Below are 109,885 nucleotides of genomic sequence, written 5' to 3'. Positions count from 1 at the left end.
ATCGACACCTTGTATAGTCCATGCTCCGTCGACACCTTGTATTGTTCATGCTCCGTCGAATTGGGTCTGTTCTGAAGGCAGTAGGGGGCTTAATAATAAACATCAGGATTCACTTGTATGTATACTTCCTTGAATGGTCAACAGACTATTTCATGGTTAATAGGTAGTTCACACAACACTGCACATATCTCGCTGTGCCAAGCAGCCTCTCAAAACATAGAAGGCATTTACCCTGAATTATCTTCTTTGCTAGTCAGTCACTGTATCAGAGAAACCTCCATGTGTTGAGTGAGTGACTCACTGGTCATGGAAAGCCGGTTTCTAAAGCGTTTGATCAACACAGAACAAGACAATTGTCTGAGATGTCTGTATTCAGCATAGTGGGAAAGGAACTCAGATAAGACAGCCGAGTGTCTAACTTTTCCACTGGAGGATCTATTATGTTGTGGGTATTCTACGTCTCATCAGGCCTGGTGGAATGGGGAATGGAAGAGGACGCTCTCATTCACTTCCCACATAGTGGCCAGATGGCATGGAGCCCAATTCAACTCCAACCTGAACAACTAACTGGATCCTAGCCGACTGTGGGGTCATTGTCCATTTAAGATACAAGTGCTAGATTCACACGGCTATTTGTCGCCATGAGCCTAAAGGGTAGAGGGTGGGGCTGAGATTTACTCCCTAGGGATTAATCATTTGAGTTGTGTTTTTTGGGGGTGAGAAACTGCAAATGAGTTTAAAACAATGTAATATTATTTCTATGCAGTTTAAAAACAGATGGTATCAATGACTATGTATGAATGGACAAAGACATTGAACATGTGACACCATTAATTCCTATGTGAAGACTCAATAGCGCATTAAAGCCAAATTAAGTCAGTTAAAATGGCTTCTCATAGAGGCATAACGTGCAGTTTGAGCTACTCCAGGAAGTGACGTTGCAGGCTAGCTCAGTGCTGCCCCTCTCATTGAGTAACTCAATGTGAAGGCTGCCCGGGGTACTGCAGGCTGCCATTAGCAACTAAACTATCCGTATAACTTCTTCTGTGTGCGATTTTAAAATAATTGTTTTTATGACATACACCTGGTGCATTAGAAGCAATTATTATTAGGGTACTAGGGTGTAACTAGCCCCCCCCACACCCTAAGAATAATGTGTAATTGCTAACACAAAACGCAACGTTTGGAGAGAAAAATTGGTATGTGGTATGGTTGTCTTCAAAACAAGTTTTTATTTACACAAAGATTGACCACAAAGATCGCCATTTTTCCATTCACTATAATTGGTTATCCTGTTTTCTGCTTACAATGTCTGCAGTACCGCGGTCGGCCTTGAACTTCCATGGCTTCAATGAGAGGGGGCAGTCATTCTCCCCTGGATGGTATATACGATGTATTGAACCAAGATCTTTTCTTAGATCGAAACTACAGGGTTGGTTTGGAACCATTGGCCCCTTGTTTGCTTGTAAGCTTCTCGTCATCCAGTCCAATCCACCTCAAACCATCACTGATTAACTGTGTCATGTTAGCTGTGTCAGAGTACAGTTATTCCAAAATGTGTCTGACCCCTGGTGACCAGCATCACAGTATGCCTGGCCCGCCTGTCACCTCTCTGTCTGTCTCTGTCATCTCATCGTTTCTCTCCCTGATCCTGAAGTCTTTACCCTGGTCCAAGATCTGTTTGTGCTGTCTTGCCAAATCCTACTGTCGTTTCTTTAACCTGGTCTCAGATCTGTTTGTGCTGTCTTGCCATTTGCCAACACCAATGGTCGTTGTTTGCAAGACAGAACCAGGCTAGAAGTCTGAGCCTGTTACTGGGAACTTAGTGTGAATTGATGTGTTGTGACACATGCTGCAAGGGAAAAGGCCCATCTCCGGAGGAATGTGATCGCAGTATTGAGCTGCAGCTCTATGGCCCGTGGGTCTTGGTCTTTCCACTTGACTTTGATTTCACATCCCCCTAGAGTCTCACACTAAAGACAGCAGTGTCTGCCAGATGAACAGTAGCCTATAGCAGGGTTTCCCATCTACAGCCCTTCAGTACCACCAACAGCACACATTTGTGTTGTAGCCCCAGACAAGCACCCCTGATTCAACTAGTCAACTAATCATCAGGCCCTCAATGAGATGAATCAGGTCTGCTTGTCTGGGGGCTACAACAAAAATGTATGTTGTTGGGGGTACTGGAGGACTGGAGTTGGGAAACACTGGCCTATAGGCAATGGAGGAGAGAGGTATTATGAAGTTGAACTCAATACGTATGTATAAAAGTGGGAATAAAAGAGGCCTTAGATGCTTTGTTTTGGTCTCATATTTCATATTTCAGTAGGTGAACGGAAATATAAGAATCGCAGCGACCCTCAGAGAGAATAATAGTTTTATCTCCTATTCACGTGGCCTGCTGTACTTCCTGTTGTTGTCAGCTACAGGTGTGGCCCTGGTATTATAAAGTTACACCATTCAACATACTCTCGTCCTAGATACTGTACATAGTCATTTCTAAAGCGCCACTTGCTCTTTGGCTGTGTGTGTTTACAAAATGCACTCCTAATTGTAGACACGAAACAGTGTTTTAGTCTTAAACTAACACCATTTTCCCAGTGTTTCCTTGAAACAACCTGATTGTAGACTAATTAAAAGAGTGGGAAATTACAGACAGCAGAAAGGAGACCTGAAAGCTTGTAATGATGCAACCAACACACAATATCCTTCTTCCCTGCTTAGGCAGTGAACGTTATTTCAATCTGACTTCTCTGAAATAGAAATGAATAGAAATGCCTTCTCTTCAGAAAAATATATTTGACCTAAAAACAAAAACAAGTGACCCCTCCCCTATACCCCAAATAATAATGAAAACATCAAGTGGATAGCAGAGAACGTGCCTACCGTTTACTGTCACTTCTTGGACATACCAGAGCCTTAGATATGCATTAGATAAGCATTAGTCCTATAAGGCAAAGCAGGATTTTTTTTTATAGGGCACAGGGCCAGAAGGTTATGGGTTCACAGACCACCATGGACAAGAGTTAGAGTAGAGGTGTAAAGATCTTCTTTATTGTAAAAGCATTGCATGAATCTATCATAGTATTTGCAGGTCTGAGAAAAAAAATGCCTTTTATAAACATTTCATGCAATTCTATGTCATTTTACATATTAGCAGAATTTTTTAAAAAAATACCACACACATTACTGAAATTACAGATTCGGAATGGACAGAGAGATAGACTTTTGTGTTCATCTTATCACATTTCTCCAATACCAAATCAACGAAACTGTCCCTGTAATTAAATCTGAGACATCATTAGGAATCTGAGCATGGTACTTTAAAAAGTTAGGCCTACCTTTCCACCTCTGACAGAGAAAAATGTAAGCTTTACCTGCTGGCTACTCTTCTTCCATAGCTGTCTGGGTTTAAACATCTTCTATTGTACAGAAAGTGAACAGCTTAGTCAATTGAAAGTGACAGAATTAGATTACTTCTCAAGCAAAGTACATTTTTTGTCTCCCTGGCTATAGAAGGTTGTGAATGTCAAAGATACGAAACAATGATATCCCCATATGCATTGGAAACAATGATATCCCCATATGCATTGGAAACAATTGATATCCCCATATGCATTGGAAACAATGATATCCCCATATGCATTGGAAACAATGATATCCCCATATGCATTGGAAACAATTGATATCCCCATATGCATTGGAAACAATGATATCCCCATATGCATTGGAAACAATGATATCCCCATATGCATTGGAAACAATGATATCCCCATATGCATTGGAAACAATTGATATCCCCATATGCATTGGAAACAATGATATCCCCATATGCATTGGAAACAATGATATCCCCATATGCATTGGAAACAATGATATCCCCATATGCATTGGAAACAATGATATCCCCATATGCATTGGAAACAATTGATATCCCCATATGCATTGGAAACAATGATATCCCCATATGCATTGGAAACAATGATATCCCCATATGCATTGGAAACAATGATATCCCCATATGCATTGGAAACAATGATATCTCCATATGCATTGGAAACAATGATACCACTATATGCATTGGAAACAATGATATCCCCATATGCATTGGAAACAATGATATCCCCATATGCATTGGAAACAATGATATCCCCATATGCATGGGAAACAATGATATCCCCATATGCATTGGAAACAATGATATCCCCATATGCATTGGAGTCACGTCTTTCCCGGGTATTTTACAACTTGTCTCTAGCATAAAGTATCGCGGACCAAAGCTCTGTTATAGATCACTTTACATAATCAGATCCGTACATGTTTTTCAACATCTTAAGCTGACAAGGGATAGTGCTTGGGCCTGTGCTTTTTGTTGTGTTCTTCTGACCACTGTTCTAACAGTTATTGAAGTCATGATTCCACTACCATGTTTTTGAGCCAGGTCGTTTGTGCCAAAATCTATAGGCACAGTAGTCCCCCATTATCCTGAGCAGAATATCAAAATAATGGGACTACTCAACTTTTTTTCTTGTGTCTCTTCTACTGAGTTGGGGAAAGTCAGTATATTTGTGGTCGATGACAGTAGACAAGCTAAATATGGAATATCTATAGACGGTTGTTTTTTATCATACAATATGTTTACAGATCTCGACAGATTCCTTTCTGCTGTTGCCTGAAACCAAGGTCCCCAAGTACTCCAGTTAAAAGATACTTCACAACAAGCATCGTATTGTATTGCTTTCCTCTCCTCCCATCTCCTGTCTTCTCTAATGAATCCGGCATTGATACTTGAGAAAAAAGACCGTGTTTTTCAGTTTTACACCCTCTCCTCTGAATATACCCTGCTTCGCTCTCTGAAAAAATCCCATTTCGATATCCCACAGTGGGTTCAACCTAGCTCCCCCTCCTTCCAAACACAACCACAGACGGTTGTGTTCGGGGGGAGGGCATTGTGTTCGAGGGGGGCAGTGTCACACAGACGGTTGTGTTCAGAGGGGAGGGCATTGTGTTCGAGGGGGGCAGTGTCACACAGACGGTTTCTGTCACATTACTGCCAATATAATGCCTGAAGAAGGTCCTCTATTTTTCTCTTCATCACTTTAGCATGTCCATCAGGGCACTCTGCAAGTAGACCATGGCCCAGTTCCATTTCAGTCCCTACTGTCTAGACCCCATCCCTTCAGTCTTCACATATCTGAAAGGACTGGACAGATATACCGTTGAACTGTACACCTTAGCCAAACACATTAAACAATTTAACATTTCACATTTCACAATTCCTGACATTTAATCCTAGTACAAATTCCCTGTCTTAGGTCAGTTAGGATCACCACTTTATTTTAAGGATGTGAAACGTCAGAATAATAGTAGAGAGAATTATTTATTTCAGCTTTTATGCCTTTCATCATATTCCCAGTGGGTCAGAAATTTACATGCACTCAATTAGTATTTGGTAGCATTGCCTTTAAATTGTTTAACTTGGGTCAAATTTCTCGGGTTCCACAAGCTTCCCACAATAAGTTACGTAAATTTTGGCCCATTTCTCAGAGCTGGTATAACTGAGTCAGGTTTGTAGGCCTCCTTGCTTGCACACGCTTTTTCAGTTCTGCTCACAAATTTTCTCTAGGATTGAGGTCAGGGCTTTGTGATGGCCACTCCAATACCTTGACTTTGTTGTCCTTAAGCCATTTTGCCACAACTTTGGAAGTATGCATGGGGTCATTGTCCATTTGGAAGACCCATTTGCGACCAAGCTTTAACTTCCTGACTGATGTCTTGAGATGTTGCTTCAATATATCCACATCATTTTCTTCCTCATGATGCCATCTATTTTGTGATGTGCACCAGTCTCTCCTGCAGTAAAGCACCCCCACAACATGATGCTGCCACCCCCGTGCTTCACGGTTGGGAGGGTGTTCTTCGGCTTGCAAGCCTCCCCCTTTTTCCTCCAAACATAATGATGGTCATTATGGCCAAACAGATCTATTTTTGTTTCATCAGACCAGAGGAAATTTCTCCAAAAAGTATGATCTTTGTCCCCATGTGAAGTTGGAAACTATTTTGGAGCAGTGGCTTCTTCCTTGCTGAGTGGCCTTTCAGGTTATGTCGATATAGGACTTGTTTTACTGTGGATATAGATAGTTTTGTACCTGTTGCCTCCAGCATCTTCACAAGGTCCTTTACTGTTATTCTGGGATAGATTTGCACTTTTCGCACCAAAGTACGCTCATCTCTAGGAGACAGAATGCGTCTCCTTCCTGAGCGGTATGACGGCTGAGTGGTCCCATGGTGTTTATACTTGCCTACTATTGTTTGTATAGATGAACGTGGTACCTTCAGGCCTTTGGAAATTGCTCCCAAGGATGAACCAGACTACAATTTTTTTCTTAGGTCTTGGCTGATTTCTTTTGATTTTACCATGATGGCAAAGAGGCACTTAGTTTGAAGGTAGGCCTTGAATACATCCACAGGTACACCTCCAATTGACTCAATTGATGTCAATTAGCCTATCAGAGGCTTCTAAAGCCATGATATAATTTTCTGGAATTTTCCAAGCTGTTTAAAGGCACAGTCAACTTAGTATATGTAAACTTCTGACCCACTGGAATTGTGATACAGTGAATTATAAGTGAAATAATCTGTCTGTGAACAACTGTTGGAAAAATTACTTGTGTCATGCACAAAGTAGATGTCCTAACCGACTTGCCAAAACTATAGTTTGTTAACAAGAAATTTGTGGAGTGGTTAAAAAACAAGTTTTGATGACTCCAACCTAATTGTATGTAAACTTCGACTTCAACTGTAAGTGAGTATTTGTTGAACTCATGAGTGAAATAACACACACACTAGTCACAGCTAATGCAAAATGTGAACCTTCTTAATTAGCCTTTTTGCTCATCTCAGTGTAGTGTGTGTAGTCCATTCGACAGTAGATGGCAGCATTTCATGCATTTTTGTTAATTTACTTGCACTCAGATTCCAATACCCCTCTCCATAATGATGGTGCCTCAATGCAATGGTCCCCTATTCAATGCTCCCCTCTACTGGTGGCTGTGTTTATTGTAAGCTCTTTACAGTAAATCAACTTCTCATAGCTATAACCCACAAGTACATCAGTGGAGGCTGCTGAGGGGAGGACAGCTCATAGTAATGGCTGAAATGGAGTGAATGGAATGTTATCAAACACATTTTGGATAACATTCCATTCACTTCACTCCAGCCATTATTATGAGCCGTCCTCCCCTCAGCAGCCTCCACTGATGTACATGGACAATTCATGGGCTACAAATCAATCAATTAATCTACTATTTATTGTCCCTTTGCCAATCTCATCTTGTGAGGTGCTGTTGTAAATGATACTGTGTTCTCTGTTAGAGTAAGGGTGAAATATAAATACAGAACAATGTAGCATGCTGAGCTGTCTGTGTGAGGCTCTGGATGGCTGGGGCGTGCTGAACTGTCTGTGTGAGGCTCTGGATGGCCTGGGAGTGTTGAGCTGTCTGTGTGAGGCTCTGGATGGCCTGGGAGTGCTGAGCTGTCTGTGTGAGGATCTGGATGGCTGGGGCATGCTGAACTGTCTGTGTGAGGCTCTGGATGGCCTGGGAGTGCTGAGCTGTCTGTGTGAGGCTCTGGATGGCTGGGGCGTGCTGAGCTGTCTGTGTGAGGCTCTGGATGGCCTGGGAGTGCTGAGCTGTCTGTGTGAGGCTCTGGATGGCTGGGGCGTGCTGAGCTGTCTGTGTGAGGCTCTGGATGGCTGGGGCGTGCTGAGCTGTCTGTGTGAGGCTCTGGATGGCCTGGGAGTGCTGAGCTGTTTGTGTGAGGCTCTACATGGCCTGAGAGTGCTGAGCTGTCTGTGTGAGGCTCTACATGGCCTGAGAGTGCTGAGCTGTCTGTGAGAGGCTCTACATGGCCTGGGAGTGCTGAGCTGTCTGTATGAGGCTCTGGATGGCTGGGGCGTGCTGAGCTGTCTGTGTGAGGCTCTGGATGGCCTAGGAGTGCTGAGCTGTCTGTGTGAGGCTCTGGATGGCTGGGGCGTGCTGAGCTGTCTGTGTGAGGCTCTGGATGGCTGGGGCGTGCTGAGCTGTCTGTGTGAGGCTCTGGATGGCCTGGGAGTGCTGAGCTGTTTGTGTGAGGCTCTACATGGCCTGAGAGTGCTGAGCTGTCTGTGTGAGGCTCTACATGGCCTGAGAGTGCTGAGCTGTCTGTGAGAGGCTCTGGATGGCCTGGGAGTGCTGAGCTGTCTGTGTGAGGCTCTGGATGGCTGGGGCGTGCTGAGCTGTCTGTGAGAGGCTCTGGATGGCCTGGGAGTGCTGAGCTGTCTGCGTGAGGCTCTGGATGGCTGGGGCGTGCTGAGCTGTCTGTGAGAGGCTCTGGATGGCCTGGGAGTGCTGAGCTGTCTGTGTGAGGCTCTGGGTGGCCTGGGAGTGCTGAGCTGTCTGTGTGAGGCTCTGGATGGCCTGGGAGTGCTGAGCTGTCTGTGAGAGGCTGTGGATGGCCGGGGTGTTAGAGAGTGTTGTGTTGGGTCCAATGGCGGACTGGCCAGAACTGAAGATGGTGGTCAGTTCAGAGTGAGACTCAGAGCAGGAACCTTCAGGTACAACTTAAAGGCACAAACCTAAACATGTAGGCTATGATTTTAGATGAATATGTGCTTTATTTATGAGATTATCAGTAGGACTGTAATCGGGAGCATACCTTATACATTTGTATGTGCTATGATTGGTGTATTCCTAGTGCGTTTGAGGGTGCACCCATAGCCATAGCATACCTCGAAAACTCAGTGTTCAGATAGACTACTTGTTGGTCAGTCCCAAATGTTTGTATTTTGTAAAGTGGATAACTTTCTTCCCAGATGAACATAGTGGCCAAATGTATAACTAGTTTGGTACCTGTTGCATCAACAAATAGGGTTAGCCTACAAAATTAGCAGTCTGGTGGTTTGCATGAACAGGGTGGCCTGGGATGGAGTCAAATTCCCGGCCAGAATGATTGTTTCAGTCTGCCCCTGGTTGGGTCCATACAGCTGTGGTGGGGCTATTTAACAATGTGGGGTCCTGGCATGCTCTCACTGTAAATCCCCTTCCATAACCCTTAACTAATTATTTGGCAGATCTCTACAGTCCTCTAGTACTGTTTGCCAAGGACTAGAGGATGTGTGTGTGCCTGCGTGCTTGCGCATGTGCGTGAAGGAAAGGAGCTTTTAAACAGCATTTTTTTTATTTCAGCTCCATGACAAAATGTGTAGATTTGCAGGAAATGACTTTGAAAACAGCAAAATGTCCTCTCGCCTGCCAAGATGGGAGGCCTCTAAAATGTTCTTTCCCAGGCCCATTGCCACACCCCTGGCCACGCCCACCACCTAAGTCCCTTTTTTATCCAGAAAAAAAGTACATTGGCAATCCATGGTTTTCCCATGTTAAGGAAGGTCTTAGATTAGGAAATTAATCTTAGATATTTTTGTGGTAAGCTGGATACTCTTCATAATACTTCACTTGGATAGTTTGCCTCAATTACACACAAATAGTTCAGATCTGTCACCAGCAGAAAATGTGTGATAAAAACAGTGATAAGAACTCATTACAGTTCAGTGTCAGTTCTTTAACCATGTAGACCTCCTAGCTAGGCAGTGTCAGTTCTTTAAACATGTAGACCTCCAAGCTAGGCAGTGACACTTCTTTAACCATGTAGACCCCAAGCTAGGCAGTGTCAGTTCTTTCCCCATGTAGACCTCCTAGCTAGGCAGTGTCAGTTCTTTAACCATGTAGACCCCCTAGCTAGGCAGTAACCGTTCTTTAACCATGTAGACCCCCTAGCTAGGCAGTAACCGTTCTTTAACCATGTAGACCCCCTAGCTAGGCAGTGACACTTCTTTAACCATGTAGACACATAGCTAGGCAGTGTCAGTTATTTAACCATGTAGACCTCCTAGCTAGGCAGTGCCAGTTCTTTAACCATGTAGACCTCCTAGCTAGGCATTGTCAGTTCTTTAACCATGTAGACCTCCTAGCTAGGCTGTGACACTTCTTTAACCATGTAGACCCCCTAGCTAGGCAGTGTCACTTCTTTAACCATGTAGACCCCCTAGCTAGGCAGTGTCAGTTCTTTAACCATGTAGACCTCCTAGCTAGGCAGTGCCAGTTCTTTAACCATGTAGACCCCCTAGCTAGGCAGTGCCAGTTCTTTAACCATGTAGACCCCCTAGCTAGGCAGTGTCAGTTATTTAACCATGTAGACCCCCTAGCTAGGCAGTGTCAGTTCTTTAACCATGTAGACCCCCTAGCTAGGCAGTGCCAGTTCTTTCCCCATGTAGACCCCCTAGCTAGGCAGTGTCAGTTCTTTAACCATGTAGACCTGCTAGCTAGGCAGTGTCAGTTCTTTAACCATGTAGACCTCCTAGCTAGGCAGTGTCAGTTCTTTAACCGGCTCAAAGCCCGTAACAAAGGGAGACAACGTGGAGATAAGGAGTAACAAAAGATATATTTATTAACTAAAGCAACTAAGGAAAATATCCAATGGTGTGTGTAATCAGTAGTCCGTAGTGTAAGTGAGTGTTTTGCATGCATGAATGTGATAATGCAGGGTGTTGAAAGGTGCCAAAGCAAACAAACAAAAGGCCACCAAGAACCACACCACAATCTACAACAGGTGTCTGCATGGAGAGAGTCTCCTCCATGAATGTTGAAGAGGTCTATTTATCCTGGGAGACACCTGGCCCAGGTGTTTCCCATGTAGCTGACGACCCTCTCAACTCCGCCCACCGGCATCCTAATAAGAAAACAAGAACAAAGACAGAATACGGCAGACAGAGTGGGAGGGTCGTCACATTCCCCCCATAAAACCGGGGACCAACAAGGACCCCGGAACAACATACCAGCCTCCCGCGTCCCAAATTGACACAGGCCTCTGCGTCCCCAAATTGACACAGGCCTCTGCGTCCCAAATTGACACAGGCCTCTGCGTCCCAAATTGACACAGGCCTCTGCGTCCCAAATTGACACAGGCCTCTGCGCCCAAATTGACACAGGCCTCTGCGCCCCAAATTGACACAGGCCTCTGCGCCCCAAATTGACACAGGCCTCTGCGCCCCAAATTGACACAGGCCTCTGCGCCCCAAATTGACACAGGCCTCTGTGCCCCAAATTGATGAGGGTTTACGTGTTCACACTTACAATTTGCCCCAGCCAACCTCCTCCCCAGACCTCAGCAACCTTCGCACAGGAAGCAACATTTAAGAGGAAAGAAAACAAGACCAGGAGGGAGCAGACAGGACAGAGAGAACATGACAATACGAAACAATGGTTAGTCACGTAAACATTAGGAACAGGGCGCACGAGAGAGCGCATCAGCAATCACGTTTTCAGTCCCCGGATGTGCCTCACATCGAGATGGAATGATTGTAAAAATAAACACCATCGCATTATCCTCTGGTTTGGACACATCATGGACCTCAAAAAAGTGAGGGGTTATGGTCGGTGTAGACCACAATAGGTACTACCCCGACCCGACATACACTTCGAAGTGTTGTAGCGCCCAAATGAGTGCTAGCGCTTCCTTTTCAATAACCGAATAGTTCAACTGATAATCGTTAAACTTTTTAGAAAAGAAACTAACAGGCTTCTCAATCCCAGACACATCTGCTTGCAGCAAAACTGCACCTGCCCCCACATGACTAGCATCCACCTGCAAGGTAAATGACAAATCCATGCGAGGAGCAGCCAGCACTGGAGTTGAGGTAAGCAACCTCTTTGAATCTTCAAAAGCGTGTTGACAACGAGTAGACCAAACGTAAACAGCCTTAGCTTTCAGCATATCTGTCAAGGGAGCGACCACAGTAGAGAAGTTATTACAAAAACTACGGTAATAACCAATCATGCCCAAGAAACGCATCAGTTCCTTTTTAGTAGTTGGTGGTGGAAAAGCATCAATAGCCACCACTTTAGCCCGAACAGGACGCACTTCACCCTGCCCAACCACTTTTCCAAGGTATGTAACGGTCGCCTGAGCAAACTCACATTTTGCCAGATTGATTGTGAGGCGACCTGCAGCCAGACGTTCAAACAAGGCTTGAATACGGGACAGATGTTCTTCCCAAGTATCTGCATAGATCACTACATCGTCCAAATAAACAGCGCACCCGGTCAGACCGGCGACAACCCTGTTCATAAGTCGCTGAAAAGTGGCAGGTGCATTGCGCAGACCGAAACTCATAACTGAATACGAGTACAGACCAAAGGGTGTAATAAAGGCAGAGATTTCACGTGCCCTACTCGTCAGTGGCACCTGCCAATAGCCTTTTAACAGGTCAAATTTGCTCACAAACTTAGCTGCACCGACTTGATCAACACAGTCCTCCATCCGAGGAAGAGGAAATGAATCTGGCTTTGTGACACTGTTTACCTTACGGTAGTCCGTACAAAAACGGTTTGTTCCATCCGGTTTACTGACCAAGATACAGGGAGAAGCCCAACTGGAGAAAGAAGGCTCTGCTATCTTACTCTCCAGCATGTACTTGACCTCAGCATCCAGACAACGTAGTTTCTCTGAAGAAACTCTATAGAACCGCTGACGAATGGGGTCAGCACCTCCAATGTCAATATCATGTTCTATTAAGTTTGTACGTGTAGGTGTATCAGAAAATAAACCTGGAAATCTCTGAATCAGACCAACCATCTCTTTCCGCTCATCAACAGGTAGGTGAGTGAGAAGACTGTCTAAAATATCCAGTGTTTCTGAATTTTTCAATCTACCCTGCAATATACAATCGTCAGGACCAGGAACATCTTCCTCCTCATGCACAGATCTAGCACGACAAGAACCCAAGGAAACAACGGTATCAGCCAAAAGAACAGGTTTACCGTCCTCTGTAGAATCCCACTGTTCAGTCTCAGAGGAACGTGCATAATAGGGTTTTAACAGATTTACATGGCACAGCTGGTGTGCTTTCCTCCGTTCTGGAGTGGCAACTAGATAATTTTGCTCAGTGTACTGGCGCACCACTGTATATGGACCTTGAAACTTGGCTTGAAAAGGAGAACCAACAATTGGCAGCAGAGCAAGAACCTGGTCACCTGGACTAAAGTGACGAGGCTCAGTTCGGCGATCAAATATGCCCTTCATCCTATCCTGTGAAGATGATAACTTCTCTTTAGCCATTTCACCAGCGGCATACAGCCGTCGCCGGAAATCACACACATACGAACACAGGGACTGAGGAGGCTCGGGAGACTTCCAGTCATCCTGGAGAACAGATAAAAGTCCACGCACCCTATGTCCAAACACAAGGTCATTTGGACTGAAACCTGTGCTCTCCTGTGAAACTTCCCTAGCGGCTAACAGTAACCAAGGCAACCCCTCCTCCCAATCCTTATCCATCTCAGTACAATAAGCTCTCAACAAAGACTTAAGTGTTTGATGGAAACGTTCCAGTGCTCCTTGACTTTGCGCGTGATAGGCGCTAGACACATTGTGTTTAATATGAAGCTGTTGAAGAACCTGACCAAACAGATTAGAGGTAAAATTAGATCCTTGATCACTCTGAATGACCTTAGGGATTCCAAACAATGAGAGAAACTGAGTCAAAGCTTTTAACACCGATTTAGTCGTGATAGATCGGAGAGGATAGGCAGCAGGAAACCTAGTGGTCTGACACATCACAGTGAACAGGTAACTGCTACCCTTTTAGAATGAGGCAGAGGACCCACACAGTCAATAATTAGATACTCAAAAGGTTGGCTGAGTACAGGAATAGGAAACAATGGTACTGGTTTAATAGCTTGATTAGGCTTACCAGTTAATTGACAGGTGTGACAAGTTTTGATAAAATCAGAAACATCCCTCTTTAATCTAGGCCAAAAGAAATGTCTTAATATGCGATTGTAGGTTTTCCTCACCCCCATATGTCCAGCAACGTCACTGTGAGAAGTTTCCAACACCAACTCACGAAGCTTAACTGGTACAACAACCTGACTAATTGCCTCCCCAGAAAAACACTATCATGAGACACCCACTTTCTCATCAGGACATCCTCTTGGAGAAAATAGCCATGGGCGACATCTCCCAACTGTTCTATAGGCACAATTTGATCACGCAACTCTTCCAACGTGGGGTCATCCCGTTGAGCATTGATTAGATCTGAGCGGGTTACAGATAACGGGATAACAGGGAAAACAGTGACATACTTTGTATTATTATCATTAGTCGGCGCAGTGACTAGTTCGCCACGGCTCATAGAACGTGTCACTGCACACGCAGAGAACACCTCTGGGAAACTCTGTACACTCTCATCAGGAATCCCAACAAATGACGGCTTAGTGGAAACCACTAGAGATGGAAACACAACTGGCCATACCCGCTCACCTGCTAAGTTATTCCCAAGGATAACGTCGATACCCTCAATAGGCAATGAAGGACGCACCCCCACAACAACTTCACCCTTCACCAGCCCACAATCCAACATCAGTTTATGCAATGGAACTGACAGAGTGTTCAAACCTATTCCCTAATTAGAACACTATTCCCCGAATCAGTCTCAGCAGAAAAGGGTAACACAGACTCCAACACAAATGATTCAGAGGCACCTGTGTCTCTCAGGATCTTCACTGGCACTAGGTCTTTACTTCCTAACATAGACACAAAACCTTCTGTAATGAAAGGTAAATAGTCTGGATCAATATGGACTTTCACATTCTCCTGGGCCTGAGGAAATGAGTCAAGAATGAACTGATGTGGAACAGGTGCAGCTAACGCAGCAGGCTTAGATTTAGCGTAAGCACCCTTTGACCTGAGAAGTGGACATTCGTTTTTCCAATGACCTGAACCTTGACAGTAGTGACACTCCTGCCCAAAGTCAGCCTTACCATGGGAGTCAGGTTCAACCCTAGTTGAATAGAACTCTGCCCGAGAATCAAAGTATCTCGGTGAGCGAAGCCCAAATCTATCCGAACACCCCCACTCTTTCCGAATACGGGGTTTTGCAAAGACACTTTTGTGAGTCAACACATACTCGTCCGCCAAAACCGCAGCTTCAGCAACATTCTTTACTTTCTGTTCATTAATATAAGTGGCAATACGATCAGGAATTGTGTCCTTAAATTGCTCTAACATAATCAGATCACACAGCCCTTGGAAAGTCACAACTGCAGAGGCAGAACACCAGCGATTAAACTGTAAAGATAACTGTCGCGCAAACTCAACATGAGTCTGGTTATCGTCCCTTTTTAAAGTTCTAAATCGTTGGCGGTAAGCCTCAGGGACCAATTCATAAATCTGTAACACAGCTGTTTTAACTTTATCATAACTGGCACTGTCGTGTACACTAAGAGCTGAATATGCTTCCTGCGCTTTACCAGTCAGCACACACTGCAACATTAAAGTGCGGTCAGAATCAGGCCAACTCCTAGCGTCAGCAACCCGCTCAAACAACGAAAAGAATGTCTCGGGGTCCCTTTCATTAAACCGAGGCAATAACCGCAAGTTCCCAACAATATCAAATGTCTCTGGGGCACGACCAAAAGCGGAACTACCCCTAGGTAAATCTGGGTCACCTTCCCAAAACAAACTCTCCCCTGAGATCTTTCCTTCCCTAACCAACTCTATACGTTCTTGTTGCAACTTGATTTTAGCACGCTCCATATCTTGTTTAAATGCCAATTCCTTTTCATATTTCACACGATCATGCTCTAGCTTCTCACGATCATGCTCTAGCTTCTCACGATCATGCTCTAGCTGTAACAAAAGCAGTTCTTTCTGCTGTTCAAAAAGAAGGCTACTAGGACTAACCGATGGAATGGCCATTGTAACGTTATGGGAGACAACAAATCCTCAGCAGAGGCTGGCCCGGTGGTAACTTCAAGAATACCACTCTCCATCAGATTGGCTTTCAATATCAACCTAATAGAATTCTTTAGACGTTTATCACTAATCTCAACCTTGTAGTGTTCCGCGACCTTCAACAGCTGTTCTTTAGTACCTAAATCTAACAATTCCTCTGATGGAGAGCGAATGAACTTATCTACATAAGACGCCATAATCACACAAAAAACAATTCTCGCTCTTCCCTTCTGCTGAGCACACCAGAACACAACCCGAGAATTGACAATCACCCTGAGCACCACAGAAGAGAGATGAGATATGGAGCTTCCCCAAAACCTACAATAACTCAACCCTAGTCTTCGTGCAGATTTGCGGTGGGAATTTACGCACTGTAGCCCGCTGGCAAGGAAATAGAACTCCCCAGCATGCTGGCAAATTCCACCAAGCCACGGATGTGCCCCCGAGACAACTGCTCAGTCCACAGACACCACACAAAAATAACAAACATTAACCATGCCCAACATATTCCAAAAATGAAACACGTCGCTAAACCTATCAGGGGAAAAAGGCTATAGCTCCGGGTAGCAAGTTCCACTACCCTGCCCAAATCTCCCACCGAGGTACACAGCAGATTACTCACTTCAGACTGACGTCCCAACAGAAAGTAGAACAAGAGTTCAGGCTAGGCAGGGCCTGGAAACTAACCATTATACTCTCTCCAACGCAGCACACAAACCAAACAACAAAGGCAACCAATACTGGGCCGATCACACTCAAACACTATTCAAACCAAACACGTACCTCCACGGTCTCCCAAACCAATAGTTCAAAGATCCCGGATGAGCCCCCACTTGTCACGAACCGGCTCAAAGCCCGTAACAAAGGGAGACAACGTGGAGATAAGGAGTAACAAAAGATATATTTATTAACTAAAGCAACTAAGGAAAATATCCAATGGTGTGTGTAATCAGTAGTCCGTAGTGTAAGTGAGTGTTTTGCATGCATGAATGTGATAATGCAGGGTGTTGAAAGGTGCCAAAGCAAACAAACAAAAGGCCACCAAGAACCACACCACAATCTACAACAGGTGTCTGCATGGAGAGAGTCTCCTCCATGAATGTTGAAGAGGTCTATTTATCCTGGGAGACACCTGGCCCAGGTGTTTCCCATGTAGCTGACGACCCTCTCAACTCCGCCCACCGGCATCCTAATAAGAAAACAAGAACAAAGACAGAATACGGCAGACAGAGTGGGAGGGTCGTCACACCATGTAGACCCCCTAGCTAGGCAGTGCCAGTTATTTAACCATGTAGACCTCCTAGCTAGGCAGTGTCAGTTCTTTAACCATGTAGACCTCCTAGCTAGGCAGTGCCAGTTCTTTAACCATGTAGACCCCCTAGCTAGGCAGTGCCAGTCTTCCTGTCTGATGAGGATGACCATCAGTCTGTCCATCCTGGTCTCAGTGGTCCCAGCTGTCCCTGTTACCAACCCACAGTGTCTTTGACAGGACCACCTGGTTGGCCCTGTGGTTATGGATCATTTTTCTCTCCCTTTGTTGTGTTTTGGCCAGTTTCACTATTCACACAGTACAAACACTCACATAGTCCTCACATAGTCCGGACCATTTCCCTCCATCTACGCATATGCATTTACACGTGACTATAGGAATACTCTTATCCATTCACACATTTCACTATAAGAATACTGTGTGTGTGTGTGTGTGTGTGTGTGTGTGTGTGTGTGTGTGTGTGTGTGTGTGTGTGTGTGTGTGTGTGTGTGTGTGTGTGTGTGTGTGTGTGTGTGTGTGTGTGTGTGTGTGTGTGTGTGTGTGTGTGTGTGTGTGTGTGTGTGTGTGTGTTACATATGCATGTGTGCCTAACCCGTCAAACGGTGTAGTGGTCTACCAGCTGCTTCTAAGCATCACCTCTCACTACTCGTAGTCACTGAACCATGATCCTCCAGTTTGTTTATTTACCCTTCTGATACCCCAGTCCAGGTCAGCATGCTTGGTTGACTAACGTAGATGAAATGGGTTTGAACCATCAGGTCAGAGAATAGCACAGACAGGGAGGGAACTGAAGGGAGGGTATGGAGAATGTCTGTGGGAGGTTGTGGAATGCTCATAAAGTCATATTGATACATATACTATAGATCTTCATTAGGAGCACGTGTCTCTCTGCTCTCTATGTAAAGGGTGGGGTTTTAGTCTACTGTAGACTGGGTATAGAGTACTTGCAGGTACCAATGAACAAGCAGCAAAGCACAACCAAACAAGAATAGTTTCTGTTGTCCAGTGCTACACCCTTAGAATAAAAAAGGTTCCAAAAGGGTTCTTCGGCTGTCCTCGTAGGAAAACCCTTTTTGGTTCTAAGGAAAAACCTTTTTAGTTCCACTTAGAACCCTTTTGTGTTCCATGTAGAACCCTCTGTGGAAAGGGTCCTACATGGAACCCAAAAGGGTTCTGCCTGGAACTAAAAAGGGTTATTCCAAGGGCTCCAGCTGAATAACCCTTTTAAGTTCTAGAGAGCAAAAACAATTCTAAGAGTGCAGCAATGTTTTTATGTAGTTTACCCTTCTATCTGTGCTCTAGATACATAATAAAGCTGAATGTCATGGGAGATGTTTGGACTGTTTTTTAAATTGTTTTTATTTCACCTTCATTTAACCAGGTAGGCTAGTTGAGAACAGGTTCTCATTTACAATTGCGACCTGGCCAAGGGGAAGCAAAGCAGTTCGACACATCGAACAACACAGAGTTACACATGGAATAAACAAACATACAGTCGATAATACAGTAGGAAAAAAGTGTGTATGTATATACAGTGTGTGCAAATGAGGTAAGATAAGGGAGGTAAGGCAATAAAATAGGCCATAGTGACGAGGTAATTATGATATAGTAATTCAACACGGGAGTGATAGATGTGCAGAAGATGAATGTGCAAGTAGAGATACTGGGGTGCAAAGGAGCAAAATAAATAAATACAATATGGGAATGGGTTAGTTGGATGAGGAGTGTTAAGCATGTCCCAGTTTAGGTCACAAGCAGCACAAGCTCTGAAGATAGATGGGGGGCAATCAATTCACATATGGTGTCCAGGGCACAGCTGGGGACAGAGGGTGGTCTATAGCAAGCGGCAACAGTGAGAGACTTGTTTCTGGAAAGGTGGATTTTTAGAAGTAGAAGCTCAAATTTTTGGGGCACAGACCTGGATAGTATGACGGAACTCTGCAGGCTATCTCTTCAGTAGATTGTCACTCCGCCCCCTTTGGCAGTTCTATCTTGTCCGAAAATGTTATAGTTAGGGATGGAAATTTCAGGGGTTTTGGTGGTCTTCCCAAGCCAGGATTCAGACACGACTAGGACATCCGGGTTGGCAGAGTGTGCTAAGGCAGTGAATACAACAGACTTGGGGCGAAAGGTTGCAAGTTCATATCCCTGAGCTGACAAAGTACAAATCTGTCTTTCTGCCCCTGAACAGGCAGTTAACCCACTGTTCCTAGGCCGTCATTGAAAATAATAATTTGTTCTTTATTAACTGACTTGCCTAGTAAAATTAAAATAAACGGTTACAGAAGTCAACAAATGAGAGCACCTGGGTAATGGGAGTGGAGCTAGGGGCTGCAGGGCCTGGATTAACCTATTCATCACCAGAGGAGGAGTAGGATAAAGGTATGGCTAAAGGCTAGTTGTCTAGTACGTTCGGAATAGAGCGTAAAAGGAGCAGGTTTCTGGGCGTGATAGAATAGATTCAAGGCATAATGTACAGACAAAGGTATGGTAGGATGTGAATACAGTGGAGGTAAGCATAGGCATAGAGTGACGATGAGAGAGATATTGTCTCTAGAAACATTGTCTTTTAAACCAGGTGATGTCACCGCATGTGTGGGAGGTGGAACTGAAGGGTTAGCTAAGGAATATTGAGCAGAGCTAGAGGCTCTACAGTGAAATAAGACAATAATCACTAACCAGAACAGCAATGGACAAGGCATATTAAAATGAGGTGAAAGGCATGCATAGCCTAGTGGTCATAGGGGTCCAGTGAGATAGTTAAGCTGTCTGGAGACACGGAGATTCAGACAGCTAGCGGGCCGGGACAGCAAGCTAACAGAAGGGCCTAAGAGGTGCTTCGCTACGGAAGAAGTCTTTTGTAGCCTCCTCATGCGGTTCCATCGGCAGACCAGCCGTGATGGATTAGTAGGGTTCCGTGATGGATTAGTAGGATCCGTGATGGATTAGTAGGGTTCCGTGATGGATTAGTAGGGTTCCGTGATGGATTAGTAGGGTTCCGTGATGGATTAGCAGGGTTCCGTGTAGTAAAGGTGCCCAGTCCAATTGGCAAAATAAGTAGGTTGTTGTGAGCAGGTTGTTGGGTAGCATCCAGTCATTTTAGCTGCTGTGACTTCATAAGGATGGTATTCACTCCTCCGTTCCATGGGTGATTTACCCTGAGAGGAGAGGGTTACCTGGGCACCATGTCAACTCACAGAGGGAGGGAGAGAGCGAAGGTATGGAGAGGAGGGAGGGAGGGAGGTTGGGAGAGGAGGGAGGTTGGGAGAGGAGGGAGGTTGGGAGAGGAGGGAGGTTGGGAGAGGAGGGAGGGAGGGAGAGGAGGGAGGGAGGGAGGTATGGAGAGGAGGCGGAGGGAGGGTGGAGAGAGAGAGACAACTTTGTTGTCCATCTCAGCTATGAATTAAGCTGGATTTTGTAAACGCTATTTTACAATTTGAATGTGGTTTACTGGTAAGTGGAATAGAACAGAACAATTGTATTATGCCAATCAGATTGAGAAACTTCTCTGGTCTTGCTTTTGAGCCAATAAATCAACTTATTTTTGACTCCATTGGAAATAAACAGTGTGAAAACCCAAGACTGGTGGAGAGAGGCCCATGCCACACTGGCAAGCCAGAAGAACATCCATTTTATTACCATTTCACACCAGTCCAACTGAACCAACTGAACCATAACAACCTACAGTCATCATCACACCAGTTCAAACCAGTCCAACTGAACCATAACAACCTACAGTAACTGTGTGTGTGTGTGTGTGTGTGTGTGTGTGTGTGTGTGTGTGTGTGTGTGTGTGTGTGTGTGTGTGTGTGTGTGTGTGTGTGTGTGTGTGTGTGTGTGTGTGTGTGTGTGTGTGTGTGTGTGTGTGTGTGTGTGTGTGTGTGTGTGTGTGTGTGTGTGTGTGTGTGTGTGTGTGTGTGTGAGTGTGTGTGTGTTACATATGCATGTGTGCCTAACCCGTCAAACGGTATAGTGGTCTACCAGCTGCTTCTAAGCATCACCTCTCACTACTCGTAGTCACTGAACCATGATCCTCCAGTTTGTTTATTTACCCTTCTGATACCCCAGTCCAGGTCAGCATGCTTGGTTGACTAACGTAGATGAAATGGGTTTGAACCATCAGGTCAGAGAATAGCACAGACAGGGAGGGAACTGAAGGGAGGGTATGGAGAATGTCTGTGGGAGGTTGTGGAATGCTCATAAAGTCATATTGATACATATACTATAGATCTTCATTAGGAGCACGTGTCTCTCTGCTCTCTATGTAAAGGGTGGGGTTTTAGTCTACTTGCAGGTACCATTGAACAAGCAGCAAAGCACAACCAAACAAGAATAGTTTCTGTTGTCCAGTGCTACACCCTTAGAATAAAAAAGGTTTCAAAAGGGTTCTTCGGCTGTCCTCGTAGGAAAACCCTTTTTGGTTCTAAGGAAAAACCTTTTTAGTTCCACTTAGAACCCTTTTGTGTTCCATGTAGAACCCTCTGTGGAAAGGGTCCTACATGGAACCCAAAAGGGTTCTGCCTGGAACTAAAAAGGGTTATTCCAAGGGCTCCAGCTGAATAACCCTTTTAAGTTCTAGAGAGCAAAAACAATTCTAAGAGTGCAGCAATGTTTTTATGTAGTTTACCCTTCTATCTGTGCTCTAGATACATAATAAAGCTGAATGTCATGGGAGATGTTTGGACTGTTTTTTAAATTGTTTTTATTTCACCTTCATTTAACCAGGTAGGCTAGTTGAGAACAGGTTCTCATTTACAATTGCGACCTGGCCAAGGGGAAGCAAAGCAGTTCGACACATCGAACAACACAGAGTTACACATGGAATAAACAAACATACAGTCGATAATACAGTAGGAAAAAGTGTGTATGTATATACAGTGTGTGCAAATGAGGTAAGATAAGGGAGGTAAGGCAATAAAATAGGCCATAGTGACGAGGTAATTATGATATAGTAATTCAACACGGGAGTGATAGATGTGCAGAAGATGAATGTGCAAGTAGAGATACTGGGGTGCAAAGGAGCAAAATAAATAAATACAATATGGGAATGGGTTAGTTGGATGAGGAGTGTTAAGCATGTCCCAGTTTAGGTCACAAGCAGCACAAGCTCTGAAGATAGATGGGGGGCAATCAATTCACATATGGTGTCCAGGGCACAGCTGGGGACAGAGGGTGGTCTATAGCAAGCGGCAACAGTGAGAGACTTGTTTCTGGAAAGGTGGATTTTTAGAAGTAGAAGCTCAAATTGTTGGGGCACAGACCTGGATAGTATGACGGAACTCTGCAGGCTATCTCTTCAGTAGATTGTCACTCCGCCCCTTTGGCAGTTCTATCTTGTCCGAAAATGTTATAGTTAGGGATGGAAATTTCAGGGGTTTTGGTGGTCTTCCCAAGCCAGGATTCAGACACGACTAGGACATCCGGGTTGGCAGAGTGTGCTAAGGCAGTGAATACAACAGACTTGGGGCGAAAGGTTGCAAGTTCATATCCCTGAGCTGACAAAGTACAAATCTGTCTTTCTGCCCCTGAACAGGCAGTTAACCCACTGTTCCTAGGCCGTCATTGAAAATAATAATTTGTTCTTTATTAACTGACTTGCCTAGTAAAATTAAAATAAACGGTTACAGAAGTCAACAAATGAGAGCACCTGGGTAATGGGAGTGGAGCTAGGGGCTGCAGGGCCTGGATTAACCTATTCATCACCAGAGGAGGAGTAGGATAAAGGTATGGCTAAAGGCTAGTTGTCTAGTACGTTCGGAATAGAGCGTAAAAGGAGCAGGTTTCTGGGCGTGATAGAATAGATTCAAGGCATAATGTACAGACAAAGGTATGGTAGGATGTGAATACAGTGGAGGTAAGCATAGGCATAGAGTGACGATGAGAGAGATATTGTCTCTAGAAACATTGTCTTTTAAACCAGGTGATGTCACCGCATGTGTGGGAGGTGGAACTGAAGGGTTAGCTAAGGAATATTGAGCAGAGCTAGAGGCTCTACAGTGAAATAAGACAATAATCACTAACCAGAACAGCAATGGACAAGGCATATTAAAATGAGGTGAAAGGCATGCATAGCCTAGTGGTCATAGGGGTCCAGTGAGATAGTTAAGCTGTCTGGAGACACGGAGATTCAGACAGCTAGCGGGCCGGGGACAGCAAGCTAACAGAAGGGCCTAAGAGGTGCTTCGCTACGGAAGAAGTCTTTTGTAGCCTCCTCATGCGGTTCCATCGGCAGACCAGCCGTGATGGATTAGTAGGGTTCCGTGATGGATTAGTAGGATCCGTGATGGATTAGTAGGGTTCCGTGATGGATTAGTAGGGTTCCGTGATGGATTAGTAGGGTTCCGTGATGGATTAGCAGGGTTCCGTGTAGTAAAGGTGCCCAGTCCAATTGGCAAAATAAGTAGGTTGTTGTGAGCAGGTTGTTGGGTAGCATCCAGTCATTTTAGCTGCTGTGACTTCATAAGGATGGTATTCACTCCTCCGTTCCATGGGTGATTTACCCTGAGAGGAGAGGGTTACCTGGGCACCATGTCAACTCACAGAGGGAGGGAGAGAGCGAAGGTATGGAGAGGAGGGAGGGAGGGAGGGAGGTTGGGAGAGGAGGGAGGGAGGGAGGGAGAGGAGGGAGGGAGGTATGGAGAGGAGGCGGAGGGAGGGTGGAGAGAGAGAGACAACTTTGTTGTCCATCTTAGCTATGAATTAAGCTGGATTTTGTAAACGCTATTTTACAATTTGAATGTGGTTTACTGGTAAGTGGAATAGAACAGAACAATTGTATTATGCCAATCAGATTGAGAAACTTCTCTGGTCTTGCTTTTAAGCCAATAAATCAACTTATTTTTGACTCCATTGGAAATAAACAGTGTGAAAACCCTAGACTGGTGGAGAGAGGCCCATGCCACACTGGCAAGCCAGAAGAACATCCATTTTATTACCATTTCACACCAGTCCAACTGAACCTACAGTACCTACAGTAACAGTAACAACCTACAGTAACCGTGTGTGTGTGTGTGTGTGTGTGTGTGTGTGTGTGTGTGTGTGTGTGTGTGTGTGTGTGTGTGTGTGTGTGTGTGTGTGTGTGTGTGTGTGTGTGTGTGTGTGTGTGTGTGTGTGTGTGTGTGTGACCTTTCCAGCAGAATTAGATACCAGTGCTTCTCTAGTCTAGTTGGGGTGCATTAGGGGTGCATTAGAGGTTTAGGAGGGGTAGCAGGGTTGTGGGAGGTCTGTCTGTGTCAGGAGGAATGTGCAACAGCTGGATAGTGAAGGCGGACAGGGACAGGGGTGACGGGGTAACTGGGCATCAGGGGCACCCAGGACTGAGCCAGGCTGTGGGAACCATGGAGCGGGGAAATTACTGGAAGTTTTTCTCAGATGAGGCAATGGGCTGGCCGTTAGGCCCCTGGGGCCGAGAGCTTAAAACATGTATCAGATACGCTCCTCCTGAACCTCTCCGCTCTCAGCTGTTCTCCCTCATTTTCTTCATCCTTCGCTCTGTCTCATTTGGTCACTCACTCATTCACACAGCTGTAAAATAATGAATGACCTCAAAGGTATGGCCATATATGTCATATATTTTTACAAGAGCTGTGAGTAGATGATGGAGTTCACCAACCTATTCACATTTGTAATGGTAGTGGTGGCTATATGAACCCAGTGAATGGGTCTCCCTCCCTCTCTCTCGGTCTCTCTCTGTCTCTCTCTCTGTGTGTGTGTGTGTGTGTGTGTGTGTGTGTGTGTGTGTGTGTGTGTGTGTGTGTGTGTGTGTGTGTGTGTGTGTGTGTGTGTGTGTGTGTGTGTGTGTGTGTGTGTGTGTGTGTGTGTGTGTGTGTGTGTGTGTGTGTGTGTGTGTGTGCATGTTCTCTTCATTGAGGACTGTGTGTATGAGGGGGACACACTCATCAACCTAGCAACAGGAGGGAGGGGCCAGAATGTGAGGGAGAAATTCATATTTACCAATGAAGCCCCTCTCCAGCACAGTAACCCCGCCTCCTCGTGTGTGTGTGTGTGTGTGTGTGTGTGTGTGTGTGTGTGTGTGTGTGTGTGTGTGTGTGTGTGTGTGTGTGTGTGTGTGTGTGTGTGTGTGTGTGTGTGTGTGTGTGTGTGTGTGTGTGATTCTGCAGTGGACTGGCGCATGGCGTTAAACAGTGAGCAGTGCTAGAGGGAGGGTCAGTGTGTGTGTGCATGCTAACAGTGTGCCTTATGGACAGAGGGGGCTTGAGTGACTGTTGACTAGCCGGCTAGTAGGTGGAGGAACAGTAAGAACACAGACAGAACTCCGTGCTTGTGTGATCCAGTGTTTGTTGTGGAATCTATACTCTCAGACTAGGAGGTTCTGGGTGACGGTGGGTTGAAGGAGAGGGATGTCTAAGATGACGTTGTGGTTGGGCCTCCTACTGGCTCTCAGCGCAGGTCGTCTGGATGCTTGGTTCTGGAACAAGGACCCTGATCCTACTACCCAAGCCCCAACGAAGGCTCCGCCACTGGGCAAGGCAGGAGAACAGCCCAAGAGAGGTGAGGAGAACCTGGCAGGGGTTGGGGCAGAAATCATCAACGTGGCTGATGGGATCCGTAAGTTTGTGCAGACGTGGGACGCGACCCCAACCACTTGGACTGACAGAGGAGTGGCGAGCCCTACCACACAGATGGTTAATAAGGAGGAGTCTGGGTCTGGGGAAGGATCTGGGTCTGGGTCTAAGGAAGGATCTGGGTCTGGGGAAGGATCTGGGTCTGGGTCTAAGGAAGGATCTGGGTCTGGGGAAGGATCTGGGTCTGGGTCTAAGGAAGGATCTGGGTCTGGAGAAGGATCTGGGTCTGGGTCTAAGGAAGGATCTGGGTCTGGGGAAGGATCTGGGTCTGGGGAAGGATCTGGGTCTGGGTCTAAGGAAGGATCTGGGTCTGGGGAAGGGTCTGGGTCTAAGAAAGGATATGGGTCTGGGGAAGGATCTGGGTCTGGGGAAGGATATGGGTCTGGGTCTGGGGAAGGATATGGGTCTGGGTCTAAGGAAGGATCTGGGTCTAAGGAAGGATCTGGGTCTAAGGAAGGATCTGGGTCTGGGGAAGGATATGGGTCTGGGTCTAAGGAAGGATCTGGGTCTGGAGAAGGATCTGGGTCTGGGTCTAAGGAAGGATCTGGGTCTGGGGAAGGATCTGGGTCTGGGGAAGGATCTGGGTCTGGGTCTAAGGAAGGATCTGGGTCTGGGGAAGGGTCTGGGTCTAAGAAAGGATATGGGTCTGGGGAAGGATCTGGGTCTGGGGAAGGATATGGGTCTGGGTCTGGGGAAGGATATGGGTCTGGGTCTAAGGAAGGATCTGGGTCTAAGGAAGGATCTGGGTCTAAGGAAGGATCTGAGTCTGGGGAAGGATCTGGGTCTGGGGAAGGATATGGGTCTGGGTCTGGGGAAGGATATGGGTCTGGGTCTAAGGAAGGATCTGGGTCTAAGGAAGGATCTGGGTCTAAGGAAGGATCTGGGTCTGGGGAAGGATATGGGTCTGGGTCTAAGGAAGGATCTGGGTCTGGGTCTAAGGAAAGATCTGGGTCTGGGTCTAAGGAAGGATCTGGGTCTGGGTCTGAGATGGGTTCAGCATCAGGGTCTGGTTCAGCGTCTGGTGTAGGGTCTGGGTTTGGATCGAGGGCTGAGTCTGGTGTAGGCTCAGGGACCGGCTCGGGTTCGGGGTCAGGGCTTGGAGAAAGGGAAAGCTTGGTTCTCCCCACTAACCTAACAGGGGTGGTGGAGGATGACCTCACAGGGGTTGAGGGGGTGAAACAGGGCGAACCAAAGACCAACCTCTCTGACATCACTTCTCATGACCACAATGGAACCTGCCACCTCGTGTCCTCTGATTGGCCGATCTGCATATCAAGGGGGTCGAAGCATTTCTCGCTGCCCAACTTCCTGAATCACACCTCTGTGGAGGAGGTTGGCGTGGCCCTGAGAGAGTGGGCGTGGCTGGCCAAGGCGGGGTGCCACCATGGAGCCGAATGGTTCCTCTGCCTCCTCCTCGTGCCCAGGTGCCCGCTGCCTGGCCAGGTGCTCGACAAGGTTCCCCTTCTGCCCTGCTGCAGCTTCTGCCAAGTCCTGCAAGACAGCTGCTGGCCAGCCCTGGATGATGGGCGCCTTCCTGTAGAGTGTAATTTGCTGCCCGACAGGGATCAGGAGGCGGGGTTGCGGTGTCCACCATGCGTGTCAGTTAGTCATCGGAAAGGTAAAACCGCGGGTTAGAATGTATCCTGTTTGGAGATACATTTTGAATCCGGTTGTCTGGTCAGCTGTGTGTGTGTGTGTGTGTGTGTGTGTGTGTGTGTGTGTGTGTGTGTGTGTGTGTGTGTGTGTGTGTGTGTGTGTGTGTGTGTGTGTGTGTGTGTGTGTGTGTGTGTGTGGCGGGCATGTGCACGTGTGTGTTTAACACACCTTTGTGAAGCAGCATAGACACGCGTTATCCTTCAAAATGCTTGTGTGGACTTTCAGTCAGGGACTGCTGATGATTGTACCTTGTTTTGGGGTCAATCTTACTCCACTGCACGTGCTCAGAAGTATGACATGAACACAAGCATGACTGACCGGCACTATAGACCACCAACCTGGGAGCATTTGCATGTTGTGTATGAATGTTAACGTTAATAATAATGTTTTGTCTGCGTAGAGTGGAGACAATCCATGAAATATACACGAAGCATCAGACAAAATCATGTTGTTTTCAGACAGTGGAAAATACATTTCCTGCATTCTTCCTACAGCATTTATGAGTATTCAGATATGCTCGTACTGTAGGTTGGACTTGTGATTCATGTGATGCAGTAAAGTAGCATATGGAGAAGTGGAATATGCACACTGTTTAGAATCTGTTCTCCAGGGTTCGGCCCCACAAAGGGACAGGAAGACTTCTAAGCTCTACCTGGGCTTTAGCTCGGCAGGCTATGGCAGCTCAATAAATCATTCCCTGCTGAGTATGCATGGGAGTATTGATTGTCTGAGTTCAGAGTCACAGGACATAAAACGCATCAAGCCATATTTATCACACAGCTGTTTTCCCATGGGGATTTGTAAGTGCTCAGGTTTCTTAGTATGTTATTGAAAATGTTTTTCATTGTCCGTGTTAACTTTGCTTTTACCAAGTAGGGTAGGTGTTTAGATAAAGTTGAAAAGTTATCGTAAACCATAGTCCTATAAAATAGGGGTTAGGCTGTAAAGCCACTATTTTTGGAAGGCTCATTTAAAAGAAATGCATAGCAGTGTACTAGTATATATATATATATATATATATATATATATATATATATATATATATATATATATATATATATATATATATATATATATATATATATAGTGGGCAAAAAAGTATTTAGTCAGCCACCAATTGTGCAAGTTATATACTATTTTTCACCATCATTTGCAAATAAATTCATTAAAAATATTTTCTCATTTTGTCTGTCATAATTGAAGTGTACCTATGTTGAAAATTACAGGCCTCTCTCATCTTTTTAAGTCGGAGAACTTGCACCATTGGTGGCTGACTAAATACTTTTTTGCCCCACTGTATGTCACTGTTTTCCTTTAGTTGTAATACATGACAGAATAGGTCAATATGAGACATGATAGAAAGACTGTTTCCTTATATTGGCTGTATTCATTTCATCGTAGATTGTCTTGTTTTTGCCCGACAAGATAAATTACTTCAGAACATGTTCATTTGGTGCTTCTGTTTGCCAAGCAAAGCAGTGGAACAGCACGTGCTTGTCAGCATGTCGTTCTCTTCTGGGATGCATTCCTAGACTTGTACATACACACTGAATCACACACACACACACACACACACACACACACACACACACACACACACACACACACACACACACACACACACACACACACACACACACACACACACACACACACACACACACACACACACACACACACACACACACACACACACACACAGTGCACCCTTTCCTTTGTTTACTTGAGTTCACTTGTCATTTGAGATGGGAGTTTAAATGGAAAGTCCCTGTTTTGTTGTGGAGTTGACGTTAGTCTGCTTTATGGGGACTGTCCCTTAGACCTCTCTACCACTGTTGTGCCTTTTTCTATTCCAGTATCCTGTTTTACTGAGTTCACTAAGTTTGTCCTATCAGCATGAGAGGTGGAGATGGATGAAGGGATGCATGGGTTGATGGGTAGGCTGATGATGGACCTATAGGTAGAAGGATGGAAACAAACTATTACAAACAGCCATCTTAAGATTTGACTCAACTATCTGGCTGAAGAGGGTCAACCATCTTGTCTCTGTCAATCTACAAAGCATTTTCACGCCACTATCTGTACCAATGGAATTTGGCTTGGTGGGCGACAATCAATCCGACCCTTATCGAGATTCGAGATTCGCCACCTTCCTTTCATTGACATCTTTATATTACACAGCCTCCATACTGTATTCTAGTATTTCTGGGACTCAATCAATGTCTGAAATCAGTGAGCATGAGGTTTGGAGTGTAGAATGTTTCTAGGAGGAGTGAATGATGCCTTCTCAGCAGAGCAGACTACTGCAGTCTGAACAATGGTTTCATCTCATCCACACTGGTGCTGTTATGGACAGTATGGGGTGCGTGGCTGGGGGTGGTAGATTCATGGACAATGATCTGCTCTGGGGAAGAGAGTTGCGATTCTGTCCTCTGGTTTGGGAGAAATGGTGAGGGTGTCCTTGCGTGCCCCCTTCCAACAAGGAACTGTCTGATTCGGACCAGACCGGGGCACGGAATCTCCACGAGGGGTCATGGGTCGCACCCACATTTTTACACAGTGTGTCAGTGACAGTTGGATGTAACGGGTCGAAATGAGTCAATGAAACGTCCAGTCATCCGTGTGAAGAAGAGTAAAGAAAAAAACAGAGAAAGAGTGAGTCATTTGTGTCGGGATTTACCAGTTCATTACATGTGAAGGTTCACATTGGTTCACTGGGAAACAAGTGGGTGGTATAGCATGCGTGTTGCCCGCATTGATGTTATCATGCAGTGGATCATGTTTCGTAATAAACAAGTCTTGATTTTTGTAATATCTGTTATTTAAATGGATGTTATAGGTATGTAGGTAGCAAAACCCTTGCTCTACAGTATACCAACTCAAATCACTGCAGACAGTTGAATTCCCAGAGGATTCCAAGTATGGGCAAAATCTCTGAAAGATGGGCCCTTGCCAGAGAACCTAGCTGCTGTGGCGCCAAATGTTATGTTATGTTATGTATGACCAATCCAACCATTAGCTTGAATAGCAGAATGGGGCTGATTTTCAGCAAATTGAGCCAATGTACAAGGTTGGATTTAGTGATGTCATCTTTGTGGAGTGCTCTGCTTTCTTGTTTCATGTTCCATTATCAATCATTTTTAACTGACCATAGCCGGGGTTTGGGCTGACCTGGGAACAGTGGAAATGCCACAGATGTCACAGCTGTGTTGCCTCACTCTGAAGTGTTAACTGATGGGCTTTCAGTTCTGGCACTGCTCCCCCTTTCTGTAGCTCTCCAGGTCCAGTTGGTCTGGTCCTCTGGGATGTGTCACAGCTGGAGAGGTTGGACCATTCAGACTTTCTAACAGGGGGGTCCTTGGAGAGGATGGAAAGTGGAGTTAGATACTCTATATCTCAAACACCAGCTGACATCTGTCTTTTTCTGGCCTGTGGTCTTTGATGGGCTCGTCACCACCTCTAACAAGCATTGCAAGTTAGCACCAATAAACAATGATGATGGTTTCACTTTTGGCTACGTACATTTATTTTTTTTATTTTTTGCCCCCCTTTTCTCCTCAATTTTGTGGTATCCAATTGGTAGTTACAGTCTTGTCTCATCGCTGCAACTCCCGTACGGATTTGCGAGAGGCGACGGTCACGAGCCGTGCGTCCTCTGAAACACAACCGTACCAAGGGTTGCTTCTTGACACAATGCCTGCTCAACCCGGACGCCAGCCGCACCAATGTGTCGGAGGAAACACCGTGCACCTGGCGACCGTGTCAGTGTGCACTGTGCCCGACCCGCCACAGGAGTCGCTAGTGCGCGATGGGGCAAGGACATACCTGCCGGCCAAACCCTTCCCTAACCCGAATGACACTGGGCCAATTGTGCACCGGCCCATGGGTCTCCTGGTCTCGGCCGGCTGCGACAGAGCCTGGACTCTAACCAGGATCTCTAGTGACACAGCTGCGATGCAGTGCCTTAGACCACTGCGCCTCTCAGGAGGCCACCTGCTACTTACATTATTGTAATTAAAGTACATTCTTATGTCCGTACAGTCGTTTTTGGCACTGTCATCTTGGAACCTGGAGGTTTAAACAAACAGTTGTTTGGTGTACGGCCCCTGGGTCTCTCTGATGCATCATTGAATTAGGAAAATAGTTTTCTGTTGCTCTTTGCACACAGTTAGTTAGGCCTTCTCATTTTCCCAAGCAATTACTTATTACAGTTTTCAGACGAAGAGAACAGCAGCATTTCTTTAGCGCGGTCTAGAGGCAATGAAGCCTTTTACAAGGAGGTAGCATTCTGTTAACGTTTTTATTGTTCACTGTGACATACCTAAGTTTATTTAAAACAGAGTGAAACTCAGACGTGAGGTAACTAGATGGACTGTAGTTTAGTCCATGTTTGGGTTGCGGGACATTTTATGTATGCCCTCTTGGCTTGTTATAAGAGGGAGCTCTTTGCTAGGATAACAGAAGTGAAGAGGAGAAGATGAAGATAGGATAGAGAGGCGAGGGGATAAAATAACGTTATACTGTACATACGGAAAGTATACAGGCCCCTTGACTTTTTCCATATTTTGTCACATTACAGACTTATTCTGAAATGGATTACATAATTTTTCCCCCTCATCAATCTATACATATTACCCCATAATCACAATGCAAAAAACGTTTTTTTTGTGCAAAAAACTCAACAAAAACACGTCATTTACATAAGTATTTAGACCCTTTGCTATGAGATTCGTAATTGAGTTCAGGTGCATCCTGTTTCCATTGATCATCCTTGAGATGTTTCTGCAACTTGATTGGAGTACACCTGTGGTAAATTAAATTGATTTTACATGATTTGGAAAGGCACACACCTGCCTATATAAGGTCCCACAGTTGACAGTGCATGTCAGAGCCAAAACCAAGCCATGAGTTCAAAGGAGTTGTCCGTAGAGGTCCGAGACAGGATTGTGTCGAGGCACAGATCTGAGGTAGGTTACCAAAACATTTCTGCAACAATGAAGGTCCCCAAGAACACAGTGGCCTCCATCATTCTGAGCAATCGGGGGAGAAGGGCGTTGGTCAGGGAGGTGACAAAGAACCCAAACCCAAACAAGATTCTCTGGTCTGATGAAACCAATATTAAACTCTTTGGCCTAAATGCCAAGCATCATGTCTGGAGGAAACCTGGCACCATTCCTACGGTGAAGCATGGGGGTAGCAGCATCATGCTGTGTGGATGTTTTTCAGTGCCAGGGACTGGGAGACTAGTCAGGATTGAGGGAAAGATGAACAGAGCAAAGTACAGAGTTCTCAGGACCTCAGACTGGGACAAAGGTTCACCTTCCAGAAGCACAACGATCCTAAGCACACAGCCAAGACAACGCAGAAGTGTTTTCGGGAAGAGTCTCAGAATGTCCTTGAGTGGCCCAGCCAGAGTCTGGACTTGAACCCGATCGAACATCTCTGGAGAGACCTGAAAATAGCGGTGCAGCGATGCTCCCCATCCAACCTGACAGAGCTTGAGGGGATCTGAAGAGGAAAATGGGAGAAACTCCCCAAATACAGGTGTGCCAAACTTGTAACGTCATACCCAAGAAGACTTGAGGCTGTAATTGAGTAAAGGGTATGAATACTTATGTAAACGTCCTATTTTGTTTATTTTGAATACATTTGCAAAAATATCTAAACCTTTTTTTGTCATTAAGTCATTATGGGGTATTGTGTGTAGATTGATGAGGGAAACATTTTTTTAAATCCATTTTAGAATAAGGCTGTAATGTAACAAAATGTTGAAAAAGTCTGAATACTTTCTGAATGCACTGTATATACAGCTAAATATATCAAATTTCAACACTGATATAAATGTAACTGTTTCCTTTATTCACTAAGGAAGATTGATTCATTCTCAGTGTATTGTATTGTTATGGATATGAATGACTGCAGGTTGGTGTATGTATTCTTTGGCAAGCAGGGTTTTTGTAGCTACAAGATTTCTAATGTTTTTTCTAGATTGTATTCGTTTCCATCATGTCCTAAAGTACTTCATACCGTAACTCACCCTCATCCACTAGCACCTACCTGGGTGATACAACATGGCAGCCATTTTGTGCCTCACAGAAACCACCCACCACACATTGTTATACACATTGTTATTCCAAATATGGAAGTTCATGATATAGCAGGTGACATACAGGGATCAGGTGACTATCTGACAGACATAAAGTGCATTCAGTATTCAGACCCCTTCACTTTTTCCAATTTGCAGTCTTATTCTAAAATTGATTAAATTGTTTATTTTCCTCATCAATCTACACACAATACCCCATAATGACAAAGCAAAAATAGGTTTTTAGATTTTTTTGCAAATTTAAAATGTACACTGTAGGCCATGGATTTCCCAATCTGGGGGAGGTGGGAATATATTCCCTATTGGGTGGGACATCTGCAGTACGTAATTGACAGGATATTCCCTTAATCTATATCTGACTGGGAATCCCTGGAACGCTGTAAGGTTCCCTACTACTGCAGTGCTGTTGAACGTCTCTGAGCGTTGCCAGGATAGCGTGAAGGATCAGACCAGTGTGGAGAATCATGGAATCATGTCAGATTGGGAACAGGGAAGGGAAGCTGCCTGCCTGGCCAGCCACCCTGGTCCCATGTTACTCAGCTGCTAAATGACTGAAATGAAATGTGATCCTGGGATGTGGTGGTGGTGTTCCCACGTTCTCCTGTCAACACGACATCTGCCTGCATGGGAATCCCCATTCAATGCAGTGCAACTCAGTCCCAGTTGATTTTGTATAGTGCAGTACAAGTGAGTGAGTCGATGGATTCTCTGTTATGACATCCATGTTGGTAAACATGGCTGGTATGTAACTGGCAATACTTTCTGACAGCTATAGTGGATACATTCCATATTCCTCTTTTGTTCTGCCTCTCTTATCTAACTTTTTCATTATCGTTCTTTGTTATGTTTGGTAGACAGAAATCAGTTACTCCCTGAGGCTCTTTTGTGACTTGGGTTAGTGTTGGGTTAGTGTCTGCGGTAGTGTTGGTTTAGTGTCTACGGTAGTGTTGGGTTAGTGTCTGCGGTAGTGTTGGTTTAGTGTCTGCGGTAGTGTTGGTTTAGTGTCTGCGGTAGTGTTGGGTTAGTGTCTGCGGTAGTGTTGGGTTAGTGTCTGCGGTAGTGTTGGGTTAGTGTCTGCGGTAGTGTTGGGTTAGTGTCTGCGGTAGTGTTGGGTTAGTGTCTGCGGTAGTGTTGGTTTAGTGTCTGCGGTAGTGTTGGTTTAGTGTCTGCGGTAGTGTTGGTTTAGTGTCTGCGGTAGTGTTGGATTAGTGTCTGCGGTAGTGTTGGATTAGTGTCTGCGGTAGTGTTGGATTAGTGTCTGCGGTAGTGTTGGATTAGTGTCTGCGGTAGTGTTGGATTAGTGTCTGCGGTAGTGTTGGGTTAGTGTCTGCGGTAGTGTTGGGTTAGTGTCTGCGGTAGTGTTGGGTTAGTGTCTGCGGTAGTGTTGGGTTAGTGTCTGCGGTAGTGTTGGTTTAGTGTCTGCGGTAGTGTTGGTTTAGTGTCTGCGGTAGTGTTGGTTTAGTGTCTATGGTAGTGTTGGTTAGTGTCTGCGGTAGTGTTGGGTTAGTGTCTGCGGTAGTGTTGGGTTAGTGTCTGCGGTAGTGTTGGGTTAGTGTCTGCGGTAGTGTTGGGTTAGTGTCTGCGGTAGTGTTGGGTTAGTGTCTGCGGTAGTGTTGGTTAGTGTCTGCGGTAGTGTTGGGTTAGTGTCTGCGGTAGTGTTGGGTTAGTGTCTGCGGTAGTGTTGGGTTAGTGTCTGCGGTAGTGTTGGGTTAGTGTCTGCGGTAGTGTTGGGTTAGTGTCTATGGTAGTGTTGGTTAGTGTCTGCGGTAGTGTTGGTTAGTGTCTGCGGTAGTGTTGGGTTAGTGTCTGCGGTAATGTTGGTTTAGTGTCTGCGGTAGTGTTGGTTTAGTGTCTACGGTAGTGTTGGTTTAGTGACTGCGGTAGTGTTGGTCGCATTCACAGGTAGTATCACATTTTCATTTCATTTCTTTACAGTACAACGGTTTGATTTGTTTGATCGTAGCTAGCTACATAGCTAGCTACATAGCCGTCTTTGTATCAAAGATAATTGTGTAGTCTAGAGCGATTTTCTAGGTTAGCTAGCCAGCTATTGTCGTTCTTTTAACGCAACGTAACGTAAACAACACTGCTAGCTAGCCAGCTAGCCCCTGAATAGCAGCACTGTCAAAACTATTACACTCAACGGAACGACTTGATTAGTGTAGTGTCAACAACGCACCCACTGCCAGCTAGCCTACTTCAGCAGTACTGTATCATTTTAATCATTTTAGTCAATAAGATTCTTGCTACGTAATCTTAACTTTCTGAACATTCGAGACGTGTAGTCCACTTGTCATTCCAATCTCCTTTGCATTAGCGTAGCCTCTTCTGTAGCCTGTCAACTATGTGTCTGTCTATCCCTGTTCTCTCCTCTCTGCACAGACCATACAAACGCTCCACACCGTATGGCCGCGGCCACCCTAATCTGGTGGTCCCAGCGCGCACGACCCACGTGGAGTTCCAGGTCTCCGGTAGCCTCTGGAACTGCCGATCTGCGGCCAACAAGGCAGAGTTCATCTCAGCCTATGCCTCCCTCCAGTCCCTCGACTTCTTGGCACTGACGGAAACATGGATCACCACAGACAACACTGCTACTCCTACTGCTCTCTCTTCGTCCGCCCACGTGTTCTCGCACACCCCGAGAGCTTCTGGTCAGCGGGGTGGTGGCACCGGGATCCTCATCTCTCCCAAGTGGTCATTCTCTCTTTCTCCCCTTACCCATCTGTCTATCGCCTCCTTTGAATTCCATGCTGTCACAGTTACCAGCCCTTTCAAGCTTAACATCCTTATCATTTATCGCCCTCCAGGTTCCCTCGGAGAGTTCATCAATGAGCTTGATGCCTTGAAAAGCTCCTTTCCTGAGGACGACTCACCTCTCACAGTTCTGGGCGACTTTAACCTCCCCACGTCTACCTTTGACTCATTCCTCTCTGCCTCCTTCTTTCCACTCCTCTCCTCTTTTGACCTCACCCTCTCACCTTCCCCCCCTACTCACAAGGCAGGCAATACGCTCGACCTCATCTTTACTAGATGCTGTTCTTCCACTAACCTCATTGCAACTCCGCTCCAAGTCTCCGACCAATACCTTGCATCCTTTTCCCTCTCGCTCTCATCCAACACCTCCCACACTGCCCCTACTCGGATGGTATCGCTCCGTCCCAACCTTCGCTCTCTCTCCCCCGCTACTCTCTCCTCTTCCATCCTATCATCTCTTCCCTCTGCTCAAACCTTCTCCAACCTATCTCCTGATTCTGCCTCCTCAACCCTCCTCTCCTCCCTCTCTGCATCCTTTGACTCTCTATGTCCCCTATCCTCCAGGCCGGCTCGGCCCTCCCCTCCCGCTCCGTGGCTCGATGACTCATTGCGAGCTCACAGAACAGGGCTCCGGGCAGCCGAGCGGAAATGGAGGAAAACTCGCCTCCCTGCGGACCTGGCATCCTTTCACTCCCTCCTCTCTACATTTTCCTCCTCCGTCTCTGCTGCTAAAGCCACTTTCTACCACTCTAAATTCCAAGCATCTGCCTCTAACCCTAGGAAGCTCTTTGCCACCTTCCCCTCCTCCCTCTCTGCAGATGACTTCGTCAACCATTTTGAAAAGGTCGATGACATCCGATCCTCGTTTGCTAAGTCAAACGACACCTCTGGTTCTGCTCACACTGCCCTACCCTGTGCTCTGACCTCTTTCTCCCCTCTCTCTCCAGATGAAATCTGGCGTCTTGTGACGGCCGGCCGCCCAACAACCTGCCCGCTTGACCCTATCCCCTCCTCTCTTCTCCAGACCATTTCCGGAGACCTTCTCCCTTACCTCACCTCGCTCATCAACTCATCCCTGACCGCTGGCTACGTCCCTTCCGTCTTCAAGAGAGCGAGAGTTGCACCCCTTCTGAAAAAACCTACACTCGATCCCTCCGATGTCAACAATTACAGACCAGTATCCCTTCTTTCTTTTCTCTCCAAAACTCTTGAACGTGCCGTCCTTGGCCAGCTCTCCCGCTATCTCTCTCTGAATGACCTTCTTGATCCAAATCAGTCAGGTTTCAAGACTAGTCATTCAACTGAGACTGCTCTCCTCTGTATCACGGAGGCGCTCCGCACTGCTAAAGCTAACTCTCTCTCCTCTGCTCTCATCCTTCTAGATCTATCGACTGCCTTCGATACTGTGAACCATCAGATCCTCCTCTCCAACCTCTCCGAGTTGGGCATCTCCGGCGCGGCCCACGCTTGGATTGTATCCTACCTGACAGGTCGCTCCTACCAGGTGGCGTGGCGAGAATCTGTCTCCTCACCACGCGCTCTCACCACTGGTATCCCCCAGGGCTCTGTTCTAGGCCCTCTCCTATTCTCGCTATACACCAAGTCACTTGGCTCTGTCATAACCTCACATGGTCTCTCCTATCATTGCTATGCAGACGACACACAATTAATCTTCTCCTTTCCCCCTTCTGATGACCAGGTGGCGAATCGCATCTCTGCATGTCTGGCAGACATATCAGTGTGGATGACGGATCACCACCTCAAGCTGAACCTCGGCAAGACGGAGCTGCTCTTCCTCCCGGGGAAGGACTGCCCGTTCCATGATCTCGCCATCACGGTTGACAACTCCATTGTGTCCTCCTCCCAGAGCGCTAAGAACCTTGGCGTGATCCTGGACAACACCCTGTCGTTCTCAACCAACATCAAGGCGGTGGCCCGTTCCTGTAGGTTCATGCTCTACAACATCCGCAGAGTACGACCCTGCCTCACACAGGAAGCGGCGCAGGTCCTAATCCAGGCACTTGTCATCTCCCGTCTGGATTACTGCAACTCGCTGTTGGCTGCGCTCCATGCCTGTGCCATTAAACCCCTTCAACTCATCCAGAACGCCGCAGCCCGTCTGGTGTTCAACCTTCCCAAGTTCTCTCACGTCACCCCGCTCCTCCGTTCTCTCCACTGGCTTCCAGTTGAAGCTCGCATCCGCTACAAGACCATGGTGCTTGCCTGCGGAGCTGTGAGGGGAACGGCACCTCAGTACCTCCAGGCTCTGATCAGGCCCTACACCCAAACAAGGGCACTGCGTTCATCCACCTCTGGTCTGCTCGCCTCCTTACCACTGAGGAAGTACAGTTCCCGCTCAGCCCAGTCAAAACTGTTCGCTGCTCTGGCCCCCCAATGGTGGAACAAACTCCCTCACGACGCCAGGACAGCGGAGTCAATCACCACCTTCCGGAGACACCTGAAACCCCACCTCTTTAAGGAATACCTAGGATAGGATAAGTAATCCCTCTCACCCCCCCCTTTAAGATTTAGATGCACTATTGTAAAGTGACTGTTCCACTGGATGTCATAAGGTGAATGCACCAATTTGTAAGTCGCTCTGGATAAGAGCGTCTGCTAAATGACTTAGTGTCTACGGTAGTGTTGGTTTAGTGTCTGCGGTAGTGTTGGTTTAGTGTCTGCGGTAGTGTTGAGTTAGTGTCTGCGGTAGTGTTGGGTTAGTGTCTGCGGTAGTGTTGGGTTAGTGTCTGCGGTAATGTTGGTTTAGTGTCTGTGGTAGTGTTGGGTTAGTGTCTGCGGTAGTGTTGGTTTAGTGTCTGCGGTAGTGTTGGGTTAGTGTCTGCGGTAGTGTTGGGTTAGTGTCTGCGGTAGTGTTGGGTCAGTGTCTGCGGTAGTGTTGGGTCAGTGTCTGCGGTAGTGTTGGTTTAGTGTCTGCGGTAGTGTTGGTTTAGTGTCTGCGGTAGTGTTGGTTTAGTGTCTACGGTAGTGTTGGGTTAGTGTCTACGGTAGTGTTGGGTTAGTGTCTACGGTAGTGTTGGGTTAGTGTCTGCAGTAGTGTCTGCAGTAGTGTTGGGGTAGGGTTGGGTTAGTGTCTGCGGTAGTGTTGGGTTAGTGTCTGCAGTAGTGTCTGTGGTAGTGTTGGGTTAGTGTCTGCGGTAGTGTTGGGTTAGTGTCTGCGGTAGTGTTGGGTTAGTGTCTGCGGTAGTGTTGGGGTAGTGTCTGCGGTAGTGTTGGGGTAGTGTCTGCGGTAGTGTTGGGGTAGTGTCTGCGGTAGGGTTGGGTTAGTGTCTGCGGTAGGGTTGGGTTAGTGTCTGCGGTAGGGTTGGGTTAGTGTCTGCGGTAGTGTCTGTGGTAGTGTTGAGTTAGTGTCTGCGGTAGTGTTGAGTTAGTGTCTGCGGTAGTGTTGAGTTAGTGTCTGCGGTAGTGTTGAGTTAGTGTCTGCGGTAGTGTTGGGTTAGTGTCTGCGGTAGTGTTGGGTTAGTGTCTGCGGTAGTGTTGGGGTAGGGTTGGGTTAGTGTCTGCGGTAGTGTCTGTGGTAGTGTTGGGTTAGTGTCTGCGGTAATGTTGGGGTAGGGTTGGGTTAGTGTCTGCAGTAGTGTTGGGTTAGTGTCTGCAGTAGTGTCTGGTAGTGTTGGTTTAGTGTCTGCGGTAGTGTTGGTTTAGTGTCTGCGGTAGTGTTGGTTTAGTGTCTGCGGTAGTGTTGAGTTAGTGTCTGCGGTAGTGTTGAGTTAGTGTCTGCGGTAGTGTTGGTTTAGTGTCTGCGGTAGTGTTGGTTTAGTGTCTGCGGTAGTGTTGGGTTAGTGTCTGCGGTAGTGTTGGGTTAGTGTCTGCGGTAGTGTTGGGTTAGTGTCTGCGGTAGTGTTGGGTTAGTGTCTGCGGTAGTGTTGGGTTAGTGTCTGCGGTAGTGTTGGGTTAGTGTCTGCGGTAGTGTTGGGTTAGTGTCTGCGGTAGTGTTGGGTTAGTGTCTGCGGTAGTGTTGGGGTAGGGTTGGGTTAGTGTCTGCAGTAGTGTCTGGTAGTGTTGGGTTAGTGTCTGCGGTAGTGTTGGGTTAGTGTCTGCGGTAGTGTCGGGTTAGTGTCTGCGGTAGTGTCGGGTTAGTGTCTGCGGTAGTGTCGGGTTAGTGTCTGCGGTAGTGTTGGGTTAGTGTCTGTCGTAGTGCTGGGTTAGTATCTGCGGTAGTGTTGGGTTAGTATCTGCGGTAGTGTTGGGTTAGTATCTGCGGTAGTGTTGGGTTAGTGTCTGCGGTAGTGTTGGGTTAGTGTCTGCGGTAGTGTTGGGTTAGTGGCTGCAGTAGTGTTGGGTTAGTATCTACGGTAGTGTTTGGTTAGTGTTGGGCTAACCGGACCACAGCTGTGACTGCCATAGCGCCCTGTCAGATGGACCAATAACAGGTGCATCCGATGAGAAGCTGCCTCCCCCTCACCCTCTCTGACTCACACTAATTGGCTGAAATCCCACAGGATCTTCAGCTAAGCTTCGGTTGACTTGCAGGTTTAGAATGTAGATAGCATAACAGCAGTGTCCAGTGAGACCCTAGCTGGCTTAGCAATATGGTGTGGGAGTGAGTACAGGCTGTACAGAGTAAGTGGTGTTGCTGTGTTAGTGTGTGGAAACACATGTTTGAGATTAGTCCAAAAAGTGTTGAGTCTCTTGTTCCAATTACTTTTAGGATGTAGTACAATAGTCCTTCTGAATTGGTTGCTGTCCAAGGGCTGCACCCAAGTAGTATCCAATAGTCCAATAAATACCATTCACACAAGTCACAGCTGGAAGTATGATACTAATATGAGACATGATGCATTTTAAAATGTAGGCTTACTCAACCACCTGAAAGGGCATTCATAGATTTAGCCCGTGGTAACTTGTAGAATAGACACTGGCTAGAATGCGATTTTTAACCGATACTTATTGCTTAAGTATGATATGATATTGCACTTACTTATGAATGCCACTTTTGGCCATTGAGAAGTTAGATCCCCTTTAGGATACACTATTAGCTATTGGAATAACTCCTCATGGTTCAGTCTAGATCCTCTGAGACTTAATGACTTGTGTTACGGAGTTCACTTCCCTGTTTAAGTTTACATCACTGGAGGGATAGGAAATCTCAAGTATCTCTGGTTCGTGTGACATTCACATTGTACAGTGTGGGCTTTTCTTTAAACATCTGTCATAAATCTACTCTGACAGTTCACCCATGAGAGGATGTCTGTCTGTCCAGTGTTTAGTTCCCTAGAGGTGCTATTTCATGTGAATGTGATGGTTAGTCGCATGTAATTTCCTCATTTCCCTCTAGGCTATTTGAGTCCATGGGAACTGGATTACAGTCAGATATTTTTCCATGCTAAAACAGCCCAAGTTCATTTGACACAGTCTTTGCCTGCTGAACCCCAAAACTCTCTCCATAAAGCCTTATTTTTGCTTTTATTTTGCATCTACTACCTAGCTTGGTCAGTCAGGCTTGCTGCTGCGCTTGAAAGATAATGTGAGCATCATCACATATTGTTTTATTGTTGTTGAAACGATGTGGAAACAACGTTGATTCAACCAGTTTTTGCCCAGTGGCCATGTTTACTCCACTGCACATGTATGGGTATGGCCTGAGGCACTCATCCTGGCTAAGTCACTTGGTGAAGCACAGCACACCAATCAAGGCATAATGCTTTCTAATCTGCTACTGCTACTGCACTGTGCCCTTGTACCCTTCGGTAACTTCATGTCAATGATAAAGTACTCTATGTATGCTTACTCTATGCCCTTAACAACTGACTCAGGATCAGTTTGGCTGTTCAGCTGAGGGTTAAGTTTGGGGGTATGGTAAAGGAAGATGGTACAAGCTTAGAAAAAAAGGAGCTGTCTAGAAGCTAAAATGATTATTCGGCTGTCCCCATAGTAGAACCCTTTTTGATTCCAGGTAGAACTAGGGTTGCAAAGCTACCAGTAGTTTACCAAAGATCTTGTCTTCATGTAGACTAGTCTGAAAGAAGCCCTGGGCACTTCATGTACACTAGATCTGAAAGAAGCCCTGGGCACTACATGTAGACTAGATCTGAAAGAAGCCCTGGGCACTTCATGTAGACTAGATCTGAAAGAAGCCCTGGGCACTTCATGTAGACTAGATCTGAAAGAAGCCCTGGGCACTTCATGTAGACTAGATCTGAAAGAAGCCCTGGGCACTTCATGTAGACTAGATCTGAAAGAAGCCCTGGGCACTACATGTAGACTAGATCTGAAAGAAGCCCTGGGCACTACATGTAGACTAGTCTGAAAGAAGCCCTGGGCACAACATGTAGACTAGATCTGAAAGAAGCCCTGGGCACTACATGTAGACTATATCTGAAAGAAGCCCTGGGCACTTCATGTAGACTAGATCTGAAAGAAGCCCTGGGCACTTCATGTAGACTAGATCTGAAAGAAGCCCTGGGCACTACATGTAGACTAGATCTGAAAGAAGCCCTGGGCACTACATGTAGACTAGTCTGAAAGAAGCCCTGGGCACAACATGTAGACTAGATCTGAAAGAAGCCCTGGGCACTTCATGTAGACTATATCTGAAAGAAGCCCTGGGCACTACATGTAGACTAGATCTGAAAGAAGCCCTGGGCACTTCATGTAGACTAGATCTGAAAGAAGCCCTGGGCACTACATGTAGACTAGATCTGAAAGAAGCCCTGGGCACTTCATGTAGACTAGATCTGAAAGAAGCCCTGGGCACTTCATGTAGACTAGATCTGAAAGAAGGCCTGGGCACTACATGTGGTTAGAGCATTGGACTAGTAACCGGAAGGTTGCAAGTTCAAACCCCCGAGCTGACAAGGTACAAATCTGTCGTTCTGCCCCTGAACAGGCAGTTAACCCACTGTTCCTAGGCCGTCATTGAAAATAAGAATTTGTTCTTAACTGACTTGCCTGGTTAAATAAAGGTAAAATAAATAAATACATAAAGAATGTAGACTAGTCTGAAAGAAGCCCTGGGCACTTCATGTAGACTAGATCTGAAAGAAGCCCTGGGCACTACATGTAGACTAGTCTGAAAGAAGCCCTGGGCACTACATGTAGACTAGTCTGAAAGAAGCCCTGGGCACTTCATGTAGACTAGTCTGAAAGAAGCCCTGGGCACTTCATGTAGACTAGTCTGAAAGAAGCCCTGGGCACTTCATGTAGACTAGTCTGAAAGAAGCCCTGGGCACTTCATGTAGACTAGTCTGAAAGAAGCCCTGGGCACTACATGTAGACTAGTCTGAAAGAAGCCCTGGGCACTACATGTAGACTAGATCTGAAAGAAGCCCTGGGCACTACATGTAGACTAGTCTGAAAGAAGCCCTGGGCACTTCATGTAGACTAGTCTGAAAGAAGCCCTGGGCACTACATGTAGACTAGTCTGAAAGAAGCCCTGGGCACTTCATGTAGACTAGATCTGAAAGAAGCCCTGGGCACTTCATGTAGACTAGATCTGAAAGAAGCCCTGGGCACTTCATGTAGACTAGATCTGAAAGAAGCCCTGGGCACTTCATGTAGACTAGATCTGAAAGAAGCCCTGGGCACTTCATGTAGACTAGATCTGAAAGAAGCCCTGGGCACTTCATGTAGACTAGATCTGAAAGAAGCCCTGGGCACTTCATGTAGACTAGATCTGAAAGAAGCCCTGGGCACTTCATGTAGACTAGATCTGAAAGAAGCCCTGGGCACTTCATGTAGACTAGATCTGAAAGAAGCCCTGGGCACTTCATGTAGACTAGATCTGAAAGAAGCCCTGGGCACTTCATGTAGACTAGATCTGAAAGAAGCCCTGGGCACTTCATGTAGACTAGATCTGAAAGAAGCCCTGGGCACTTCATGTAGACTAGATCTGAAAGAAGCCCTGGGCACTTCATGTAGACTAGATCTGAAAGAAGCCCTGGGCACTTCATGTAGACTAGTCTGAAAGAAGCCCTGGGCACTTCATGTAGACTAGTCTGAAAGAAGCCCTGGGCACTTCATGTAGACTAGATCTGAAAGAAGCCCTGGGCACTTCATGTAGACTAGTCTGAAAGAAGCCCTGGGCACTTCATGTAGACTAGTCTGAAAGAAGCCCTGGGCACTACATGTAGACTAGATCTGAAAGAAGCCCTGGGCACTTCATGTAGACTAGATCTGAAAGAAGCCCTGGGCACTTCATGTAGACTAGATCTGAAAGAAGCCCTGGGCACTTCATGTAGACTAGTCTGAAAGAAGCCCTGGGCACTACATGTAGACTAGATCTGAAAGAAGCCCTGGGCACTACATGTAGACTAGATCTGAAAGAAGCCCTGGGCACTTCATGTAGACTAGTCTGAAAGAAGTCCTAGGTACTTCATGTAGACTAGTCTGAAATAAGTCCTAGGTACTCCATGTAGGCTAGTCTGAAAGAAGCCCTGGGCACTTCATGTAAACTAGTCTGAAAGAATTGGACAAATCAGAATGCAAGGTGACATATTTATTATTTATCCAATGTTTTCAGATCTACACAGTGCCCTGGGACCTAAGTTAGGGCTAGTGCTTTGTTTCTGGACTGGGACAATGGGACTCCTGTACTCTAAGCGCTTGCTTCGTGTGTGTAACCTCACCTCCTGTCCTGTCTCCTCCCCTGCAGTAGAGAGTGGTGTGACTCTACTGCAGCTGATCGGAGACCTGCCTCCTGATGATTCCCAGGCCGGTCCGGGGGGGAAACCCGCCTACTACTTCGGAGGGCAGGACGGGCTGACTGCTGCGGGACAGCCGGCCCTGGCCCACCTCCCCAACCCCTTCTACAGAGACTTCTCCCTGGTCTTCCAAATCCTCCCCTCCAGCCCCGGGGTCCTCTTCTCCATCACAGACGCCTCCCAGAAGTTCATGTACGTGGGGGTGAAGCTGAGCGCCGGACGCTGACGGCAGGAATCAGAAGATTCTGTTCTACTACACAGAGCCCGACTCTGAGGCCTCGTACCTGGCCGCTAGTTTCACCGTGCCCTCCCTGGACCTAGTCTCCTGGACCAAGTTCTCTCTGTCCGTGTTCAACGACCAGGTGACCTTCTTCATGGGGTGCGACGCCTCTGGGAAGACGGTGAAGTTGGAGCGCTCGCCGGATGACATGGAGCTGGACAGCGGGGCGGGCATCTTCGTGGGTCAGGCGGGAGGCGCGGACCCTGACAGGTTCGAGGTACAGTATGGATCGCCAACCACACCTCTAATGCTGACCTGACCACACATATTTACCTCAAACTTTATTGTTCCCTCATGTAAAACATCTTTATTGTTCCCTCATGTAAAACATCTTTATTGTTCTCTCATGTAAAACATCTTTATTGTTCTCTCATGTAAAACATTGGTATGTATAACTCTTCCTCTAAAGTCTCTGTTGTTCTGCACCCCCACCCTCAACCCTCGCTCTGGTGTCAAACCCCATGTGACCATCACGTGTTTAGACGGGTCAGTGACTATGCTGAGGGGTCAAAGTTGAAAGGCCAGACGTCAGGCCAGGTCAGCAAATAGATTTACTAGAGGGAGGAGGGGTTAGTAGTGCTGTGTTAGTAAGATGTGACTGGCTGTCTGGCTTTCCTGTTGCCAGTGACACATACCTGACTGAGATTCCTGAGGGAGCGAATAGTGAGGGATTTACCCCCAAACAACGTGTGGGTTTAGGTTTCATCTCACTAACACCTGCTGTTTTTAACAGACAGTGTGTTGAAACGTGCATTCTCATAGTCTAACTCTATCAGGCCCCTGGGAGAGATTTAGAACCCTGTCATTCTCATAGTCTAACTCTACCAGGCCCCTGGGAGAGTTTTAGAACCCTGACATTCTCATAGTCTAACTCTACCAGGCCCCTGGGAGAGTTTTAGAACCATGTCATTCTCATAGTCTAACTCTACCAGGCCCCTGGGAGAGATTTAGAGCCCAGTCTGTTGTTTCAGCAAGACTCTGTCTGTTCTGAGTTAGCCACGGTCAGTCAGACACATCCTCTTTACATTTGATTGTATATTAATGGCTTTGATCCTGACTAGCATCATTAAATTCATACTGCACCAATGGCTATACAGTATCTCCTTTCTCACAGCCATCAGTGTGTTTGTCTGTGTCACTGTGTGTGTGTCTGTGCATGTTGTGCAGGGGGCGATCGCTGAGCTGAACGTGGTGGGTAACCCTCGAGCAGCTGAGCTACTCTGTGAAGATGATGATGACTCAGACGCTGTGAGTGATTAGACTGTAGAACCAGACACAGTTTAGAAGGAATATGATATGATTCATGTCAACTAACGTTTTCTCAAATGCCTTGACTTGTCTCTGTTTGTCTTGCTGTCTCTCTCTCTCTCTCTCTTCTGCTGTCTCTCTCTCTCTCTTCCTCTGTCTCTCTCTCTCAGGCCTCAGGTGACTTTGGCAGTGGGGATGGGGACAGAAGAGAGACCGGCAAAACTGTAAAGGAATCTTCTTTATCCTATTATGTCCTGTTAATCTATTCTGTGATGTGGAAATAGAAGGAAGGATTTACTGTGAAACTATTGGATCAGGGTCTGTCTGTCCTGTCTAACCTTCCTCTCCTCCCTCCTGTCAGACCACCCCTCCATCTCTCCGACCGGTGCCAGAGCCCCCTCTGACATCATCAGTGAGCGACAGGCTCTCAGAGACAGGTCAGTGGGCTGAGTCGAACAATGATGATATCATCTGTAAAGTTATCCTTTAAAATATTACTTAGGTTTATTGAAAATGCGCATATAATAGTGAACCAACTAAGCTATATTTAGAGTAACTGCAGTGCTAACAAAAACTATTGATGTAAAAATTGTGCAACTATCTATCAGGGAAATATGTACCTAGTGTAACACGAGAACCTTGTTGCTCGTTACATACAGTATGCTGGGATATACAGCACACTAGCACCTTCTAGTGGAGAAGGTAGACATTACCTTTAATTTTCCTTCAAGAGTGGCTGATTGGAAAGGAAAAGGAATGGGGGATACCTAGTCAGTTGTACAACTAAATGTATTCAACTGAAATGTATCTTACCCATTTAACCCCTCTGAGGGGGGGCTGCCTTAGTCGAAATCCACGTCATTGGTGCCTGGGGAACAGTGGGTTAACTACCTTGCTCAGGGGCTGAACAATAGATTTTTAACTTGTCAGCTTGGGGATTCGATCCTGCAACCTTTCGGTTACTGGCCCAACGCTCCTACCCGCCAGGGGATTGTTGATCACTGTTAGCGTTTTCTAGTGTACGAACTAGGCATGCAGGTAAGTGTGTTTGTGTTTATTGACTGTAGGTGACGGGAATCATCAGACCTCAGTAGAGTCCAGACCAGGGTCAGGAGGTCAACCAGGTAGGTCACTGGAAACGTTGTCTGTCTGTCTGTCCGTCCGTCTGTCAGGCTATATCATAAACTCTCTCCAATGAGGTCCAGTGGAGTTCCCTGACAACCAGTCCCTGATTTCAGGACAGTATACCCTTACCACTCCATGTCAGAGTTCAGGGAATCTGCACTGGACTAGGTTGATGAGATCTCATCATGCCATCCTCAGCATGTCCTGTCTGCATGGAACTCTGTGGAGTAGGTTGGCATGGAACTGTGTGGAATAGATTGGCATGGAACTCTGTGGAATAGATTGACATGGAACTCTGTGGAGCAGGTTGGCATGGAACTCTGTGGAGCAGGTTGGCATGGAACTCTGTGGAGTAGGTTGGCATGAAACTCTGCGGAAGGGGAGGACAAAGGGTAGTAGGATGCTAACTGAGGATAGAGGATGCGAGTGAAAGTGACGATGACAGCAACATTCATGCCGATGATGACAACGATGTTACTTCTGACGTCTATTCTAACACCCAACTCTTCCTCTCTCTGTGTCTCTCTGTGTGTCGTCAGGCCCTACTGGTTCTAACGGATTGAAGGGGGACAGAGGGGAGAAGGGCAGTCCAGGGGACAGAGGTCCCGTCGGGCCAAAGGGGGAATCGGGGTCTTTCTCCAGCTCTGCTTCTTCCTCTGGCTCTTCATCAGGCGGAGGAGAACGTGGAGAAAAGGTACTGTCTGGCACAGTACTGTGTGTTATACAACCCCTATAACTGATGACCCCCATAGCTGATTACATCTGATTCAGACAGACCACATACATGCCTCTGAGACACATGTAATAGTTTCAACATTACTTACAACTTGTCTTTGTCTCCTTTTCCTTTCAGGGAGACAAAGGCTTGAAGGTATGTTTTGACTTTGTCCTTCCCAGCTTCTTTTTATTTGACTTCATCTTCGCTAGTCATTGAAGTGATCAGATTAAATAGGTAGTTGATTGTTTTCTTCCCACAGGGCAGTTCTGGGTTTGGTTACCCAGGCTCCAAGGGGGACCGTGGTGTACCTGGTCCCCCTGGCCCTCCTGGCCCTGGGGGGCCAGCTGCCCAGGTTGTGAGGCTAGGGGACGGCTCTGTGGTGCAGCCAGTGGCTGGGCCAATGGGACCGATGGGGCCCCCAGGGGCCAAAGGACCAGCAGGACCCCAGGGACCAGAGGGAGAAGCGGTGAGTTGTACCATACCGTCTGACATACAATGCATTCGGAAAGTATTCAGACTCCTTGACTTTTACCACACGCAACAGCCTTATTCTAAAATGGATGAAATCGTTTTTTCCCCCTCAACCATCTACAAACAATACCCGATAGTGACATAGCAAAAACAAGTTTTTCGACATTTTTGCACATGTATTAAAAATGAACAACTGAAATATTACATTTACATAAGTATTCAGACCCTTTACTCAGTACATTGTTGAGGCACCTTTAGCAGCGATTACAGCCTCGAGTCGTTTTGGGTATGACGCTACAAGCATGGCACAACTGTATTTGGGGAGTTTCTCCCATTTTTATCTGCAGATCCTTGCAAGCTCTGTCAGGTTGGATGGGGAGCGTTGCAGCACAGTTATTTTCACATCTCTCCAGAGATGTTAGATTGGGTTCAAGTCCGGGCTCTGGCTGGGCCACTCAAAGACATTGAGACTTGCGTTGTCTTGGCTGTGTGCTTAGGGTCATTGTCCTGTTGGAAGGTGAACCTTTGCCCCAGTCTGAGGTCCGCTTTGGAGCAGGTTTTCATCAACTATCTCTCTGTACTTTGCTCGTTCATCTTTGCATCGATCCTGACTAGTCTCCCAGTCCCTGCCGCTGAAAAACATCCCCAAAGCATGATGCTGCCATCACCATGCTTCACCGTAGGGTTAGTGTCAGGTTTCCTCCAGACATAACGCTTGGCATTCAGGCCAAAGAGTTCAATCTTGGTTTCATCAGACCAGATAATCTTGTTTCTCATGGTCTGAGAATCTTTAGGTGCCTTTTGGCAAACTCCAAACGGGCTGTCATGTGCCTTTTACTGAGGAGTGGCTTCCGTCTGGTCACTCTTCCATAAAGGCCTGATTATTGGAGTGCTGCAGAGATTATTGTCCTTCTTGAAGGTTCTCCCATCTCCGTCTGAGCTCTGTCTGAGTGACCATCGGGTTCTTGGTCACCTCACAAACTAAGGCCCATCTCCCCCGATTGCTCAGTTTGGCTGGGTGGCCAGCTTTAGGAAGAATCTTGGTGGTACCAAACTTCTTCCAATTAAGAATGATGGAGGCCACTGTGTTCTTGGAGACCTTCAATGCTGCAGAAATGTTTTGGTACCCTTCCCCAGATCTGTGCCTCGACACAATCCTGTCTCGGAGCTCCACGGACAATTCCTTCGACCTCACGGCTTGGTTTTGGCTATGACATGCACTGTAGTATCTTTATATAGACAGGTGTGTGCCTTTTCAAATCATGCCCAATCAATGGAAACAGGATGCACCTGAGCTCAATTTCTAGTCTCATAAGCAAAGGGTTTGAATACTTATGTAAATAAGGTATTTCTGGGGGGGGGTTTGCAAACATTTCTAAACCTGTTTTTGCTTTGTCATTATGGTTTGTCATTATGGGGTATTGTGTGTAGATTGCTGATTTATTTAATCAGTTTTAGAATAAGGCTGTAACGTAAGAAAATGTGGAAAAAGTCAAGGGGTCTGAATACTTTCCGTAGGCACTGTATTCTGGTAGAGCATTCTCACTTTATTTGGTCTCAGTACTTGTACGTTTTTCTTTGAATTGACTGTAACAAACCATATCTATTTCATTCCCCAGGGGGATCCAGGAGAGGATGGCAAATTAGTGAGTGTCACTTTCTGATGTTTTATCCCATTGATCTCATGTCATGGGTTTTTATTCATTGTTAATTGTGTGAGGAGAAATACAGTGGTGGTCAGATGTCATTATTGATAAGCGGTGGTGGTCAGTAGCAGTGGTCAGACAGTGTCAGCCTCACTAAGCTGTGTCTTCTCTCTCTGTCCCACCACAACTCAGGGACCTGCCGGAGACAGAGGGTTCCCAGGAACACAAGGAGACTCAGGGGTCAAAGGACAAAAGGTAAAGGCCAGAAGCCATTTATTGAAGAGCATGAGTATTTGAATATTATCGGAGGTTAAATACTGAGTGTTTTCCCTGTGACCTCTCCAGGGGGATCGTGGTGATGGTTACCCAGGACCCAGGGGTTCTCCAGGGCCACCTGGACCCCCAGGCCCAGGGACAGTTGATCGCGCTGTGAGTCAACCACTACAGCATCAGGCCATTCAGCCCATTAATTTATGTGGATCAGACATGAATATACCAATATACCACTTTTAATGTTTCTTCATTTGTCCCTAGACATTTGTGGATGTGGAAGGCTCCGGAGGATTCCCAGATTTGGAGAGAATACAGGTATGTTTTAGCCACAGAGATTTTGAGTTTGGCCCAGAAAAATGACTTTTCCCAAACTGTATATTGTGAAACCCAAGACTGTTGTGTTGACTGTTTCTTTAGACTCTCCGTGGTCTACCAGGCCCCCCGGGCCCACCAGGTCCCCCTGGCCCCTCAGCCGGTGGTGTCAGCTCCCATGGGTCAGGCTCTTTCGGGCCCCCTGGACCTCCCGGACAGGACGGGGCCCGTGGCCTACCAGTGAGGACCCTCTCTCTACTATATCTGACGTGACAATGTTTTGTGCCTAGTTAACTGTAGACAGCACAACTACAGCATTGAAATGAATGTCTTGATTTGTTGACCATTATGTATTGATATCACGCTGTGTTTTTCAGGGGCCCGCTGGTCCACCTGGCAGGCCTGGAACCCCAGGACCCAGTAGCGGAGAGAAGGTATGAGACAGGGAGGAGACTTGTTTTATTTTAGCTCAACTGATCATACTAAAAAAAAAAACGTCCTCACTGTTAACTGCGTTTATTTTCAGCACACTTAACATGTGTAAATATTTGTATGAACATAACAAGATTCCACAACTGAGACATAAACTGAACATGTTCCACAGACATGTGACTAACAGAAATGGAATAATGTGTCCCCTAAAAGTAAGTCAGTTTCTGGTGTGGCCACCAGCTGCATTAAGTACTGCATTGCAGTTCCTCCTCATGGACTGCACCAGAAACTGGACAGCACATGGACTGCACCTCACCCTCCGGTCCAACAGGTCCCAGACGTGCTCAATGGGATTGAGATCCGCGCTCTTCGCTGGCCATGGCAGAACACTGACATTCCTGTCTTGCAGGAAATCATGCACAGAATGAGCAGTATGGCTGGTGGCATTGTCATGCTGGAGGGTCATGTCAGGATAAGCCCGCAGGAAGGGTACCAGATGAGGGAGGAGGATGTCTTCCCTGTAATGCACATCATTAAGATTGCCTGCAATGACAACCAGCTCAGTCCGATGATGCTGTGACACACCACCCCAGACCAAGACGGACTCACCACCTCCAAATCTATCCCGCCCCAGAGTACAGGCCTCGGTGTAATGTTCATTCCTTTGACGATAAACGCGAATCCGACCATCACCCCTGGTGAAACAAAACCACGTCTCGTCAGTGAGGAGCACCTTTTGCCAGTCCTGTCTGGTCCAGCGATGGTGGGTTTGTGCCCATAGGCAACGTTGTTGCCGGTGATGTCTGGTGAGGACCTGCCTTACAACAGGTCTACAAGCCCTCAGTCTAGCCTCTCAGCCTATTGTGGACAGTCTGAGCACCGATGGAGGGATTGTGCATTCCTGGTGTAACTCGGGCAGTTGTTGTTGCCATCCTGTACCTGTCCCGTAAGTGTGATGTTCGGATGTACTGATCATGTGAGGGTGTTGTTATACGTGGTCTGCCACTGCGAGGACGATCAGCTGTCCGTCCTGTCTCCCTGTAGTGCTGTCTTAGGCATCTCACTGTACGGACATTGCAATTTATTGCCCTGGTCCACATTTGCAGTCCTCATGCCTACTTGCAGCATGCCTAAGGCATGTTCACGCAGATTTTTATTTTTTTATTTTTTATTTCACCTTTATTTAACCAGGTAGGCTAATTGAGAACAGGTTCTCATTTGCAACATTTGCAACATTTGCAAGATGAGCAAGAACTCTGGTCATCTTTCTTTTGGTGTTATTCAGAGTCAATAGAAAGGCCTCTTTAGTGTCCTAAGTTTTCAGAACTGTGACCTTAATTGCCTACCATCTGTAAGCTGTTAGTGTATTAACCATTATACAGGTGCATGTTCATTAATTGTTTATGGTTCATTGAACAAGCATGGGGAAACAGTGTTTAAACCCTTTACAATGAAGATCTGTGAAGTTATTTAGATTTTTACAAACTATCTTTGAAAGACAGGGTCCTGAAAAAGGGGTGTTTCTTTTTTTGCTGAGTTTATATATCACTGTATACAGCACAGAACTGGACCTTTGTATAGGGATCCTTTTGAGATGATTGTCTCTATCTCTCTCATCCGCAGGGAGAAGCTGGTGATCTAGGTCTTCCAGGGCCCAGTGGAGAGAGGGTGAGCTCTCAAATACACCCATACTATCCCACCTCTAAATCTTAAATATATAGCTATTTTCACTTTGACCTTGTTTGTTTGGTGTGGGACTTCTCCTAGAGATCGATAGTCTAAACATGATGTTGGTGGTGGGACTTCTCCTAGAGATCGATAGTCTAAACATGATGTTGGTGTGGGACTTCTCTTAGAGATCGATAGTCTAAACATGATGTTGGTGTGGGACTTCTAGAGATCGATAGTCTAAACATGATGTTGGTGTGGGACTTCTCTAAGAGATCGATAGTCTAAACATGATGTTGGTGTGGGACTTCTAGAGATCGATAGTCTAAACATGATTTTGGTGTGGGACTTCTCCTAGAGATCGATAGTCTAAACATGATGTTGGTGTGGGACTTCTCCTAGAGATCAATAGTCTAAACATGATGTTGGTGGTGGGACTTCTCCTAGAGATCGATAGTCTAAACATGATGTTGGTGGTGGGACTTCTCCTATAGATCAATAGTCTAAACATGATGTTGGTGGTGGTACTTCTAGAGATCGATAGTCTAAACATGCTGTTGGTGTGGGACTTCTCCTAGAGATCGATAGTCTAAACATGATGTTACTCTAAACATGATGTTGGTGGTGGGACTTCTCCTAGAGATCAATAGTCTAAACATGATGTTGGTGGTGGTACTTCTAGAGATCGATAGTCTAAACATGATGTTGGTGTGGGACTTCTAGAGATCGATAGTCTAAACATGATGTTGGTGGTGGGACTTCTCCTAGAGATCGATAGTCTAAACATTATGTTGGTGGGGGTGTGAGGATTTTATGCTTATGCTTGTCTCCCTCTAGCAAAACTCTTTGTCTGCCTTCTCCAACTTTTTGACCAGTATCTTTAGTGAAGGTGATGGGTCACAGGTACTACTGGGTCCCCTGCTATTTGTTCCTTGTTTTCATCTGCATACTATTGGTTCCTTGGTTTCGGCTGCATTCATCACATGGGGGAATCAACTCACTGAGAAAAACTCTAATTCCCAGTGTTTCATTATAGGACAAATGGAACATTTGCTTGTTTGCCTTCTGACATAGCATCTTAAATAGCATGTCGTTGCTTAAGATATTTTACCATCAGTCTGGATGTTTAATATTGGAACTAAACTATATGCAGTCATTGTTTTTTGAAATTGTTTTTTTATTATTATTTTCAATATTGATTTACATTGCTTGTTATAGTAATAATTCAGCTTAAATGTGTTTCCAATTGTGTGGAATGCTTCTTTATTTGTCTGTTAGCATGCTGTGTTAATTATGTCTACATGTAAATGGACTGCTGATTTTTACACACACATCATTACAATCTCTCTCTGTCTCTCACCTCTTCGCTCCTAACCACCAGGGTTCTCAGGGTGACCCTGGAGTGCCTGGTCAGACAGGGCAGGGGGGCTTGGCTGGGCTTCCTGGGCCCATGGGACCGATTGGGACTCCAGGACCACCCGGACCCCCCGGACAGTCCTACCCTGTGCGTTATGTGAGTACTGTACACAACTCCTGCCACCCACCCAGACTACATCAACTACAGCTTAACCTCCCACCCCACAGCTCCCTTCATTCAAATTGTTACCAATTTGACTACATATATTTTTGTGGAATTGTCTTTTTTGAACGTATCTGTGTCCTCTCTGTGTAGGGTGACGGGGAGGGTTCCGGAGTGACGGGGGTCAATGGTGTTGCTGGAGTGATAGGGATTCCAGGACCACAGGTGATCTATTCATTACCATCCACTCATCATTTGGATTGCCTTTACGATCACGTCAACTAAGACATAGTCACATATCCATTGTTTTTCAGGGTCCGCCCGGAATCGCTGGCCTTCCAGTAAGAACCAGGAAATCCCTTTGAATATATTGCTAAGTTTGATTGGAGGCCAGATCTTTGTTATATAGCAATGCTTACTGTATTCCTGTCATCATACAGGGAAGATCTGGTTTGCCTGGGCTTTCGGGAGAGAAGGGGAGCGAGGGAGCACGAGGACGGGATGGAACACCAGGGATGGACGGATTCCCAGGACAATTGGTAGAAGATTCTTATCCCTCAGCCATCTGCCCAGACTCTATTAGAACGTTACTTAGGCTTTAGAGTAACCCACACAAAGTGCACTAACCTATTCTGTTTTGTTTCTTGTGTATACACAGGGAGACAAAGGGGAGAGGGGAGACAGAGGAGAAAGGGTGAGTTACCTACTCCCGATTACCATATTTTGGTGGTTGATTTTTTTTATTTTCTTGCTTCTTTAATCAGAACAACAGTTTTCAGCTGTGCTAACATAATTGCAAAAGGGTTTTCTAATGATCAATGCGCCTTTTAAAATGATACACTTGGATTAGCTAACACAACATGCCATTGGAACACAGGAGTGATGGTTGCTGATAATGGGCCTCTGTACGCCGTTTCCAGCTACAACAGTCATTTACAACATTAACAATGTCTACACTGTATTTCTAATCAATTTGATGTTATTTTAAAATGGACAAAACATTTGCTTTTCTTTCAAAAACAAAGACTTTTCTAAGTGACCCCAAACTTTTGAACGGTAGCGTAAGTCATCTATTGCGTGTCCCATGGCTCTCATGCTGTTGTGTGTGTGGTGTTGTAGGGTGAGCCAGGACGTGAAGGGGGGCCCCCTGGACCTCCGGGAGCCCCTGGCCCACCGGGACAGATCTACCAGACCTCAGGCAGCGTGAGTGTGGCTGTGTACTGTACGCTCTTGTCTGCTCTGGATCATAGTGATGTTTCAGTGACACAACTGACCTACCCGTCTCTGTCTCGTTGTAGTTTGATGGAGTTCTTGGGAATCAAGGACAGGTGAGAATTTGACTCGGCAGACAGTCACTATGCTACTCTACATGCAGTTTTATAATGTCTTATGTTTTATAGTCACCCTAACCCGTATTTCCTTTTCTCCAGGGAGGACCAGGTCTTCCCGGCCGGGCAGGATTCCCAGTATGTATCAGTATCACACTGCCAATGAACACACAGTGGAGAGGAGACATTTACCGTGACTGTTTCTAAAGATGTATCACAGTTGAAACACACCAAACGGACAGTGTTGTTCTAGATGTATGGTGGAGATTGCGGCAAAAATGATTTTATAACATGTTAATGGATTTTTTAAATGTTATATATATTTCAGTTGAAACACCTTAATAGTGCTCCCTAATATTTCAAAAAGCAATGCTGCACGGCCTACTAGTTGTATGTTGAAAACTGTCTAAAACATGTTAATGGAACTCTCTTTTAAAAATATACACACACAAGGTTGTTATTTATACTGGTCACAACTTCTTCTGTAGGGGCCTATGGGACCAAAGGGAGATACAGGAGAGCCTGGACAGCCAGGATACGCAGCTAAGGTCTGGTAATAACTTAATTCATATCTTGTTTTCTGTACAGTACAGGGAAAATTGCATGAAGTATTGACATGTCTCCACCCTGTGTCCTGTCCAGGGGGAGAAAGGAGAACCTGGTATTAGCATGGGGCCTGATGGAAGACCCCTGTACCTGGGAGGGCTGGGGTCTCAACCGGTGAGAACCACACACAAGATTTATAGTTGGTAGAAATACTGTATGTTATTATGCTTGTCCATCTCTTTTATATGTGCCATGCAACATAAAATGTTGATACCCTTTGACCTCTGTGTGTGCAGGGAGAGAAGGGACTCCCGGGACCTGAGGGACCTCCTGTAAGTACTCTCCTTTAACAGTGACATGCTTTGTTTCTGATAACCATGGATGTACTGTATATAGCTCTCTGTTTCTGTAGGGTCCATCTGGTAGATTTATATTGTTCTGTCTCTATAGGGTCCATCTGGTAAATGTATATTGTTCTCTGTATCTATAGGGTCCAGCTGGTAGATTTATATTGTTCTGTATCTATAGGGTCCAGCTGGTAGATTTATATTGTTCTGTCTCTATAGGGTCCAGCTGGTAGATTTATATTGTTCTGTATCTATAGGGTCCAGCTGGTAGATGTATATTCTTCTCTGTCTCTATAGGGTCCCTATGGTCCAGCTGGTCTAAAGGGAGATATAGGCATGCCAGGTAGACCGGTAAGTATCTCTGTTCATCTATTAGCCAAGTGCTGGTGCTCTGTAGCTCAGTTGGTTGAGTATGGCTCTTGCAATGCCAAGACAGTGAGTTTGATTCCCAGGACCACCCATATGTACAAATATATGCACACATGACAAAGTGGCTTTGAATAAGAGTGTTTGCTAAATGGCACTGAAGTCTGACTTAGAAAGGATCCAAGTGTGCTATTTCCCGTTCAGTATTAACATGGTGATGGACTGCTGCTGAATGTGAACCAGTGTGTTGGTTACAGGGCCGTCCTGGGTTGAATGGTGTCAAAGGAGAGAGGGGGGATTCAGCGGGAGGGACTGGAGGATATGGAGTAAGTATGACACCGCTGGTTGGTGATTGATGGGATTCATACATGAAAGACTGTTGGGATGCAACCCAGAGGTCAGCATGTCAAATCATTCATAAAAGCAGTGGTATGGTTAGACCGTCATGACCCAGACAGGGCATCAGTTTAACCCAGATTGATCCATGTTTTTAGGGTCCTCCAGGACCACCTGGCCCACCCGGACCCCCCGGGCCAGCAGTACCTCTGGACAGGTTCAATGTGAGTAGATGTCTGATCCAGTATTGTATCTTTCCCAGACGTTGGTGTTGTGAGTTATATGCTGTAGTCAGTCAGGTTTGATAGGGTCTCTTTCCAAGGTACAGTAGTGTAACTCTTCTCTCCTTTGTTCTGTTTCACACTCAGCGGGATGATGTATCACGGTTATATCCTGGTAAGTCAACTCATTCTCATTGGCCAGTCCCACACCATGACATGGAACATTACATGTAAAACGATGTCATGTGTTGGCTTACATGTTGGCCTTTTTCCTCCACCCATCAGACTCCAAAGGAGACAAAGGTGATCGTGGAGTACCAGGAATACCCGGGGTACCAGGTACAGTAAAACCAGCTAGTTATTTACCTCCGCTGGCCTTAGGTGTACTAACACACGAGATTGAGCTGATTGAACTCACGTTCTATCGTCTCCACTCTAGGTCTCACGTCCAACTTTGACATCTACACCTTCAAGGTAAGTGACGTAACAACAAAGGAGCTCTACACTCACAACCCGCCATGCGTCTGTATGTGTTTGACGTGAGGTCAAATGACGTGGTGTGTGTGTGTGTGTGTGCGTGTCCCTGCAGAGGGAGATGAAGGGAGAGAGAGGAGACTCTGGGATGAAGGGGGAGAAGGGCGAGCCAGCCGGAGGATATTATGGTGGCAGTTACGGTGGACAGGGTGGTCAACCTGGACCTCCAGGACTTCCGGTAAGAATAACCACTGAACAACAGCCATTTTGTTTTACTGCATTCTCCACGTTTAATCAGTGCCTTGCATCAAAAGACATGTACAATGGAATTTAATTAGAAAGTTTTAATGAGCAAGATCTATCGATCTCCAGGGGCCAAAGGGAGAGTCCATCATCGGTCCTTCAGGGCCCCAGGGCCCTCCAGGTAACCCAGGAAGAGAGTACGAAGGCAGGCAAGGGAACCCAGGCCCACCGGGGCCCCCCGGACCTTCAGGATCATCCTCCTCGCCTGGAGCCTACAGGCCAACACAGAGTGAGGCGTACTCTCTCGCACACACACTCATACATACAGTACATAGGCAGGAACACAACATTCTGGTGACATGAAGTACCGTAGCTCCTTGGTTAACAGCTTCAATGAATGTGATCTTATTACATCTCAGCTATCAGCATCCCTGGACCTCCGGGCCCTCCTGGCCCACCTGGAACTGATGGACACTCCTCTGGGGTGAGTCTGTTAACCCCTCCATTCCTAGTGTAGGGTCTAGGAGGTTAGGGCCTGTTTCTGGACAGGGCCTCACTGTCATGATATATACACCACTTCCAGGATGTGGCATCATTTAGCTCCTTGTCGTCCACGTTTGAACAGGTGATGGTGCTGAGGTCATACGACACGATGACAGCCACGGCCAGACGACAGGCAGAGGGGACGTTGGTGTATCTGGTCGACCAAACAGACTTTTACATCAGAGTACGAGATGGCTTCCGGCAAATCCAGGTGCAGTGTAATGGTGTAATGGATGCAAGCCACTATATTTATAAAATACAACACCTTCATCCTTTGTTAATGTTTACATGATTAACTTGGAAGTTTTACCTTTCAGCTTGGACCACACATAGCTTTAACCCCTGACCAGGTAAGTCGTTGGAAATGTGCACTTGAGAAATGCTGACAAACTATTGTGACAGTGAAGGAATCACTTAATGAAGTTATTAATCACATTAGTGAATCTTATTGACATGATTTCTCTGCCTGTATCCATCTGAAGGGTAATGAGGTAGCAGCTGTCGACCCTCCTCCAGTGGTCTACTACCAGCCAGACCATCCCTCTAACACGGCCACAGAGCAACCCCCCAGACAGCTAGACCCCCACCAGCCACAGCCTGAGGGACAACACCCTGTTCACCCCGACCCACGTTACCCGACTCACCCGGATCCACGCTATCCAGCCCAGCCTGATCCACGCTATCCAGCCCAGCCTGATCCACGCTACCCAGCCCAGCCTGATCCACGCTACCCAGCCCAGCCTGATCCACGCTACCCAGCCCAGCCAGATCCACGCTACCCAGCCCAGCCAGATCCACGCTACCCAGCCCAGCCAGATCCACGCTACCCCTCACATTCAGACCCCAGATACCCCTCACACACTGATCCACGGTACCCCAGTTATACAGACCGACAGCACAACCCTGACCCTGTCCAGCCCCAGCCAGCCCCTGTCCCACAGAACCCGGTTTACACAGACACCCGCTACCCTGTAACCCCACAACGCAGACCCAGACCCCCTGAGACCCCCAGCCACCAACACACGTCAGGCCCAAGCGTGAGTAGCCAGTGATTTAAATATCATAAATGTAACCTAAAAACATGCCACTGCTGAAATACTTCTGATTGTAGATGTGATGGGAAGCACGTTTTTAAAGACTCTTCTTCTTCTTTCCTTCTGCAGATTCACCTGGTCGCCCTGAACGCCCCCAAGGGGGGTAACATGCGGGGTATCAGAGGGGCAGACTTCCTGTGTTTCAACCAGGCTCGGGCCATCGGGCTGAAGGGAACCTTCCGGGCTTTCCTCTCCTCCAAGCTCCAGGACCTTTACAGCATCGTCCGCAAGTCAGACAGAGACCGCATGCCCATCGTCAACCTAAAGGTACAGTCGGCTAAGACTGAGATGCATTTTCAGCTTCATTCAGAATCCCAGTATCATTCCATATCATTTAAGTAATTGGCAGCAACCGTCCCTAACCATTTGTCTGTCCCCTCTATAGGACGAGGTCCTGTTTGACAGTTGGGAGGCCATCTTCAGTGACTCAGAGGGCAGAGTGAAGGACAACGTACCCATCTACTCCTTCGATGGCAAAGACATTTTCACAGACGGCACATGGTGATAAACTACACGTCTACATATCACTCACTATACACAAAATATCAAAACCTCTCTTTTTACAACACCCATGAGGAGGCATTGATAAGTTATGTCAAGTTAACAGCTGAGAAAGTGAATGGAAGCAAAAATATGATGATTCAACCCTTCATCTCGTTCTCTCCCTTATTCCCTCTCCTCACCCAGGCCAGACAAGATGATATGGCACGGTTCCACCAGCAGGGGGCACGGCCAGGTGGATAACTACTGTGAGACGTGGCGTATAGGGGAGCGTGCGCTGACGGGCATGGCCTCCTCTCTACAGGGGGGGCAGCTCCTCCAACAGAGAACCAGCAGCTGTCACAGCTCCTACGCCGTGCTCTGCATCGAGAACAGCTACATCGGACAGTTCAAGAGATAGGACTGACCGACCAAACGCACACACACACTACAGCCAGATCAAGAGATAGGACTGACCGACCAAACGCACACACACACACTACAGCCAGATCAAGAGATAGGACTGACCGACCAAACGCACACACACACACTACAGGCAGATCAAGAGATAGGACTGACCGACCAAACGCACACACACACACACACTACAGCCAGATCAAGAGATAGGACTGACCGACCAAACGCACACACACACACACTACAGGCAGTTCAAGAGATAGGACTGACCGACCAAACGCACACACACACACACACTACAGCCAGATCAAGAGATAGGACTGACCGACCAAACGCACACACACTACAGCCAGATCAAGAGATAGGACTGACCGACCAAACGCGCACACACACACACTACAGGCAGATCAAGAGATAACACTGACCGACCAAACGCACACACACACTACAGCCAGATCAAGAGATAAGCCCAATGAAAAACACACACAAACACATCAGCCAATCCAGGATGCCTAACAAAACGTACCTACCAGTGGAGGCTGGTGACTTAAATAAATAGGAGGATGGTAGACCCAGGGTATAGGTGTGGAGCGCACAGGGACAACAAAGTGTGTTTCAAAAATCGTCAATGACTAATTATTTCAACCTAAAGCATTTAATAAAGCCATTTATAGTACACTATTATGGGGAATGGGAATGAGGGCTACTTACAGTGTTGGAAAGGGACCACAGCAGTGATTGAATGAGGGTATGAGGCATGAGTTGAGGTGTTCAGAGGCTTGACCAGTGCAGGACAGGATTTGCCTAAAAAGACAAACAATAACACAACACACGACACAGTTAGACAAAAGGGCTAAGAATGAGTTAGTCCAAGCAAGGAGTAAAATGATTGATGTGTAATAATGTGATTGTGTTTGTGATTGACTCTACATACAGTAATGAGAGAACATTGATAGGGGGACTTACAGAGCTTGGAGAGGAAACATTCAATGTGCCAGTGGATGAGCGGGAACATGAGACATGGATTCAGTTCATGTCAGGAGATAGTTGACAATGGTAGTGGAGTGATCATCACCTCTTAATCAGGGAACAGGAGGGGACTTCCCTGGAAATACAAATAGCAGATACATTCCATTACAGCTGCGCCGTCACAGGTTTGGACAACAAGTTTCTCTATGAAGTTAAACTCCGACATCTCAAAATGCATTAAGTCAAACACAGACTGCGGCGCATCTCGCCCACTTCACACATCAAAGTAGCCCAAGAAACGTTCCTGATTAAAGCCCTGATCATCCACATACCTGACCATAACTGACAACTGCAAGCAGACTGGTGGCACCATAGGTCTCAGAGCGTGGGGTAATTTTTACCCCCTGGGGCCTGGAGTTTTTCCTTATATGGTAACCTAACTAGGGAAACTCTGGACCCAATAAAGTATGCCAGTGATTAATTAGTTGTAAAAAAAAGGTTGATCAGACTGAAATATAGTCTCGTTTTCATCCCATACAACATGTCCGATTTCTAGCGTTTAGGTGTGCCTAGGCTGCTGCAACATTTATGTCATGAGTTTTTACTTGTCCGGAGTGATTGTGTTCTTTGCTCAATAAATACCGGTGGAAAGAGGAAAGCTTACTTGAGTGCACGTGAAGAAAATGTGCTGTGTCAACCTCTCTCTTTAATCGAAATGTTTATGGATGATGCGATGAAGCTATCAAATCATTCTGAATTGTTTTCGACATCCTAGAAAAAACAAGTCGAAAGGTCGATATGTTCAACAAGTAAAGCATTCTGACGTGCAATTACCTCTGCAAGCTCCTTGTTGCCCTTGTTGGCGGGAATTTCCCCTCTCGTCATGTCCTCTTGTCGATGCAGCTTATTCCCAGAAGCTTGAATGTCGGCATTTATATTCTCCCTGCTTTTGTTTTGCCGTTTAGCTGAACGATCGATGTTCTTCAGGTCACTGTACCCACCTTTTGACCAAGGCTCAGACTTTCCCTAAAGCAGGCATGGCCAGCAATACAGGCAGCTTGATGAAAGGCTCCCTGTTACCAGCTTTACTTTTGATACCAGTTGGTATTGAACGCCCTCACCTTTTCATCTTTCTTCATGAAACTGATCTCAGGCAGTGGTCGACCCTCCCTTTCCCGTGTACCCCAGAGAATGAAACGGGTTCTTCAACAAAGTCCACAAACTGCACACTTCACGCTGGTAGATAGCTAGCTACTGAAGTTAACGAGGCTGACTTTAAAAATAAAGTTAAATCAGTTGCTAGCTGGACACAAAAATTTAATTCTAAAACCAAGAAAACAATTTACATACCTCTTCTGTCTCCTGTCATTTGAAAAAAAACAAATTTGAATTGAATAAAATACCAAAAATGCTCAACTATCACTGTTCACTCTTAATCTCTATCGGACAATGTCACCAAGCTTCTCAACACATAGAATCCCCATAATGCTCTGTGGCACAATCCCAATACAACACACTGTTTGTTCTCTGATCCTAAAAGCTTTGATCGGTTGGAGGACTTCCTCCGGAAGTGGTCATAATTACCATGTATGTCTATGGAAGAGGTTGAGGCCTACATGCCTCCTAGGTTTTGTATTGAAGTCAGAGGAGGATGGAAGCTAGCTGTCCTCCGGCTACACCATGGTGCTACCCCAGACAGTGCTTTTGAAGTTACTGTAGACCATTGCAAAACAGTGTATTTTAATCTATTATTTGGTGACATACGAATAGATTTAGTATAGTTTTATCTAAAAAGTATAACTTTAATGTTTCTAGTGTTTACATTTTTATGAAATTCACTGAGGATGGTCCTCCCCTTCCTCCTCTGAGGAGCCTCCACTGACACGCACACACACACACACACACACACACACACACACACACACACACACACACACACACACACACACACACACACACACACACACACACACACACACACACACACAAAATGGTGCTTTGTATATAACAGCTACATTCCCCTTCTCCAATACACTCAGTCCAGCTGGCCAAATAGGACCACATGTCCATAATATGGGGTTGATCTAGAACAGCGACAACCAGGCTAAGAGATGGACCCACCCTCCAAGCCACCCCCTTTTTACACTGATCGCAGCTGACTAAACAGCCCACCCCGACCCCCTGCACATACGTCTAAATCGCTGTTCTGTAAACACCTCAAAGCTGTGGTTTTCAGTAGAGTTTGTATTCATTCCACTTCTCCTTTCACTGTCCACTTCAGAAAGCCATGTTCATTGGGGGTTAGATAACAGACTATCACAATGTACATTTTTTTTGTGGTCTTGCCCTCAAAAGCATAATACCTGCACTGTAGAAAGTCTATAGCCTTTTAACAGTTTGCCCTAGAATCAAACCACACCACAGACCACACCTACAGATTAAACAGGACACTAATTATGTTCTCTATGATTCCAACAAGCTAATTGTTGCAGTATTGTACATTAAATGTTTATTATCCAATGTTGTAATTTTTGATTCACTTTACATTTTGTTGTAATCAGTACATATAACCAGTTTTTGAAGCACTATCTATAACATTGTCGTAAATGTTGGATGGTTTTATTTTTCTAGCCGACATCAAAAGGGAACAGGATATTTCAAATGTTTTGATAACAAAAGGAGTATTTATTTTGCGCTTAACATTTTGTTAAGTAGTTTTAACATTCACACTTTTCAGTCATGTACTCCATGGATCTATGTATTGACAGAGGAAGAGATGAGCCTGGGCTAAGAATCATGACATTTTGTATCAAAAATCAAATGACAATGTTTTTGTTTTGCAATGTCCTTTTGCGTTTCACAATCCTCAAAAGTGCTTAAGTGTTTATGTCTATGCACTGTGATGGAAATTAAATAAGGCTTTTAATCCAAAGACCAAAGCATTGCAGCTCACTGAATGAACCGGTGTATGACCCTGGTGAGGAGTTTCCTGAGGTGACATGTACTGTGCCATCTCTCTCAATGTCATCAACGTTTATTAAAAAAACAAACAAATGCTACATTGTTTTTCCATACCGATTTATTTGTAAATCAAAAATAAAATGTTGACATAAGTCAGTTTTTTTTACAGCAACAAAATAGGTTCACAGTCATTCACCCAAAGTGTATATTTTCAGCATTGATTGAAGTCAGTGTGACAATAATAAACATGAACAATTCTGACAGTTAACGTTACAAATCTTATCCTATACTGAACTCGTTGGCTCGTATACTGCACGGCATATAGACCATTAGGTGCAATTAATCTCATACCTTTGTTTATGAGGCCATATGACCATGTAAAAATCATTGTATACTCTACAACCTCATCACTATAGGCTGAAACCTACCTTGAGATATGACCTTTTAAATCAATTAGAGAATAGTGCAAAGTTCAAGTTGCATACCGTTCAAGTTAAGTGCTTGTATTGTTCACACACATCTTTTATCCACCCTACATGTAATTAATAGGCACTCAAACTACTATAGTCTATATTCTGACATGATTTCTCAGTTTTGTAGTAAGATGGTCCTAAGATTACTCAAGGGGACAGGAATTCAGCAAACCACTTCCTATGCACAGCAATTAAATTAAACTAAAGGCAACTTCAATAAAATAAATTGGTTAGGAGTAATCTGCATTTATGGGTGTACTTTAAGTATGGTATAAACACATTTAGAATGTAAAGGGTACACCAGATATGAGTTCCCAGAGTTGTCAGATTCCAAAGAATAAACATTGGTCTAAAAGATATTTACATTTTTCAACTTTAATTTTGCATTTTATTTCCTGTGACAAACATTTAAGAAAACCCAATTTCACTCTTATGCACAGATAAATAAATTGTTCCATTAAAACAGTAGTTCCCAAACTGTGGGATGGTATGCAGAAAAGAGAACGGACCTATACATTTTCAATAATAACCTATAATCTGAGAATTTACAATCAACAAAATAAAAGCTAGACAATCAGGCCTCCACTGATGTTATGTTGGTGCATAAAAACACCAACCATGTCAAAATGCATAGAATTGCATGAAATTTGCTTAAAAGCAAACAAAATTTCAGCTCCATGGCAAAATGCATAGAATTGCAGGAAATTGTTTTTAAAATTGCATTTTTTTTTATTTCAGCTCCATGGCAGCATGTGGAATTGCAGGGGATTAGCTTTGAAACGGCAAAATAGTGTCCGCTGCCAAGATCATATTTTGTATTTATGCTGTGTGTGTTTGTTTTTTACCACTCAACCCTTATGGTGGATGGAGACTCAAAACACAGCTCAACTGGTGGGTCACGAAGCAAAAACATTTGAGAAACCCTGCATTTAAACAATACAAAATAGCTCATTCGAAAATTCTGGAAAATAACATGCAGAATAAAGGTCTGCCAGCTCATTGCTAAATCCTCAAAACTCATTTGCAGTAGTTCATAACAACTATATTCCAGTTTACACATTCACATTCATGTGGGCTTCCTATTATAAAAGATGACAATGAACGTATTATTAGCACTGCTGGGGGAGAAAAGACAAATCTGCATGAAAACATTTAAACAAAAATAGGGGAGAGTGGGGTAGGTTGAGCCACCCTTGTTTCTAGGAAACCATACACAAAATGTTATAATTTGACCAAATATCTAGGAAGAGGGTCATCATTTCATTGAGTCTGAAGGAAGAAACCACATGAAAAAAGGAAAAAAGAAAAGATTTTCAGCAAGTCAAATTATTTTCTGTTATAGAGGTTTCATGATGCTTGTATCTAAAGCAAAGTAGATCATTAAGATTATTCTATACATAAGCATGAAATTATTGTATCTGTGTGTGCTAATATAATCCAAATGTTTGCCTTGGGGTAAAAGTTGAGCCAATTGAAGTGTTTTCTTCCCAGGCATAATGCAACGCATTATCGCTGGGATATGAGGTAACAGGGCCTGGCCAATGTTAAATATATATATATAGGAAGTACAAAGTGTTTGTTAGGAGCCTGTGTTTGTTAGGAGCCTGTGTTAAAAAGGTGCTTAAAATTATTAAAAAGAAAAAGCAATTGTGTTCGGGAAATAAAGATAGATATTCTTTTTAAAAGGCATTGGTAATATTTCATTCAGTAGACATTTCTATGCGGCTTAACTTGACCTATTCCGTGGCTCAATTTACCCGAATCCCGGGGTAAATTGTGCCAAGAGACCACTTATTTCCCCCAGAAAACCTGTTTTCAAAACTGTAAAGTTTACATGAATTTGGATTATTTCCAGGGATACACAACATCCTGAAATATATGTAGATACCTTTGTTAGAAAGAATACAATAGATCTCCTAGTGATGCTGAATGTAACAAATGGCTCAACTTACCCCAACCTCCCGTAAGCAAAACTATACACAAAATGGTAGCTAAAACACTTCCTGACACAAGGTGCATTGAATTACTCACTAGCAGCAAGCATAACTTGTTCTCAACTGGCCTACCTGGTTAAATAAAGGTGAAATCAAAAACAATCCACTGACATGGTTAGTTTGAAGGCCCTAAAACAATTGGCATCTGCTTTGTTCACAAACAATCGCTGATTAAACCTAAGACAATGGGAGTGTAGTGAACATACACACAAAGGGCTTCATTTAGAAAATATTTTTGACACTTTTCAAAGAAAAATCTTCAGGAAGATTCTGCAGCCCAAAAATGCATCCTGTCACGTGTCTACTTAATCTAAAACAGATTCAAAAATATGGTTTTCGCTAATCAATACAATTGCAGCAATTGTCGAGAATTCCTAATGATCGAAAAACAGTGAATCATTTGCTGAATAGAACAGGCTACTGTTCCATCAGTAGAAGAAGTAGTCCAGTAGAATTCGTTAGACTGTTTCTGTAGATCACTTCCTATTGGTCCCCTCTACTTGAGATGATTATTTTCTCAGTCAGAGTTACGAAAACAAACATGCTTTAACATCAGGGAACATATGATTACCCTGTATTTGGAAAACTCTGAACATAATCAACAGTGGATAACACCATTTGGGATGTTTCTGGGATGAGAAAAGCAAAGCAGCCACTACATAGTACATGTCAATAGTCTCTCTGAGAACATAAGGCTGACAACTAGGCCCAAACTCTGACTATTAAAAACAAAACACTGTTCGAGTGAGAAGTAGGGATTGGTCTAAAGCCGAAAAAGAAAAATCCTTAAATGTACCTACTACAGTAGCTATATGCTGGTCTATTGTACTTCGAAAACAATGTTGAGGCAGGTTTCTTAGGATGCAAACCTTCCCAAACAGCCTAATTCATTCTCTTAGAGGTGCTCCCACAATGTGATTTGTACCGCATACAAGGTCATGTATTGCTACTTACAAGCAGTGGTGTAATGTACTTAAAAATACTTAAGTACTACTTAAGAAGTATCTGTACTTTACCATTTATATTTTTGACAACTTTTACGTCATTACATTCCTAAAGGAAATAATGTACTTTTTACTCCATACATTTTCCCTGACACCCAAAAGTACTTGCTATATTTTGAATGCTTAGCAGGACAGAAAAGTGGTCCAATTCACACTTATCAAGAGAACAACCCTGGTCATCCCTACTGCCTCTGATCTGGCGGACTCACTAAACACAAATGATGTCTCAGTGTTGGAGTGTCCCCCTGGCTACTGATGAAGAAAAAATGCAATTGTGCCATCTGGTTAATAAGTCATTTGAAATCATTTATACTCTTACTTTTTTATACTTAAGTTTATTTAAAACCAAATACTTTTAGACTTTTACTTGAGTCATTTCTATGAAGGCATCTTTACTTTTAATCAAGTATGACAAGTTGGTACTTTTTCCACCGCTGCTTACAAGACCATTAGGCTCGATCGAGTGAGCTTTTATTATCTTGTAGTAATGTAGGTGGGCCCTGCCTGTAATTATAAAAAATAAAAAAATGTATTCCATAATAACATCCTTTTGGTGAACTGAATACACGTTGGATATAACAGATAAGGCAATAAGGGCTGAGAACAGTGACTGTTCACTAATACTGGTAAACTACACTCCCCCAACACATCCAACGAAGTGTCATGAGGTCTCGACTCACCTCTAAGTCTCATCTGTCCTTGTGCAGTCGTGTGGAAACCGTAGCAGAGATTCCCAGACCGTTTAGACCACTCAAAGTCAGTGTAGGGGGTTTAGGTGTTAGATGTAAAGATGACACAATGTTCAAGGGTTAGTTAAGGATTTTGGCAAGGAGACCCTTTATCAACTTCCACACAGTCAGATGAACTCATGGATGCCATTTGTATGTCTCTGCATCCAGTATGAAAGAAGTTAAGAGGTAGTTTTGCGAGCCAATGCCAACTAGCGTTAGCTAGCGCAATGACAGGAAGTCTACAGGGACAACTTGCATGCTAGCTGTTCCGATAGACTTCCAGTCATTACGCTAACAGCATGCAGATACATAAAAATAGTCTCAACGGGTTAATCTGACTGCCAACATTCCAGAATATTCCTTTCAGGCCTTCACGTTGTTCCCATTGGACAGAGGTTCCGTCTCTGAGGGGTTTGATGGTACGGAACATAGCTCAGTGGGCGTGGCCTGGTCTGTGTCCCCTCCCCCTCCTGCCGATTGGTTCCTGTAGTGGCGAATGATGACCCAGGCAGCACAGCCCAGGTAGATAACTGTCAGCAAGGCAAAGTAGAAGAAGTAGACCAGGAACTATTGGAGAACAGAACAGCACTCATTAGAAAACATATGGTGTTCCCATATGGGTGACGTCATCTTGCAGGAAGTTGTCTGAGCATGGTTGTAATCAGTGTGTGTGACTGACCTGGGAGTGCACGTCTAGTCCCAGACCCTTCTTGTCAGAGACGATGAGGGTGATGATGGTCTTCAGAACGGTCGCCAGGAAAGTGTTGACCCCAAACACCAGGGCACACAGCTCCTTGGTGAGCGAGGAGGCGATCTGGAAACTACAAACACCACAACAGGATAGTCAGCAAATTAAATGTACAGCCTAAAGTAAGAAAGACGTGACAGTTCTATTTGACAATGCATTCATGCACTGCACACGTCTGAACATGAAAATCCCCCAAATTCCATTATACGTATACAACGACTTAAATAAAAGTAGACCTAAAGAAACGTACATGGCGATGGGCACGAGGAACTGGTAGAAACCCTTGAAGAGGGAGTAGGCCACATAGCAAACCCAGATGTTGCTGGTGGTCCCCATGAGGAGCAGCAGGCCAGCCTGTAGAGCCGTGATGATGCCGATCACCAGCTCAGACCACACGTTCCAGCGGATCTTCACGAAGCCCGCTGCAAACGACGTGATCGCACCTGGGACAGAGTTAACGAGGTGGAGTTAGTCGAAGAAGATAAGCTGACTAAATTAATGACTGAGTAGGTGATTAAGGCTTGGGGGAACTTAATTTAATAAATGCTGCGTGTGGACTCAGGGTCACAGTTTGACATTATCATATCAAGGCAAACAGAGGGGATTGCTGGTTCAGTAAGCCTTTATGTTATTATTAGGCATCAATAAAATAATTATACTAAATGACTATGGGGAGCAGCACAATGTCTGGCGTCATCTCCCTGTGTGATCAACATCTAAACCATTGTCATCTTCCACCACCTTTCAACAGAAAGTGACTGGTTAGTCACATTCTGCTTCATGGGAATTCCTCTTTCTAGATTGATGGGCTTTGTATGTCTCCTGTCCTTGTCAGCTGTTAAGGTCATGTCATTTCAGTCATAATTAAATCATTGGAGAGGGGTCAGTCTAAAACAGTGTTTCCCAACTCCAGTCCCCCCAACAGTGCGCATTTTTGTTGTGGCCCCAGACAAGCACACCTGATTCTACTTGTCAACTATTGAATCAGGCGAGTTAGCCTGGGGCTACAACAACGTGTGTTGTTGGGGGTACTGGAGAACTGGAGATGGGGAAACCCTGGTCTAAGACAACTCATTTGACTGAGAAAATATGTACCTTGAAGCATGTTACCATGGTGCTCTCACTACTACCTCTGCCAACTGCTGTAGGGGTGTTAATATTTTGTAGGAATCATTGACTTGGAGAACACAGGCTCCAACCCTGTCAGACAGTAAAGACCCAGGTGAATGCTACATATTGGTTATTAAAACACTTGTATACCTGGCTTTGGAGGGCCTTTGTACCCAGACTAAAACCTAGGGAAATGGATCCCTCACCCAGTAGTGTGGAGACAGCCTCCACCCCTCCGTTGTAGACGTGTTTGTTCTCCGTGGCGGGGTACACCTTGTTCCACAGGACATGGACGTACAACAGCACCAGGTAGTAGCCAGCGGAATTGAACACCCACCACTGGCTCCACAGTCTCAGGCTGGGCCTCCGCGGCACGTTCCTCAGCTCCTTCAGCATCTGAATAAACACAGAGTCCCTCCAGGAGGAACCAGAGCTTAGAGGGGCCAGGGAGGGTGTGTCACCTGAACCCAAGCCCGCTTCGCCCTGCTTCATCCTGGCCAGCTCCGACTGGGCGGCAGCCTGCTCCTGGAGGTTCCTCTGGGCAGCGTGGTGGGCCCTGTTGAAGAACAAGGACCTTTTGGGCCAGGGCAGGCAGACGGAGAGCACCAGGCCGAAGGACACCAAGGCCAAGGAGACAACACTGAGCGTGGCGAAGGAGAGCCTGCCCACGGATATCAGCACCTGGCCCAGCACCGAGCTGGCAAACACCCCCATGAGGACACAAGAGCGCGAGTAGCTGGCCACACGTTGGTAGAGCTCTGGGGTGACCAGGGAGAAGATATAGGAGGAGTAAGCCACGCGTGCTGCCATGGTGATGCCGTAGAAGAACTCCATGAACTGCATCTCTAAGAGGGAGGAGCCCAGGAGGAGGAGGAGCCAGATGGCCACGTGGCTGAGGCTGGAGAGGACCAGGACGGGCTTGTAACGCAAGACGTCTGTCAGGAGGAAGACTGGCACCAGCACCGCCATGTAGGAGTAGGAAAGGATCGGGTTGATCTCATTGGTCACCTGGAGGATGAGAATGGCGGATATGAGAGGGGGAGACCACATAGAAGAGACAGAGGACTCGGTGGAATCCAATTCTCCTTGTAAAAAGTTGCAGCTGAAGGCTCTATAAATGTGCCGGCAGGTGTTCTCAAATGGCATATTTAGGCTAGTTTCCTGGGAGTCCTCGAACACTGACAAATGCACATGCCTCATATGGTGTTCAGAATAACCTTGTCGCTGTGCTGACACCTTTTGCCAATGAAACAACGTTAATCCCCGTCTACAGGAAATGAGGGGAGCAAAAACCTTCACTGATCCCCTTCATTTGAACTAATGCTACATTGTAGGCAAGGACACCTTCCAATGAGTCTGCAGACTTCAGGCCATTAGGTTCATTAGTTGATACTGAGCCAGACAAGCCTACAGTAACCAGTCAGAAAAAGACTCTGGCCTAATTTGTAGGAATGTGAACTCTGACCATACTGAGGAGGCGTTACTGCACTCACACTGTGATAGCCTTATTACAGTCCAGTGGGTTCCATGACTAAGGAACACTGGTTCAATTATTTTAGGATTGAATGGTTGTAGTTCAAGCTCCTAGTATAAATTCAGATGGAACACGTGTCAGCTGATATAGCTTATATCAGGGTTGTCCTTCTACGTGTCATACAAGGCTATAGCCTCCAGCGCAGGACAATGCCTTTCATATCCCTCAAAATCAATTGAGCCTCAGGTTGAACTGACGTGCCCTGGCCTTTAAATATATATATATATATCATTTTCTTTGTACATTTAACCTTTATTTAACTAGGCAAGTCAGTTAAATAAAGGTTAAATACATGTTTTTTTATTCAGTAGAAGACCGATAGCAATAGTTGACACGACTAACAAAATATTTGTTTACTAAGCAAGAGTGAAGATAAGTTTCTCGATCCTTCCTACTAGTGCTCCAAAATGATTGAATTCACATCTTCATCAAAATATTGACGTGCAATATCCATATCACAAGAGATACATATTGCATGCAATATTTTGAAATGTGTAATGGACGCTTTTAATAGTTTCCACCATTTTTTCTCCTCTTGCGGCTGCTTCCCACCAAGCGGTGCAGTTCCTCCTCCTTGCTGTTAGATTCACTGTAAGTTCGCATGCTATTCTGCTAGTGATAATATTGTATTGTGAGGTCCCTGGCAATTCCCAGCGCTACTTTGTAATACAAGTTCATCCATTTCTAGGATTCCAACAGTTCACCCTAGTATTTTGATCTTTAACATCAAATCGCAACATTCGGTAAGAAAAAACATTTCTCAACTCGATTATTCGCACTCATCGTGCAACCCTAACTCCTACACATCTACCCACCCTTAAAAACGGTGGTTAACTTAAGACAGACACACGGATAGTTGCACACACACACTACACACATTACACACTCATGCAAAACACACCACACCAACATTCCAAACTGTTATAGGGGGATGACTGTGCATCACTGACCTGTTCCCTGGTGAAGTTCTTCTCCATGCTGAGCAGGTTTGGTGTTATAAAGGGCTCCCCAGGCTTCAGCTGCACCATAAACCCATAGAAACACAGGAACATCACCGACAACTCCCAGGTCCGGGCGGTCTTGGTCTGGCCGTCTGAGGGGTCCTCAGGTGGGGGAAGAGCCATCTCGGGGTCAGGCTCTCCAGGGGAGGTCTCCTTCAGGTCCAGTTCAGCCTCTTCCTCCACAGCCCTGTCCCCACTCACCATAGAGTCTTTGTTCACCATGGTAGTGGCCTGACAGTGGACACTGGAGTCCCAAGTCTACCACTGACTGTATCAAATGACTAAGTGGTATTGCTAGAGTGAAGAGGCTTGCTATAGGAATTTTCATAGAAACCAGAGAGTAGGGCCTAAACCACCAATTCAGATGTTCTAAGCAAGTAGAGATTCCTGTTAGAACTATTCCCTTCCACAGAGGATCCAGTGTTACACATTACAGAGGGGGTGAGAGGGAAACCTTTCACAATGACGAACATGGCGGTAAAGTGCTACCTGCAGCTATTTTCATACTGTATGTATGAGAGAATTTCAACCGTTGCTCCATTCCATGGATTAACAATGATTGAAAGCAAGCTAGTTTACAGCTGGACCTCTGGTCTGTTTGAACCTGAAAAATACAAGAATGTTTGCAAATAGTCATTCAAAGTTTGTTTAATGCTGTATTCTTCATTATTTTGTGGGATGGTGCTTAACCTAACTCCCTATGTCCAAAGCTGTCCTTTTAATTTTACCTTTATTTAACCAGGCAAGTCAGTTAAGAACAAATTCTTATTTTCAATGACGGCCTAGGAACAGTGGGTTAACTGCCTGTTCAGGGGCAGAACGATAGATGTGTACCTTGTCAGCTCGGGGATTTGAACTTGCAAACTTCCGGTTACTAGTCCAACGCTCTAACCACTTGGATACCCTGCCGCCACTTTCCAGGCAGGGACATCAAATCACACGTATTATAGTAACAACCATGGTAAACAACAACCCAAACAGATCTGAGCTGTCAGGTCACGAGTATTATTTGGGTGCAGTCAGTGTATTATAATTTTGTTGTTCTCTGTTGGACTGATTTACTAACTTGGGGTTGACACACTCCAAAAATAGATTCACAACGAACGACTTTTGTAACGTCTACCTCTTGACCAGCTATTGCATTTCAGTTTACCATAGTTAAATAGCTTTGTAATTGCAATGCACGTAATTGCAATGCATGCGAGACCAGACATAGTTACTTTTAAAAGTATTCACTAAAACAGGGGTGCAAGTCCTGCACGCATGGCTGGCACGAGCCATATTCAATGTTCGCTAACTAGTTACGTTAGCTAACCAGATTCCAGTCTGGAATACCTAACGTTAGTTAAAGGTAGCTAAGCTTGTCTGGAAGAGGTAGCTGAGCTTATTTTGATAAACCCTTTGCTAGTGAACAATGTCAGAGAGCTAGCTACAGCTAACATCAACTAGCCTAGACAATTTAGCTAACGTTAACTGTCTACAGTAGCTGACATTATCTAGCTAATATTAGCTACATCATGCGAGTTAATATTATCTTTTTGCAGGGAACATTGGTGAACTTGTTAGCTAGCTGAAGTTGACACAAATAATTGAGTTTTAAACAATGTACATACAACTTTATACATTGACGAGGAAAGTAGGTAAAAACCTACCTTTAAATTCTTCTCCGACTGAACTTGTGTGCGCGCTGTTGTCCAGTGCATTTCAGAGCAACTGAGTCTGTGAGATTTTGCAAGGAACTATGGGGGCTGTAGTTTCTATCGGTTGAACGGAGATACTCCTAAATGCACCTTAAAATGTATTTAATCAATTAACATTAGTATAACACTCAACACTCACTAGTTTCAATGTCAATGGCAAATAGGCTACATACTGTATTCCAATATATTAGGACATAATATCACATGAACATTTAATGAATAAAGACAAACACCCTACACAAAACATAGAGCATTCTACTGAGCACGCAACTGAACATTGCCCCATCGATAATCATTGGACCTGACCGTCGCGCGCTGTGAAATCGGGGAGTTCTATTTTCCTGGCCCGGGTTGAACCGAGAAATGGCGCATCATGTCATTGGGGGAAAGCGGGGAGGGAAGGAGGAGCGCCCCTCTCAAATCAAATAGCAATCTGCCCCCCTCGGCCAATCGTCCCGAAACATACAACATCTCTTTTCCATAAAAATAAATGTTTGTATGTTCAAACTAGTTTTCATTGGGAATGCAAATAAAGCGTTTTTATCGCAATCACTTTTGCACAGAATCTGACTCATCACTAATCCGATGTATCACTCCAATTGCTTAATTACTTCACGTTTGTTTAGAACCGGCTCACGCCCGTCAGGCCGCCCTGTTCCAAAACGAATGCAGTCACCTTCACCCGATACAAACTCCCTCCACCGGGTTAACCCGGGCTAGATAAACGAATCCCCTTAGTGTTAACGTCCATATTAAATATTTGGAGAGTAGGCTACATGTCGGCGTTACAATGTAACCGAATAAAGTAACGTTGTTATGGTATGAGGAGAAAACGTATGCGAATGTTTGTAAACTTTATTTTCGCGTCACGTGTGATCTTTTATATACACATGTGGAATACGTCTAGCAGTATGAATATGCTTGAAAACGGCTGCAATATCATAAACATTCATAAACTTCAGCAAACATTTGCAATCTGAGTTTGACCTTTGGTGCTATAAATGAGGGCACAGCAATGGAGTGGTGACTGACTATCCAGTGCGCATGTCACATAAACCTATTGTGCATTTGCCTACTTATTTTTCAAACTGGGTTCTTTTATGGGATTTGTTAGGGTATTTATAACATATTTACTACTCCTATAAATAGTTCTCAAAGTATGGCATGACCAATTTGATTATCATGTGGTTGTTGTTGTTTTTTTAACTGCCTCAGGCTACATGGAGAGAATCAGTCCATTGTCACAGCACTTTAAATGTTATGTGATTTAGCCAGTCATGAGATATCTTCTGTGCCCTCTACAGAACCCATAAACACATATCTGGGGATTTGGTTGTCATGCAGTTATCCCAAGGCAGTCTAACAGTGTGCCTTGATTTCATGGACATCACAGCCATAGCTGTGAGGAAGGCCTCACTGCAAATTCTGGATCCATCCTGTTATGCAGGTGAATGAGGACCCAAAAGCGACTTGGCGAAAACAGAGTTTTTAATCCAGTAATGATACTTTACAAAACAAAAAGCATAATACTACTCGTAAAGACGAGAACAGACTGGAGACTTGATCAAGAACTGCAGGTTGCCTCGGGAAGGCACTTGAACCTAGCAGACTCAGACACCTGCTCATCACGCAGCATCTGAGGGAAACACGACACGACAGGGCAATACATAGACACAGCACGGTGAATATAGACAAGGATCCGACAAGGACAGAAGTGGAAAACAAGGGGAGAAATAGGGACTCTAATCAGAAGACAAAATAGGGAACAGGTGTAAAAAGACTAAATGAGTGAGTTAGGAGAATGAGGAACAGCTGGGAGCAGGAACGGAACGATAGAGAGAGGAGAGAGAGGGAGGGGGAGAGAGAGGGATAGAAAAAGGGAACGAAACTAATAAGACCAGCAGAGGGAAACGAATAGAAGGGGAAGCACAGGGACAAGACATGATAATCAATGACAAAACATGACAGTACCCCCCCACTCACCGAGCGCCTCCTGGCGCACTCGAGGAGGAACCCTGGCGGCAACGGAGGAAATCATCAATAAGCGAACGGTCCAGCACGTCCCGAGACGGAACCCAACTCCTCTCCTCAGGACCGTAACCCTCCCAATCCACTAAGTATTGGTGACCCCGTCCCCGAGAACGCATGTCCATGATCTTACGTACCTTGTAAATAGGTGCGCTCTCGACAAGGACGGGAGGGGGAGGGAAGACGAACGGGGGTGCGAAGAAAGGGCTTGACACAGGAGACATGGAAGACAGGATGGACGCGACGAAGATGTCGCGGAAGAAGCAGTCGCACAGCGACAGGATTGACGACCTGGGAGACACGGAACGGACCAATGAACCGCGGAGTCAACTTACGAGAAGCTGTCGTAAGAGGAAGGTTGCGAGTGGAAAGCCACACTCTCTGGCCGCAACAATACCTTGGACTCTTAATCCTGCGTTTATTGGCGGCTCTCACAGTCTGTGCCCTGTAACGGCAAAGTGCAGACCTCACCCTCCTCCAGGTGCGCTCACAACGTTGGACAAACGCTTGAGCGGAGGGAACGCTGGACTCGGCAAGCTGGGATGAGAACAGAGGAGGCTGGTAACCCAGACTACTCTGAAACGGAGATAACCCGGTAGCAGACGAAGGAAGCGAGTTGTGAGCGTATTCTGCCCAGGGGAGCTGTTCTGCCCAAGACGCAGGGTTTCTGAAAGAAAGGCTGCGTAGTATGCGACCAATCGTCTGATTGGCCCTCTCTGCTTGACCGTTAGACTGGGGATGAAACCCGGAAGAGAGACTGACGGACGCACCAATCAAACGACAGAACTCCCTCCAAAACTGTGACGTGAATTGCGGACCTCTGTCTGAAACGGCGTCTAACGGGAGGCCATGAATTCTGAACACATTCTCGATAATGATTTGTGCCGTCTCCTTAGCGGAAGGAAGTTTAGCGAGGGAATGAAATGTGCCGCCTTAGAGAACCTATCGACAACCGTAAGAATCACAGTCTTCCCCGCAGACAAAGGCAGACCGGTAATGAAGTCTAGGGCGATGTGAGACCATGGTCGAGAAGGAATGGGGAGCGGTCTGAGACGACCGGCAGGAGGAGAGTTACCCGACTTAGTCTGTGCGCAGTCCGAACAAGCAGCCACGAAACGGCGCGTGTCACGCTCCTGAGTCGGCCACCAAAAGCGCTGGCGAATAGACGCAAGAGTGCCTCGAACACCGGGATGACCAGCTAACTTGGCAGAGTGAGCCCACTGAAGAACAGCCAGACGAGTGGAAACAGGAACGAAAAGGAGGTTACTAGGACAAGCGCGCGGCGACGCAGTGTGCGTGAGTGCTTGCTTAACCTGTCTTTCAATTCCCCAGACTGTCAACCCGACAACACGCCCATAAGGAAGAATCCCCTCGGGATCAGTAGAAGCCACAGAAGAACTAAACAGACGGGATAAGGCATCAGGCTTGGTGTTTTTGCTACCCGGACGGTAAGAAATCACAAACTCGAAACGAGCGAAAAACAACGCCCAACGAGCTTGACGGGCATTAAGTCGTTTGGCAGAACGGATGTACTCAAGGTTCTTATGGTCTGTCCAAACGACAAAAGGAACGGTCGCCCCCTCCAACCACTGTCGCCATTCGCCTAGGGCTAAGCGGATGGCGAGCAGTTCACGGTTACCCACATCATAGTTGCGCTCAGATGGCGACAGGCGATGAGAAAAATAAGCGCAAGGATGAACCTTATCGTCAGACTGGAAGCGCTGCGATAGAATGGCTCCCACGCCTACCTCTGAAGCGTCAACCTCGACAATGAATTGTCTAGTGACGTCAGGAGTAACGAGGATAGGAGCGGACGTAAAACGTTCTTTTAGAAGATCAAAAGCTCCCTGGGCGGAACCGGACCACTTAAAACACGTCTTGACAGAAGTAAGAGCTGTGAGAGGGGCAGCAACTTGACCGAAATTACGAATGAAACGCCGATAGAAATTAGCGAAACCTAAAAAGCGCTGCAACTCGACACGTGACCTTGGAACGGGCCAATCACTGACAGCTTGGACCTTAGCGGAATCCATCTGAATGCCTTCAGCGGAAATAACGGAACCGAGAAAAGTAACGGAGGAGACATGAAAGAGCACTTCTCAGCCTTTACGTAGAGACAATTCTCTAAAAGGCGCTGTAGAACACGTCGAACGTGCTGAACATGAATCTCGAGTGACGGTGAAAAAATCAGGATATCGTCAAGATAGACAAAAACAAAGATGTTCAGCATGTCTCTCAGAACATCATTAACTAATGCCTGAAAAACAGCTGGCGCATTGGCGAGACCAAACGGCAGAACCCGGTACTCAAAATGCCCTAACGGAGTGTTAAACGCCGTTTTCCACTCGTCCCCCTCTCTGATGCGCACGAGATGGTAAGCGTTACGAAGGTCCAACTTAGTAAAGCACCTGGCTCCCTGCAGAATCTCGAAGGCTGATGACATAAGGGGAAGCGGATAACGATTCTTAACCGTTATGTCATTCAGCCCTCGATAATCCACGCAGGGCGCAGAGTACCGTCCTTCTTCTTAACAAAAAGAACCCCGCCCCGGCCGGAGAGGAAGAAGGCACTATGGTACCGGCGTCAAGAGACACAGATAAATAATCCTCGAGAGCCTTACGTTCGGGAGCCGACAGAGAGTATAGTCTACCCCGAGGAGGAGTGGTCCCCGGAAGGAGATCAATACTACAATCATACGACCGGTGAGGAGGAAGGGAGTTGGCTCGGGACCGACTGAAGACCGTGCGCAGATCATGATATTCCTCCGGCACTCCTGTCAAATCGCCAGGTTCCTCCTGAGAAGTGGGGACAGAAGAAATGGGAGGGATGGCAGACATTAAACACTTCACATGACAAGAAACGTTCCAGGATAGGATAGAATTACTAGACCAATTAATAGAAGGATTATGACATACTAGCCAGGGATGACCCAAAACAACAGGTGTAAAAGGTGAACGAAAAATCAAAAAAGAAATAGTCTCATTGTGGTTACCAGATACTGTGAGAGTTAAGGGTAGTGTCTCAAATCTGATACTGGGAAGATGACTACCATCTAAGGCAAACATGGGCGTAGGCTTGTCTAACTGTCTGAAAGGAATGTCATGTTTCCGAGCCCATGCTTCGTCCATGAAACAACCCTCAGCCCCAGAGTCAATCAAGGCACTGCATGTAGCACCCGAACCGGTCCAGCGTAGATGGACCGACATAGTAGTACATGATCTAGATGAAGAGACCTGAGTAGTAGCGCTCACCAGTAGCCCTCCGCTTACTTATGAGCTCTGGCCTTTTACTGGACATGAATTGACAAAATGTCCATCAAATCCGCAATAGAGGCACAGGCGGTTGGTGATCCTCCGTTCCCTCTCCTTGGTCGAGATGCGAATACCTCCCAGCTGCATGGGCTCAGTCTCTGAGCCAGAGGAGGGAGATGGTTGCGATGCGGAGCAGGGAAACACCGTTGACGCGAGCTCTCTTCCACGAGCTTGGTGACGAAGATCTACCCGTCGTTCTATGCGGATGGCGAGAGCAATCAAAGAGTCCACACTGGAAGGAACCTCCCGAGAGAGAATCTCATCTTTGACCACTGCGTGGATTCCCTCCAGAAAACGAGCGAGCAGCGCCGGCTCGTTCCAGTCACTAGAGGCAGCAAGAGTGCGAAACTCTATAGAGTAATCCGTTATGGATCGATCACCTTGGCATAGGGAAGCCAGGGCCCTAGAAGCCTCCCTACCAAAAACTGAACGGTCAAAAACCCGAATCATCTCCTCTTTAAAGTTCTGGTAATTGTTAGAACAATCAGCCCTTGCCTCCCAGATAGCTGTGCCCCACTCTCGAGCCCGGCCAGTAAGGAGTGAAATGACGTAAGCAACCCGAGCTCTCTCGCTAGAGTATGTGTTGGGTTGGAGAGAGAACACAATATCACACTGGGTGAGAAAGGAGCGGCACTCCGTGGGCTGCCCGGAGTAGCAAGGTGGGTTATTAACCCTAGGTTCCGGAGGCTCGGCAGGCCAGGAAGTAACAGGTGGCACGAGACGAAGACTCTGGAACTGTCCAGAGAGGTCGGAAACCTGAGCGGCCAGGTTCTCCACGGCATGGCGAGCAGCAGACAATTCCTGCTCGTGTCTGCCGAGCATGGCTCCTTGGATCTCGACGGCAGTGTTACGAGCATCTGTAGTCGCTGGGTCCATTCCTAGGTCGGATCCTTCTGTTATGCAGGTGAATGAGGACCCAAAAGCGACTTGGCGAAAACAGAGTTTTTAATCCAGTAATGATACTTTACAAAACAAAAAGCATAATACTACTCGTAAAGACGAGAACAGACTGGAGACTTGATCAAGAACTGCAGGTTGCCTCGGGAAGGCACTTGAACCTAGCAGACTCAGACACCTGCTCACCACGCAGCATCTGAGGGAAACACGACACGACAGGGCAATACATAGACACAGCACGGTGAATATAGACAAGGATCCGACAAGGACAGAAGTGGAAAACAAGGGGAGAAATAGGGACTCTAATCAGAAGACAAAATAGGGAACAGGTGTAAAAAGACTAAATGAGTGAGTTAGGAGAATGAGGAACAGCTGGGAGCAGGAACGGAACGATAGAGAGAGGAGAGAGAGGGAGGGGGAGAGAGAGGGATAGAAAAAGGGAACGAAACTAATAAGACCAGCAGAGGGAAACGAATAGAAGGGGAAGCACAGGGACAAGATATGATAATCAATGACAAAACATGACACATCCAAGACCTGTCTGCGCCTGGTGCTGTTTCCCAGACGAAGCACTTCCTTCTGTGTCACCTCCTTTGAGAACCAGACCCTGATGTGAAAGGATAGCATGCATGCATACGGTGGCAGCCATTCTGCTGTATCACTTTCACCCATGAATGTATTCTGTGCTTTCAACCAGGAACTATCCATCTCTTTCAGATCAGTGGTTATAAGGAATCGGACAGAGAGGGAAATAAGTCTTAGGACATCCTTTCCACAACATTTTCCTGTTACCTTGGTTTGACTGTGGCAATATCCTGTATATTATCCACAGCGACCCACACTCATTTCATCGCAGCTGGTAAACCCTGCCTATATTTCCCCTCTGTGCCCATCTTTCCCCTCCCATTTTCTATGAATCTTTTATAGCCATCTCCTGTCCAGTATAGAGGAGGTACATCCTCTACAGCACAGCCTGTCAGCTGTGTTTTATTAGAGGGCTGAAATACTGCTGAATCAGAGGTTCCACCTCACCTCCCTCTTTAACAATCAACTCTGTAAGTGTGTATGCATGCATTCCTGTGTGTGTGTCTGTGTGTGTGTCTGTGTGTGTGTCTGTGTGTGTGTCTGTGTGTGCACAACTGCGTGTGTTCTGTTTTCAGAAATAATGCAACATGTCATGCGTAACCTCCTTTAAGAGGGTAGCCGTACATGAGAATGACTGTAGCATGCAGTACAGCACCTGACTGGATCTCAGCTAGTGGTGTAGGGAAGAATGCTGCCTATTGTGTTATCACACTGGTTTAGGTGCATCAGAATCTAATCACTCTAATATGTCCCAGGTCAGGGTCTTGAATCACTCACACAGGCTAAGTGCACCTTCCAAAATCTGTCATTAAGAGAGAGGGAGTTTCTAAGAGTCCAAAGGCAATTTCTATGATTGGCTGGATGAGTCATTGCACTTATTGGCCCTGCCTTCAACGTCTCTCATTGGGTTGTGCAGTTTTACAGCTGCCTCTCATTGGGCCAGTAGGAGAGAGTGGGCCGGGTCTTACTCTTGTTCTCTGTGTTTGAGTGTCTGTGGATGGGTAAGACACTCTCTCTCCCATCCTGGGAGTAACTGCTTGTGTTAGTACCTTTCTGTAGGCTGTGTGAGTGTGTGTTTGGGTGTGTGTGTGAGAGAGAGAAAGGGAGAGAGTAGCGTTTATGTTTCACCTCCCTGTCTCCCTATTCCCTGTCCTTCCTCTCCTCTCTACTCCTCTCTCGTTCCCTCTCCTGGACTACCCCATTGGGACCTACCCAGACCCCTTCCCTGCCTGGACCCTCTACTCTCCATCCCTGTGACTCTCCTCATCTGTCCATCCCTCCCTCTCCCAGGTCAAGGTAAGCACCACTCTTTCCTATTCAGAACAGGACTTTATCTAGCTTCCTCTAATTTCAGATGTCTGATGAATTACGACCCTGGATAAGTTTACACCATATTGCAGTTTTCTAATCAAGTGTTGTCAGGTCAGAGATATTCAAGACAGTTGGCATTGCATACAGCCCAGTGATCCTGAGAAGCTCTCTTCCCTTTTTCCTCCTTGGCTGCTGTTCAAAAACGCCTGCTTGCCTGGCCCTTCTTCCTCCATGCAGATCATGGCTCTGGTGAGTCTGCTCAGAGGGAGGCAGGGAGGGAGAGAAAGAAGCAGGGGATTAAATCAGCCAGCAAGGCCACATGGATTTCATCTACCCAGACTAAGCTCAGTCTAAAAGAGGTCCATTATCTCTCACCTCTATTTTGGTCTTTGAAACATGGGTATCCTGCTCTCTGGGCATGGCAGTCTCACCTCATTTGAAAGTTTAAAATAAAAAGTAAATTCATGCTCGGGTGCAGTGGTGGTTGTTTGTACCAGGCTGACACGTGTTTTGTTGTTCTTTTAGGCTGTTGTTGTCATAGGCTTTGACCTAATTAGCCCACAGATGCTCCAACAGTAGGTACAAAACAGTATCCCTACTTCCCCTCTTAGAAATGCATTGTCTCCTGTACTGTGGAGGTTGTGGGAGCACCATTAGCCAGCAAATGGAATTATGTTGCACACAGGATAATTGCCTTACCAGATAGTGTAATTACCTGCTAAATTGAATCAAAGCCATGGCCTCACTGCATTCCCTTCTGTAAACAGGGTTTAGAGGGAAGGCATGCTGACTGGTACTGAGGAGGGACAGGATGTGCTCTGCTGGCTGTCTGATTGGACTTCCTGTTTTGAATCTAGTTAGGAGGGAGGGCTGAGTGTGTTGATGTAGTCCCTCAAATAAATATTGTCCTGTATACATACGACTGTGCTTTTACTAGCCAGTTAGTACCAGTACATTGTAACTACTGTGACCTGCATGTGATACCGGTTTGTTGGGGTCATCTTGACTCATTTCAAACATATATCAACTGGTGGTGATTATACAAATATTCTCATGGCATCTTGTTTTATTAGATGCATAGCTACTTGTACTAGAAACAAACAGAGTCAAATAAATGTGGACATTTTTCCCCCTTACAAGCTTCACACGTCTTTGTTAACAATCCAACGACTGTTGTTTGGAGTAAGAACACAAGGATGCGGTGTCTATGGCTTGAATAGTCGAGCGACGAAACGGTTCGCCAATAGTGCTGTTAACGTTGTATCCTTGACTTCTCAGTAACCCTCTGTCTGTACAGTCGGACAGCAGAGTTCAAAAGACATTCAAGATGCAGAACCTGCCATTCAGGCAGTACTGTGTCTTATTGTTCCATTGTCAACCTCTCAATAGGATGGATTCATGTTTTTTAACGAGTGTGGGAAATGCAGCTCAATAATGTGACTTTTATTGAAATCGTAAGAGTAGTTCGAATGTCATAATAACTCTCTGAAGTGTGCAGGTGTTTGCAGTGGAGCCGTATCATGTTGTAATCTATGTTCAGTATCGGCTCTATGCTTCCATAGTACTGCAGCTCTGAAACATACCTGCTGTGTACATGCCTCAGGGTTTTGGCAGTTCCATTTACTCCCATATGGCTCTACAACAAGGAGCTGACATGAGCTGTTTTTATCAGGTGTAAGGAGGAAAACTGATGATGATGGCTTATAGAACTCAGGGCCCCAAATGGAACAGAAAACGCAGCCGTATGGAAATTGGAGGACATTTTGACAGATCTGACGTGTAAGTGGTTGTGTGTGTGCGTGCTAGCACCTTCTTGTGTAAATGTGTATTGTCCTGTCAACAATAAGGGAGGAAGGACTTTACTTACCCATTGATGGACGTTAGGGATGATACAATAGCTTCTCATTACCACACCTCTGTGTTCAATAGGCTCATTAGGTTGTATTCTATTCTAAGTCCTCCTGCACCCATTTGCACCATAACTCATGACAGGATGTAGTGTAAGTGATACTCAGGCCTGAGAGAGAAACCTGAGTCCTCTCTCCGTTCACTGGCCACACAGAGGAGAGTTATGGCCTGGGAAATAGAGATATTTCTGTCTCAGAGAAAAACAATCTCTCTCTCTGTTTGTCCTCTCTCTTCCTCTCTCTTTCTCATCTCTCGATCTCTGTCTTTTTCTTTCTTTCTCTCTCTCTCTCTCTCTCTCTCTCTCTCTCTCTCTCTCTCTCTCTCTCTCTCTCTCTCTCTCTCTCTCTCTCTCTCTCTCTCTCTCTCTCTCCCTCTCTCTCTCTCTCCCTCCTTCCCTCCATAACCTGGTTTGACAACCATTAGTCAGTTTTATGATGTTGACAGGAGGATTATAGACGGCTCACTGTTTCCTTTAGACACATTTCCTCCTAATCGTCTGCAGGTGCAGCACACGGAGTTGAAAGAGCAACTGATGATTGTCACTGCAGCTTCTTACAGTAAGCCGAGCCACTCTCCCAGATCGCTCCCTCTTTGGGAAGGGGGGGGGGGTAAAGATGAGTACGAAGCACAGAATACTCAGGGGACGAGGATGTGTAAAATATAATTTGTCTTCATCCAATCGGTGATGCTGTTTTGTCACGTGTCTATGCAAGCATTGTCTGTCCCTGTTTGGTACACAAGCATTTCTGGAGAGAATGGATTGTCTGGCCGTCTCGGTTGACACGCACACGGCAAAGTTGTTGTTGAAACAACCTTGTGCAAACCATCTGCACTTCCAGGTTAGCTACAGTACATATGAACTATACACACCTATAGATGTAGAATAGGATCAGAGACGAAGGCAGACATCTCAGTCCTCTCTTTGAGCTGTTGTATTTCTGCCTGTATTCTAGAATTAGCTGAGTAGACCGGAACAGGGAATTCGCCTCAGACTGACATGGAAATCATGTTATACACACTATTTAGTCTTATGGAACTCAGTCTCATTTCAAAGCATCGCATTTTGGTTGATACCGCAGCCCTTGTGACTGTTGTTGTCAGAAAGCCCTGACTGTGTGGTTCACAGGGTAAAGTTACACATACTAACAGCCATAATTTCAGTACTTAAACCAACATGGTGATTATCATCACTAACATACTCTTACTAACAGCCATAATTTCAGTACTTAAACCAACATGGTGATTATCATCACTAACATACTCTTACTAACGGCCATTATTTCAGTACTTAAACCAACATGGTGATTATCATCACTAACATACTCTTACTAACGGCCATTATTTCAGTACTTAAACCAACATGGTGATTATCATCACTAACATACTCTTACTAACGGCCATTATTTCAGTTCTTAAACCAACATGGTTATTATCATCACTAATATACTCTTACTAACGGCCATTATTTCAGTTCTTAAACCAACATGGTTATTATCATCACTAATATACTCTTACTAACGGCCTTTACGATGTTGATGTCAAAGCAACGTACAATTAGAGAGCAGGGATATTTCTCTCAGCAAGAGGTTGAAAGAGGGAGAAAATGGAGGGAGGAAATAAAGAGGTAGATGATTACTTTAAAGGGGCAATCCACAGTTGAAATAATGATAATTATTTGATAATGATAATGTTTCCACTTTCAAATTCATAGACAGAGATATAGATGCAAGGTTAGACCAACCAACATATCAACATTATAGTTATAAGCATGTTTTGAGGCTAGGCACTGTTTGTTTACAAGTACAATGTTTACAAACATTGGAGTAAAAGAAGTTTATATTTTGTGGTTCTGATGGAGTACGGTAGTTGAACTAAGCTCATAAGGAATCTATAAGTTATGTTATTCAAGAATCAATGGGTACATATCATACGTCCATATGTCCAAAAATGTACAGTTGAAGTCAGAAGTTTGCATACACCTTAGCCAAATACATTTAAACTCAGTTTTTCACAATTTCTGACATTTAATCCTAGTCAAAGGTCAGTTAGGATCACCACTTTATTTTAAGAATGTGAAATGTCAGAATAATAGTAGAGAGAATGATTTATTTCAGCTTTTATTTCTTTCATCACATTCCCAGTGGGTCAGAACACTCAATTAGTATTTGGTAGCATTGCCTTTAAATTGTTTAACTTGGGTCAAACGTGTTAGGCAGCCTTCAACAAGCTTCCCACAATAAGTTGGGTGAATTTGGCCCATTCCTCCTGACAGAGCTGGTGTAACTGAGTCAGGTTTGTAGGACTTCTTGCTCGCACACGCTTTTTCAGTTCTGCCCACTCATTTTCTATAGGATTGAGGTCAGGGTTTTGTGATGGCCACTCCAATACCTTGACTTTGTTCTCCTTAAGCCATTTTGCCACAACTTTGGAAGTATGCTTGGGGTCATTGTCCATTTGGAAGACCCATTTGCGACCAAGCTTAACTCCTTGAGATGTTGCTTCAATATATCCACATAATTGTCTTTCCTCATGATGCCATCTATTTTGTGAAGTGCACCAGTCCCTCCTGCTCCAAAGCACCCCCACAACATGATGCTGTCACCCTGTGCTTCATGGTTGGGATGGTGTTCTTCAGCTTGCAAGCATCCCCCTTTTTCCTCCAAGCATAATGATGGTCATTATGACCAAACCGATCTATTTTTGTTTCATGAGACCAGAGGACATTTCTCCAAAAAAGTACGATCCCCATGTGTAGTTGCAAACCTTGGTCTGGCTTTTTGATGGCGGTTTTGGAGAAGTGGCTTCTTCCTTGCTGAGTGGCCTTTCAGGTTATGTCGATATAGGACTCGTTTTACTGTATATATATAGATACTTTTGTACCTGTTTCCTCCAGCATCTTCACAATGTCCTTTGCTGTTGTTCTGGGATTGATTTGCACTTTTTGCACCAAAGTACGTTCATCTTTAAGAGACAGAATGCGTCTCCTTCCTGAGCGGTATGACGGCTGCGTGGTCCCATGGTGTTTATACTTGTTTACTATTGTTTGTACAGATGAACATGGTACCTTCAGTCGTTTGGAAATTTCTCCCAAGGATGAACCAGACTTGTGGAGGTCTACAATTATTTTTCTTGGCTGATTTCTTTTGATTTTCCCATGATGTCAAGCAAAGAGGCACTGAGTTAGAAGGTAGGCCTTGAAATACATCCACAGGTACACCTCCAATTGACTCAAATGATGTCAATTAGCCTATCAGAAGCTTCTAATGCCATGACATCATTTTCTGGACTTTTCCAAGCTGTTTAAAGGCACAGTCAATTTAGTGTATGTGAACTTCTGACCCACTGGAATTGTGATACAGTGAATTATAAATTAAATAATCTGTCTGTAAACAATTGTTGGAAAGATTAGTCGTGTCATGCACAAAGTAGATGTCCTAACCGACTTGCCAAAACTACAGTTCATTAACAAAAACGTTGGTGGAGTGGATGAAAAACACGTTTTAATGACTCCAACCGAAGTGTACGTAAACCTCCGACTTCAACTTTAGCAACTGCAGATTGCCCCTTTAAGGTGGTGAAAGTGAGAAGGGGCAGAAGACAGCACAGGACTTCCTTTTAGAGGTCATAAAATATGAAACCGTCTGATTCATCGTGGTAGGCTTTGCTAAGAAGCCTTCTGATGTAATAGCATATTGCATTCAGAGCATTTCTGTCCTCAGTCCAACAGGGAGTTGTATTTGAACACAGTGACCAACAGAGGGCACTGTTATCCTGTTGAAACAGCAGCCACAGCGGTAAAATGACTCCTTTCCTTTGGAAGGCCAAGCACATTGAACACATACGACTTGTCCTAAACCACCCTCAGAGTGGCAGGTTATCATTGTGTGCCATTGATGTTGACGACATCCGCTGACCTCCCACTGGCCGACTATCTAATCAAGATCTGGAGACAATGTCATCATCTATATTATGGTCAATTCTATCTAAAGCATTTCAGGGGGTCCAATAGGGGAAATCAGAAATAATAATGGAAGAGCGGTTGATTGAGATAGTCAATGTTCAATCAAAACTCACATTTAACCCCTGCCTGCAAATGTTTGACTCTTTCTCTAGTCTCTGGGTGGATCAGAAGTGGAGAGGTGGAATCTTCCATGTTATTCTGGAATGTGGGATAAGACAGGGTCCCATGACATGGAGGAGAACAGCAAGGAGATTTCCTGGACCCCTCTTTGGTAAGAACAGCATGATCTTCTGACATTACCCATTAGGCTGATAATCAACACACACACACACACACGCACGCACACACACACGCACGCACGCACGCACACACACACACACACACGCACGCACGCACACACACACACACACACACACACACACACACACACACACACACACACACACACACACACACACACACACACACACACACACACACACACACACACACACACACACACACACACACACACACACACACACACACACACACACACACACACACACAAATACACACATACACCTTTTCACACAATATAAGGAGGCTGTTATTTTCAGCAGCAGAAGGGAATGCTACTAATTTGAGTTTTTGTTGAGTTTACTAATGATGAAAGCCATTTATGCATACACTAATGGTGTAGGTCCACATATGGTGTTTGTTCTGCCTTTTAGCCAGGGGCAGACTGACCATCTGGCATTTCGGGCAAATGCCAGATGGGCTGGTCCAGTTTTAGCCCATTGGGCCTGTCTAACTTGGGTTTGTTGTGCAAAATTATCTTTATCTGAATAATATAGGGGGCCTCAAGGAATAAAATGGGCCATTGAGGAGCCTCAAGAAAAAAAATGGGCCTTCATGTGGGCCTCAAGGAAAAATATGGGCCAATATGTTAGAAATGCCAGAGCCGATTTCGGGCCCCAGTTTTATTATCTTCGACCTAGAAGTGGAGGCTTTCACCTACTGGAGAAATACTAAAAGATTAGATGTTCCATAACCTGTAGGTAGGTAGGAGTGGTTCTGAACGGATAGTTCATCACTTCTGCTCTTTTCTATAACCTGTAAGAAACACTATATATGGTCTATTCTTGGCATGTAGGTTTCTTACTTATGGTTGGCTTCTTAGTTATGGTTGGCACAAATTGAGACATGGGGGAGGGGAATGGGCAGGTTATACTGTATGCAAATGTGGTACTGTAGTTACTGTAGTATTTACTGTAGTGATTTTGCTGAATATAGTATACTGTTGTATTTACTATAGTATTCTACGATGTACTACAACATGATATAGTAATACTACACATGATCGAGGCATACTTCAGTGTGTGGTATAGTATTCTACAGTATACTACAGATTACTACAAAATTATGTAGTAAGTACTGTAGTACGCTCTAGTAAACTGGAGCATTTTTTCATGTGGGCTGAAATAATTTATTTTACAGTATGCTCTATTTTACAGTACTGCGTTTCAGTCATGAATATTCACATTTGTCTGTAATAAAAAAAAGTGGTAACAGTTTGAAATGTATTCTTAATGGTTCTTATGTTTTCCTCCTCTCTCTAGAATGGGTTGATGCTGGTCCTGCTGGAGCTGATGATCTGAACCAGTCTGTCAGCCACCTAGCTCTCCCTCCTCCAAACACAACCACTGCCCATGTCCTGATCCCAGTGGTCCAGCTTGTCTGTGGTAAGTCCCTACCTACCCCTCCCCTGCCCTCCCTCCCTTGCCCTGCCCTGCCTTACCCTCGCCTCTTTAGTTTTTTTCTATTAAAAGCACATTAAGTCTATGCTTAACTAAAGACGCCCAGTGCAGTCCATAGGCCTACACCCGAGGCCTACACCTGAGGCCTACACCCGAGGCCTACACCCAAGCTGCTGCAGAGTTTAATGTGTAGTGCCATGGTTGCAAAGGGCCATCTCTGAGGGTCTGGTGACTTTCTTTGCCTCTAGCCTCTGTAATGCTTGATGTGCCACTGTCAACACACACACACGCGCACACACACACACGCACGCACGTACACACGCACGCACGCACACACGCACGCACGCACGCACGCACGCACGCACGCACGCACGCACGCACGCACGCACACACACACACACACACACACACACACACACACACACACACACACACACACACAGTGGCTAAGGCCACTCTCCCTCTGACACCCTGGGTATCTTGTGTCCTTTGTCACCGCAACTGGCTCTGCCGCACTGGCAGCTTTAGCTTACAGCCAGTCAGTGCAGGAGTGTGCAAGTGCAGGCATTTGTGTGTCATTTCTTGTGCATTTGGTGTCTGTGTGTGTGGTCTGTAGCCTACTTGTCAGGGATAAACATGTGTCCCAGTCTCCAAGCTTTAAGTGCTCACCGTGGTGAGTGGGTGGTGAATGGTGATACGTACAGTATGCTTAGAAGCCTCTTACCTTGGGCCTCTTACCTTCTGTGATGTATTCTACAGTGTTTGTATAGTCGTCCCGGTCACCAAGCTATGAGATTGAAGACCTACAGGTGAGAACATGCCACCTCCCTCTGCACATGTGGGTGAGATGCTCCGGGTGCCAGTTCAACTGACGGGGTCAAGTTCAATTTATATCACACTATGTGTCGGCAGTATTAGACAAAGTGTTTCTATTGACCCCAGGATCAACAGTGCAGGTATAAACAGGCACACATACACATACACACATCTCCCTCAACTACCAGCAAAATGTGCACAGTCATTAATCATCTCAAAACAAGTGATGTATGCTTCAGATAGCCTACGAGAAGACAGTCAAAGAGAGAGAGGAGAAAAAAGAGAGAGAGGAGGGATAGGAGAGAGTAGAACACAGAGAGGGAGACCCTAGAGCATGGTACATGTAGCTTTATCCATCTAAACAAAAAGGGAGACAAAGTCCCCTCTCTCTTCTGTGCCCTCTGCAGATCCTTAATGGAAGAGACAGATATTACAGACTACCACTAGTGCTTCCACTAGCTGCACCCCGCAGTACTCTGGCTGGTTATAATCTCTGTCCTTTATCCATGGTGGTGCAGTACTCTGGCTGGTTATAATCTCTGTCCTATATCCATGGTGGTGCAGTACTCTGGCTGGTTATAGTCTCTGTCCTTTATCCATGGTGGTGCAGTACTCTGGCTGGTTATAATCTTTGTCCTATATCCATGGTGGTGCAGTACTCTGGCTGGTTATAATATCTGTCCTGTATCCATGGTGGTGCAGTACTCTGGCTGGTTATAATCTCTGTCCTGTATCCATGGTGATGAAGTACTCTGGCTGGTTATAATCTCTGTCCTATATCCATGGTGGTGTAGTACTCTGGCTGGTTATAATCTCTGTCCTATATCCATGGTGATGCAGTACTCTGGCTGTTTATAATCTCTGTCCTATATCCATGGTGGTGCAGTACTCTGGCTGTTTATAATCTCTGTCCTATATCCATGGTGGTGCAGTACTCTGGCTGTTTATAATCTCTGTCCTATATCCATGGTGGTGCAGTACTCTGGCTGGTTATAATCTCTGTCCTATGTCCATGGTGGTGCAGTACTCTGGCTGTTTATAATCTCTGTCCTGTATCCATGGTGGTGCAGTACTCTGGCTGGTTATAATATCTGTCCTGTATCAATGGTGCTGTGGTACTTTGGCTGGTTATAATCTCTCTCCTATATCCATGGTGGTGCAGTACTCTGGCTGGTTATAATCTCTGTCCTATATCCATGGTGGTGCAGTACTCTGGCTGGTTATCAAATCAAATCAAATCAAATGTATTTATATAGCCCTTCGTACATCAGCTGATATCTCAACGTGCTGTACAGAAACCCAGCCTAAAACCCCAAACAGCAAGCAATGCAGGTGTAGAAGCACGGTGGCTAGGAAAAACTCCCTAGGAAGGCCAAAACCTAGGAAGAAACCTAGAGAGGAACCAGGCTATGTGTGGTGGCCAGTCCTCTTCTGGCTGTGCCGGGTGGAGATTATAACAGAACATGGCCAAGATGTTCAAATGTTCATAAATGACCAGCATGGTCGAAAAATAACAAGGCAGAACAGTTGAAACTGGAGCAGCAGCACAGTCAGGTGGACCGGGGACAGCAAGGATATAATCTCTGTCCTATATCCATGGTGGTGCAGTACTCTGGCTGTTTATAATCTCTGTCCTATATCCATGGTGGTGCAGTACTCTGGCTGGATATAATCTCTGTCCTATATCCATTGTGATGCAGTACTCTGTCTGGTTATAATCTCTGTCCTATATCCATTGTGATGCAGTACTCTGTCTGGTTATAATCTCTGTCCTATATCCATTGTGATGCAGTACTCTGGCTGGTTATAATCTCTGTCCTATATCCATGGTGGTGCAGTACTCTGGCTGGTTATAATCTCTGTCCTGTATCCATGGTGGTACAGTACTCTGGCTGGTTATAATCTCTGTCCTGTATCGATGGTGCTGCGGTACTTTGGCTGGTTATAATCTCTGTCCTATATCCATGGTGATGCAGTACTCTGGCTGGTTATAATCCCTGTCCTGGATCGATGGTGCTGCGGTACTTTGGCTGGTTATAATCTCTGTCCTATATCCATGGTGATGCAGTACTCTGGCTGGTTATAATCTCTGTCCTGTATCCATGGTGGTGCAGTACTCTGGCTGGTTATAATCTCTGTCCTATATCCATGGTGGTGCAGTACTCTGGCTGGTTATAATACCTGTTCTGTATCAATGGTGTTGCGGTACTTTGGCTGGTTATAATCTCTGTTTTATATCCATGGTGGTGCAGTACTCTGGCTGGTTATAATCTCAGTCCTGTATCCATGGTGATGCAGTACTCTGGCTGGTTATAATCCCTGTTCTGTATCGATGGTGGTGCAGTACTCTGGCTGGTTATAATCCCTGTTCTGTATCGATGGTGGTGCAGTACTTTGGCTGGTTATAATCTCTGTTTTATATCCATGGTGGTGCAGTACTCTGGCTGGTTATAATCTCTGTCCTGTGTAAATGTAAATGTAAATGTATCGATGGTGGTGCGGTACTTTGGCTGGTTATAATCTCTGTTTTATATCCATGGTGATGCAGTACTCTGGCTGGTTATAATCTCTGTCCTGTATCCATGGTGGTGCAGTACTCTGGCTGGTTATAATCTCTGTCCTGTATCCATGGTGGTGCAGTACTCTGGCTGGTTATAATCTCTGTACTGTATTCATGGTGGTGCAGTACTCTGGCTGGTTATAATCTCTGTCCTGTATCCATGGTGGTGCGGTACTTTGGCTGGTCATAATCTCTGTCCTGTATCCATGGTGATGCAGTACTCTGGCTGGTTATAACCCCTGTCCTGTATCCACGGTGCTGTGGTACTTTGGCTGGTTATAGTCTCTGTCCTGACCTACATGTCTGATGTCATCACATAGCACTAAACCGTATAACCCACATGTCTGATATCATCACTAATTCTAACCGTGGATGGATTTTCCATCAATGTGGTCATTTGACTTGATTAGTGTAACTTGTACTGTATAGGATATGTTATTTAAACAATTACACCCAAGGGGGGTGTGGTATATAGCCAATATATCACGGTTAAGGGCTGGTCTTAGTCGTGGTATATTGGCCATTTACCACAAACCCCTGAGGTGCCTTATTCCTGTTATAAATGGGTTACCAACGTAATTAGAGCATTAAAAATAAATGGTTTATCATACCAGTGGTATACTGTCTGATATACCATGGCTGTCAGCCAATCAGCATTCAGGGCTCAAACCACCCTGTTTATAATGACTTATAGAACACTGACAAATCTACAAATCGCTCGTTGAGAAATGATGTCGCAAAAACAACAATCTATTGAGGAGGTGAATAGCGTCAGTGAATGTTGCGTTTGATTAGAAGTTGAAAGGACTATTCCTCTGTATGTACGGACACTGGCATTACTAAAGGAAGACCACATACGACACGTGACACAAGAGACAGACCAACATGGTTGAAGTTCCATTTCACCCCATTCATTATTGGTTTTAGCTGCAAGGCAATGTGGACCCATTACTGGCTGCATTGACCACATCAGTGGAGAGGGTCAGGCCATATTTTCCATTAGGGGCTGGGATTGTTGGTGTGGATTATGGGGCTGTGGGGGCACAGAGGGGAAGGGGAGGCTTTTAGAAGGGGAGGGGAGAGGAAGCAGCCCAGCAGAGGAGGTCTGTTGTTTTGCCTGAGACAGAAAGAAGTGCCGTGCACTCTTATCCCCACAGGCGTGTAATGCTGCTCATTGGGATGAAAAGATGGTCAAAGATTACACGGCTCTATTCTATGATCAAAACCGGACATCAGGGCCCAGTTTTTCAAAAGCGATGCGCAGAAATATAAAATGCCTAGAAACAGAATGAATAGAGCAGGAGTCCCCATTCAAGTCAATGATACATCTGTCCTATTCATTCTATTTCTATGCATTTAATCCTATCCGATAGGCAAAATCCAGATAAGTTTAGAAAAACTGGGCCCTTGTTAAACTTGTTAAAGCACCATTCTGCCTGGCTGTAAAGTATGTTGTAAGACAAATCTTATTCAGTGTCTGTTTGTTAGGTACTGTAGACAAAGCATGGGACCAAGGGCATGTGGCTTGTGGCTTCTCCGCAATCAATAATGACATTTTTAATGATCATGCAGCCCAGGATACGTTAGTTGGTTGCATAAAAAGTATTGATATAAAATGTTCATTGGGTCAGGGGAAGTGCTTAGATAATCGCTTCCACAAAAGGCCCTTTGTGAAACACACACGCACACGCACACGCACACGCACGCACACACCCAAACACACACACACACACACACACACACACACACACACACACACACACACACACACACACACACACACACACACACACACACACACACACACACACACACACACACACACACACACACACACACACACACACACACACACACACACACACACACACACACACACATAGACACACTCACACAACACTCGTTATTTGGTACCTCAGTGAGGTCAGCCCCGCCTCCTTCAGTCACCACGTCAACAATCACTAGCAGGATTGGCTGTTCCTCCTGATCCCTCTCTCCCTCGCTCCCTCTCTCCTTCACGCCCTTCTGCCTCCATCAGGCCTGCCTGTACCTGACAGGGGACTGGGGTGGCTATGGGGAGGGTGCTTCTCCCACCGAGGGCTAGTCTGGATTGGGCTGGGCTGGGCTGGTCACCTTGCTGGAGGCTATGAGGGAAAGTTTACATATAGAAGCAGGCCAGCCAGCCCATACCTCAGAGTGTCCATTGTCCTCCATGTTTGTCTGATCCCAAACTGAACCTCCATCTCCTCCTCTGGAACTTTCCCTTCATCTGAACCGGTAAGATACTGTATACTGCCTGACCATATGAATACTACTAGGTAAAGAGGCCTTCTACAAGACTCACTCTGGACCTTTTGCATGGACTTGAGATGTAAATATCCTTGCCATCTCAAGTGCATAACTGTTTATTGCAAAACATGCACTGTGACTGCCTTGGTATATGGAGGAATACATTGGCCACGTCCCAATACTCTCAAATGTATTTCTTTCCTTCATGAGCACTGATAGGTGCAACGACTGGGACAGGTTTCCCAGTTCCACAATATCACTTTCACCTATCAAGTCCTTTCAGATCAGTGGGCCCTAAGGAAAGGAGACAAGGAGAGGACGCTGTCTAAAACTATAGGGACAAGGCCTTACATGGTAATAACTTGAGGAAAAATGTTCAAGTCTGTGTCTGTGGGGCTTCCACCATGTACTCTTGGTTTTGAAGGAGAGCCAACAGCGTTATTTGAATATAAAGCAGATTCCCTGTGACACTGTGCCTCTCTCAGCCTCTTGTGATTCAATGTGGAGCAAATTGAATGCTCTATTTGTGGTATTCTCCCATGGGCCAATCGACAGGCGGGGAGGTAGGGCGGCTATGGGGATCATTCTGTGTTTTTGGGGGGATAGATAGATAGATAGATAGATAGATAGATAGATAGATAGATAGATAGATAGATAGATAGATAGATAGATAGATAGATAGATAGATTGTGGCGACCTAAATGCCAGAACCGGACAAGAACCTGACACCCTCAGCACACAGGGGGACAAACACCTGCCTGCAGTTGACAGCATTCCCTCCTACATATGCCCCCCTGGGCACAACTATGACAACATAACAAACAAAAAACGGGTCACAACTCCTGCAGCTCTGTCGCACGCTGGGTATGTACATAGTCAACAGTAGGCTTCGAGGGGACTCCTATGGTAGGTACACCTATAGCTCATCTCTTGGCAGTAGTACTGTAGACTACTTTATCACTGACCTCAACCCAGTGTCTCTCAGAGCGTTCACAGTCAGCCCACTGACACCCCTATCAGACCACAGCAAAATCACAGTCTACTTGAACAGAGCAATACCCAATCACGAGGCATCAAAGCCAAAGGAACTGAGTAACATTAACAAATGCTATAGATGGAAGGAATGCAGTTTGGAAACCTACCAAAAAAACAATTAGGCAACAAACAAATTCAATCCCTTCTAGACAATTTCCTGGGTAAAATGTTTCACTGCAATAGTGAAGATGTAAACTTGGCAGTAGAAAATCTTAACAGAGTAATTTGACCTCTCAGATTCCCTATCAAATCTAGAAAAACAAAGAAAATGAACAACAATGACAAATGGTTTGATGAAGAATGAAAAAATCTAAGAAAGAAATTGAGAAACCTGTCCAACCAAAAACATAGAGACCCGGAAAACCTGAGTCTACGCCTTCACTATGGTGAATCACTAAAACAATAAAGAAATACACTACGGAAAAAGAAGTAACAGCACGTCAGATATCAGCTCAATGTAATTGAAGAATCCATGGACTCTAACCACTTCTGGGAAAATTGGAAAACACTAAACAAACAACAACACGAAGAATTATCTATCCAAAATATCCAACCCAAAAAGGCCTGTGGTGTTGATGGTATCCTTAATGAAATTATCAAATATACAGACAACAAATTCCAATTGGCTATACTAAAACTCTTTAACATCATCCTTAGCTCTGGCATCTTCACCAAAAAATGGAACCAAGGACTGATTCCCCCAATCCACAAAAGTGGAGACAAATTTGACCCCAATAACTACCGTGGAATATGCGTCAACAGTAACCTTGGGAAAATCCTCTGCATTATCATTAACAGCAGACTCGTACATTTCCTCAAAGAAAACAATGTACTGAGCAAATGTCAAATTGGCTTTTTACCAAATTACCGTACAACAGACCATGTATTCCCCCTGCACACCCTAATTGACAACCAAACAAACCAAAACAAAGGCAAAGTCTTCTCATGCTTTGTTGATTTCAAAAAAGCCTTTGACTCAATTTGGCATGAGGGTCTGCTATACAAATGGATGGAAAGTGATGTTGGGGGTAAAACTTACGACATTATAAAATCCATGTACACAAACAACAAGTGTGCGGTTAAAATTGGAAAAAAATGCACACATTTCGTCACACAGGGTCGTGGGGTGAGACAGGGATGCAGCTTAAGCTCCACCCTCTTCAACATATATATCAGTGAATTGGCGAGGGCACTAGAAAAGTCTGCAGCACCCGGCCTCACCCTACTAGAATCCGAAGTCAAATGTCTACTGTTTGCTGATGATCTGGTGCTTCTGTCACCAACCAAGGAGGGCCTACAGCAGCACCTAGATCTTCTGCACAGATTCTGTCAGACCTGGGCCCTGACAGTAGATCTCAGTAAGACCAAAATAATGGTGTTCCAAAAAAAGGTCCAGTCGCCAGGACCACAAATACAAACTCCATCTAGACACTGTTGCCCTAGAGCACACAAAAACTATACATACCTTGGCCTGAACATCAGCGCCACAGGTAACTTCCACAAAGCTGTGAACGATCTGAGAGACAAGGCAAGAAGGGCATTCTATGCCATCAAAAGGAACATAAATTTCAACATACCAATTATGATCTGGCTAAAAATACTTGCCCTTTATGGTTGTGAGGTCTGGGGTTCGCTCACCAACCAAGACTTCACAAAATGGGACAAACACCAAATTGAGACTCTGCATACAGAATTCTGCAAAAATATCCTCAGTGTACAACGTGGAACACCAAGTAATGCATGCAGAGCAGAATTAGGCCGATACCCACTAATTATCCAAATCCAGAAAAGAGCTGTTAAATTCTTCAACCACCTAAAAGGAAGTGATTCCCAAACCTTCCATGACAAAGCCATCACCTACAGAGAGATGAACCTGGAGAAGAGTCCCTTAAGCAAGCTGGTCCTGGGGCTCTGTTCACAAACACAAACACAACCAAACAGACACAACCAAATTATGAGAAAACAAAAAGATAATTACTTGACACATTGGAAAGAATTAACAAAAAAACAGAGCAAGCTAGAATGCTATTTGGCCCTAAACAGAGAGTACACAGTGGCAGAATACCTGTCCACTGTGACTGACCCAAACTTAAGGAAAGCTTTGACTATGTACAGTCTTAGTGATCATAGCCTTGCTATTGAGAAAGGCCACCGTAGACAGACCTGGCTCTCAAGAGAAGACAGGCTATGTGCACACTGCTCACAAAATGAGGTGGAAACTGAACTGCACTTCCTAACCTCCTATCCAACGTATGACCATATTAGAGATACATATTTCCCTCAGATCCACAAAGAATTCGAAAACAAATCCAATTTTGATAAACTCCCATATCTACTGGGGGAAATTCCACAGTGTGCCATCACAGCAGCAAGATTTGAGACCTGTTGCCACAAGAAAAGGGCAACCAGTGAAAAACTAACACCATTGTAAATACAACCCGTATTTATGCTTATTTATTTTTCCTTGTGTTCTTTCTTTCCTTGTGTTTCTTTCTTTGTTTCTTTCTTCCGGCGCCGACTGAGATGGCCGCCTCGCTTCGCGTTCCTAGGAAACTATGCAGTTTTTTGTTTTTTTACGTGTTATTTCTTACATTAGTACCCCAGGTCATCTTAGGTTTCATTACATACAGTCGAGAAGAACTACTGAATATAAGATCAGCGTCAACTCACCATCAGTACGACCAAGACACTGTGTATAAGACAGTAGTTTTGGAATTGTTAGTTAGATTACTTGTTGGTTATCACTGCATTGTCGGAACTAGAAGCACAAGCATTTCGCTACACTCGCATTAACATCTGCTAACCATGTGTATGTGACAAATAAAATTTGATTTGATTTGATTTTGATAACCATTTGTACATTGTTACAACCCTGTATATATATATATATCTGTATGTATAATATGACATTTGTAATGTCTTTATTGTTTAGAAATTTCTGTATGTGTAATGTTTACTGTTCATTTTTATAGTTTATTTCACTTTTGTATATTATCTACCTCACTTGCTTTGGCAATGTTAACACATGTTTACCATGCCAATAAAGCCTCTTGAATTTAATTGAATTTAATAGATAGATAGATAGATAGATAGATAGATAGATAGATAGATAGATAGATAGATAGATAGATAGATAGATAGATAGATAGATAGATAGATAGACGTTGAGTGTTTAAGAGGACATATATAAACCGAGATATGCTTCTTGCTTTCCTCTGAACAATTCAAATTTAGGTGGGACACACTCCTCATTTTTTGTGTTGCCCCTAATCCAATGCCTGTACCCCCGTAGCCCACATCGCCCCCCTTAAACCCTCCACCCCCTAAACCCTCCACCCCCTAAACCCTACATTCTGTCTGTGCTGCTGGGGTCCCTGCACAACTGTCCATCTGACACCGGGTTGGATTTTAGCTGGATTGGATAATCTGGACGGGATGCCTCTAAAGCTCCCTGTAATTCCACAAACACTCACACACACACGCAGATTAAAAGCCAGCCGGGAGGAGCCAGGTTGGTTCGAGGGCGGCTGGATCTTACGACAGACATGTGATGTGGGGTCTGGGCTTTGATCTCTGCATCGCCATCTCTCTACCAGCCTCATCCCCCAGGGCACACAGACCACCACCCCAACCCACAAACCAACCACTAACCCTGGTGGTCCCTTGTCACAGACCACCACCGCAACCCACAAACCAACCACTGTTAGTCCCTTGTCACAGACCACCACCCCAATCCACAAACCAACCACTAACCCTGGTAGTCCCTTGTCACAGACGTTGGGGGTCTGTGGGTTTGTGCTGGCGTTCCGTGGCGGTTGTTGTATCTGAAAATACTTTGGGTGTTGTGTTCATGATCAGCAAGAGAAGAAGGCGGTGGGTTGGTGGGTTGGTGGGTTGGTGAGTTGATGGGTTGGTGGGTTGGTGAGTTGGTGGGTTGGTGAGTTGGTGAGTTGGTGGGTTGGTGAGTTGGTGGGTTGGTGGGTTGGTGAGTTGGTGGGTTGGTGAGTTGGTGGGTTGGTGGGTTGGTGAGTTGGTGGGTTGGTGAGTTGGTGAGTTGGTGTGTTGGTGAGTTGGTGGGTTGGTGAGTTGGTGGGTTGGTGAGTTGGTGGGTTGGTGTGTTGGTGAGTTGGTGGGTTGGTGAGTTGGTGAGTTGGTGGGTTGGTGTGTTGGTGAGTTGGTGGGTTGGTGAGTTGGTGAGTTGGTGGGTTGGTGGGTTGGTGAGTTGGTGGGTTGGTGAGTTGGTGAGTTGGTGGGTTGGTGGGTTGGTGAGTTGGTGGGTTGGTGAGTTGGTGTGTTGGTGGGTTGGTGAGTTGGTGATTTGGTGGGTTGGTGAGTTGGTAGGTTGGTGAGTTGGTGTGTTGGTGGGTTGGTGGGTTGGTGAGTTGGTGAGTTGGTGGGTTGGAACAATTGACCTACAGGACAGGCGAGTGCCTGGGGGTGGCTATGCAGACTTTGACACCCCGCCTCTGTAGACATGCCCCAATGCCAGTGTGCCTCACTAGGCACCCCCATTGTTTTCTGTTTGGGGGTCGGGGAGGGGGGGGTGGTGACCCCATCCCGCCTCATCATACAGCCTATTTACAGTAGACCACAACATCGTCAGTGTAGTCAGGGTATCACACTGCCACAAATTGTTCGGCTAGGATGCAAGGCTGTTTCATTTCGTCATTTTATTTACAGAGGGGTCACGGGTTCTCTGTCTCGCCCATGTGATTTGGCCTTTCCAACCAATCAGATATCCCGATCCAGACTGGGCATAGCAAAGGGGAGAGGGAAAAAATAATTTTCATTCTGTGTTTTTTTAATCTTTTGCGAAACGTCGAAAGTGGTCGCCATCTGTTTTACGCTGCAACGAAGGTAATGCCTATTTTTCAGCTTCTAGATCAGGTTTGAGGAAGGCCTCTGATGAGTCCAATGATCATATTGTTACTATTCAAATATGCATTTATTTTTATAAACATATATGGTGGAAATGTAAAATAGTGTAATTGACTGTATCATATGTACGTACAGTAGGCTACTGTTAGACCATGTGTAAAAAAGGCTTCATGGGTTGTCTCCTGGCTTTAAACTGGCAGCAGGAGATATTGGCCAATGTTGAGTTGGGAAATGTCTTCAATAATGAATGAATGTCTGTAGAGTTATCGTTAAGTGGTGCGGGAACAGCAGCCGTTGACATGGTGAGAGTTTATTATCTCAATCACATCCTTATTTGAAACCCCTTTGTTTTGTAATACAGTGGACATCGATCTGACTCCATTGTTTTAGCCGTTGCTCTTAGTGTGTCCTTCATTAGGCAAATACAAAGGGTGTTGCGACCCCATGTGTGTGCTGTGAAAGTATTTCTGTATTCCCTTGAGAATCGCCGGTTAGCTTGTTGGTTGGTTGGACCCCTCTCTTTGTGGTCCCTCCATGTTCCCTGCTATTGACTCACCCTTGTGATCGTATACATTGGGGCTAATTGTTTAATGGAATCATCGGTTAATTGTTCCTTTAAGGTGGGTTCTAATGACATTGTGATGTTTTGCAGATCAGAAGTGGCGTCGTTCTATTGCGATAGGTTCCGCTGACCTTGTCCACACTGAATGGTAACAGAACCTGATAGCCCATGAGATGGATGTATCTAGTCCTCACGACCATTATCCCAATCATGCTCACAATCAAATTAGCTCTCTTGATGGTGTTCTTGGTCTGTAGGAACAGTCAACGTGTCATTTGGCATTATCACTACTTCATGTGAACCGTGGGATTGAACTAAGGAAGCACCAAATCGTTGGAATGTACGTTTCCTCCGTAATGGTTAGGACAGGTTTTAAAAGATCACAGAATTGTTCAAATATTGCAGAATCGACATCTCAAATAACAATACCGAAGGCTGGCACTATTTTCTGTTGTTGAAATGATAAAATGAATATTTTGTATTGGAATTTAGAAAACTAAATATCCTTGTAATCTATCAAGGAAGTAAAAATACTACGATCAAAAATTATATTATAGAATTTCAAAATGATAAAAAAAAGATATGTGTTTACACTCGACCCATTTAACATGACTGTGATCTGTAAATCCATGCATGCTCATTCAGTGGAGCCTTGACTTAGGGACAAGCTGTGATCTCATGTACATTTGTGGGGAATCTAAGATGGCCGACCGCCCGCTCTTCTTTTACCACCACAGCCACAGTACAACATGGTAATGCTACAACGCAAAACGGGGTCTACATTCTCTATCCCGTCGTAGGCAATGGCACATTTTACAACCCCATTTTGTGATTGGATTCTAATTAGGGGACAGTGACAAGTGTTTTTGGGGCCACCCATGCCCCATCCCTCTCTTCTCTCCAGTGTCGCCTTGCCTGGTGAGGGCACTACTCAGTGCGAGGGAGTGAGTGGTCGCCCCTGTTTTGACTGTGATGTAGGCTGAGGTCTCAGCGCAGGGGCGGCTGATCTAGAGTGACAGCTCTAGAGTGTACTGTCACAGCCGGGTAGAGGAGAGGAAGGCCATTCGCTCAGCACCACAGACGCCCCCTCCCCACCTCCCCCCTTCTCCCCCCTCCAATCACACTGCAACCAAAGCCTAGTTAGTGTCAGATGAGACCAGAGCTGCTGCTCACATCTCAGTGTCCTGCATCTACAACACATTCTATTCTATTCTATTCTATATTCATTGTCCCCCATGTAAGAGTTTATTTTTCAAAGGAAGATCTGACAACTTGGGTGGGTGCAATTCTGTCTCTGGCCCCTTCGGTACAACAACAAGTATATTTGGTTATTTTATTTTGCAACAGCAACACAAGTTCAACTTGAATATCTAATATCAACATGTACTTCTCTGCTGTCCACTGTGGCCCTTACTTACTGACAGCAGGGCATTTTTGAATCCAGCATTCCAATCTATTAGAAGTAGAATGATGATTTTAGTGACAGGCTCAGTCATGCAGGAGACGGTTCTGCCTGAGTCATGAAAGTAGATGGAGTTCTTCATATGGGGTTTCCTTCTGTGACGTCCTCATGGTATTGAGGATACATAGGACATCCTTAAGGCTCAACATAGGCCTTCTAAAAGGTTAGAGGTGAGAGGTCAACGGTGATTGACGGGGCATATCGGTGCTATTTGAGGGTGCTGACATGCTTTTAGTGAGTAGTTCACTGCAGCTACTTTCCTAATGAAAAGTCTGTTTAGTGCGTTCAAAATGTAGAATGGACTGGATCCCCTGGCTGATGTTTCTCTTGGCTCCTCATAACAGATTACAATGCTGCGTCACTCATCTCTTATCTTTGCCTGCAAACGTCCCTTTTCTAGTTTGCTTGTGTGTTAACGCATGCTCTATTAATTACACTGTGATTGAGCTCAAAGGTCATTTGTAGAATCGGGGCCAATTAGAGTCGGAGCAGGCAAACATACAGAGTATGTGAATGTGGGGTGCGCTGCTTGTGAAAAGCCAACGTCTTGAGTCACCCTCAGTTTAGTGGTCTCCCTCTCTCTACTGCTTTGGCTCACAAGGGTATGCTTACGGAGGGTTTATATCAAAATCATAACGACATATCTCTAGCTCGGTGGATTAAAATGGAACAGATGACGGGGCTTTGGCCGAGATTATACTGCAAGTTCTGTCCTCCATTTTCCCATTCCTCCAGATCTCAGTCTTTTTCTCACGTGCCCTGTAAGAGCCTTTGGGTTGATGTTTCATATAACCAGTCTCTGACTTTGTGGAGATTTTCAAACAAAACACATTTTCCAACACAATCTCCAATCTCTTAATAAGGAAATCTTAAAGATGCTGATTGCATGTTCTCTTTGGTCTAAGCTTGAGCAAGCATACAGTACACACATGCACATGCACCAACTCACACACATGCACATGCACCAACTCACACACATGCACATGCACCAACTCCCACATATGCACATGCACCAACTCACACACATGCACATGCACCAACTCACACACATGCACATGCACCAACTCCCACACATGCACATGCACCAACTCACACACAGCTGACCGGAAGCAGGGAAGGGCAGAGGTGAGGCCGGATAAGGTGAGGCAACACTGCAGAGAAACTTGCTGGCTCATTTCTACAGTGCATGATAAGACTGCAGTGCTGATCCACTTCCAGTCAGTGTGTTCCTTTCTTTTGCCCAGCACTAATCAAGGCATCTGGACGGCCTCTGTCTGTCATTCCCGGGTGATGTCACCCAATTCTCCCAAATACCTTTCTCTCCATTTCTTCTTTCCTTCCTGACTGCTGACAGAATCATTTCAGGTGATCAGTGATGGCGTCACTTCTATTTAAGTCTCACCTGTCTCAGTGGAGGGGGCCGTGACTGTACTCACTCAGAGCTCTCTCCTGCCCACCCCCTTCAGATACTGAAGGCAGCTATCTTTTCATATTTAGTTCAAGTGTTCTCGGTCACTCACAGTCCAGTGGTTCTACATAAGAGGAGGCATCCTCCATTGTTAGCTCTACATTAAAGAGCCAAGGAATGAAAAGAAAGACAGGCAGATGTAAAGCTTCTTCTCCAGGAGTGATGCTGCAGCCTGCTGTCTTTTCTGCACTGGGCTGAGGGCAGGCAGGGCAGCAGACGAAGGGAGAGATGAAAGAAAAGGAAGAGCCATTTTGTGCACGGTGTTGTCCACCCGAGCGTAAAGCGTGATTAATTCAATAGCAGAGCACCATAGAGGAGGAGGCCAGCAGCTCTGCAGCTCAACATAGCTCTCTCTGACCCACTTACTAACTACATCAGATGTCACGAGAAATACTGCTCTCTCTCTCTCTCTCTCTCTCTCTCTCTCTCTCTCTCTCTCTCTCTCTCTCTCTCTCTCTCTCTCTCTCTCTCTCTCTACCTCTCTACCTCTCTCTCTCTACCTCTCTACCTCTACCTCTCTACCTCTACCTCTCTACCTCTACCTCTCTACCTCTACCTCTTTCTCTCTACCTCTTTCTCTCTACCTCTTTCTCTCTACCTCTTTCTCTCTTTCTCTCTACCTCTCTCTATCTCTCTCTTTCTCTCTACCTCTACCTCTCTCTCTCTCTCTCTCTCTCTCTCTCTCTCTCTCTCTCTCTCTCTCTTTCTTTCTCTCTCTATCTATCTCGCTCTCTTTCTCTCTCTCTCTATCTCTATCTCGCTCTCTTTCTCTCTCTCTCTCTTCCTCTCTCTCTCTCTCTCTCTCTCCCTCTCCCTCTTTATCTCTCGATCTCTCTTTTCTCTCTCTCTATCTCCCATTTTCTTTATTTCCAACTTGTTGATGTAATAACTCTGTTAACAGAGAGGATTGAGAATGGTCAACACATACAGTACATTGTCCAGAGCACTGAAAATACACTTGAAAACACTATTGGTCGAATGCAGACAATTGGTTTTGATAATGTAGTGTTCGGTCGGACGCATTTATTAACCTTCACTCTGTTGCCTCACTCTTGAATACAGTGGTATTGTGTCCTGAATTGCATACCCTACTAATAGATTCTAATACATAACTGATTGCGCTCAGATTCAAATGTGAACGGTTTGGGATGAAATTAAATATTATTCAACCAAGGGACACAATAGGCACATTTTATGCTGCCGCTGTCTCAAATAGAGTTCCGTCTGAGAATGGTGTCTAATATTTAGCTCTTGAAATAAAAATCAAGTTGACTGGAAGGCATGGATGGGGCATGGATGAATCATGAGTCTGTGACCTAATTCTATTGTGCTGCAGTGGATGAGGGAGAAGGTGGTGGATGGTAGGAGGGCTATTCAAACACACCACCAGGCACACGAGAGAAAATACATTCTCATTTCAGACACACATGACGGCTCTCAGGAGGTGTGGACCTGATTGGAGTCTATATGATTTGTTTTCTGTGTTATTGACTTGTTAATTGTTTACTCCATGTGTAACTCTGTGTTGTCTGTTTACACTGCTATGCTTTATCTTGGCCAGGCCGCAGTTGCAAATGAGAACTTGTTCTCAACTAGCCTACCTGATTAAATAAAGGTGAAATAAAAATAAATAAAAAAATTCTGCATGCCGCCTTTTGAAGAATGCTTCAAATACTCAACCCAATTCCATGGCATTTCCATCACCATGTATGCCTTCACGAAGACCAGATGTGGAGGCTCCATATAAACCAGTATTTTTATTACAATACCACAGAGAGTGGTTCCATCCTCTCATCTAGTTCTATCACCAAAATACCACAAATAACCCCAGCCAGCCTACCACTCCCCACGTGCACCCCCCCCCCCCCCCCCCCCCACACACTTGGTTTTAGTGGGTTTATTTCTGTCCCTGACCAGGCCCTGTGGCAGACCTGCACCACAGGCCAGGCTCTTAAACCCGGATTAAGGCTTTTTATGTAATCTGACCTCTGGGAGATTGGAGAGAGACAGCTGGTTGCAGAACCCTTCGCTCCCTTATCTCAGAGACCTCCCGTGGCCTCCCACTCTCTCCGTTTGGCCTCTCATACAACCTCTGGTTCTCACTCTTTCTTTCTACAACGGGTTGGTCAAAGCAAGAATTGTGATTGGTTGAGATGTGTTCTAAGCCATACACGAACAAACAGTTTAGCAGGGGTAAGCCTATGACGTAAAAATCTTGTTTTCTGTTCCATCTGAGAAATCTCTAAGCATCTAGTGTCTCATCAGCCCAGCCAGCCAATTCATTAACTTGGTTTCCACTGCAAAAAGCATCTTGACATTTTTTCCCCCATGTTTCTAGCTTAATATTTGGGTTTTATAACAACAGGGGTTTGTCCAAACATCGCTGTCTGTCTCTTGACATTTGCAACATTGTTTCAATATTGAAATTCGATCTCCACTGTCCTATTAAGAATGAACGTGTCAGGACGGACATCTTTTCTCAGCCAGTCGTAATCAAACATCGTTTTTATGGATACATACAAAGAAATTGAATGCAGCAACGTTGCTGTTATTCTAGCTGCACGGTTTGACGTGACTGTGTTAGCCGTGGTTGGCTAGCAAGCAATGGATAAGAACGTTGCCAGCCATCATGGCAACGGAACATTTAGAATGAACGACTTCACATTCTATATCCATAGATATAGAACGGGAAATCTTTTCTCAGCCAGTCGAAATCATGAATCAGGATCCTTTGTATGGATATAAATAAAATAAAAAGGTCAAACAACATTAAATGGAGCTACTCATTTAGTTCTGGGTTCAGGGATTATGGCCTTCCCTGTCCCTATACTTTTATGATGTACAGGTGGAGGATCTTAATTTGATCACCCTTCTGTTGCTCAGAATTTTCCTGCACCGCAGGAAATGAGGACGAGTTTCGTAATTTACATGAATTCACTGAAAACCAACACCATCACACAGTTATATTAACACTATTGCACTTTTCATGTAGGCCACTTTTGGCCAGCTAATAGCCTAACCACTGATCAAGCAACATTATGGAGTAAACATTCAAATCCTGTTGCTGCAGGATTCTTTTGCTGCGACAATATAGGTCAAATTAAGATCCCAGAGTTAAAGATTGTCCTCCAGAGTTAAAGCACTGTCTGCCACTCACACAGTCTATAAAACTCGTCCTGTCTGAACAGAACTCGAATGGTATTCATGAGCTGGTTCATTCAAAGATGATATCCATCAATGTTATCCAGTGGTAGTTTGGTACCTCTGTTTCCAGTGGGCCTAATATTGAGTGGTCGTGTCTCATCCCTCTTGTCTTGCAGGTGACTGGTTGGCTGGCTGTGGCATCACACTCTCATTGGCCCTGGGACTCCTCTTCTACGTGACCACACCCCTTCCTTCACATCCAATCCCAACATGGAACCACCCAAGGTGCAGCAGCCAGGCGAAGGAGGCCTCAACGTCACCCTCACCATCAGGCTTCTGATGCACGGCAAGGTACAGTACACACCGGCTGGGTTCCAATACTCTCATATGGCTTACTTTCCTTATCTCCTTTCCTTCACGACCACCGTTGGCTGAATGGGCTGGATAGGTTACTGTATATCAAGTGTTTTTAGATCTGGTGGTTGTGAGGGACGAGGAGAGGTCGCTTTTCAAGGTTTTGGGGATAGTCTCTGTCATGTGTTGAGTTGGACGTTGATGCTAACTGTTGTTGAACCTCTGTTTCTTTGCAGGAGGTTGGAAGCATCATTGGAAAGGTAACTATCATGTTCATAAACACATCACAATCGTATGAATATTACAAAACTGTTTCAAGACGAGTACATTTTTTAAAATGTGACATCTCTCCGATGTTTTAACTGTTGTCTGTCTGCTGTCTGTCTTTTCAGAAAGGAGAGACAGT

At 45.4% G+C, this 109,885-nt stretch overlaps 3 protein-coding genes across 26 annotated transcripts in view; 2 read left to right on the top strand and 1 right to left on the bottom strand.

Moving 5' to 3' along the window:
* Positions 1-25,267: 25,267 nt before the first annotated feature.
* Positions 25,268-64,974, top strand: LOC124011152 (collagen alpha-1(XVIII) chain-like). The gene is given in 43 exon segments (XM_046324226.1): positions 25,268-25,609; positions 44,811-45,079; positions 45,081-45,356; positions 46,307-46,387; positions 46,558-46,611; positions 46,749-46,824; positions 47,455-47,511; positions 48,052-48,206; positions 48,366-48,383; positions 48,490-48,696; positions 50,321-50,347; positions 50,540-50,602; positions 50,693-50,776; positions 50,882-50,935; positions 51,038-51,172; positions 51,310-51,366; positions 52,988-53,032; positions 54,414-54,545; positions 54,705-54,776; positions 54,866-54,892; positions 54,992-55,090; positions 55,210-55,245; positions 55,671-55,754; positions 55,850-55,879; positions 55,982-56,017; positions 56,368-56,427; positions 56,522-56,599; positions 56,722-56,757; positions 57,070-57,123; positions 57,396-57,464; positions 57,633-57,698; positions 57,843-57,870; positions 57,981-58,034; positions 58,135-58,169; positions 58,285-58,407; positions 58,542-58,701; positions 58,832-58,896; positions 59,038-59,166; positions 59,273-59,305; positions 59,438-59,992; positions 60,119-60,316; positions 60,435-60,550; positions 60,737-64,974. Coding segments are annotated over 43 exon segments (4,398 nt in total). The 5' UTR covers positions 25,268-25,458; the 3' UTR covers positions 60,951-64,974.
* Positions 64,975-65,706: 732 nt separating this feature from the next.
* On the bottom strand, positions 65,707-75,409 carry LOC124011153 (reduced folate transporter-like). The gene is made up of 6 exons (XM_046324227.1): positions 75,124-75,409; positions 73,421-74,075; positions 71,143-71,944; positions 70,077-70,269; positions 69,758-69,899; positions 65,707-69,645 (listed from the first exon to the last, which is right to left on the bottom strand). The coding sequence occupies exons 2-6, from the start codon at positions 73,691-73,693 to the stop codon at positions 69,442-69,444; spliced, it is 1,614 nt and encodes a 537-aa protein (XP_046180183.1). The 5' UTR covers positions 73,694-74,075; positions 75,124-75,409; the 3' UTR covers positions 65,707-69,441.
* A 7,600-nt stretch (positions 75,410-83,009) lies between these two features.
* LOC124011246 (poly(rC)-binding protein 3-like) overlaps positions 83,010-109,885 on the top strand; it is a 35,746-nt gene continuing 8,870 nt past the window's right edge. For 8 of the 24 annotated variants that reach the window (XM_046324423.1, XM_046324422.1, XM_046324415.1 and 5 more), the window contains exons 1-4: positions 102,236-102,468; positions 109,302-109,476; positions 109,716-109,739; positions 109,872-109,885. The exon at positions 109,872-109,885 is cut by the window's right edge. In XM_046324423.1, the coding sequence (XP_046180379.1) occupies positions 109,396-109,476; positions 109,716-109,739; positions 109,872-109,885 (119 nt within the window). In that variant the 5' untranslated portion in view covers positions 102,236-102,468; positions 109,302-109,395. Of the gene's footprint in view, positions 83,289-89,324; positions 89,444-90,773; positions 90,897-102,227; positions 102,469-109,301; positions 109,477-109,715; positions 109,740-109,871 lie in introns of those variants that run through there. The other 16 variants (XM_046324421.1, XM_046324420.1, XM_046324414.1 and 13 more) reach the window with 9 other exon arrangements.

Source organism: Oncorhynchus gorbuscha, linkage group LG23 (genome assembly GCF_021184085.1).
Source record: "Oncorhynchus gorbuscha isolate QuinsamMale2020 ecotype Even-year linkage group LG23, OgorEven_v1.0, whole genome shotgun sequence".
In the NCBI taxonomy this organism is placed as follows: Eukaryota; Metazoa; Chordata; class Actinopteri; order Salmoniformes; family Salmonidae; genus Oncorhynchus; species Oncorhynchus gorbuscha.
This window is presented reverse-complemented; position numbering and strand designations above follow the sequence as displayed.

What these genes read in the sequence shown, in the direction of transcription:
- LOC124011153 (XM_046324227.1), bottom strand. Translation starts at nt 73,693, where the DNA reads ATGGTGAACAAAGACTCTATGGTGAGTGGGGACAGGGCTGTGGAGGAA. An exon ending in TTCCTCGTGCCCATCGCCAT is followed by an intron (nt 69,900 to 70,076) that starts GTACGTTTCTTT and finishes TGGTGTTTGTAG; the next exon opens with TTTCCAGATCGCCTCCTCGC. An exon ending in GACTAGACGTGCACTCCCAG is followed by an intron (nt 69,646 to 69,757) that starts GTCAGTCACACA and finishes GTTCTCCAATAG; the next exon opens with TTCCTGGTCTACTTCTTCTA.